The sequence below is a fragment of the Moschus berezovskii genome, chromosome 2 (genome assembly GCF_049115385.1).
Source record: "Moschus berezovskii isolate FMDL1 chromosome 2, NW_MosBer_1.0, whole genome shotgun sequence".
Classification (NCBI taxonomy): Eukaryota; Metazoa; Chordata; class Mammalia; order Artiodactyla; family Moschidae; genus Moschus; species Moschus berezovskii.
Genome location: NC_142461.1, coordinates 108,950,607 through 109,094,785, shown reverse-complemented (window position 1 = coordinate 109,094,785; position 144,179 = coordinate 108,950,607). Strand labels below are relative to the sequence as shown.

General features: G+C 37.4%; 1 protein-coding gene and 1 pseudogene across 1 annotated transcript; both read left to right on the top strand.

Moving 5' to 3' along the window:
• Positions 1-7,560: 7,560 nt before the first annotated feature.
• Positions 7,561-14,050, top strand: LOC129538520 (DNA primase small subunit-like; annotated as a pseudogene).
• Positions 14,051-54,957: 40,907 nt separating this feature from the next.
• SCN7A (sodium voltage-gated channel alpha subunit 7) lies at positions 54,958-139,126 on the top strand. The gene is made up of 25 exons (XM_088829855.1): positions 54,958-55,233; positions 73,666-73,901; positions 76,425-76,537; positions 76,878-76,967; positions 77,994-78,122; positions 79,520-79,611; positions 87,846-88,052; positions 88,458-88,527; positions 91,278-91,419; positions 95,567-95,770; positions 103,822-103,912; positions 104,598-104,842; positions 106,129-106,302; positions 107,866-108,222; positions 112,024-112,461; positions 117,998-118,100; positions 121,016-121,170; positions 123,474-123,647; positions 125,325-125,432; positions 128,997-129,275; positions 130,011-130,064; positions 130,810-130,951; positions 132,713-132,810; positions 133,123-133,393; positions 136,202-139,126. The coding sequence occupies exons 1-25, from the start codon at positions 55,224-55,226 to the stop codon at positions 137,266-137,268; spliced, it is 5,049 nt and encodes a 1,682-aa protein (XP_088685981.1). The 5' UTR covers positions 54,958-55,223; the 3' UTR covers positions 137,269-139,126.
• Positions 139,127-144,179: the final 5,053 nt, after the last annotated feature.

The following is a 144,179-nucleotide window of genomic DNA, read 5'->3' as shown; positions in this document are numbered from 1 at the left end:
TTACAAATAAATGAGATTCATAAAAGTGCCTAAGAAGGTTTTGTACGATCATAACATTTTATCAAGATGCCAAAAGTCTTTGCCAGGGAATTCTTGGTTTCATGTAAAGTTTATCAATTCTCATAAATATTTTTCTTTTTATCACAGCATTGAAATAAGATATTTTGATGTGGGAAAATTTAGATGAGTCAATGGGCTTCCCTGATAGCCAGTTGGTAAAAAAATCTGCCTGCAATGTAGGAGACCCTGGTTCGATTCCTGGGTTGGGAAAATCCACTAGAGAAGCGATAGGCTGCTGCTGCTGCTGTTAAGTCGCGTCAGTCGTATCCGACTCTGTGCAACCCCATAGACGGCAGCCCACCAGGCTCCTCTGTCCTTGGGATTCTCCAGGCAAGAATACTGGAGTGGCTTGCTGTTTCTTTCTCCAAAGCATGCATGCATGTTAAGTCACTTCAGTTTTGTCCAACTCTGTGTGACCCCACGGACAGCAGCTCACCAGGCTCCTCTTTTCATGGGTTTCTCCAGGCAAGAATACTAGAGTGGGTTGCCATTTCCTTTTCCCAGGGATAGGCTACCCACTCCAATATTCTTGGGTTTCCTTGTGGCTCAGCTGGTAAAGAATCTGCCTGCAATGTGGGAGACCTAGGTTCAATCCCTGGGTTGGGAAGATTCCCTGGAGAAGGGAAAGGCCACCCACTCCAGTATTCTGGCCTGGAGAATACCATGGACTGTATAGTCCATGGAGTCACAAAGAGCTGGACACAACTGAGCGAATTTCACTTTCAATTTCAGCTATGACACAGTGATCTCATTTCAATCAACCTATGCTATTTTTTTTTTAAGCTCCTTTTCTTTCAGGAAGATATTTTTTTCTTAAGAATATTTACCAGTGACTAGAAACTACCTATTCCAGTCTGTATAAACTATACCCTTAGACCCTGTACGTTCTCAGCTTCTTTTGAATAAGCAACCTACTCCACAACCTTGCCACTTGCCACAGCCAACTGAACTAGGAAGACAGTCAACCAGAACTGGGTCAACTGGAATGCCTCCAAGAAATGCGGAGCCATTAACCAGAGAGACAAGAAGATGCAGTCTCTGCACTGAGAGAGTCTTATATGGCTGTCTCTGAGCTACCGGAGGAACTTAAAGAAATCTGATGTGCAAGAAGAAATACTAAAGAAGCTGATTTCAAAGAGAACTAGGAATGAGAGAAAATATGAACCCAGAAAGAGAGACACAGCAAAAAATAAGGGTAACAGTTTTCTTAGTGTCTGATTATTTTATCATTCTTGGTTCTTATTCCCCTGACTAAATTCCATTTGGAATTAGGTAAAATAGGATCATTATAAATGTTCTTCCTTACTAGAGTCAAACTCAAGCTCTTGTGTGCACTGCCAACAACTAGTAGTGCTTACTCATAGTAAGCACTGAAAAATGGCTACTACTTTTTAAAACTATGTATAAAACTATACATAACATGTATTTTTAAAAGACATTAGTTTGCTTAGATACTTTTGTTCCAAGGAATCAAATAGATAATTTAGGACTCTCACATCTGAGAGAATCATCACTGACAGAGTCTCTGTTATGGGGTATGTGTTGGGTCAATAGTTTTACATTATCTCATTTTATCCTTCAACAAACTTCTGAATTATGTGCTATTTCCAGCATTTCACAGATGATAAAACTGAGACTTAAACAACTTTCCTAAGGTCATAAAGGCACTAAGTGGTGAAGTCAGAGAACAAACTCAGGTCTCTCCAATTCCAGAACCCATGTTCTTTTCATATTTTATTTATGTAAAGTTGATCAAATTTGCATGCATCCAGGTTTCCACTGAGCTGTTCTTCCAGAGTAATGGTAGATTAAAACACTAAGCTAAAGGCTACTGAAGATGGTTTAAAATACTTGCAATTCTAAACTTGCTAAATTAATAAAGTGAATAAAGTTGGGATTAAAGGACACATGAAGTCAAAACTAATTAATTGCTTGAGTTTAAGTGAACTAAAACCACTCAGATGCCATAATTTAATACAGGAATCTATTTTGATTTTGCCTCACAGGGAGTAAGATGATATATTTTCATATCTTTAATTTCAACATTACTACCTTTTATTAAGTAAAGTTGGCAACTTACTTGTTAAAAAAATATGTACTTAGTATTTTACAACCATCTCAGGCACAAATAAATGGAAAAATGTCTTCATGATTAAAAAAGTCTGAAAAATGTAATTCATAGAAATGAATAATTTTACAGCATTATTGAAAAGACACTTTTCAGTGCTGTGATTGGGTTGCAAAGAGTTGGACACGACTGAGCAACTGAACTGAACTGAATGCTGCTAAGTCGCTATAGTCGTCTCCAACTCTGTGCAACCCCACAGACGGCAACCCACCAGGCTCCCCTGTCCCTGGGATTCTCCAGGCAAGAACGCTGGAGTGGGGTGCCATTGCCTTCTCCACTTTTCAGTAGGTGTTTCTTATTAATATTAAAATAGGTTTATCTCTCTGTCACCAAAATATTGATGCAAAATTATAATTACTTCATTATTTTTAATCCACTTTCAAAATTCTATTTTTTAACAGGAGTAACTCACTCCAGTATTCTTGCCTGGAGCATCCCTTTTTTGGACAGAGGAAACTGGCAGGCTACAGTTCATGAGATCGTGAAGAGTAGGACATGACTGAGTGACTCAGCACAGAACAGTACAGCACAGTGTGAAATTGCACCCTCAGTGAAGACACTGGCCTAAATTAAGACTCAAATAAAGTATATACTCAGTACCTGAGTTTGATATTTATAAAATGAATATATGAGAATAAGTTCAACTAAAATAAGTCTAATATTATATGCAATTATGTTTTTTTAGTATGTCACCAACAAAAAAAGACAATTTTTCTAAAAACTAGTAATTATGTCATTTAAATCTTTAAACTGATTAGCAACTTGTAGATTAAAAATAATTTGCACCATTTTAGGAAAATAACTTTTAAAACATCACTCTTCTGGAAGATTTTATAATGAAAACTAGAATACAGTTATACATTTTAAGACTTTGAGAAAATAATTTCTTTTATATGACTTTAAAAGAATCTCTTTTCTTACAATTATTTTTTGCTTTGTTTTTAATGATAAAAGAGACTAAAAAACAGTTTTTGAGACACTCTCTGCATATTAAACAAATTTCAATTACAGAGAAAATATGAAAAGGAAAAATGTTTTTTAAGCATAGCAATTTTCAAACATAAGAAAAACGTCTATGGAACCAAAAATGGAATCAGATGTGTAAAGCAGGAAGTAGAGTTGAAACTTCAAATCTCCTGGGCTTTGCCTCCAGCAGCAGGCAGAGTAGATAGGGAGAAGCACAAATTAAAAATACCTCACAGACGTAGACACTAAATACAGACTCACTATTTGAATTGAGGCCTACAAAGGGGGTCAAGGAAAACTGTAACTCTTCCCAAGGAAATGACATATAAAGAGACATACCTAAAAACATGGAGAAGAAATAGAAAAATCTCCCCACTGAGAAAGGTACCCAACCACTTGCTAGATCATGACTTAACCTGAGTTTTCCCAATATTCCCAGAAGGTTAAAGTGCTAACTTTAATCAATAACATAAGATCTGTCTATAATAGGACTTTAGGGCCAAATGAAACACACAAAACTAGAAGCAAGGGAAACTGTATAGAGAGGGGATGAAAGGAGGCAAATGCCATCCTAGACAGGCCTGCAAACCAAGTTCCAAAATAAAAGAGTTTCCATTTGTCTCTTTGGATATAAAGATAATACTGGTTTTATAACTATAGCTTTGCAGATGCCTTAATATCTGGTCAGTATTCTCCTTTATCTTCTTAAAGTGAACCTAGCAATCTCTAAATGCTTATTTTTTCTCAAACATAAATTTTTTAATGAATCTGTCCAGTTACACTACAGATCCAGCAAAATTATTTTTGAGATTGCATTGAATTTGTGAAATAATACAGAGAAACGTAATAATATTTAACACATTTAGTATGTTATGTCATTTAGTACGTTATGGATGTGATATACCTATTATTTATTCAAAGTTGTTTAATAAACTTAATATAACACATATTAAATATAAATTTATACATTATATATCATATATTTATAAACATAAATATCCTGTATATCATATATGGGGTGGAGGGCTTCATGATGGAATTAGTGTTCTTATAGAAAGAGATGGGGTTCCCATGTGGTGCTTCCTCTGGAGAAGGAAATGACAACCCACTCCAGTATTCTCGCCAGGGAAATCCCATGGAGAGAGGAGCCTGGTGGGCTACAAGTCACGGGGTTGCAAAGAGTCAGACACGATTGAGCAATCGAGTGTGCATGTGCATGCGCGCGCACACACACACACACACACACACACACACACACACACACACACGAGGGTATACTGAGGCAGGAGATAGACAGCCCCAGGCTGAGGAGCTACAGTGTGTCACCTATGAACAGATACTCCAAGATGAAGATAATAGCAGGAGGCCAATAGGCGAGGCTGACCCTACCTAGATAAGAGACAGAAACCACTCACTTCTCATCCTTGAGGTCAAGGAGACCTTCTTGACTACACAGGTCCAGAAAGGCTCCTTGAAGGTCAAAAAGGAAGTGATGTCAACCTACTCTTAGGCCTCTTTGCTGGAATCCTTCTTGGCTAAGAGATGCATCTGTAAGCCAAATATGGACTCAGAACCAGGCAAAGCAAGATGACTGGCCAAAGGAAACCCAGGAGAAATGCCTGATATGAATGATTCAAATTACTGTAAGGGCACAACCACTGTGTGTCTATTCATGTATATTCTTTTTTTCCCCCAAAGACACTTTACTTGTTTCACTACTTTCTGTCTCTTTGCGGGAATTCATTTCTACAAAGTCAGTGGGCCAGGGGTTTTGTCACTGGCCGCTGGTTTAGTGGCTAGAATTCAGCACTCTCACTGCCGCAACCTGACTTCAATCTCTGGCCAGGAACCAAAATCCTGCTTCAAACCACTGCAGGCCGAGGCCACCTGAGATCAATATCACAGAGCTCACTTCCTCTCACTCTGCATATGAGACCCCAGCAAGAAGGCAGCCATCTACAAGCCGGAAGAGAGTCCTCAAGGGGGAACCAAATGGGCCAGCACTTTAATCTCAGACTTCCCAGCCTACAGAACTGTGAGAAATAAATTCCTACTGTTTAAGTCTATGGTAGGCTGAGCTAATATAAATTTTGATACTGAGAAGGGAGGTACTACTACAACAAATATCTAAAATTGTGGAAGTGGCTTTGGATCTGGGTAACGGGTAAAGACCTGAGGAGTTCTGTGGTACATGCTAGAAAAACTGACATCACATTCAGAGTGATTCTAAGGAACTCAGGGGAAAAGGAAACAGAAATGGACAGAAATTTTCCATCTTCTTAGAAAAATACATATATAATCATAAGTAGAATACTGGCAGAAATATGGATATTAAAGGCAGACCATTTTGAGGTCTCAGATGGAAATGAGTAACAGGTTATTAAAAATCAGAGGAAAGGTAATACTTGTTACAAAGTGGCAAAGAACTTGGCATGAATTGCATTTGTATTTTAGTGTTTTGTGGAAATTATAATTTGCAAATGATGACTGGATAAATATTGGATATTTAGTTGAGGATATTTCTAAGCAAAGTGTTGCTTAGAAAGACTTGTTTCCACCTGCCTCCTCATAATGAAAGTGAAGAAGAGAGATAAATTGAAGAAAGAACTGTTATACAAAGGAAAACCAAACTTTATAAGATTTGGAAAATTCTCAGCCTGTTCATATTTCAAAAACTGAGCAAGTGTATTCAGAAGACAACACCAAGAATATGCCTGGACTAGCACTTGATAGAGATGCTGAATGCCCGCATGCTAAGTCACTTCAGTCGTGTCCGACTCTTGTGATCCTATGGATTGTAGACTGCCAGGCTTCTCTGTCCATGGGATTTTCCAGGCAAGAAAACTGGAGTGGATGTCCATTTCCTACTCAAAGATAACGACATTATGAGAGTATATAAGCTGAAACACTGCCAGTTTGAACTGAAGATAAAGACCGGATAAAATAACAAAAGGCTACTGGACTTCTTAGATTCCACAGGACAGGACAATAAAGCTATTCATCTACTGCTGCTGCTGCTGCTGCTAAGTCGCTTCAATCGTGTCTGACTCTGTGCAACCCCACAGACGGCAGCCCACCAAGCTCCTCTGTTGCTGGGATGCTCCAGGCAAGAACACTGGAGTTGCCATTTCCTTCTCCAACGCAGGCATGCATGCTAAGTCGCTTCAGTCGTGTCCTACTCTGTGCGACCCCTACAAATATGCATTATTCTTCAAGAAAAGAATGACATTGGAAAAAAAATAAAAACCAAACCAAAACAACAACAACAAAAACAAGCTTATCAATACAGAGAAAAAGATTGGTGGTTGCCAGAGGTTGAGCAAGGGTTATGGGGTAATGGTGGACAAAATGCATGAACTGAGTTAAAAGGTAGAAACCTCTAGTTTAAAATAAATAAGTCACGGAGTTGTCATTCACTCATCCTTCAACTTTTTTCGTTTGCTGCCACTCCTTTCATTTTTTAAAAAAGATTTAAAAACATAGCTTTCTTCCTGAAATATGAATACTTTAATATATTCTATCTTCCCTGGTACGCAAGCCCTTCCATGCCTTCTCTCCCTGTAAGTTCTGTTTTTATTTTTCCAATAGACAAAAGTGGAAAAAAAGCATTTCAGGCTAACGAAGACCTTATTCTTAAATAAAATAGAGGAGCATATGTTTATGGTCTCAGGATAGGGAAAAATATTCTTAAGTCAGATCCTCCCCCCAAAATGGGAGTAATGCTAAATTTTTACATTATTTCAGACAGGAAATGAACTAGAGTCAAGTACCAATTGGCTGGTTTCTTTTCCTCACTGTTTTGAAATTTAGATTACTAGGTCTGAAAGAATCGACTGAAGTTTACTCAGAGAGAAACCATGTCTTATTTTCATCAATTTCTAAACCATTTCAGCCATGAGGTTTTGGAGACTAATAAGTAAGTTCTGAACCCCATCTCACATTAGCTCATACTGTGCACAGCTCAGACTCCTGACAAAAATTCCACCTCAGCTGAGGGGCAAATAAGGTTGATCCTTTCCCCTCTGTTTCAATCTCCTCATCCTTCAGTTGTTCAGTTCATTCACTCAGTCGTGTCCGACTCTCTGCGACCCCATGAATCGCAGCATGGCAGGCCTCCCTGTCCATCACCAACTCCCCGAGTTCACCCAAACTCACGTGCTTCGAGTTGGTGATGCCATCCAGCCATCTCATCCTCTGTTGTCCCCTTCTCCTCCTGCCCCCATTCCTTCCCAGCATTAGGGTCTTTTCCAATGAGTCAACTCTTCACATCAGGTGGCCACAGTATTGGAGTTTCAGCTTCAGCATCAGTCATTCCAATCAACACCCAGGACTAGTCTCCTTAGGCATACACAAGTTATTACAGCAAGAAAGCAAGTGTATGGTAAATCACTCTGGGGGCTTCCGGGATGGTGAACCGAATAGAGATTCAGGCAGAGGAAGGACAGTTGGGAGGACCTAGAAGCTCCTGCCCTTTCCCACATGCCTGGCCCTACATTTCTCTTCACAGGGCTGATCTTCAACATGCTCAAAGGCTCACCTTCTCTCAGAATAACTTCTTTCTGGAACAGGCATGGCCTCCTTCCGTCCACCTGAGCGCCGGACCCACTGTCGAGCAGATGAGCAGGGATGCCGCAGAGCCTCCAGTCCCCAGGCCGTCTCCCAAGCGGGAAATACAATTCTCAGTAACTGCTTCCGACGGTTGCCGAGGCCGCGATGACGCGCCTGTGCAGTGGGCGAAGTTGGCCTTGTGCTGCTGCTGCCAATTCTCGGTGCGACCTGGCCTGGGACTAGTTGTGCATTCTGTGGAAGCACTGAACGTGCCTCAGCTGCCGGAGCTGCTTAAGCTGTATTACCAGAGGCTCTTTCCAAATGCAAGGTACTATGGCTGGCTCAAATATGGCGTAGTGATAAAGAATTACTGAGTTACTTTTGACACCATGGATTTTCATTCTCATTGAAGAGGATATTTACGTTCGCTATGACTGATGCTAAAGCTGAAACCGCAATACTTTGGCCACCTCATGAGACGAGTTGACTCACTGGAAAAGACTCTGATGCTGGGAAAGGTTGGGGGCGGGAGGAGAAGGGGACGACAGAGAATGAGATGGCTGGATGGCATCATCGACTCTGTGGACATGAGTTTGAGTGTACTCCGGGAGTTGGTGATGGACAGGGAGGCCTGGCGTGCTGTGATTCATGGGGTCGCGGAGAGTTGGACACGACTGAGCGACTGAACTGAACTGAACTGATGACTCCTTCATCAACCAGAGCGATCTAGAAAGGACGATGTAGATAAGTGTTCTAAGTGCTGGGCTCGTATGACGTTGGCAATATGCACCATAGACAGAGCACTGAAAGATTTAAGCATGGTTTCTGGATGTATTCTGGAAGGAGAGGTTTTCATTACTGGGTCTGGAATTAATCAGAAAATTGTCCTCTGAAATACTTTCTCTGATAGTTGAGTTATTGAGGCTAGTTAAAAGTTGTCAGGGCTTCCCTGGTGAGTCAGCAGTAAAGAATCGGCTTGCAATGCAGGAGAGCTGGGCTCAATCCCTGGGTTGGGAAGATCCCCTAGAGGAAGGCATGGCAACCCACTCTGGTATTCTTGCCTGGAGAATCCCATGGACAGAGGAAGCTCATGGGCTGCAATCCATGAGGTGGCAAAGAGTTAGTTAGACAGGACTGAAGCATCTGAGCACAAGCACAAAGGTTACAAAGTTCACTTAACTAAAGAAAGCACTCTTTTGTCAGAAAATCTATAAACATAATTTTTAAAAATACATTGACAGATATGAAACACAAAGAATAAATATTAAAAGCAGCCAGGGAAAAACAACAAATAACACACAAGGGTATCCCCATAAGGATAACAGCTGATCTTTCAGCAGAAACTCTTCAGGCCAGGAGGGAATGGCAAGACATACTTAAAGTGATGAAAGAAAGTAACCTGCAGCCAAGATTACTATACCCAGCAAGGATCTCATTCAAATATGAAGGAGAAATCAAAAGCTTTACAGACAAGCAAAAGCTGAGAGAATTCAGCATCACCAAACCAGCTCTCCAACAAATGCTAAAGGATCTTCTCTAGACTGGAAACACAGAAAGGGTATATAAACTCAAACCCAAAACAATAAAGAAAATGGCAACAGGATCATATTTATCAATAATTACCTTAAACATAAATGGGTTGAATGCCCCAACCAAAAGACAAAGGCTGGCTGAATGGATACAAAAACAAGAATCCCATATATATTGTCTACAAGAGACCCACCTCAAAATGAGGGACACATACAGACTGAAAATGAAGGGCTGGAAAAAGATATTCCACGCAAATAGAGACCAAAAGAAAGCAGGAGTAGCAATACTCATATCAGATAAAATAGATTTTAAAAAAAAGGTTGTGAAAAGAGACAAAGAAGGAAACTACATAATGATCAAAGGATCAATCCAAGATGAAGATATAACAATCATAAATATTTATGCACCCAACATAGGAGCACTGCAATATGTAAGACAATTACTAACAAGTATGAAAGGGGAACTTAACAATAACACAATAATAGTGGGAGACTTTAATACCCCACTTACATCTATGGATAGATCAACTAAACAGAAAATTAACAAGGAAACACAAACTTCCTAAATGATACAATAGACCAGTTAGACCTAATAGATCTCTATAGGACATTTCACCCCAAAACAATGAATTTCACCTTTTTCTCAAGCGCACACGGAACCTTTTCCAGGATAGATCACATCCTGGGCCATAAATCTAGCCTTGGTAAATTCGAAAAAATTGAAATCATTCCAAGCATCTTTTCTGACCACAATGCAGTAAGATTTGATCTCAATTACAGGAGAAAAACTATTAAAAATGCCAACATATGGAGGCTGAACAACACGCTGCTGAATAATGAACAAATCATGGAAGAAATCAAAAGAGAAATCAAAATATGCATAGGAATGAATGAAAATGAAAACACAACAACCCAAAACCTCTGGGACACTGTAAAAGCAGTGCTAAGGGGGAAGTTCATAGCAATACAGGCACACCTCAAGAAACAAGAAAAGAGTCAACTAAATAACCTAATTCTACATCTAAAGAAACTAGAAAAGGAAGAAATTAAGAACCCCAGGGTTAGTAGAAGGAAAGAAATCATAAAAATTAGGGCAAGATAAATGCAAAAGAAACAAAAGAGACCATAGCAAAAATCAACAAAGCCAAAAGCTGGTTCTTTGAGAAGGTAAGTAAAATTGACAAACCACTAGCCAGACTCATCAAGAAACAAAGGGAGAAGAACCAAATCAATAAAGTTAGACATGAAAAGGGAGAGATCGCAACCGACAACACAGAAATACAAAGGATTATTAGAGAATACTATCAGCAATTATATGGCAATAAAATGAGTAACTTGGAAGAAATGGACAAATTCCTAGAAAAGTACACCTTGCCAAAACTGATCCAGGAAGAAATAGAAAATCTGAACAGACCCATCACAAGCACAGAACTAGAGGAAGTAATCAGAAATCTTCCAGCAAACAAAAGCCCAGGTGCAGACGGCTTCACAGCTGAATTCTACCAAAAATTTAGAGAAGAGCTAACACCTATTCTACTCAAACTCTTCCAGAAAATTGCTGAGGAAGTGAAACTTCCAAACTCATTCTATGAGGCCACCATCACCCTAATCCCAAAACCTGGTAAAGATCCCACAAAAGAAAACTACAGGCCAATATCACTGATGAACACAGATGCAAAAATCCTTAACAAAATTCTAGCAATCAGAATCCAACAACACATTAAGAAGATCATACATCATGACCAAGTGGGCTTTATCCCAGGAATGCAAGGATTCTTCAATATCCGCAAATCAATCAACGTAATACACCACATTAACAAACTGAAAAATAAAAATCATATGATTATCTCAATAGATGCAGAGAAAGCCTTTGACAAAATACAACATCCATTTATGATAAAAACCCTCCAGAAAGTGGGAATGGAAGGGATATATCTCAACATAATAAAAGCTATATATGACAAACCCACAGCAAACATTATCCTCAATGGTGAAAAGCTGAAAGCATTTCCCCTAAAGTCAGGAACAAGACAAGGGTGCCCACTCTCACTACTACTATTCAACATAGTTCTGGAAGTTTTGGCTACAGCAATCAGAGCAGAAAAAGACATAAAAGGAATCCAAATTGGAAAAGAAGAAGTAAAAATTTCACTGTTCGCTGATGACATGATCCTCTACACAGAAAACCCTAAAGACTCTACCAGAAAAACACTAGAGCTAATCAATGAATACAGTAAAGTTGCAGGATATAAAATCAACAGACAGAAATCCCTTGCATTCCTATACACTAATAATGAGAAAATAGAGAAATTAAGGAAACTATTCCATTCACTGTTGCAACGAAAATAATTAAATAATTAGGAATATATCTACCTAAGGAAACAAAAGACTTGTACATAGAAAACTATAAAACACTAGTGAAAGTAATCAAAGAGGACACTAATAGATGGAGAAATATACCATGTTCGTGGATTGGAAGAATAAATATTGTGAAAATGAGTATACTACCCAAAGTAATTTATACATTCAATGCAATCCCTATCAAGCTACCAAAGATATTTTTCACAGAACTAGAACAAATAATCTCACAATTTGTATGGAAATACAAAAAATCTCGAATAGCCAAAGCAATCTTGAAGAAGAAGAATGGAACTGGAAGAATTAACTTGCCGGACTTTGGGCTCTACTACAAAGCCACAGTAATCAAGACAGTATGGTACTGGCATAAAGACAGAAATATAGATCAATGGAACAAAATAGAAAGCCCAGAGATAAATCCACACACCTATGGACACCTTATCTTTGACAAAGGAGGCAAGAATATAAAATGGAGAAAAGACAGTCTCTTTAACAAGCGGTACTGGGAAAACTGGTCAGTCACTTGTAAAAGAATGAAACTAGAACACTTCCTAACACCATACACCAAAATAAACTCAAAATGGATTAGAGAGCTAAATGTAAGACCAGATTCTATAAAACTCCTAGAGGAGAACATAGGCAAAACACTCTCCGACATAAATCACAACAGGATCCTCATGACCCACCTCCCAGAATATTGGAAATAAAAGCAAAAATAAATGGGACCTAATTAAAATCAAAAGCTTCTGCACAGCAAAGGAAACTATAAGCAAGGTGAAAAGACAGCCTTCAGAATGGGAGAAAATAATAGCAAATGAAGCAACTGATAAAGGATTAATCTCTAAAATATACAAGCAGCTCCTGCAGCTCAATTCCAGAAAAATAAACGACCCAATCAAAAAATGGGCCAAAGAACTAAACAGACATTTCTCCAAAGAAGACATAAAGATGGCTAACAAACACTTGAAAAAATGCTCAACATCCCTCATAATCAGAGAAACGCAAATCAAAACCACAATGAGATACCATTTCACACCAGTTAGAATGGCTGCTATCCAAAAGTTTACATGCAATAAATGCTGGAGAGGGTGTGGAGAAAAGGGAACCCTCTTACACTGTTGGTGGGAATGCAAACTAGTACAGCCACTATGGAGAACAGTGTGGAGATTCCTCAAAAAACTGGAAATAGAACTGCCATATGATCCAGCAATCACACTCCTGGGCATACACACCGAGGAAACCAGAATTGAAAGAGACACATGTACTCCAATGTTCATTGCAGCACTGTTTATAATAGCCAGGACATGGAAGCATTCTAGATGTCCATCTGCAGATGAATGGATAAGAAAGCTTTGGTACATATACACAATGGAGTATTTTTCGGCCATCAAAAAGAATGCATTTGAATCATTTTTTTGAGGTGGATGAAACTGGAGCCTATTATACAGAGTGAAGTAAGCCAGAAAGAAAAACATCAATACAGTATACTAACGCATATATATGGAATTTAGAAAAATGGTAACCTTAACCCTGTATACGAGACTGCAAAGGAGACATAGGTATATAGAACAGTCTTTGGGACTCTGTGGGAGAGGGTGAAGGTGGGATGATTGGGGAGAACAGCATTGTAGCATGTATATTATCATATGTGAAATGAATCACCAGTCCAGGTTCAACGCATGATGCAGGATGCTTGGGGCTGGTGCACGGGGATGAACTGGAGGGAGGATATGGGGAAGAGGAAGGTGGGAGGGGGGTTCAAGAGAGGGAACACATGTACACCCGGGGCGGATTCGTGTCAATGTATGGCAAAGCCAACCAATATATTAATGTAAGGTAATTTGCCTCCAATAAAATAAATTTAAAAAAAAAAAATAAAAATACATTGACAGATACGGCTTGGTTGATCAAATATCTTGAAACCAAGAAAGCTAGAACAAGATTTTAGCTCTTGTTTCTGAAACTATTCATGATGAATTTCAACAGAGCTTCCAAAATCACAGTTCACTTGAGGATTGGGAGCATTTGAAAAAGGTAGCCGGTAGATGTCAGAATAACATTGAAAATGACAAATGTGGACTCTGGCTGGAGTGAGAGACGCTCCAGTACTGTTTACCACAGTGGGATATCAGTGTTAGCAAAGGAATCAATCATTGACTAAAGAGCCCTTTTAAGTGTTCATCCTAATACATATTGCAGTGTGGTTATTGATTTACAGAAAGTAGATCAATTTACAGTTTCCACCATAAGCTCCATCTGCCATGAACTGGATAATATTTCTACTAGTGAAGAGGAAAAAGAGAAGTAAGCTGAATCTGATATCAAGCATAGAATCAGAGATTATAAGACAACCAGTCTAACTCCTTATGCAAAAGTTTCTGAACAGTTTCTTGAAAGTTTAGGTAAATCCTCCAAAGAAGAAGTTATCTTTCAGAAGAGTGATTTACAAAAAGACTTCTGAAGATAACAACTCCCTTCAAACCAGTGTGACTATCTTCTACCTTCAACCAAGAATCGAATACTTCAAGAACCATTTCATAAATAGAACAGAACTATGTAAGAATTTTTAATGTTCAAAGCAATTCTTTTTTCTTAAATGATTATGTTGAAAATATTCCTGAGACTACCGAAGGAGAGTATCAGTTTTCCTGGAAGGAGCCATAATAGAAAAGATAAGTGGATCACAGATAAACTTGTAAAATTTAGTATTGTACAAAGATAATTCTAAGATTTCTTATATGAATATACAGTCCTGCCAGTTGCCATATCCAGAGGTAAATGAGCAGTAATATGTTTAAGACTCTAATTTCAGCTCACTGGATACAGCTTCCATATTTCTGGAGTGAATGTTCTAGGTGAATGAGGGCTTTGTCCTTAAGTCTTAGACACTCATTTATGTGGAAGGTGCATTCAGTCACTCCCTAGTTTTGCTTACTAATATTTTTATTGGTTAGACTATACCCCACTGCCTATATTTTAAATATTATTTTGAACTGAACGTCTAAACCTACCAAAACTTCAACTCAAAGATATAAATTACCAGATTACAACATTAGGGACTAGTCAAGTTATTTTTTTTTACAACTATCACAGTTGTAGCTCCTAACTTCTTCCCTCAGAGAACAATTAGATTAGCCTACTATAAAAAAGCAGCTTAGAAAAAATAACCAACTTCATTTCACCAATATAAAACCTGTTGTGTTTGTCAAAACACTTGGACTTTCCATTTATCTAGACACTTAAATTTAATTTTAAAGGTTTGGTTTCTTCCATGTTATTTTGTGTGATTGATTTTGAAGTGTCAGATTTATTTTGCCTTGGTTTACAACCAGTCTAGACAGAACAGTTGTTCTGGTTTCCATTTTATCTTCTGAGAAACATTGAGAAGCGGGCTATTGGACTGGTGCTTCATAAAAATTGTATTTCCTTTAAGGTTGTTTTTTTCTATAGTCACACAGTCTTTTTAAAATTTTAATCCTGTGGTTTATGTAGAACAAAGTCTGTCATGCAGTCAACAGTCAACACATTGAAATGCCTTGCATTTTTTTCTCCTTCCTAATTTTTTACAGAAACATCAAAGACTGTGTGCAAAAACCAAATGCTCTGGATTGTGGTCTGTATGAGGATCAAGACAGTGGCTCAGTAAGAAACAGTCTAAATCAGAGTTTATTTTGGACAAAACCCAAATCAGTGTGTCATAGAAGCGTTAAGTGAGGTTTTACCCCCATCTAGTGTCCTCTACATGGAATCACTTCTTAGAGATAAACTTTAACATCTCACAAGTCAAAGATTAGGCAGCTAGCATGAGGCTGGGCACTGACTCAAAGCAGGTTCAGTCAAAGAGATGTTGCTTTGTGTTTCTTTGCTACTATCCTGAAAAACAACCTAAAGAAGCTAAAGAAGCTACTATTATATCTAAGGAATTCATCAAATACTTACAGGGCCAATCAATAGAAGTACCCTTTCATATATCAACTTTAAAAAATAGGGGGTAGAAACCCTCATTTGGTAGAAATAAGAATGGATGGTGATGGCAGGCAGAATGGCAGTAATACCTGGGAATAAGAAAGTTTACACATATCTAAGGATAAATTTACATATGCTGAATGAGGTCATATTGTGCTGTTTTTTCCCTTTCTTTTTGTACAAGTGGAAGATTTCAATATACCCATTTTGAAATTGGACTGAGATAGTACACAGAAAACAGGTAAAGCTATAGAGTTGCTATGATGCAACTGGTATATCTGATTACATAACTGGCTATATATGGAATGGGGCTTAACATCACCAACTCGAGAATAATCTTTACTATATATCAATGGAAATTTTAAAAAATCATGCACTTAGCCAAAATGAATATCCAAAAAGTGAAATATTTATATATCACATTCTCATAATATAAACTAGAAAGAATTTTAAGCTTATCATAATTATTTGGGTGTTAAGAAGCATACCCAGCTCTTGAACCTATGGAAACAGAAAAATAAAATTAAAAACTAAAAATCAGTGAAAAGGAGAATATAACTGAACCTAGGGGTTACAGAAAAAAAAGCAGGATTGAGGAAAAATTGTATCCTCACAATTGTTATTAATAAAGAAAGATGAAAAATAGAGGAGTTGGTATGTACCTTAAAGTATTAGACAAAGAATGACAATCCCAAATAGAGAAGAGAACTAGTAAAGGTGAAAAGGGCTGATTTGCTTTATTAAGAAACAATAATATAAAACAAAAACATGCTTATTTGTGTCTGGTTGGAGGAGCCAAATGGAGTATTATTTCAAAGTTATCCCAGCAAAGTTTTCAGTCTTAACTGCCTTGCAAGCCCAAATCAGAGGCATTTTCACATTTTTAACCATTCAGTTCAGTTCAGTTCAGTCGCTCAGTCGTGTCCAACTCTCTGCGACCCCATGAATCACAGCACGCCAGGCCTCCCTGTCCATCACCAACTCCCGGAGTTCACCCAAACTCATGTCCATCGAGTCGGTGATGTCATCCAGCCATCTCATTCTCTGTCGTCCCCTTCTCCTCCTGCCCCCAATCCCTCCCAGCATCAGAATCTTTTCCAGTGAGTCAACTCATCACATGAGGTGGCCAAAGTACCTTTTTAAAAATGTATTGATGCTCTAATTTTGAATTGCCAAAGTGTTTCTTACTACCCACACTGGACCCATCTTGATGTTTCACATGTGCTGTGTTGTGCTTAGTCACTCAGTCGTGTCCGATTCTTTGAGACCCCATGGACTGAAGTCCTCCAGGCTCCTCTGTCCATGGGGATTCTCCAGGCAAGAATGTTGGAGTGGGTTGCCATGCCCTTCTCCAGGGAATCTTCCCAACCCAGGGATTGAATCCAGGTCTCCCACATTGCAGGTGGATCTTTTACCATCTGAGCCACCAGGGAAGCCTATATTCCTGCACAAAGGTTAGGAGTGATTGCCAAACATTTTTTTGTTTGGGCTAAAAGCGTATATGTTTGGCTTTGTGAGCTGGTTGGTGTTCAGTCTCACAGTCTCATATCTGTCTCAACCACTCAACCCTGCCACTGTTATTCCAAAGCAGCCATAATCAATATAAAAATGAATAAATAGGACTATGTTCCAATATAAATTTGCTTATAAGAAAAAGAGGGGTATGGGCTGAATTTGGTCTATGGGCTGTGTTTGCTGATCTTGGGTTATAGTTAAACTCTGATTTCAATAAGTGCATAGCCACCATTAATATGCATGTGAATATATAAGCAAGTTCAGTTCAAAAAGAAATTCATTTGAGGGTATAATAGTGATCACAATTACTGTAATAGTTATCATTCTGGAAGGGCCTTTCCATTGGTCAGGCACTTTACATAGTGTTTTACATGTAATTTCTCAATATCCACATCAACCCTGTGAAGTAGGTACTGTTATCGTTGCCCTATGGCAGATGAAAAAACAAGAGTTTAGACACTTTACATTTATTCAGTGTTCTAGTTGAAAGGTAGCAGTTTGGAATGAAGATCATCTCTGCTGAGTCAAAGTTGTAAATTGTTGCTGTTGTTCAGCTGCTAAGTCGTGTCCGACTCTTTGTGACTCCATGAACTGCAGCACGCCAGGCTTTCCTGTCCTTCACTATCTCCCTGAGTTTGCTCACATTCGTATACATTGAGTCAGTGATGCCATCCAACCATCTCATCCTCTGTCACCCACTTTTCCTCTTGCCCAGCAACAGGGTCTTTACCAATGAGTGGGTTCTTCACACCAAGTTGCCAAAGTATTAGAACTTCAGCTTCAGCACCAGTCCTTCCAATGAATATTCAGAGTGGATTTCCTTTAGGGTTGACTGGTTTGCTCTCCTTTCTATCCAAGGAAATTTCAAGAGTCTTCCCTCATACCTCAGTTCGAAAACATCAATTTTTTAGCACTCAGCCGAAACTCCATAATAGCTTAATAGAAATACTTGGAATTCAGGCTGTCATATACCTAGCAAGTTAGCGTATCCTGGGTGCAGGGAACTATCTCTCAATGTTCATTTATTTACAGAGTAACTTCACTCCACTTCCTGGGAAGGAGCACTTCATTTCATCCTTCTTTCCACCTTATTTCAGCTTTGAGTTCTCCCTATGATAGAAGAAATGATCGTTTCGATTAAAGTCTGTACTTTCCCGAATCACATAATTATGGGGTTAGGACTGAATCATTATCATTTAAGCAGCATGAACCCAATTCTTTCAAGTTTTGGAGAGAGCTATGTGCAGGCAAAGTTAATGCTTGCACTTGTAAATTCCATGGAGTAAGCAGGGCTTCTTTCAGGTCCAGGTTATCCAGCTGTGATGAGACAGATCAGAGACTTGAAGATCTCAAATTCTGGGATCAAAATAAAGATAGAAGGACTCTGCTCTACTCTTCAATCCAGATTTACTGGAAAAATTCTGAGCCTATTTTAATATTTTCTGGCTCCTTGTCTGACAAATTGGTTAAGTTCCGAAAGATGGGAAGAGCGATTAATTAGGCTCCCTCAAACTCTTGACAATAGAAACCATAGAAATTACAGTACACGTCTGAGGTTGCTTAAGAACAAGTCCAGACTCTTTCTGGAGTGTTGTCTACCTAGAGTATACCCAAAGGCAGAGTAACTCTAAAGGCTGCTGAATTTCTCTCCATTTGACAACTCTTTGAGTTTCTTAAATGATTGCCTATAATGAAGCTAAGTAGAAAATGAACAAATTACAGTCTGATCATGAAACGGGCTATAACTGAACCTAATGAGACAGTGTGAAATTGCAAAAGACTGTGGAATGAATTACAAGTGTCAGTGGTCACCACCACTTAAATGAACTGTTTGACATGATGAAGTTCAACTGCAAAGAGATGACTGATATAAGGACAAGTAAGTAAAAGGAAGGATAACTGCCAATTTTCTGTTTTCATGGAGTTTTAATGTTCATTCTTAATGTAAGAAGAATTTAATTCAGACACAAAAGTAGTCTTTAATTTAAAAAATGGTAGCAAGGCCAATAAGTTACTGAGATGAGGAAAAAAGTTCATTTGTCTATGACATTTTAAATGTTATATGTTTTCTTCTTTTAGAGTCTAGATTCTAGAAGTCTTATCTAAGCCTATGACTTGAGAGACTCACCAGGACTGTTTTCATGCAATCAGACAGACATAACAGATTCTCTTGGCATCATCTAGTGAGATTGCAACCTGTCAGTTTATACTTCACAGCTACTGGGAAAGCAAAACTTTGCTTGGGTTGTGAAAATTCTCCCTGAGTAAGAAGTGCAATAGGGGGAGAAGGATGTCTGGCAGGTAGAAGATATTTTTTCTTAAATTACTTTGAGGACTAAAACTTGTTAATCACACATCATTTAAGAGGCACAGTCACAAGCTAATTTGGAATTATTCCTGCTTTATCTACACAGGATCAGTAATAATACAGGGTTTCTTCCCAGTCTGTTGTATTTAAGTATAAGATTACACCAAGATATGAATTCTTTCTACTGTTATTTAAATATTAATTCATCCTGTAACATGCATCGACCCTGAACTGGTGATGCATGTTACAGGATGCTCGGGGCTGGTGTGCGGGGATGACCCGGAGGGAAGATAAAGGGAGGAGGGAGGTGAGAGGGGGGTTCAGGAGGGGCAACTCATGTACACCCGGGGTGGATTCACGTCAATGTATGGCAAAACCAACCAATATAATATTGTAAAATAATTAGCCTCCAATAAAAAAAGATAAATTAAAAATTAAAAAAATAAGTAAATATAAATTCAGTCAGCCTTGGAAAGCTTCTGACCAACAGGTACATAGCATAGATATACAATAAATGGAAAAAGATAAATATGTATTAGTTGGATACAATGGAGAAACTGAATTTCATATTATGAGTAAATTAATGAAAGACCGAACTATAATGTACAGTCAATGTGTATAGAATTGTACAGGATATTTATACTGTACAAATTGTACAAATATTTGTATAGAATATTTGTATTATATTCAAATATACTATTTTAAATGTAACTTATGGTTTAAGATATGGATAAATGAATAATTAACCCGGAGTAAAATGTAAACATTGCTTCTAACTTGTTAGAAAAGTTTTTTTGAACAATATAATTCTGGAATGCTTTTTATATAGTCAAGTTTATATATCAAAATGATATATATATGCTTGGATTTATGTGATTAACTCTCAGGATTATTGTTATTTTTCCCTCTGATAATCTTAAACAATGGAATAAAAATTGGTACTTTATAGATTAAGCACATATATAAATCAATCTCTACATATTTTTACATATACATTGCCTCTCTCCCTTCTCCCTCTATCAATCTTTTACTCCTCCAGAGGTAACAGTTTTGAAAAACTAAGATACTTTATTGAAACCACTTAGAGCATCTCTGAAAACAAAACAAAACTGGATGACTAACTTTACAATGCTGCAAGAATTACTTTGTCTCTGTCCTCAGCAATAGCAAAATAATTGACTCTGAGGTGAATCAATATCAAGTGCTTTACTCCTTTGCCAACCTTAAAATAAAATAAAAAATATGGACATACTATAAGGATATTACATTCCTATCACTGCTATAGCAAATTGTCACAAACATAGTGGCTTAGGGTGACTGTTACATTATGGGGTGTCAGAAATCTTAAAATCCAAGTGTCATGGGAGCTGCACGTTTTCTGGAGGCTCTAGAGAGGACTCTGTTTCCTTGCCTTTTCCAGTTTCTAGAAGCCTCCTGCACTTTTTGGCTCATGGTCCCTCTTCTATCTTCCAAAACTATTGCTGACTCTGACATCCCTGCTCTCTCTTATAAGAATCCCTATGAGTATACTGCACCCACTCAGATAATCCAGAACACTCTCCCTTATCACAAGATCCTTGACTTAACTACATTTGCAAAGTCTCTTATGTCAGGGAAAGTAACATTGACATTCTGAGCATTGGGATATGCACATCTTTGGCAAAGAGGAGGAAGACAGAGTTCTGTCTACTACAGTAACATTCAGAACCCTGACGCTAAATCTAATGTAGTTTGGGAAGAGAAAAAAGGTAATAGAGATGGTAAAAGGAAAGGCCCTTTAGGAAACAATTTGCATTCCTTCCTTATCACTAAAACTGCAATGAAAGGTTAATATAATCCCTATGAGATATTAAATAGGAAATAAATTCTGTTGAGGCATAAGCTGGTCTGATTTTGGAGAGAATTTTTTTTTATTCTGGACCATAATGTATTTAAATGATTTATAGATGTGAATTGCTTTCCCTTTCTCATTGTCTGCCTTATCTGTCCTTCTATAGATATGTGGTGGAAGGGGAAAAAGGAAAAGTACTTCACACTCAAGAAATTTTGTTAAAAGCATCTATTTTACCACTTCCTATGTAATTTATAGTAGGTGTCTAGTTACTGGAGTTTTTTAAGACTGTCCCCTGCAATTTGTCTTACAGATTATTCTTCTTAACATATGCTGCTTATCTATCATTTTGTAACTTCAACACCTTAAGTCATACCACTTGATGGACTAGTATATTGGATAATCAATTCTTTCATCCATTAGTTCATTCTACTGATATTTTATTGGCCATATCCTAGAGCCTATGCTAGATACTGAGTGGGCGTATGTGTGTGTGACAAGCACAAAACAGTATAAAATACATGGGTTTTTTACAGTCCTTTCCAGACTCATCACCACTGAGAATTATTTTGTTACCTTTGGGAGATGGCAGCATACTGCTTGGTGATAGACAGGACTCAAAAATTTCTAAGTTTAGACAGGGCTCAACCATTTATCATTCCTTTGGTCTTGACAGATTACTAACTCCTTCGTGCCTCATATCTTTCCTAAATAAAATGAGAGTTGCTTCAGACCTTACATAATGGTGTTTCTGAAGTTTCAGTGAGTCAATCCATGTAAAGTACTGAAATCAGCACCTGACACACTAAGAAGCCCTCAACAGATGTTAACTGTTATTATTTCCCAGTCCTCACTTATTTCTTTAAGAATTATCTACTAACCAAAGATCCCCATACTTATCCTAACAGTGAGTAAAAGAGAAAGCTGGAGAAGAAGAGGATAGTGGGATTTGTTTTAGTTAAATCACAGGATTTCTCTTGGGAATGAAGAGAGGAAAGAGAAAAGAAACAGATAACCAAGAGGCATAAGAAATATGGAAAGTGAAAAAAAATAAAAATGATTTTTAAGAACATGCCTTAGTAGGATACTGAGACTGAAGAATTTTTAAGGGAATATTGTGAGACTAAAACTGCTTTTATTTAAGGTTGCCAGATCATTTTTCCATTCATTCATTCAACAAATCATTGATGAGCTAACACTATGTGTCCATATCCTGTGCTGGGTACTCATGACAGACCTGAGAGAAAAAGCACATTGGGTTTCTGTCTGCATTTAGCTTTTGTAGAAGCAAGATGACAAATGCTATTGAATAATCAGTCATACAGATGTTAAATTATTAATGTTCTAATTGCTACAAAAATCACTGCAGATGGTGACTGTAGCCATGAAATTAAAAGACGCTTGCACCTGTGCTATGACCAACCTAGACAGCATATTAAAAAACAGAGATATTACTTTGTCAACAAAGGTCCGTCTAGTCAAAGCTATGATTTTTCCAGTAGTCATGTATGGATGTGAGAGTTGGGCAGTAAAGAAAGTTGAACACCGAAGAATTGATGCTTTTGAACTGTGGTGTTGGAGAAGACTCTTGAGAGTCCCTTGGACTGCAAGGAGATCCAACCAGTCCATCCTAAAGGAGATCAGTCCTGAATATTCACTGGAAGGACTGATGCTGAAGCTGAAGCACCAATACTTTGGCCCCCTGATGTGAAGAACTGACTCATTTGAAAAGACCCTGATGCTGGGAAAGAATGAAGGCAGGAGGAGAAGGGGATGACAGAGGATGACATGCTTGGATGGCATCATCGATTTGATGAATATGTTTGAGCAAGTTCTGGGAGTTGGTCATGGACAGGGAAGCCTGTCCTGCTGCACTCCATGGGGTCAGTCGGACATGACTGAGCGGCTGAACTGAAATGAACTGCTACAACTGAAAAAGTAGAGGAGTTTGATAGTTTAATATACACAGGATGGTCAACAACGCATTCCCTGGAATCTGAAGAATGATTAGGTGAAGTAATACAGACTTTCCTGGGAACAAAAGGAATAAATGTGGCTGACGAGCTTTCAGTGAGGTGGTGCTTGGAGTGAAAAGTGACTGAAGGGGTAGATAGATATCAGACCATGCAGAGTCATGAGGGTCTTAAAAATGATTTTGACCTTGACTTTAGGAGAAATGGATTGGTATAACTAGTTTTCCAATGTGAAGGGATTTTTCTTCAAACAGAAACTGGAATAGAAGCAGATCTGTGGGTGGATTCATAGGAGACTATTGTAACAGTAATAGTGACTAGGAATAGGTTAGTGATGTCGTAAATGTGGATGTGTATATGAATTTAAAAGCTGTTCAAAAGTGAATCAGCAGATTTCACTAATAATGATGGAGTGAGTGAAAGATCAATAAGAATATGACACTGATGACTCCTAATTTCTGACTTGAGTAACTGGACAGACAGCAGCTATTTTCTGGGAAGACTGGGGAGGACTAGAAATTGTGATGAATTTATTTCTGACCCATTGAAAACTCTGTCCTCAAAATGAAAGCAGAGTTTATCTAGAATTAAAATCATCTCCCTAGAGATGAGTCAAAAGTAAAAGTGAACTACAAAACTGATATTGAAATTTACTGTTGAAAAGGCATTCAAGTTGACAAGACTAGAGTTGTGATTTGGAGAGAAAATTTGTTTATTCAGTCAGAAAATAAAAAACATTCTGCATCGTTGTTGTTTTCTTTCCTTATTTGTTTTCACTGCACAGAGAAAGCCAAGAAAAATTCTCTGTAATATTGCATACTAAACAACATTTTCAACACAATCTGCATGGAAACCCAGTTTCTAAAGCAATAGGACTTTTCTTGGTTGGAAGGCAATGGTCATTATTATAATGTCTGAATGAATTTAAAGCCATTGCACTACCTGCTGGCTAAGGCTGAAGACTTTGGCTACTGCTATAAAATTTGAAAATTGTAAGGGTTGTTTTCTACTGGAAACTGAAGAAATATTGTGCAAAGAAGAGAATATGAATTTGTTTGTAAGCCCAATAAGTTCTTGTTATAAGAGAAAGATGGAAACCATCAAAGAAAAATGAAAATGTTGTCAACTATGAAAAGTCTGCAAAGTCAGGCACTAGTAGATAATATTTCAGCAAAGGTTGTCCTCAGTGAATTAGAGGTAGTGCAGTTATTTGGATTCACATGCAGAATTTATAACAACTCAAAAAGATTGTTTTGATATGGACCATTCTTTTAATGTCTTTATTGAATTTGTTACAATATTGCTTCCATTTTGGTTTTTTTGTCCACAAGGCATGTAGGATCTTAGCTCCCCAACCAAGGATTAAACCCACACCCCCTGCACTGGAAGATGAAGTCTTAATCACTGGACCACCAAGGAGGTCCCTATAACAATTCTTTAAACAAGAACAGTAGAAATAAGCTACCTATGAGTTTCAAGAGAAGTTCTCTGAGTGACAAGGCAAGGAGCAGGTATTTGGAAGACTGATGCAAGTTGAACCAAGATAAGAAGGAATCTTTCTTCAAGATTCCTGTCTTAATCACACACCTAGCACACATCTTGATTACTTAGTAAACTTAGTGAATAATGACGAAAAAAGGAGGACAACTGTGGCAGGATTCTAGGACTTAGAAAAAAGAAACAGGCAGATTTGAGTAAATAGATGTCATGCAGATAATCCTCAGGTTCTTGAAGAAAGACACCCCAAGCCTCTCACAGGCTGTTTTTCCAATCGCTGTCTCTAGGATGAGGGCTTCCCTAATAGCTCAGTTGGTAAAGAATCCGCCTGCAATGCAGGACACCCTGGTTCAGGAAGATCTGCTGGAGAAGGGATAGGCTATGCACTCCAGTATTCTTAGGCTTCCTTTGTGGCTAAGCTGGTAAAGAATCCTTCTCCAATTCTGGGTTCGATCCCTGGGTTGGGAAGATTCCATGGAAAAGGGAAAGGCTACCCACTCCAATATTCTGGCCTGGAGAATTCGATGAACTGTATAGTCTATGGGGTTTCAAAGAGTTGGACCCCATGATCTCTAGGATCATCAGAGCAAGCCTAATGCAGAGCTGAAGAGAATATGATTTACAAGTTTTTTTTTTCTGAAATCAAGGGTGATTACAAAATGGATTACTATGCCCGCTTAAAGACCCATGGCCTTACATTTCCCAGAACCCTCCTTGAAAACTGAATGACTATTATTCATCTGCTGAGTACAGTTGCACATTTCAATGTGGTAGCTATATGAGTACTCAAAAACATATGAGCAGTGTGTTATGAGCACAGAGGGGTGGATTCACCCTGCCTGGACAACTTACAGAAGTTAGAAGGAGTGTTTTTAAAACTAGATTATTTACATTTATTAAAGGTTAATATATATTAATTTATCACACATATCAATATATCTATGAAAGAGTACAGATATAAGTGTATGTGTGTGCGTGTGTGCTAAGTTGCTTTATTTGTGTCTGACTCTGTGTGACTCTATGGACTGTAGCCCACCAAGCTCCTCTGTCTATGGGATTTTCGAGGCAAGAATACTGGACTGGATTGCCATGCCCTCCTCCAGTGGATCTTCCCAACTCAGGGATCAAACCTGCATCTCTTAGATCTCCTGAATTGGCAAGCGGGTTCTTTACCACTAGCACCACCTGGGAAGACTAATGTAAGTGTATACCTCAGTGAATTTTCATTAAAATGGATATAGTGTATGTGTGCATGCCTGCTAAGTCATTTCAGTTGTGTCCAACTCTTTGCAACTCTATGGACTGCAATCCCCCTGGCTCTCTTGTCCATGGGATATAGTACAACTATGCAATCAACAGACAGATAACAATATAGAAAATACCAGCATGCAAGAAATTCCCTCTGTGCCCCATCTCTGCCAATTTCCCCCCAAAGAAATCATTATCTTGACTTCAGTTCAATTCAGTTCAGTTCAGTCGCTCAGTCGTGTCTGACTCTTTGCGACCCCGTGAATCATAGCATGCCAGGCCTCCCTGTCCATCACCAACTCCCGGAGTTCACTCAAACTCATGTCCATCGAGTCGGTGAAGCCATCTTATCTTGACTTATATGACCATGATTAGTTTGGCAGATAGTGAAGTGAAGTGAAAGTCACTCAGTCGTGTCCAACCCTTTGTGACCCCATGGACTATACAGTCCGTGGAATTCTCCAGGCTAAGATACTGGAGTGGGTAGCCTTTCCCTTCTCCAGGGGATCTTCCCAACCCAGAAATTGAACCCAGGTATCCTGCATTGCAGGCAGCTTTTTTTACCAGCTGAGCCACAAGGGCAGATAGCAGTATCTTATATAAATAGCATCCTAAAGTATGTAGATTTTTGTATATATCTTCTTTAATATTATGATTTAGAGATTCATCCAAATTGCTGTACACAGCAGCAATTTGAATATATTATAATATGTATCTATCTGTACTACCTTGATAAAGTATTAATTTAAAGTAGACTCAATAAATCAAGGATTCACTTTGTAATCTCTAGGAAATCAATCTTTCCTCCTCTTTGTGATCCCATGGACTGTAGCCCACCAGGCTCCTCTGTCCATGGGATTCTCCAGGCAAGAATACTGGAGTGGTGTGCCTTTTCCTTCTCCAGGGAATCTTCCCAACCAAGGGATTGACCCTGGGTCTCTGGTATTTCAGGCAGACTCTTGACCATTTGAGTCACCAGGGAAGCCCAGATGATAATACAATATATAGTTAATAAGGGTACAGTGATAAAGAATCTGCCTGACAATGCAGGAGATGCATGAGAAATGGGTTCAATTCCTGGGTCGGGAAGATCATTTGGAGAAGGAAACAGCAATCTATTCCAGGATTCTTGCTGTAAAATCCAGTGGTCAGAGGAGCCTGGAAAGCTACAGTCTACAGGCTTGCGAAAAGTCGGACACACCTGAGCAACTGAGCACACACAGTTAGTTCAGTTCAGTTCAGTTGCTCAGTTGTGTCCAACTCTTTGTGACCCCATGAACCACAGCACGCCAGGCCTCCCTATCCGTCACCGACTGCCAGAGTCTACCCAAACCCATGTCCATTGAGTCGGTGATGCCATCCAACCATCTCATCCTCTGTCATCCCCTTCTCCTCCTGCCCCAAATCTTTCCCAACATCAGGGTCTTTTCAAATGAGTCAGCTCTTCGCATGAGGTGGCCAAAGTATTGGAGTTTCAGCTTCAACATCAGTCCTTCCAATGAACACCCAGGACTGATCTCCTTTAGGATGGACTGGTTGGAACTCCTTGTGTCCAAGGGACTCTCAAGAATTTTCTCCAACACATAGTTAAGAAAGAGAAAATAGAAATATTAAAAATGCATTTGATTAATTTATAATAAGTCAAGAAAGAAGAAAAAGGAAATGAGCAAAAGGGAAAAATGGGAAAAGTAAACTGATAGATCTAGATCCAAATATACCAGTGATACCATTAAAAGATGAAGATGTTCATTCTGGATGAAAATAGATCTAGCTATTTTCTGATTATAACAAACACATTAAAGATTGAAAGTAAAATGATGTAAAAAATTATGCTGTGCAATATAAACCAAAAGAATGTTTAGTTTTACTAAAGTCATACAAAAATACTTTAAAACAAATAGCATCATTTAGAGATGATATTTCATAATGATAAAAGTTTGAACATATTGAGGAGATATCATGATATTATAGTCAATATCTTTTGATATCCAAAATATAGTTTAAAATATAGAGAACAAATATTGGCAACAGTATATGAAAGTACACACATTCACAATCATAGTAGGATGTTTTGCCATACCTCTTTCAGTTACCCTTAAAAGAAGTGCACAAAAATGAGGAAGCACATAATGTATTTGAACAACACCATTAATAAAAATGACTGACATATAGAACATTCTACCCATTAACAACAGAATACACTTTTTCCCCCAAGGGCACATGAAACATTTAACAAAACAGACCATGTCTTGAACCATAAAGCCCCTAAGGTTTAAAAATCATACAGAATATTTATCTGACCACAATGAAATTAAGCAAGTAACAAATAGCAAACAATAATAACAACTCAACAACAAAATAAATCTCAAACACTATAGTGATTAAATAACACAATTCTAAATAGCCTATTCTACAAATTGTCAAGGAAATCAGGTAATGTTTTAAGCTAAATGAAAATGAAAAGAAAACAAACTCATGGTGTGCAGCTAAAGTGGTGCGATGTGAAATTTATAGACTGAAATTCGTATTGTGGAAAGAAGAAAGCTTAAGCATTAATAATTGAAGAATCCATCTAAAGAAACTAGAAAATAACAGCAAATCAAAGGAAAATACAAGAGAAGAAAATAAATAATAAAGATAAGATGCACTAGTAATAAAATAGAAAATAAATGAACAATAGAGGACCCAATCGGAGAAGACGATGGCACCCCACTCCAGCACTCTTGCCTGGAAAATCCCATGGGTGGAGGGCCTGGTTGGCTGCAGTCCATGGGGTTGCACAGAGTCGGACATGACTGAAGTGACTTAGCAGCAGCAGAGGACCCAATAGAACCAAAATTAGTTATTTAAAAAGACTAAGCTAAAATTTTTTTTAATAGCAAAAGTGATTAAGAAGAAAGGAAATTACCAAATCAAGACTTTTTTAAAGAGAACATCATTACATATTCTAGTATACAAAGCAAAGAGAAAATATAATGGACAGGTCTATATCAAGAAGTTAAACATTTAATGGACAAATTTCTTAAAAATGTATTTTTTCAAATTTAGCTTGGGAAGAAATATAAAATGTGAGTAGTCTGTGAGTAGTCTTATATAAGAAACTGAATAAGGAGTTAAAGCCATGGTTTCATATATATATAAACTTTCTAGACATATACAAAAGCTCTTTCAGAAAATAGAAAAAAGACTTGAATTCTGGTAGGAAGTCAGCATAAACATGCATCTGATATCTGACAAGAAAATTTTAAGAAAGTCAAATTGTATGCTACTTCTCTCACAATCATAAATGAAAAAACCCTAACAAAATATTAGCATATCAAATCCAAAAATAAATTTTAAAAAATTATGCCATTATTATATTGATCTACTTTCAAGAATGGATAGCTGGTGGTACATTAGTAAAGCAGTTTATTTTAGATGTCCTTTCCTAAGCCAAGTTTCTATCTCAGCTGAATTCTGAACCATTTGCCTCTTTTGTTCCTTGATTTTTCCAACTTAATTTTTTATATTATCATGTTTCCTTTCCCTTGACTTTCAGAAATCTTAATCTTATTTAAGTCTGTAATTGTCCCTACTAACTTCAATTCGAAATCTCCTTTTAGCAAAGCTCAGGTAGCCTTGAGTAAACAGTTTCGGGCATAAAACTCTCCCTATTGGAGCAATTTCTGAGTTCACTTACTCAGACTGCTCTGTGAAGTATTTTTTCTGTATGGCTTCCTGTGTTCCCTCCTATGGGAGCTGAACAAACTCTTAAACCTCTAGAAACTTGCATTAGGGCTGAAATGATGTTATAAACACTGTCTAGTCAGCCGTATTTTCTTTGATAGGATTACATAGAAAATAGAATCTGAAGTAAAAGTTTATTTGCTTGCTTTTTATTGGTGATTGCAATACCATGGGAACTGAGGTCTGAGGGACCACAATACCAATAAAGCATAAGCAAATAGATTTTGCTTCAGGTTCTGAGTTCTCAGTTATAAAGGGGAGTGTCCAGATATACAGAAGTGAGGCAGCCACAGCTCTGTAACAAGGGTAAGTTTTTGCTTTAGCTTAGTGGGTGTTTTCCTAGAAGCAGTGTGGAACTATTGCATCGCGAACATTCCAAACCAGGAGGATGTTGAGAGGGAATTTATCCTGGTTCCCTCTGGACTCTCAACCCTCGTTGGTCAAAGTTTTCCCCATGGGGGATTAATTTGGCCTTCATTTACAGGTATCTCTCCTGATTGTTTCGGCTCCCGTCAGAAAGCCAAATTCCTCCATCTGCTACGAGGAACTTTTTTTGTCAAAAGTGGTGGGATGAGCAAGCATCACAAAATTTAGCTTCAGATTGTTCTGTAGTAATTTAAACACGGTCCACATAAAATCACTGGATTTGCAGTAACTTGGACAACATAATTGGTTTAGGAGATGTGGGTGAGCTTAGATCTGTGGTGGCAATCAGTGGTACCCAGTATTCTCATGAACCCCAGCTCAGCCTTTTGAGCTCCAGAAATGCAATCCATACTTCCAGCATTGACCTTTTAATGAACAAAACTTTGCTGGAATATAATTTGACACTCAAGAACACTATTAGATTGACTGATTTTTTTGCATATTCCATACTACTACATTTTAAAAATCTGGGACCTAGTCCTAGCAGAACACCCTCAAGTTAGTATCCCCAAGTAATTTATCATTCAAAAAATACATCACATGTTGAAATTCATTATATTAATGAATTTATTAATAATAAATATTAATTATATATTAATAATACTAATGCTTATAGCAAGATTTATCAAAATCAGTAATTCTACCCAAACACATTTTTGTTTCATAATTTGTAGCACTTCTTAGAGTACACTCATTAGTTGTAGTAAGCTATCTTGAGTGCCACATGCACTTCTCAGACATTGTAAAACTTGGTATGATAAGTAAAACTGAATCAAGTTTATATGGTTATAAACAATAGCATCTGTAAAATGAAATGGGCTTCCCAAATGGTGCTAGTGGTAAAGAATCCACTTGCCAATGCAGGAAGCGCTAGAGACATGGGTTTGATCCTTGGGTATGGAATATCCCCTGGAGTGGGAAACCGCCCCTCTCTTCAGTATTCTTGCGTGGAAAATTCCATGGGCAGAGGAGCCTGGAGGGCTACATGGGCCCGCAAAAAGTTGGATACAACTGAGCAACTGAGTACAAAATGAAATAAATTTAGAAAAGAGTGAAATTGAAGAATGGGTGCTTAGAAGTAACAAAAAATTTTTAAAAAGATCAATATTCTAACTGGCTTATATGCTGTTTAACACTTTTATAGACAAATTACAAGGAAACTGGAAATTGTGTTATTACATAAGAGGTGGCTACTTCTGAGTCCATTCCTTTCAGCATTTTCATTAATTGTGTTTAGAAGATGGATTAGAATTTAACTTGTCACTGATGGCTCTTAGTAAAGCTTGGAAAGAGCTGCTTTTCAATGTTTCCCACTCAGCAGTCCCAGAGGACCTGGGAAGAGTATTATGTTCTTCTTGGCATAATATTCTAAGAAGATGCCAATGCTTAGCCGAAGCAGTTACATTAGGAAGAGTAAATGTTTGAAAGAAGGCAGTGCCACTTTGCTTGGCTAAACAAAAAATCCCTAGAAGGGAACTTGCCTGGTGCTCGGCAAGTGATGCATGCAGGCTGCTGACTGTGAGTGAAGGGTATTGAGTAAAGAAGCTGGCTCCTCCGACTTGCACAAATCAAATACCTGATGCTCTCAGGTATAACTCCATTGTTGTAGTCATGATTCCTACCAAGCCAGTATATCCCAGAACTTGTATCTACACTTGTAGCTGTGCTGCAGTTAAAATGTTGATCCCTGGACTTCACTCCATATTTATTAAATTTTCAATAATTTGTTTAAACTAATTTTAAAGCAAGCCAAAGTTTGGGGACTGTAAATTGGCTTGGAATATAGAAGTTAAGAGGTTATCCACTAGGGGTTAAGAACATAGACCCTGAATTAGCTCTATCTGGCCTCATTAAGCATGTTGAGACGATAATCTTACTTTCCTTATGAGTCTTTACCTCCACATATAATATGTGCAGGATGATGTCGGCTCTAATGACAGTTGTCAAAGTATAGTTCCATATTGTCACTGCCTTTGCTCATTGTGTGCTGTCTTTTAATAAGTTCATTTCCCCTTTAATAATACCCTGAAAGATCATTTTAATTGCATTTCAATTGGGGAGGTTTTTAATTGAAAAAAAAATGGTGTTCTGAATTTTTCTGGAGTCAAGACCATTTACCTTGGTCTCATTACTTCTCTACACATGGGGAAGCATAGAATTATGTAAGGTAAAAGCATCATTGTTCACCTCTATTAAATGTCAAAGGATCATAGACTAAGTTATCCCCAAATAACTGAAATAATTGGGACCCAGTAATTGAAGAGCAGAGACATTACTTTGCCAACAAAGGTCTGTCTAGTCAAGGCTATGGTTTTTCCAGTGGTCATGTATGGATGTGAGAGCTGGACTGTAAAGAAAGCTGGTTGCAAAAGAATTGATGCTTTTGAACTGTGGTGCTGGAGAAGACTCTTGAGAGTCCCTTGGACTGCAAGGAGATCCTACCAGTCCATTCTAAAGGAGATCGATCCTGGGTGTTCATTGGAAGGACTGATGCTGAAGCTGAAACTCCAATACTTTGGCCACCTCATGCGACGAGTTGACTCACTGGAAAAGACTCTGATGCTGGGAAGAATTGGAGGTGGGAGAAGAAGGGGACGACAGAGAATGAGATGGCTGGATGGCATCACCGACTCGATGGACATGAGTTTGAGTGAACTCCGGGAGTTGGTGATGGACAGGGAGGCCTGGCGTGCTGTGATTCACGGGGTCGCGGAGAGTCGGACACGACTGAGTGACTGAACTGAACTGAAGCAATTCAGAATTCTTCAGAGTTTCAAAACAAGTGTAGAATAGCTTAGCTGGAAGGAAACTGAGTGAAGAGTGAGGAATCCTACTGAAAAGAGAATCTGGGCTATTTTCAAGCAAACAAATTATTGGAGATACAATATACTGCATTATTCACATACTCCATTATGTCTCTGACTTCAATAAATAATTAATCCTCCATAAAAGGAATACCTACCATAAATTTCAGTTTGAGCTGAAGAAGTATTGTATATAATGTCAATAAAATTTTTAACTCTAAATAATGTTAGTTGATTTAAAATAAAATAAAACCATTGTGTTTCAGATACAAATGACAGTTCTTAATCACAGTATTCTTAGTCTCAAGGTCCTCAAGACTCTAAGAATTTCCTGAGCAGTAATATATTTCTTAAATTATCTTCACTCTCTAAATGCATTTTGTTTTCCTTCCCTGTTCTTGGACTACTGAAAATCATTACCATTGCAGCAAGACAAAATTTTGTGCCTTTACAAATATTAACATTTATTCTTAATGACTACAAGAATGAAGCCAAAAAGCAATTGCAATACGTTCTACACAAAAAGTCCTTTTAGTCACAATTATGGTATTTGTGTAAACTTTAAAATCCTTAATTGTATATGTCTCAAAAGACAAATTCTCCATTATCATTAAAATATAAAATATAACTTCCTAAAACAATTTTTTAAAACAAAATCTGGAACTTGTAACTAATTCTGACTCTCAAAATATTGTTCTTTTTGCCTAAATTCCAATGTGAATGGTCACTTTTTTGCAACTACCCTCCCCCAAAATGTAGCAAAAATTTCCATACATTCTGAGTTCTTAAAAAAGTTATTTTATTGAAATAAAGTCTGAGCACGTATTTTATATAAACTCCCTATTATCTGCCTAGAATTTAATAAGTGTTTTTTTCTGAAGCACATTAGTGCTATTATTTTTTACTCAGTTGACTGTAAAATCTAATGAACTTCCTGCCAGCTTGCTTGTTTCTCTCTCTTCTTTCCTCACATTTCTCTATGCCTGGATTAGGGGATGCTCAGGTATTTAATCTGGAACAGACTGAGTTCTGAGTTTGTTTTTGTTTTCTCTTTATAAATCAATCCCTATTACTAAACAAACTTGGCCTGTAGAAGGATAAGTTGCTTTGCTTTTATACCACATGGCCAAATTTCTAATAGCTACCACCAAATTGACTGCTATGGGGTTACTGGAATTGCAACATTGGCCAAAACTTAGCCACTGCTTCAGATGAGAAATGTTTTTGTTTGATCCTTGGCATCTTGATTCAGAGCAATTTTGTCTTGATTCTCCATAGTACCTTCTATTTGTCCTTTTAATGCACCACCACATCATACTGTAAATCCTGTTTTTTGTGATCAGCTGGTGAAGAATCTGCCTGCAATGCGGGAGACCTGGGTTCGATCCCCGGGTTAGGAAGATCCCCTGGAGAAGGGAAAGGCTACCCACTCCAGTATTCTGGCCTGGAGAATTCCATGGACTGTATAGTCCCTGGGGTCGCAAAGAGTCAGACATGACTGAGCAACTTTCACTATTAAGCTATAATTTTCATAAGGGAAAGAAGTGTCTGCCTTGTACCTAACTATGTCTGGCACAAAATTTAAGAATATTTGCGTATAAAATTAACAATGAAAAATCCCTGAGTTTAAGGCAATTGAGCAGGAAATTAAGAAGGAAACTAAAAAGTGATACAAAAGGGAAAGGCCTGAGTGGTGGGCAGGATATCAAACATCTTATTATTAACGCTGTTATTTTAAATGCCCCTTGTGAAATACATCTTAGCTTCTTCCATGAAAGATTTGAACTAGAGGTCATTGTCAGCTTTGGCTGTCTAATAATATTGTTTTGCTATCCTTCCAAGTTAATTTGAACAGGAAGTGCAGAAGAGAAGCTAAATTAATATGCATCCTTGCAAATGTGCATGAATGTGTTATCATGATCGGAAGGGAGGAGAAAGGGAGCAAGGAAAGGAAAGAGAGGTAAAGGGAGAATAGAGACAGAAATGTAGATTTGAGGCAGGACTGACGTTAGATACAGCAGTTGAATCAGCTCAGACATGTCAGGTATAAGTATTAATCTCAGAAAAGTCACAGCTTAAATGAAAATAGATCTGCACAAAAACCCTGCCTTTGGTGAGAAAAAGCTTGAATGAAACAATGGGAATGTAGGGCAGGAGGTAAACTGTGTAGAGTATAAGACCTAATTTGACCACCAGGGGGCAATAGGGTATTTTCTTATTTAAAATGTGACGTATTTAAAGAAAAAAATTTAAAATTGTTCTTCAAATTAGAGACACAGATGCAGAAAACAAATGTATGGATACCAAGGAGGAAAGCAGAGGGAGGACGAATTGGGAGATTGGGATTGACATATACACACTGCTTCTGCTAAATCGCTTCAGTCGTGTCCGACTCTGTGCGACCCCATAGACGGCAGCCCATCAGGCTCCCCCGTCCCTGGGATTCTCCAGGCAAGAACACTGGAGTGGGTTGCCATTTCCTTCTGCAATGCATGAAAGTGAAAAGTGAAAGTGAAGTCCCTCAGTCGTGTCTGACTCTTTGAGACCCCATGGACTGCAGCCTACCAGCCACCCCACTCCAGTACTCTTGCCTGGGAAATCCCATGGACGGAGGAGCCTGGCAGGTTACAGTCTGCATGCTCAGTTGCTTTAATACCTGACTCTTTGTGACCCCATGGATCTGGATCGTAGCTCCCCAGGCTCCTCTGTCCGCAGGATTCTCCAGGCAAGAATTCTGGAGTGGGGTGCCATTTCATTAGTCTAGGGGATTGCAAGAGATTCAGACACGACTTAGTGACTAAACAACAGCAACAACAGAAGTGTACGTATGACTGATTCACTTTACGCTATAGCAGAGACACAGCATTGTAAAGCAACTGTACTCCAATAAAAACAAAGAAAACAGTGCATGTGTGCCTGTTCAGTCCTTCAATCGTGTCCTTTTCTTTGTGACCCCATAGCCTGTAGCCGGTAGGCTCTTTTGTCCATGGGATTCTCCAGGCAAGCATACTGGAGTGGGTTGCAACTTACTTTTCCAGGAATCTTCCCAACACCAGGACTGAACCTGTGTCTCTTGAGTCTCCTGCATTTGCAAGTGGATTCTTTACCACTGACCACCTTCGAAGCCCCAAATGAAATAATGCACAGATGCAAAAAAGTATTTCTTCAATACGTCACATTTACTCAACGCCCACTATGTGCACACACCTGAAAAAATATGTTGAGGAAATTCCTTAAATAATGTACACAGTTCAGAAACATTAAATGGAATAACTATTAAATCCAAAATCAGTTCTATGTTATCTAATTTAAGCCAATGCTTTCTAATTCAAGAGGGACTTCACTTTCACTTTTCACTTTCATGCACTGGAGAAGGAAATGGCAACCCACTCCAGTGTTCATGCCTGGAGAATCCCAGGGACGGGGGAGCCTGGTGGGCGGCCGTCTATGGGGTCACACAGAGTTGGACACGACTGAAGTGACTTAGCAGCAGCAGCAGCAGCAGCCAATATGTATGCTTCTTGCAATAGCAAGCTATAATTTCTTTTTTGTCACTGACATTTAGCATTATATTGATTTCAGTGTATAGCAATGATTCAATATACATATATATCATGAAATAGTCACCACAATAAACTAGTTAACATCCATCATCACACACAGTTGCATTTTTTTTTTTTTTTGAGAACTTTTAAGACCTACTCTCTTAGCAAACTATAATTTCTTGAGTGGAATCCTACATCCTCAGTGCAAATGCTCTGAATAAATTCCAATAACTGAGTACTAATTGTCTTCTCTAGTATTCAAACTGCTTCATATCATAGAAGGGAAAATCTTTGAAGTTTATGTTTTCAGGAAATCATGATATTTTTATCTGGAAAATGACATATTTTTATGTCATTCTTCATGACATGTTATTTTATTTTCAGAATGTAAATCTGGAAGTAGAAAAAATTATTGCAGCCAGCTGTTCTGATGCTCCTCCCCCTTTTTTGCAACTAAAGCAACAGAGAAAAAAAAATATTCTCCAAAATCACACTACTAGTGCTATACTGCCCAATGAAGTAGCCACTGGCCACATGTCATTATTTGAATTTAAATTAGTTTCAAGAAAATAAAAATTTATAGTTCAATTCTTCAATTTCACTAGCTACATTTCAAGTGCTCAATAGCTCCGTAGGGCGAATGACTACTGTATTAGGCAGCTATGGGACATTTCCATCACTGCAAAGAGAATTATTTTGGAAGGCCCTAGACTAGAGAAAGAACTGGAATAAAACCAAGTCTCTTGAGATAATGGGCCAGAGAAATTGGATTAGAAAAGTGTAGGATCAGCAAACACAAAGAAAAATATAGCTTCAAGAAGGAAATAATAATGCAACAGAGGTGTTAGGCAGATGGAAACTGAAAAGTGTCTGTTGATTCTGACATATAGCAAATCATTTTTTACAGCTTTAATACAGTGCCTGCTCACTTCCCAGAATCCTAACATAATATGATTTTTCAGAGAGGAAAAACCATTGTAACGAAATGAGATTACTGAATTATAGCGTATGGTAATACACAATTTCAGTTAATCAGCATTGAAACATGTACAATTGTAATTTTTGTAGTGTAAACTTTGCAAAAAATTTGTGAAAATATAAACTAAAAGAAGAGTGAACCAGTATAGCTCTTATGGAAACAACAACCATGTCCGTTGCATGGTAATTTATTTATATAAGATAGTCTAGTGACTGGCAAGAGCATTTCAATAGGAAGAGCCTAAAGCCAAATTCCAGAATAGAATGAAAGAATGAATGTGGAGGAAGCAAAACATCAAGTACAAGCTGTTCCTTTAGGAAGACAGAGAAAAGGAAGGGAGCGGTGCTCTGCGGAAACACTGTACTTTAAGATTCACAATTGACTCTCAGACTGGTTCATGAATCTTATGAAACTAAGTGCAAAACGTTCTAGGCTTGTGTCTATGTGCCTTTTTCTGTAGATGGAGTGTGTAGTGTATCTACAGTCTAGAGCCTAATGGGAAAATTCAAAGATAAAGAAAAAACAGAAAACTGAGCAAGCTTCCAAAGGAAGAAAGTTAAAAAAAAGTGGGGGGGGGGAGCAGAATCAGGAAGAGAGGGGAAATGTAAATCTTAGGGAAGAGTAGAAAAGCCTCAGTTTTGGTCATCTTAGGGAAGAAAGGCTGAATATGTGGAGACAGTCTTGAATAATCATATTGAGAAGTCCTGCACTGTTTACAGAGCTTTAAATCTCTTCTTGGTTTCACTAGGCCTTGTCTAAGCAGAGAAATGTTTCTACGATATGTTACATTTTGTAGGAAATGTGTAAAACCACTAATTATAAACTATTTTATCAATAAATACTAATTAAGCACTTAATATAAGCTGATTACACTTGGTACTATGTTTTAATATTCTTACATGTTTACTTACTAGTAACGAAAGGCCAGAACTGTGCAAAGAAAAGCCTTGTCCAATATGACTTTAATAATTTTTTATGTTTCGTACACTTGGGAATCTTACTTTTCTTTCCTATTCATCATGCATAATTTATTTTCTGCCTTCTCTAGTGTGTCCAAAATCCTTGTTATACTTTACATTATGTAGCCACAGTTCTTAGGAAACTTGTCTAATTACAATGTGATACTGTTTCATTTAACCCTTCTCAGTTCAGTTCAGTTCAGTCGCTCAGTCCTGTCCGACTCTTTGCCACCCCATGAATCACAGCACGCCAGGCCTCCCTGTCCATCACCAACTCCCGGAGTTCACTCAAACTCATGTCCATCAAGTCGGTGATGCCATCCAGCCACCTCATTCTCTGTCGTCTCCTTCTCCTCCCGCCCCCAATCCTTCCCAGCATCAGAGTCTTTTCCAGTGAGTCAACTCATCGCATGAGGTGGCCAAAGTATTAGAGTTTCAGCTTTAGCATCAGTCCTTCCAATGAACACCCAGGATTGATCTCCTTTAGAATAGACTGGTTGGATTTCCTTGCAGTCCAAGGGACTCTCAAGAGTCTTCTCCAGCACCACAGTTCAAAAGCATCAGTTCTTTGGCGATCAGCTTTCTTCACAGTCCAACTCTCACATCCATACATGACCACTGGAAAAACCATAGCCTTGACTAGACAGACCTTTGTTGGCAAAGTAATGTCTCTGCTTTTTAATATGCTATCAAGGTTGGTCATAACTTTCCTTCCAAGAAGTAAGCATCTTTTAATTTAGTTTATTCTAAAGTAGGTGTCTGGAAATTGAACTGTTGTTCTGTTATTATTGTGATTGTTCCTTTATAATCTGTAATTAAAAGTTTAATTGCAATAAAATATATCATTTATTAAGTAATTACAGCCTTATATACATTGCATTAATTAACCATCCCAATGACTTTAGACACTGGTACATTATTATTTTGTTTTACAGATAAAATATACAATTCCTGAATCTGCAGAGCTCATACTGAGACACAGTGGTAAGAACAGCACAGTCACTGACCCCTTGGATGTTACATTCTGAGAAGAAGATAAAAATCACACTGAGAGTGGCACACTGAATAACTAAATTACAATAAGTAATGTGAAAGCCCATAACCGGGATAATTAACTTGATCTGGTAGGAGATAGCAAAGGATTTCCCAAGGATTTTTAAAATGAAGGATAAACTACTGAAGGGAAAATAAAGCAAGAGGCAAAATGGCTTGACAAATTTAGAAGAAGGAGATCCAGAAGGAAAAATGAAACAATAATTAATTCTTTTTTTTTTTATAACATGGTGAAGGGAAAAAACCTGACTTATTTCCCTTCGTAAAATTTCAGAATGCTAGATTTAGATGATCATCTATTCACATTAGCTGATGTTTGTTGTGCATCAGAAAACATGGTGTTGGCAAGATATGAACCCTGCTGGACTACTGTTCCATTCAAGATTTGCTCCCTCCGAGGAAACCAGAATTGAAAGAGACATGTGCACCCCAATGTTCATCACAGCACTGTTTATAATAGCCAGGACATGGAAGCAACCTAGATGTCCATCTGCAGAAGAATGGATGAGAAAGCTGTGGTACGTATACACAATGGAGTATTACTCAGCAATTAAAAAGAATACATTTGAATCAGTTCTAATGAGGTGGATGAAACTGGAGCCTATTATACAGAGTGAAGTAAGCCAGAGAGAAAAGCACCAATACAGTATACTAACGCATATATATGGAATTTAGAAAGATGGTAACAATGACCTTATATGCGAGACAGCAAAAGAGACATAGATGTATAGAACAGTCTTTTGGACTCTGTGGGAGAAGGCGATGGTGGGATGATTTGAAAAAATGGCATTGAAACATGTATATTATCATATGTGAAACAGATCGCCAGTCCAGGTTCGATGCATGAGACAGAGTGCTCGGGGCTGGTGTACTGGGATGACCCTGAGGGATGGGATGGGGACGGAGGTGGGAGGGGGGTTCAGGATGGGGAACACATGTATATCCATGGCTGATACATGTCAATGTATGGCAAAAACCACTACAATGTTATAAAGTAATTAGCCTCCAATAAAATAAATAAATAAAAAAGATTTGCTCCCTCCATCAGCTGGAATACTGGGTCATGGGGAGGTGGGGGCCCTGAAAGGCAATTGCTTTCTGTTTCCAGAAGGGCTATCATTGCTTCTGGAAGAGAGTTTCCAGTGGGAATGTTGACTTAAAGAGAAACACACAACTTAAGAACTGTGAGTTTAAGTTTCATTCAGGGACCTTAGAGAAGATGATAGCCAGAAGACAACTGCTCAGTAGCTCTGAGGAAATTGCTTCCAAGAAGTAGAGGAGAAGCCAGTTTATATATGAGTTTTGGCTATGTATGCAGTCAAGCATACATCTTGGTAAAAGGCTACTGCTAGTCACAAATAACAGATATCTCAGGTTAATGATTTTACTGCTTTTTTGATTATATATTAAGATGTGAGAATCTGGGTCCACTAAAATAAATTCTTCCTGAGATATATACATCTATCTATGGGACCTGTTACTGGAGAAGGAAATGGCAATCCACTCCAGTGTTCTTGCCTGGAGAATTCCGGGGAAGGGGGAGCCTGGTGGGCTTCCGTCTATGGGGTCACACAGATTCAGACACCACTGAAGTGACTTAGCAACAGCAGCAGCAGCATGGGACCTGTTTACCCAGAGCACAGGGTGCCCCATGCTATTTTTCATCCTGAATTCCTCTCAGGGTTGTTGGTCAGAGACTTCATGTGTCTAACAACTTATCCTTGTAGAGGATTGTGAACAACACACTTTGTTTTTCTTTGTTTACAGGGAGTTACAAGATGGCGCTTACAAGTAGACTTTCTCGAATGTGAGAGTGGAGTCTGGAAGAATGTGTAGGTGAATTTCTCAGGCTATGGCGATCAATGCAATATTCATTAACAAGAGAAGACAAATTGAATATTGGGTGACTCTGGAAGTTTCTTTCATTTCTGGTGATGTGACAAATTGGGGATGCCAGCATCTCTTGGGAGAATCATCTCTTGAATACTTCTTTTGTTAAATCTCTCACTCCAAGTTTGTCTTTTCTTCAGATGGGATAAAGAGATAAAGCAGCAGTTGAGGGGAGAGGTGGGACAATATTTATATCCTGATGTTGATATGATAACTTTTGGGAAATTATATATCAACTTTATTTTCAATTAATTTTGTGTTTTATTAAAGTAAAACATAAACATTGATTAAAATGTTAAATAGTCCTAAAAGACATATATAAAAATTCATTTTCTTGACTTTAGGCAGGTATCCCTTTAATTATTTTAGCTTTCATCTGTAATCTTCTTCCAAATTCACAAATAGTATGTGGACACTGTTGTTTTTTGACTCATCAGTTTAAAGTATTATTTATCAGATTTCTACTATGGAAAATTAGTGTTTCCCCTTTTTCACCCCTTGCCCATGCAAACACCCTGCCCATGTTGCTATACGACACAGATTAAACACACATTGTTGCTTTGATAATAAGATTCTGCTAAGTCAAGGAGAGTACCGTAACCATATTTCCGTGTGTGTGTACGTGTGTGTGTGATTTTGTTTTGCTAGGGTTATTACTCAAATCACTTTTAACTTCCCTTAATTTTTTAAACTGTAGACTAAATATCCTCACACTCTTCAGAATTTTTGTAAAATACCTCATTTCCTTCCACGTCCAGTCTGAACGGGGTCTCTTGGAGTCTGCAGGGTAGCTCTCATTCTGGCGCATTTGTTCTGTTTTGAAGCCCTGTTTATTAGATCCCAGGAATATTTTTGTACTATTCTCTCTGGATAAATCACATTTTTCAATAATTTCTTAAAACCATGGAAAATAAAGTTTTGAGAATTCCCATGTCTGAAAATTATTTATATCGTTCTCTTTTGTTACTGATGGTTTCAGCTCAGTTCAGTTCAGTCGCTCAGTTATGTCCGACTCTTTGCAACCCCACGGACTGCAGCATGCCAGGCCTCCTTGTCCATCACCAACTCCCAGAGTTTACTCAAACTCATGTCCTTGACTTGGTGATGCCATCCAACCATCTCATCCACTGTTGTCCCCTTCTCTTCCCACCTTCAATCTTTCTGAGCATCAGAGTCTTTTCAAATAAGTCAGGTCCTCGCATCCGTGGCCAAAGTATTGGAGTTTCAGCTTCAACATCAATCCTTCCAATGAATATTCAGGACTAATTTCCTTTAGGATGGACTGGTTGGATCTCCTTTTAGTCCTCGAGACTCTCAAGAGTCTTCTCCAACACCACAGTTCAAAAGCATCAATTCTTCAGTGCTCAGCTTTCTTTATAGTCCAACTCTCACATATATACATGACTAATGGAAAAACCATAGCTTTGATTAGATAGACATTTATTGGCAAAGTAATGTCTCTGCTTTTTAATAAGCTGTCTAGGTTGGTCATAGCTTTTCTTCCAAAGAGCAAGCATCTTTTAATTTCATGGCTGCAGTCAGCATCTGCAGTGATTTCGGAGACCCCCAAAATAAAGTCAGCCAGTATTTCCACTGTTTCCCATCTATTTGCCATGAAGTGATGGGACCAGATGCCATGATCTTAGTTTTCTGAATGTTGAGTTTTCACTCTCCTCTTTCACTTTCATCAAGAGTTTCTTTAGTTCTTCTTTGCTTTCTGCCATAAAGGTGGTGTTATCTGCATATCTGAGGTTATTTTCATTTCTCCTGGCAATCTTGATTCCAGCTTGTGCTTCATCCAGCCCAGCTTTTCACAAATGTACTCTGCATTGAAATTTAATAAGCAGGGAGACAATATACAGCCTTGACATACTCCTTTTCCTATTTGGAACCAGTCTGTTATTCCATGTCCACTTCTAACTGTTGCTTCTTGACCTGCATACAGATTTCTCAGGAAGCAGGTAAGGTGGTCTGGAATTCCCATCTCTTGAAGAATTTTCCACTTTGTTGTCATACACACAGTCAAAGGCTTTGGCATAGTCAATAAAGCAGAATATGTTTTTCTGGAACTCTCTTGCTTTTTTTATGATCCAAGGGATGTTGGCAATTTGATCTCTGTTTCCTCTGCCTTTTATAAATCCAGCTTGAACATCTGGAATTTCATGGTTCACGTACTGTTGAAGCCTGGCTTGGAGAATGTTGAGCATTACTTTCCTAGCGTGTGAGATGAGTGGAATTGTGTGGTAGTTTGAGCATTCTTTGGCATTGCCTTTCTTTGGGATTGAAATAAAAGCTGACCTTTTCCAGAAGTCCTGTGGCCACTGCTGAGTTTTCCAAATTTGCTGGCGTATTGAGTGTGACATTTTCACAGCATCATCTTTTAGGATTTGAAATAGCTCTACTGGAATTCCATCACCTCCACTAGCTTTATTCATAGTGATGCTTCCTAAGGTCCACTTGACTTCGCATTCCAGGATGTCTGGCTCTAGGTGAGTGATCACACCATTGTGATTATCTGGGTTGTGAAGATCTTTTTTGTATAGTCCCGTGTATTCTTGCCACCTCTTCTTAGTATCTTCTGCTTCTGTTAGGTCTGTACAATTTCTGTCCTTTATTGAGCCCATCATGGCATGAAATGTTCCCTTGGTATCTCTGATTTTCTTGAAGAGATCTCTAGTCTTCCCCATTCTATTGTTTTCCGCTATTATTTTGCATTGATCACTGAGGAAGGCTTTCTTATCTCTCCTTGCTATTCCTTGGAACTCTGCATTCAGAAGCTTATATCTCTCCTTTTCTCCTTTGCCTTTCACTTCTCTTCTTTTCATAGCTGTTTTTTCATAGGCCTCCTCAGACAACCATTTTGCCTTTTTGTATTTCTTTTTCTTGTGGGTGGTTTGATCACTGCCTCCTGTACAATGTCACGAACCTCCATCCATAGTTCTTCAGGCACTCTGTCTATCAGATCTAATTCTTTGAATCTATTTGTCACTTCCACTGGATAGTCATAAGGGATTTGATTTAGGTCATACCTGAATAGTCTAGTGGTTTTCCCTACTTTCTTCAATTTAAGTCTGAATTTTGCAATAAACTAAACTGATGGTTTAGCCGTGTCTAAAATAGTATATTGGAGTTCATTCTTCTCTAGATATTTGAACTTACCACCCCATTGCCTTCTGGATTCCTATAGCACAATTCTTTGGGTTGTGGCTTTAATCTACAGATTTTACTAGAATTTCACTAGTTTTTCCACCAATGTTTTATTAATGACTCAGGATACAATCCAGAATTCAACATTATTTGTATTTGTCAAGCCTCCTTGGTCTCTACAATCTATCACGGTCTCTTGGTCTCTTGGTCTTTGCCTTTAGTGACTTGGACAACTTTGATGTATATGGACCAGTTATTTTTTAGTTTATCTCTCCCTTTGAGTTAGCTTTGTGTGCTCTCCTGATTAAATTGAATTTGTGAATATCCTGACAAAATATTACATGTCTTATTACTGGTGATGTTAATTTTTTCAATGTTTTATTTTGTCTTGGGTTATAGCCAATTGTCAAACAATATTGTGACAGTTTCAGGTGAATAGCACAGGGACTCAGCCATACATATACATGTACCCATTTTCCCCCAAACTCCCCTCCCATCCAGGCTGCCTCATTTTGATCATTTCTTTATGTTGGCCTCTGTCAGTATACTCCACTGTAAAGTTGCTATTTTTTCCTTTGTAATCAATGTCTATTTTGTGACTAGATTTTTTGAGAATACGGAAATATCTATTCCTCTTTTATTTTGTCCTAATAATACTACATTTCTTATACAGTCGTTTTAGATTTATAAAAAATTTTTTTGAAAACATAATACAAAGAGTCCTATATACCTTCTCCCCACCCCTCCCAACACACATACACACACACACACACACACACACGGAGTTTCCCTTACTATTTATATTTTTCATTAGTATGGTACATTTGTCACAATTAATGAACCAATGTTGATAAAATTATTAACTGGAATCCATAGTTTTTAACCTCATGTCCTTTTTGCTGTTCCAGGATCCCATGCAGCTTATCATCTTTATATTCAGTTGTATCCTTAGGCTCCTTTTGGGTATGACAGTTTCTAAGACTTTTCCTTGTTTTAATGTCATCAACAGTTTTGAAGAGTACCAGTCAGATAAATTGGAAGTTGTTCCTCTATTGGAATTTGTCTGATGTTTTTCTTTTTGTCTGCATGTACAAGTTTTGGGAAGAAGATCACAGAGGTAAAGTGCTATTTCCATCAAGTCATTTCATAAGACTGCATACTATCAACAGGATTTATGACTGTTGATGTTGACATTGATCACCTAGCTGAGGTAGGATTGTCAGGTTTCTGCACTTTAAGGTTACTCTTTTCCCCCATTTCAATACTGTACACTTTGGACAGAAGTATCTACATGTAACCCAGACTTAAGGGGTAAGGAGTTATGCTCCCTCTCCTTCAGTGTGGAGAATCTATATAAATTATTTAGAATTCCTCTGCATGGAAGATTTGTCTCTTCTCCCACATTTATTATCGTATTCAATCATTTATTTATATCAGCATGAACTCATGGATATTTTATACTTTGGGTTATAATCCAACACTACTTTACTTATTTCATTGCTCAAATTGTTCTAGCCTCGGTCATTAGTAGCTTTCAGTTGGCTCTCATGTCTCTTTGTTTTGATGTGCCCTATTTACTGTGAAGGTTTTTTGAGCTTTTATTTTCTGGAAAAGCAAGATACTCCTGACTCATCTTATATATTACATGTTCCAGTCCTACAATCAACCATCTCTCAAAGGAATCTGCTTGATTTTGTTGGAGAAGTTATTACACTCAAGATTTGGGGAAAAGGTATGTAACTCATTTATTTTTCTGTCTGTCATTTTTGTTCAGTTGCTCAGTCATGTCCAACTCTTTGGGACCCCATGAACTGCAGCACGCCAGGCTTCCCTGTCCTTCACCATCTCCCAGAGCTTCAAACTCATGTCCATTGAGTCAGTGATGCCATCCAACAATCTTGTCCTCTGTCATCACCTTCTCCTCCTGCCTTCAGTCTTTCCCAGCATCAGAGTCTTTTGTAATGAGTCAGCTCTTCACATCAGGTGGCCAAACTATTGGAGCTTCAACTTCAGCATTAGTCCTTCCAATGAATATTCAGAACTGATTTCCTTTAGGATGGACTGGTTTGATCTCCTTGCAGTCTGAGGGACTCTCAAGAGTCTTCTCCAACACCACAGTTCAAAAGCATCAATTCTTCAGTGCTCAGCCTTCTTTATGATCCAGCTCTCACATCCACATGATTACAGGAAAAACCATAGCTTTGATTATAAGGACGTTTGTCGGCAAACTGATATCTCTACCTTTTAATATGCTGTCTAGGTTGGTCATAGCTTTTCTTCCAAGGAGCAAGCATCTTTTAATTTCATGGCTACAATCACAATCTGCAGTGATTTTGGAGCCCAAGAAAATAACATCTGTCGGTGTTTCCATTGTTTCCCCATCTATTTGCGAAAGTGATGGGAACTTTGTCTTTTGAATGTTGAGTTTTGTTGTTTGTTTTTTTTTCATGAAGGTTGAGTTTTAATCCAGCCTTTTCTATCTGGGAGCTTTAATATCTTTATCTAAAAATTCTAGTATTTAATGATTATTTTCCCTGTTGAGAAATTATTTCCACTTAAATGGATTGACTATCTCTAGGCCCATTAAGTTGGGAGACTTGGGTCCTTCAATTCTGAGAAATTTCCTTGTGTGGTTTATTTTATGATTTATTCCCACTTATTCACTATATTTTCCTTCTGGAAGCTGAAGGTTGAACCTTTGGAATTTTGTCTCTTATTTTATCTTTAATATACTGTTGTCTCTTTATTTGTACATACTTGATCATTTCCACAATATTATTATTAAACTCTTCCATTATTATCAGCATCATTACCATCAATCTTAGATTAAGATTTCAAGAGCTATTTCATATACTGATCCTTCAAAATAGCACATCCTATCTTTGTTCCATGGACATATAACTCATTTCTCATGTTAATTATATTTTCTTTGAATTTTCTTCTCTGCCTTATTCTGTCTTTACCTTCAAAAAGTTACTTTGCTCAGTAGTTTTGATTGAGTTCTTCTCTGCCATGATGAAGTCATTCCTCAAATGTCAAGTGATTCTTGTTTAGTGATCACTGAGTAACTAATCAAATGCACTGCATATTTATGCATGGGTTTGAGGATTGATGAAGTAAATCTTGTGGACTGTGAAGTGAAGTGAAGTTGCTCAGTCGTGTCTGACTCTTTGCGACCCCATGGACTGTATCCTACCAGGTTCCTCCGTCCAGAGGATTTTCCAGGCAAGAATACGCATGGGTTTGAGGATTGATGAAGTAAATCTTGTAGACTAGAAGACTTAATTCTAGGATGATCCAGTAATCAGTTAATTGTTGTTGAAGGTATGAATGTACCAGTAGCAATGAGTCTATCCTGTGGGATATGCCAAATTTTGCAGGAGGAGAGCCTAGAATCTTCTTTCTGAAATATAAAATGTGATTACCAGAATACTGGTGCTAATTAAGGGAAACTACCTGGAGCACAAGGGAGAATCTCATCATCTAGAATACAAATTAAAAAAAAAAATTGGAGGATAATTGCTTTACAATGTTGTGTTGGTTTTTGCTGTACAACAATATGAGTCAGCTATAACTACACATACATGCCCTCCCTGTTGAGTCTCCCTCCCACCCGCTCATCCCACCCCTCTGAGCCCTCACAGAACACCAAGCTGAGCTCCCTGTGCTGTACAGCAGCTTCCCACTAGCTTATCTAGTTTACACACCATAGTGTACATATGTCAGTGCTGCTCTTTCAGTTTGTCCCACTCTCTCCTCCCCCCGCTGTGACCACAAGCCCCTTCTCTACATCTGCATCTCTGTTCCTGCCCTGCAAGTAGATTCATCAGTACCATTTTTCTAGATTCCATATGTATGTGTTAATATACTATATTTGTTTTTCTCTTTCTGGCTTACTTCACTCTATTATAACAGGCTCTAGTTTCATCCACATCACTGCAACTAACTCAAATTCATTACTTTTTATGCCTAAGTAATATTCCATTGTATATATGTCCCACAACCTCTTTATCCATTCATCTGTTGATGGATATCTAAGTTGCTAGAATAAAAATTTTTATTAGTGTTCTTCCTTTCAGTCCAGCACCTCTCTCTATTCTTCTCTCTGTTTAATATTGGAGATTTCAGGTCTTCATAATCCAAATTTTCTAGAGAATATACTTCCTACCTTGAGTTGAGAAAGAGAGCAGCTAATGGAATAGGCTAGAGTTGGACCTCTGATGGCCTGCAGATTTTCAAACAACTCCTTATGTTCAGCACCCAACTTAGCCCAGGTGCAAGTTTCCCAGGTCTCTCTAATTCCTGAGATTTTCTAGCTGTCTGCAGAGATGATTATCTGGGCTTTCACAGTATCAGTATTTTTTATTATTTATTTTTTATTTATTTATGGCTGTGCTGAGTCTTGGTTGCTGCACGGGCTTTTCTCTACTTGTAGAAAGCAGGGTTACTCTCTAGGTGTGGTATGCAGGCTTCTCACCACAGTGGCTTCTCTTGTAGAGCACAGGCTCAAGAAGTTGCAGCTCCTGGACTTTCAAGCACAGGTTCAATAGTTGTGGTGCAAGGGCTTATTTGCTTCGCAGCATGTGGGATCTTCCCATATCAGGGATCAAACCCATGTCTCCTGTGCTGGCAGGTGGATTCTTCACCACTGAGCCACCAGGGAACCCCACCAGTATCACTCTTGATAGGTAAGACACCTAATGCATTTGAAGAAACACACTAGAATCCAATATTGTAGCAGTTCAAATGATTGTTTTTCAATCTGAATTTCTTTCTTGATAATTCTAATTTAGGTGGAAAATATGTTTACTGATAAATTTAGTTATGCTTTTATAAGTTCTTAAATCTTTAGGAGTCACACATTTTCCCCCTAATTTGCTGTGTGATGAGGGCATTCAATCCAATCAGAATGCTAACTGCAGATGCAGACATGGCATGACAGAAGTTACTGGTCATCCCCAATATTTATTCTTGTCTTTCTCTACATTAGTAGAAGCCTCAACTTTTGGCTCACCAAACAGACATCAGAATATACATGACATTCCCCAGGTTGTATCTATGGGCTTAAGTTCTGGCCAACATGATATGAGCTCAAGAACATGTAAAATAAAACTTTTGGAGTGCTATCTTTCATGAAATGGGTGTGAATTACATTTTTCTTTACTCCCTTTGCCTACTATAATACAAATGTGTTGATGAACCCTCCTGAATCCTGCAAACAATTGTATAATATAGTAGAGATGGCAGATCAACAAAATTGAAAGAGCCTGATTTGGTGATATTTTGTAGTCCTGAATTCCCCTCTATATAGATTATTAGGTTTGAGAGAAATAAATTTATACCATATTCAAGCCACAGTTTTTTAGGTTTTTGTTACTGTAGTCAAATCCTACTTTTACATACTACATGCATAATGGAATTATAATTCCATTATAAACAACATTATAAAACAACAAATTGTGATTTGTAATTATCTTTGTTTTGTGTTTTATTATTTCACTAGAAAGTATTTTGAGTTTCTGCCAAGACTTGTCAGAAATTACTTAATAGATGAATCTTGGATACAAAATTACAAGATGGAATGCACTGTGATCAATAACCTTTTGGCAGGTGAGGATTATACTGCTGCTGCTGCTGCTAAGTCACTTCAGTCGTGTCCGACTCTGTGTGACCCCACAGATGGAAGCCCACCAGGCTCCCTCGTCCCTGGGATTCTCCAGGCAAGAACACTGGAGTGGGTTGCCATTTCCTTCTCCAGAGGATTATACTACTGAAACATAAAAGCTCACAGTGATCAGAAACATTGTAAACACAGACTCCAGGTGTGTCTGTGATTTGTCCAATCTGATTCTTGGTACCCCAGAAAACTATGAGATGAATATAGGCACAGAATGGTCCATCTTATACTATATGAATGTGTTTTCCAAATGAAATATTTGATATATTTTTCCCTGATGATTTCCAATATTTAATTTGGCTTTTAATTGATAGTCTCAGTTGACTATTTGGAACATTTTGGGGAAGAGTCACAAACGGGACATTGTTTGCACATACATATATTACAGGGAATCTGAGAAACTAGAACCAGTTTAGTAATTTATCAACTGATAATTAAAGCTCTAAAAGGATTTTTGCCCACTTTTTTTGTAGCAGGACTCCCGTTGACTCTCACCATCTACAGTCTGCTCTTTCAATTTTGAGAATCCTTAAGAATCAAAACATTTATTTTGTTTCTCTGTAACTGTTTAAGCAACTTTTTACAGTTTTGTTCACTTTCCAAATTCTTATAGTTCTGGAACTTGGGACAGAATTGAAAACTATGGCAAGGTTTTCTTGGGACAGTTCTAAGGAGTTCAAATATAGTTAGAATCATAAGTAGAATATACAAAGAAAAATAATCATAAGGAACAAATTTTGGTTTTGCAGCACTGATGATGTAGGTAGGTTAGGATGATAATAACTGAAAGGAAGGTTATTATAGATAGTATCTTTGTGTACTCCTCCAAAAAAATTCAAATGTTGAAACCCTACTCCCCAATGTGACAGCATTAGGAGATAGGACCCTTGAGAAATGATTAGGATTAGATGGGGTCATAGAGGCTGAGCCCTTGTGAGTGGATTTAATCACTTTATAAGAATCATGAGAGCTTTTATCCTCTCTCAGTTCATCATGGGATGATACAATGACAAACCTGCAGTCTGCAACGCAGAACCTCACTCCGCAGGCACTTTCTAGCCTCCAAAATTGTGAGAAATGATTTTCTGTTATTTATAAACCACCAAGTTTGTGATATATTTTCTATCAACTCTGACTAAGACAAAAAGGATCATAGGCATTTGCTTGTGATATTACACATGACATGGGAAGTTAACTAGTATTTGCAAAAGAAAATATGATCTCTTAACAATCATAAAATTTGAGTGATTCAGAGACATGTTTCTACAGTATGATTTATTTTATATTCATCCTTAAAAATATCTAGGCCTGGATTTTGACAACAATCCCAAACCAATGTCTGTTCCTTGGTAGGTTAAAATAAGGGTTTTGTTTTGATGCTGAGTGCTTTATCTCTCTGAGAATCTTGGCGTTCCCCACAGACAAAATTGGACTTTCTTATTTCTATCACTCCTCTTTAGACAGTTCTGTGCTTTATATCAAGATTCTGCAGCCAGGGGAAATATTCACACCTCTGTAACACAGAAGCATTAAAGTACATAAGTATCATAAATTCAGCAGAATGAAAGCAGATCAACAAACAATTTTCACATTCTTCATATTACATGTGGCCTATGATTTATCACTGTGGTGAATCACCACATTTTTCCAAGAAGCACTCAGTGAACTGAGAGTATGCTTGGGGTTCATTCTTTTAGCAGATTTACCGAGTACCTACTGTATTACACCCTCTGTTCTAAGCATCTTACAACAGGGAATAAACAATTCCCCTTTGTCATGCAGCATGGATTCTGGTGGTAAAAAACAGAAAAAAAAAATATCAGCAACTGATATTTAGCATGTCAGATAAATGTTACAGAGAAAAACAAGTAGTTACTAGCTATGACAAGATTCAAAGTGTGAGTGTGGGATTTAATAGCCAAAACGGATTAGAGAAAAATCACCTATTAGGGAGGCAATTAGAAACTAAGCTATTAAAATGGTTATCAGCAACCAAATGGATGAGAAATTTGTTAAAGGTCCAGATAGCAGGGAAAACTGTCAACCAGAAAATAAATCCTTAATTAATAAAAATATTATAAAGTCAGAAAAGTAAAAGTTGCTTGGTGTGTCCAACTCTCTGTGATCCCATGGACCACAGTCCATGGAATTCTCCAGGCCAGATTACTGTAGTGGGTAGCATTTCCCTTCTCCAGGGGATCTTCCCAGCCCAGGGATCGAACCCAGGTCTCCCACATTGCCAGCAGATTCTTTACCAGTTGAGTCACAGGGGAAGCCAAAGATGAAAGCTCAACCAGAAGAAGAAAAGGATGATACAGCTGGCAGACATACTTTCAAAGGAAGGTATATTTTGATTTGTTTGTATTTTGGGATGATTGTTTAAGGTTTTACCAACTCTAGATGTGGTGATGTGGAGTGAGAATCAAAACATCAGGCCCATCCACACTCCTGACACTAACATCTTTGAGGTTAGAATAAACAGCCTCCACTGAAGCAGGCTTTGAGGGAAATAATTCCCCCAGGGACTATTCTGGTTCAAGTGTAGTGTGATAGAAAAGGTTTCTCCTGATGAGCAGTAGGGCCAGTGGGTCTAGAGCTTCTACCTTCTGAGTACATACTCTGGAAGCACAGCTTGGAATATATAAGATTCTTAAGGCAGAAGCCTGGAAAACAAACTGCAAATAACCCCTCCCACCAAACATTTCCCCCGGCACAGCAACCCAAAGAATGATTATTAGCTATTATTACTATTAGGAGCATAATAATTGCTAAAAATTTGTCAGATTAAGTAGTAATATTATATATAATAGAGAGAAAATATTTGCTCCAGAATAACAACAAAAACTGGTTGCTCAACTCAGAAGGTAAATCTAGTATCATTGGTTTCCTTTCTGTTTGCCTCTGGCTTCTATTACTGGTTTGCACAACCTCTTGGAATTAGTTGCCTGTTTTAGTTGCACATTATACAAAGCAGCATTTCTCTTTATGTCAGACATCTTATTTAAACTTTAAAGTAGTCGATATTTTATATTGGTTAAATTTTTATCATGTTTTTATTTATTTTAAATTTTATCAAATTTTTATTATTTGTACTATGATTGAATGTACAGAAAGATGCATAGTATTTTACTGGGTGAGGAGGATGTGTAAGTTGAATTGCTTCAAGAAAAGTTCAGTGAATTAGAAAATCTACTTGGGATGTAACCACAAAGTGTGAGGAAGAGAGGCTAGTAATTCACATGTTGTCTATTAAAAATAGATCAAGTGGATGTCTGACTACAAAATAATGATTGTTAGTTTTTGGTATGATAATTGTATTGGGTTTTTTGGCGGGGGGGGGGGGTTATTCTTTAGAAGCCCTTATCATTCAGAGACATGTGCTGATTTTTTTGGATAAAATGAAATAACTGTCAGTTCAGTTCAGTTCAGTTGCTCAGTCGTGTCCGACTCTTTGGGACCTCATGAACTGCAGCACACCAGTTCTCCCTGTCCATCACCAACTCCCAGAGTCCACCCAAACTCATGTTCATTGAGTTGGTCATGCCATCCAACCATCTCTTCCTCTGTCGTCCCCTTCTCCTCCTGCCCTCAATCTTTCCCAGCATCAGGGTCTTTTCCAATGAGTCAGCTCTTCGCATCAGGTGGCCAAAGTATTGAAATAACTGTACTACTTTTAAATTAATCCAAGGTAAAAATATGGATATAAATAAAATTGACTTCATATTGGCAATAGTTGAGGTTGAGTATATAGGAGTTTATTATGCTTTCTATGTTTGTATATATTTGGAAACTTTAGCAAATGTATAATTTAAACAAGCAAACAAAATATAAGTAATAAGACCTTTTCTATGAATCATGGATGAAACATGCTGTTTCTGACACGGCTTGGACAGAACTTAGCTTAGTTCTTTATTTTTCTGTCTGATGCCTTGGAACATAAAATTTGAGCCTCTTATAAATACACATCATTTACCTTTTTCTTATTTTTATTATCTGTGTTGTAGGACCCTTTTTTTGTTGTTGTTAAGGAAACCTCACTATTGAACAAGGCTGGGTTATAAAAGGAATGTCCTGTGATGTAGGAAAATTTTCCAAACTCCCTCTTGGAAAGCGGGTCCAGCATCTTCCTTCGCAACCCTGAAGTACGCTATTGCGCGCTGGTTTTTCAAGATGTGGATAACAGTTCCTCTGTCCTTGTGTCTCAAGTCACCAGAATGGGAACGAAATCTCATCTCCAGGGAGAAGGTTGTAGGGACTCCAACCCGTTGTTTCCTAAACATCCGCACACCGTCCCCCCTCCCTCACCGCACACAGGAGCGCGAGCACACCTCTACAGCGACGGCCAGAGTTGAGCGCTGCAGGCTGACAGCTGCCCCCGGCAGGCTCCACGGGGCCAGCTGGGCAAGGAGAGCGAGTGAGCAACCAGAGGTAAAGACCTGAGTTTGCTGCCTTTCCCCTCTCCCGCTCCTGTCCCTCCTACTCGCGGCTCGCGGCCACCGCCAGCCGCACCCCCGCTCTTCCTCCAGTCCCCACGCCTTCCTGCCCCAGCGGTCCTCCCCGCTCCCCGCCTCACCGGCCTGCCCCTCTCGCCCCCTGCCTCCCCGAGCCGCGGGCGGAAGAGGCGCCGCGGCCGCCGCTGGTCCGGCAGCCGCAGCCGCCGCGGACGGTCTGGGCCGCGGTCACCCCGCCCGCGCCCGGCCCCGAGGCTGAGGTCACGCTCTGGCCGGGGGACGAGGGAGTCGGCGAGCGCGGCGGGGCTGGGAGAGGGGCGGGAGGGGCGGGGAGGCCTCAAAAGCCGCTTCCCCGCGGCGGGCAGGGCTCCACTGCGCCTCTGCGCTGGAGAGGTCTTTGGGTGACTGACTGGACAGCCGCCCCAGAGACACTTTCCAGCCGGCAGTTCGGTGGGGTCCGTTGACTGCTGAGCTGTCGTGGCCCGGGTGGCATCAGCTGGTGAGGGCAGAAGCCACCTCCTGAGCAGCCAGAACTCAGGAAACCAGAGATCCCGGAGGAAAGAGAACCCAGGAGGAGAAAGGGGTTCCAGGGAGCCCAGCTTCTCAGAGTCCCCTTAGGGGCTGGTGGAAACCTATCACATGGCAGCAAGTAAGTACCTTTTTGTTGCTGTCAACCAGTCCTAGGTTGGTGATAGCTGCTGTCTGCTGCCAGCCTTTCCGACCCACCCTGCCTGCCCCACCCCATACACACCCTTAGGGTCCCCAGTAGGAAATTCTGGGCTCAGATTAAGAGAACTGCTTCAACAGCCTCCACAGTCTATGAATGTTTTTTCTGCACTGTATGTTATGTGTGGTCAGTTTTCTCATCTCACCAGGTAAGCTTCTGAAAGCAAGATGCTCTGGTAATGTAAAATTTCTGAACACCTTATATGCCAATGACTTTTTGGTTACATGGTACAATAATAGAACAGAAGGAATAAAAGCTTCTGCCAGATAAAGTATACTTCTTCTAACGCATCTTATCTCTTACTCCAAGTAACTTAGTCATTTCAAGATTGGTGCCTTTTGTGTAAGAATCAATAGTGTAAAATTAGCAGCACAAATGTGATAGGAAATGGCATGCCCAGTTCTAATGGCTGGGCGTTTTGGTGCTGTTTGGATCAACAGGTTTTTGTTTTCATTTTTCCATTGTTTGGCTCTGTAATATGCATACCTTCTGAAGGTTCCTTTTGAAAGTGATGATGATGTGTTCCTGGTGACTCTGGTTATATGTTGCTTTTAGGATATCAGTCTAAGAAGGACAAATGATGAATTCACGTGGAACAACACACTAATGGGTTCCTTTCATTAGTGGAAATCATGGAGTCGTTTGGATATGGGCCAGAAAAAAATCTCTTGAAATGGGAAGGAGTTTGGGTGGTGCTATTTGTGAATATTTTTCTTCCTAGCTATCATGTAGTCTATAGCAAATATAAGGAAGCTGGGCCCTGCTATGACCAGCCCTAATTCAGGTTTCTATAACCCAACCTCTAATTTTACAAGTAAAGAAGATAAGATCCATGAGTAATAATTTGATGAGCTTACTTGGGTTAATCACTGATGAGCTAATCACTGAAGAAAACTTTGAATTTAATATGACAAAAAACTTTAAATTTAATGTGGCAAAACTTCATTTTTTGTTTCTGTAAAATTGAAGTTATTTATCTTTTGATAAGCTTTATGTTTCTTATGTGTAAATGACATAAAAAAAAAACCAACTTACAGATCCTGATAAGTACCAAATGACAGAGATTACATGAAGGGTTGTGTAAAGGTAGTACCATGTGTAACTACTGCTTATATAAGGAATTGTTCCTCATTTTCATCCACTTCACTCTCTAGCTCTCAATTAAAGTCCAGTTCAATTTAAGTTTTGACAGACCTCACTAGAATGCACTAGAGGAAGCAAAATTCAAATTCAGGTCATGAACTATTGCCACCAGTACAATTTAAAGTATATTCAACCTGTGAGCCTCTATCCTTACAAATTGTGTGCCTTGGATAACAATTCATTCTCAAAATATGCTTTATTATCTTTCTCTTTTTAGTTTTAAATTTTGTTTTAGGTGTATGTTCTTACTTCCTTGGAATGAAACAATCAAATATTTGTATATTGCTGAATTTATTTGGTCCACTAATTAACACAGGGGAAGTCAAAGTTTAGGCATAAATACACTATTCCTGACTGCTAGGATTTATTAAAATTCTGTGCTGAGGGGAGAGGTACTGTGAGCTCCTTTTTACCACCAATATATTCAAAACAATAGGAGAAAAACCTAAAATAGGACATAGGCTCAGGAAAAGGAACCAGCAGATTTCAGATAACAGGATACAGTGTTACTGTGTCAGTTACCACTGGAGAGGGGGCCCTGGAGCTAAGCACCTACAACCTGGGTCCTCTGTTTCCTGTGGGAGAGGCTCTGGGTGGATAGTTGACACATTCCCACTAACTTTGTGCACGTAGATGAATACAGGTCTAAAGCACACTGGAAATGGGAACAACTATATTTTACTCAATGTCTCACTTAGGAAAGAAGTATCCTAATATGCCCTAGTCCTAGATCTCAGTATGACAGGATCTGTAACACCACTGAAATATTCAACCTTCAACCTACCACCATAAGTCTATTTTAAGTTTCTCTTAAAAACTGATGGTGGAGGCGTAAGCCTGAAACAGACATTCTTTGATTCCTGGGAGTCTAACTCCTGTCACAATTGGTCCACTGTTGAGACGACATCTACAAACTCTTTCCACCCTGACAAGCAATCATCCATGACACTAACTTGTATGGACAAACCTCATTTTTCCCTGAGTTGGTCCCCTTTTCTTCTATTAATATGGGCTAACCAAGGTCATACAAACAAGGTCTTACCTCTGAAACACTGAAAAAGGGAACCTTTAATGTTGAAGAGAAAATTTCCAAGGTTGTACTCCATACTGATATGGAGAAATCTCATTTGTCTAGATAACATAGCTCTATTATATACACAGCATTTCTGTTTGAATTGACTCAGTTTGTTGCTGACTGAGGACAGCCAACTCTGTGGACAGTTTTGATTGTGGTGACAGCCAGGTGCTGGACTGTATCAGCATCAAACAGAAGCTTAATGAAAATGTTGAAGCCCCCCTCAGGGAAATTTCTGATTTTAAAGATCAAAGATTACTCCGTCCAGGGCACTTGGTTTTAAACTAGGACAGAAGAGGATGCTGACTGGGGGCCATAGTCCCTGGTTGAATATATGGTGCTGAGTGGAATATTCCTTCTCTCCTTTAAATGACACGGTGAGGCTCCCCATCCACCAACCTCTCATTCTTTGGGTTTTTGCAGAGACTACATGGTCTAAGCACCTGATATAGGCTTTGGCTCTGGTCCATATCTGGTCTCACCCTAGTATGTTTTATGGCTCCTCTCTAGTTGCTTTCCAATTTGAGAAGGAGTTGGTGTCTGTGTATTTGGTTCTACATTTGAAAAGCTAGAGTAGTTTCAGGGTGGTATAAGTAGATCCCGTAAAAGCAGACCGACTGTTTCAGAGTGACCAGGAGCAGAGGTAAATAGCCAGTTCTAAGAGGTCTCTAGGGTTCCAGTGACTATGTGAGTTCTGGAATGTTTCTAAATTTTGTGTTCCACAGATTCAGTGGAGCCTGAAACCATAGGCCAGAGGGTCTCAGGATTGCTAATGAGTCTAGAAGTTACATACATAGCAAGCTGTCCTTTGTGTTATTCTCAGAGGAGCAAGAATACTTTCCTCCCTCTTGAGCTCTTAGTTCTTAGGTGGCGTCTGTCCAGATTCTTCTGATCAAGGGTCTGATTGACTAGGGTCAAAAGAATAGCTAGTTCTGGAAATACTCTGGCTTTTCCCCAGTGTGCTTGTTTTGGTGGCCTGGGCAGGCACGGCTGTAAATTATTATCATATCCATAGAAACAAGGAAACAAGGGACCCTGCTAGTGAACCATGGGGTTGCCATAGAGAAGCTCAAGTGGACATACTTCAAACCCAGGCAACTTTCCATCATGTTCCTGGAACTCTTCTCTGCCTCCACTGCCAGTTCTAACTCTTACACTGGTGAGAGTTCATCTCCCATAGACACTTACTCTCCTGCATCCTATCAAAGCATTCAGACATGTATTGACCTGTCCATTGACCTTTCCTTGGGCTTGTTCTTTTAAGTGGATGTGAAAAGAGACGGGGTACTAAGACTCTCATAAGACACTCTCGTCCAGATTTCTTCTCCTCAGTATAAATCATAACACTGTGAATGTGTGGTATCTGAATTCCTGAACTGCTCCTCTCTGGAAAGATGACTCTTCCAAAGACCTGATCTCCAGGTTATATTAGTGAACCATCACTAGAATTCGAGTCTATTAGATTCGAGGAGAGTTCAGGTGGCTCAGACAGTAAAGAATCCCCTGCAATGCAGGAGACCTGAGTTTGATCCCTAGGTTGGGTAGATTCCCCTGGAGAAGGGAATGACTCCACTCCAGTATTCCCCTGGAGAAGGGAATGACTCCACTACAGTATTCTTGCCAGGTGGGCTAAATCCCAAGGGGTTGCAAAGAGCTGGACACGACTGAGCAACTAACCCTTTCACCTTTCACTTCAGTTCTCAAAGAAGAACTTTTAATTTTGGGGAAAGATGGAACGTATTCCTTTGGATTTTTGCTGGTACTCATTTATTTCCAAGACTTCTTACCTAAGTTTTAAATTCAGAAAAGTACCCAGAATGAAAAATTCTTAAGAAATAAAATCAAAACAAAATGGCAATGCATACTTATATTTTTGAGAAAATTACTTATTTACTACTTTCTTCTGCAGAATAACATATTCTAGGAATGTGTTGGCTGAAATTTTCACAGTGCGGTAGTTGAGTCCAGAATTAAGTGGATGTATTGAATTCAAATCAGGATGACCACAGCTGCAGGCAGAATCTACATCCAAGTGTTCAGTTCAGTTCAGTTCAGTCGCTCAGTCGTGTCCGACTCTCCGTGACCCCATGAATCACAGCACGCCAGGCCTCCCTGTCCATCACCAACTCCCGGAGTTCACTCAAACTCATGTCCACAGAGTCGGTGATGCCATCCAGCCATCTCATTCTCGGTCGTCCCCTTCTCCTCCCGCCCCCAACCTTTCCCAGCATCAGAGTCTTTTCCAGTGAGTCAACTCGTCTCATGAGGTGGCCAAATTATTGCAGTTTCAGCTTCAGCATCAGTCCTTCCAATGAACACCCAGGATCGATCTCCCTTAGAATGGACTGGTTGGATCTCCTTGAGGTACAAGGGATACTCAAGAGTCTTCTCCAGCACCACAGTTCAAAAGCATCAATTCTTCGGCAATCAGCTTTCTTCACAGTAGGAGTCAGATAATCAAAGCTAAACAGGAAGTAAGCAACTAAAGTGAAAAATGTGATCCCAAAGCAGAAAAAGAAATAGGCTGAAGTCACGGAGAACAGACAGCTATAAAATTCCAGGAGGATTGGCATTATTCTGGTCAATCTCCTTTATTCCTAAGCCTTCAGTGTATAAACTTTACATTTCTGGATTTTAATAATGCTTGCACATGGTAAATTATGTTCAAGTAGTACTTTTCAGGTGGCACAGTGGTAAAGAATCTGCCTGCTAATTCAGGAGACGCAAGAGACATGGGTTCAATCCCTGGGTCAGGAAGATCCCCTGGAGTTGGAAATGGCAACTCACACCTGTATTCTTGCCTGGAGAATCCCATGGACAGAGGAGAGCCTGGTGGGTTACAGTCCATGGGGTCACAAAGAGTCAGACATGATTGAGTGACTGAGCAAGCACTCATGAGTATAGAAATACTAACAAGAAAGCAACTTTGATACCTTTTCAGTCCCTCTCCATAGACATAGCAGTTCCTTCCTTTTAGAGGGAAACATCATGCATGTGTAAGCATACGTGCCACTGTGTATCTAATCCTCATAAAACATTTTATTCAAAGATGTTCTTTGAATGCAATGCAAGCTGTTCTCAACACTATGTTTTTCACTAAATAATTTATTTGGTGAATCTTTCCATATGAACTTAAACTTCAGCAACATATTCATAAGGCAGTTTAACTGCTGGGTGAAAGAGTTCATTCAGCATTGTTTTAGGGAGTATTGTCAAGCAGTCTTTCAGAAAAAAATGTACTTGTTTACACTCTCAACTGAACCATGAGAGGGCCCATTACTTCTATATCCTAGCCTGCCAAAGATGGCATCCATTGGGAAGAATCTCAAGTATGTCTCTAGAGTTTTACTGGTAAAATTATTGATTGTTTTAATCTTACCGTATCTTTCAAAATACCGTGACTCATCTTTCCTGATGCTTCCTAAAAGACAATTAGAATATTTTTGTATCCTTCATGAGAAAAAAGTAATGCATCTAATATCATTTGACTTCTAAACCCTGGGGAAGAAAAAACAATTGAGAACTCTAGGTGAAAGGGCTTTGCATCAGAGAATTTAGCTGTGAGTCATTACAGAAACTGGGAAAGATGAAATATAAGCCATAATACATCTATGAAGTGCAATCAAAAGGCTCCAATGAACAGAAATATGATCTAAATTCTTCACTAAAGCAGGTGTGGTTCCTATATTCTCAACAATACAGAGATTCCAGTTAATCATTACATTAACTCTGTCTCCCTCACTTAGCATGCAGTACCTTCTAGTCTCCAAATGTTTACAGCCTTGTTACTACTATCATTACATTTTTTTGCAATTATCTGAAGGTAATTGGTAAAAGAGGCTTGCTGCATTATCCGTGTCTAATAGCATAATTGTCTCAAAATAGCTTGGAAAACATGTGAGAAGTCATTTTACCCTTTATTTCCTATTTCCTGTCATAGTGAAATTGACATTTGCTGTTATCACTTCTCTATGGATCTATGGTGCTAATTTTTGCTTCATTTTTTAGTTTGCATTATCTTGCTGTACAGGTCTACACCTTTGTAAGTTACGCTAAATCTTTTGGTAAATGTATTAAAAGAATTAATATATATATATATATATATTACCCCTTACAGAGTAAAACATTTTGTAATTTCTCTTCGGCAAAGCTACCCTAGCATCTGTTTCTCATGCCTAGGATCAACTCTATCTTCCCAGAAAGCATATGGGTTGATTACTTAGATGCAGTAGTTTTAATTCCCTCAGGTGGGAAAAATGGAAGTGAAGAGGCTGTGAGTGCTCTGGACAGTCACCTCCTACATGTACAATATCTGTCTTCACAGCTTGACTGCATTACTGGTAGGCTGTGCTCTGGGAATCAACTGAGGGACAGGGAAGCAATGAGTAATAGGATCGGAGGGAGAGAAAAAAGCACTGACTTCTGTTAGCCCCTTTCTTCCCTGGCCTTCATGGTCTCTAAGACGATGCAGCTGCAGTTGCTGATTGAGAACGCTGCTTATCCACACAGCCTCCTCCCTGGGAACTAAGCTACAGAGGGGCCGAGCATGAGACGACTGGTTGAGTGACTGTGTCATTCATCACCTAACTCAGATGCGTTCCTTTGAAAAGGACAGTGAATGACATAAATAATTAGTTCTCAGCAACAAAAATACACTCAAACTGTCCCTGGAACCCTGTGATTCCTGGTCATGCTACTGAACTATGAAACTGAGTGGGTCAGAAACAAAAGGAAAGGGTGGAAGGGAAAAGTTAGATTTATTATCTTTGGGGGAACTTGGCAACAGGATAAGGTGGATGTTCTGGTTGCATATTTTATTTCAAACTCTAGATCTGTTTTGCACCAGGACATATGTAGTAGAATGGCAACACCTGGTAAAATTAAGGCACCCACAGAATCAGGAAAATTCTAGAGCTGAGGGAGATAAGGGGTCCAGAGAGGTGAAAGCATGTGATCCTTTGGAGAAGTGATATTCTAAAGCAAGTATTTGCCTCAGAAATTCTGGTATAAGCCTCATCTGTCTCTCATACTTGGGATATCAGAGAACATAAAACAACATGTAATGATGTCTCTGCTTGCTTTATGAGGGTGGTTGGATGAAGCATGGCTATCAGCCAAGGAATCTTTCTCTCTAGCAGGCTGCATTAGGTTCATCCCAAGGGGCCCTAGCCCAAGATACTCTGAAATTGTCTGTCTGGGTTGGGCGCTGACTCCTACATTTTCAATATTAGCACTAATATCCAGTCAAGAGCTGATATAATTCAAATCAGGTGCAATGAGAAGGTATTCTTTCCCTACAACTCTCCTTATCCGGATGTTGATCCAAGGCCACCATCTTTTCCCCTTCTCCATCCTCTCAGAGGCCTCAGGATTCATAAACTGCAGGTTTGACACTCTCACATCTAGTCAACCACCGAGGACCACATTATTGAAGGTTTTGTGCCAATCTCAAGCTAACCTAGAGCCAGAGTAGGTGCTGGAGGTTTATAGTTGGCCTTAGATGACAACTGGTCCAGAGCTCTTCCATCTGATTTGCAGATTTAGGGCACTGTTTGTGGATCTATGAGCTTAGTTCCACTGGTTAGAAACTGAGCAAAAATGAAGGACCAAGAAAATCCAGTTTCACTGCAGATTGAGAGGATGCTTAAGGAGGTCAGCTGGTTATGAATGGTCCCAAGAGCACCAAGGTATAGTTCAAGTTCTGTATTTTTAAAACAAATATTGAGACCATATATTATACCTCAGGGGAACCAGTTGCATCAAGGATATTAGGACTGAAGACAATATAGAATCTAATCGCATCTAATCTAATCTAATCTAATCACACAGAGCCCCTTTGAATTCCTTTGGGAAGTGGCAAAGAGTACTTTTACTTTTTAATTGTTAACCCCTAATATGGCTACTGGCCAGGAATTTTTGGTTAATGATCTAACAGATCTTTGGGTTCATGGAAGTACAATTCTAGGAAGATTCCACTTCCATTACAATGTGCTCATTTTTCAGTGTAACAAGGGGTAATTCAGAAATCCCAGAGGCCACTTTCACAAAACAGTGGAAATTTTGAGAATACCTAGAAAAATTGGGAACATTGAGTGCTTTAGAATATTGAGTTAGACCACTTTCCTAGACTTACTGGTAGGGAACCAAAGCAGTTGTTTTCTTAGAAGATTCAAATAAGACTACTTAGGGTAAAATTAGCTTAACCTTTTATGTTCCTGGCAATCGGGCTTTCTGTTGCCTTTATCACTGTCAGAATAGTATTTTTTGTTGAGCCTGGAGACCCTCACTGGGATCGTATACCCAGTGATCTGCATCCCTTCTTGGTATTTCAGCTGTCACTAAGCTTCCTGTTCCTTGTTCTTAGACAATTTGCAATCAGATGCAGATAGACGGTTAACTGACGCTGGCTGTGATTTCCTATTGTGTGTATTGACTGTGTCATTCTGAAGTTTAAGGTCCTTGACTGTGCTTCTTTCTTCAAGAAGAGAGATGTTAATTCTCATTGTTGGAAAGTTTGACGAACTCTCTGTAGAATCCAGACCCACTAGTGTTGGAGATGATTTTAATTTGCATCTCGTTTGCTTTGAAATAATAATTTTCAGAGATAACCAAGATAACTTGATTCTTATTTATTTACAAGTTTGTCTCCCATTGCTCTTAAATTCAGTAACTATAATTTATTAATATTTACAGCACTGATACCTAGCTCAGTGCTTGGCATTTAATAAATACATGTTCCACAAATGACTGATAAATAAATGAATGTCAAAAGCAAACACCATGGTTAAACTTATTGCCCTATATGACATGTCAAACTGCAATAACAATCTTTAAAGGAAAATTAGAGCTCACTTTTTAAAAACATAGCTGAAACCAAAAAGCTGAAATACAGAATTATAAACATATATGATTATAGATATATTTTTTAGAGACTTGAGAGATAGTTTTGAGAGTGCTTGCAACCACTTTCTGCAACATGTGCTGTGTTTAGTCACCCAGTCGTGTCCAATTCTTTGCAACTGCATGGACTGTAGCCAGGCTCCTCTGTCTGTGAAGATTCTCCAGGCAAGAACACTGGAGTGGGTTGCCATATCTTCCCAACCCAGGGATCGAACCCAGGTCTCCCACACTGCAGGCAGATTCTTTACCATCTGAGCCACCAGGGAAGTCTTCTGTAAGACAACGTATTCCAATAATGTGTTAAAAAGGAGTCTGAGATGGGTTAGGACAAGGAAACTAAGGGAGGATGCAGTTGAGCAATCTGGAAATCTGAAGCCACCAAAAGGCCCAGAACGGGGACCTGAAGTAGGCCATTCCTAAGTTAGGCACACATGTTGTTGTTCAGTCTCCCAGTCATGTCCAACTCTTTGCGACCCCATAGACTGCAGCACTCCCAGCCTCCCTGTCCCTTCAGTTCAGTTCAGTTCAGTCGCTCAGTCGTGTCTGACTCTCCGTGACCCGATGAATCACAGCACGCCAGGCCTCCCTGTCCATCACCAACTCCCGGAGTTCACTCAAACTCATGTCCACAGAGTCGGTGATGCCATCCAGCCATCTCATTCTCTGTCATCCCCTTCTCCTCCCGCCCTGAACCTTTCCCAGCATCAGAGTTTTTTCCAGTGAGTCAACTCGTCGCATGAGGTGGCCAAATTATTGCAGTTTCAGCTTCAGCATCAGTCCTTCCAATGAACACCCAGGTCCCTTACCATCCCCCAAAATTTGCCCAAGTTCATGTCCATTGCAACGGTGATGCCATCCAGCCACCTCATCCTCTGATGCCCTCTTCTCCTTTTGCCCTCAATCTTTCCCAGCATCAGGGATTTTTCCAGTGAGTCAGCTGTTCGCATCAGATGACCAAAATACTGGAGCTTCAACTTCATCATCAGTCTTTCCAACAAGTATTCAGGATTGATTTTCCTTGAGCTTGACTGGTTTGATCTCTTTGTTGTCCAGGGGACTTTCAGGAGTCTTCTCCAGCACCACAGTTCAAAGGCATCAACTCTTTGGTACTCTGTCTTCTTTATGGTCCAGCTCTCACAAGCATACATGACCACTGGGAAAACCATAACCGTGACTGTATGGACAGTTGTTGGCAGAGTAATGTCTCTGCCTTTCAATACACTGTCTAGGTTTGTCATTGCATTCCTGCCAAGAAGCAGTTGTCTTCTGATTTCATGGCTCCAGTCACCTTCCGCAGTGATTTTAGAGCCCAAGAAGAGGAAATCTGTCACTACTTCCACCTTTTCCCCTTCTCTTTGCATGAAGTAATGGGGCCGTGATCTTAGTTTTTTTTTTAATATTTAGTTTTAAGCCAGCTCTTTCAGTGTCCTTCTTCACCCTCATCAAGAGGCTTTTTAGTTCCTCTTTACTTTCTGCCATTAGAGTGGGATCATCCACATATCTGAGGCTGTTGAGGTTTCTCCCGCCTATCTTGATTCCAGCTTGTAACTCATCCAGCCCAGCACTTCTCATGATGTGCTCAGCATATAGGTTAAACAAACAGCATGACAGCAGACAGCCCTGTTGTACTCCTTTCTCGATCTTGAACCAATCAATTGTTCCATACCAGATTCTAACTGCCGCTTCGTAACCTGTATACAGGTTTCTCAGGAGACAGGTAAGATGGTGTGGTATTCTCAGCTCTTTAAGAGCTTTCCACAGTTTCTTATGATCCACAGCCTTTAGTGTAGTCATTGAAACAGAGACAGGTGTTTTTCTGAAATTCCCTTGCTTTCTCTATGACCCAGCGAATGTTGGCAATTTGATCTCTGGTTCCTCTGCCTTTTCTAAACCTAGTTTGGACATCTGGAAGTTCTTCATTTGCATATGCTAAAGCCTAGCATGCAAGATTTTAAGCATGACCTCACCAGCATGGGAGATGAGTGCAGTTGTTGGATAATTAGCACATTCTTTGATCCTACCCTTCTTGGGAATTAGGATGAGGGTTGACCTTTTCCAGTCCTGTGACCACTGCTGGGTCTTCCAGATTTGCTGACATACTGAATGTGATGCTTTGATGACATCATCCTTTAGGACTTTGAATAGATAGCTCTCCTGGAATTCCATCACACCCACTAACTTTATTAATAGCAGTGCTTTCTAAGGCCTACTTGACTTCACACTCCAGAATGTCTGGCTCTGGGTGACTGACCACACCATCTTAGTAATCTGGTTCACTGAGATCTTTTTTGTGCAGAGGAAAGACATGTATTCTCTCCATGTCTTGTTGATCTCATCCGTGTCTACGAGGTCTCTGCCGTTTCTGTCCCTATTGTGCCTGTCTTTGGGCAAAGTGTTCCCTTGATACTTCTAATTATCCCAAAGGGATGTCTAGTCTTTCCCTTCTGTTGTTTTCTCCTGTTTTTGCACTGTTCATTGAAGAAGGCCTTCCTGTCTCTCCTTGCTAGTCTTTGGAACTCAGCTTTTAGTTGTATGTACCTTTCACTTTCTCCCTTGCTTTTCACTTCTCTTCTTTTTTCCAGCTATTTGTGAAGCCTCCTCTGACAACCACTTTGTCTTTGTGCTTTTCCTTTTCTTTGGGATAGTTTTGTTCGCTGCCTCCTGTGCAATATTATGGACCTCAGTCCATAGTTCTTCAGGCACACTGTTTACTAGATCTAATCCTTTGAATCTATTCATTACCTCCACTGCATATTCATAGAGGATTTGATTTAAGTCATACCTGGCTGGCCTAGTGGTTTTCCTGGTTTTCTTTAGCTTAAGCCTGAATTTTGCTATGAGAAGCTGATGATCTGAGCCATAGTCAGCTCCTAGTCTTGTTTTGCTGACTGTATACAGCTTCTCAATCTTTGGCTACAAAAAATATAATCAATTTGGTATTGACCACTTTTTGATGTCCATGTGTAAAGTCATCTCTTGTGTTATTGAAAAAGGGTGTTTGCTATGACCAGTACATTCTCTTGGAAGAATTCAGTTAGCCTTTGCCCTGCTTCACTTAGCCATTCGTTCCTCCAGGGGATTACATTTAGTCAGAATTCTCTGCTGTGACCTGTCCATTTTGGGTGGCCCTACACAGCATGGTCATAGCTTCATTGAGTTATGCAAGCCCCTTCGCCATGACAAGGCAGTGATCTGTGAAGGGGTTGGCACACACAATGAGGAGAAATAACCAAAATTGGCTAAACCCTGAACAGAACACAGCTGTAGAGAGTGTAAAGACAAGAACCAAAAATCCAATCATTTAAGTCAGGAAGGAGTGACACAATCTTAGGGGCAAGAAAAAGTTGGATTAAAGAAAATGTTAGCTATACCGGGGTAAAGATATTCCAATACAGGAAAAATCCAAGAATATAAATTAGTTATGCAGCAAGTGGAGTGAAGGCTGAACCAATTTTTCATGGTTAGAGCTTATATACACGTGGTAATGCAGTAGCTATTTTCATCAGATATTTGATCTGCCCTAACAGCTGCCTTTCAGTCAGTCCTCACATGTAGAAATATTTCTGTTGTCCTCGTATGTAGAAATATTTCTAGCTGTGCCACTTTAAATCATCAGGTAATAAATGTGGCATGTTTTGAATTATACTTGTTACAGTCCAAACTTGAGTTGACTTTGATACAATTCTTGCCAAAATCTTACTTTCGCAATTCAGTTTTTTAGAAAAGCAGTCTAATGGAAAGATTAACTGTTAATCTTTCTATATTTTTCAGGCATTTGTGCTATATTAAAATCACTCACCAGAAAACATAGTGCCTGGATCATACTTCATAAATTCCCCACAGAAATGCTTTTACTGAATTATGATTTAATGATTAATAATTTACAATCTGCACTCAGCTGTCTAAAAGTCATATGCAAGCCGGTTTCACTTGATTAAGTGCTTGCATTTCTTTGTCATACTATAGAAGACAGTGTCCACTATCTATTTAATCTAGTCAACAGCCATGTAGTTTAATTCAACATCAAAATTATGACTAATGAAGTCTTTTGGTGTAATTGGCTGGGTAGGGAGAGAGAATTAACAGTGGTAGTCAGTACTGTGGAGCAGGCTTACGTATATAGTCTGGTTTCACAGTGATGACCCTGTGAGATACGTTAGGGGTTCCAAAGTTTACCCAGGCTGTGTTATTAAAGTCTCATAGCTAGTAGGTGGCAAACTGAGGAATCAAAGATTGTTGTGCTATGAAGTGATAACAGAAAGAAAAAGAGGATTATATTTGGACTATACACATAGAATGTGTGTGTGTATGTTAGTCACTCGGTCATGTCGGACTCTTTTTCAACCCCATGGACTATAGCCGATCTTCCCCACCCAGGGATCAAACCTGGGTCTCCTGCATTGGAGTCAGATTCTTTACTATCTGAGCCACCAGGGAAGCCCATACAATAAGAATACTGACTGACAAATTAAATTCTGAGGTTTCTATGGGTGGTGTCCAAAAATATTTTCATTAATGGTAGCATCTTTGCAATAAGTTTGACATCCCTTTGTATCTACTTTTAAGGACAATAGTTTTTATACACATAAACTTAATAATGTTTCTTTGCAGTTGGAATGTATCCCTAAAATATAAAAGAAACATTTTTACTTAATATGAAATGATATTTGTAAAATGCTTTTGATTTTGTTCATTCAATGCTGCATAGGTTTAGTTTATCTAATATTTAGCCCAAACTTTTAGGTCATATGATACTCTGTGAAAATTCAGTTCAAAGATTCTAGGATTGGAAAGTTCTAAAGTCACAGTCAATGAATAACTCATCTATAGATGGAATGATTTGAATTTTATCAACATTCTGATCCCATTTGAAGACCTTCCAGTTTACAGGCATACCTTCTGGGTGTGGTCATGGAGTACAGCAGAAGAGAGAGTAACTGCCTCCTCCAGTTTCCTTCAGTATAGATAAAGGTTATATTAGCTTTCTAGGTAGACAAAATCAGCATTGATTTATATTGCAATTACTGTTAAGTAAATCCCTTTGGCAGTTTTCTCTACTGCAAAAATATACTGGCTGCATTTGTGCAGACAAATGCAGTTTTGGTTCAAATTTCAAAACCTGATGTGTATTGCCACTATACTATTATTTGATTAAATTTGACCAATCATTCTAAAATATAAAATTATATCACATTTAAAAATTTTTGTTTACTTTGAACCTATTATGTGCCAATCACTGTACTAGGCATTTCATTCACACTGACTTTATCGTTACTTAACCTGAGTAGGATCCTAATTTTATGACTGACAGTTTCAAGAATATAAGTAATTTGACTGAGACCTCTAAAAACAGAACAGAATTAGTAATACAATTTAGGATTTCATTGTAGGTCTAATTCCTAAGTTTGTGATTTTGTTTATACTAGCCTATAACCATGAGCGATTAAGGAACAATTCAAGGAATTCCATGTAAGGAGTACAATTTTGAAAGCTTATTAAAATTTTAAAGGAAGATTCTATGTGTAAGTAAGAGAAAACTTCAGTTGTTTGTAGTGTGTCTTCATAAATTGTACTGATTCAAAGCATTTTGACTCCCCTCAACAAAATTTGATATGTGAAGTATTACTGTGTTATTGTTATTCATTCATTCACGCGTGCCTGACTCTGCCACCCCGTGAATGAGAGCATGCCAGGCTTCCCTGTCCTTCACTATCTCCCAGAGTTTGCTCAAACTCATGTCCTTTGAGTTAGTGATGCCATCCAACCATCTCTGTCACCCTCGTCTCCTCCTGCCCTCAATCTTTCCCAGCATCAGAGTCTTTTCCAGTGAGTTGGCTCTTTGCATCTGTTGGCCAAAGTATTGAAGCTTCAAATTCAACATCAGTCCTTCCAATAAACACCCAGGACTGATCTCCTTTAGGATGGACTGGTTGGATCTCCTTGCTATTCAAGGGACTCTCATGAGTCTTCTTCAACACCACAGTTTGAAAGCATCAGTTCTTTGACACTCAGACTTCTTTATGGTCCAACTCTCACATCCATACATGACTACTGGAAAAACCATAGCTTTGACTATATGGACCTTTGTTGGCAAGGTGATGTCTTTGCTTTTTAATACACTGTCTAGGTTTTTCATAGCTTTTCTTCCAAGGAGCAAACATCTTTTAATTTCATGGCTACAGTCACCATCCACAGTAATTTTAGAGCCCATGAAAAAAAGTCTGTCTATTTCCAGTTTTTCCCTATTTGCCATGAAGTGATGAGACCAGATGCCATGATCTTTGTTTTTTGAATGTTGAGTTTTAAGACAGTTTTTTCACTCTCCTCTTTCCATATCTGGTTCTAACTGTTGCTTCTTGACCCGCATATAGGTTTTTCAGAAGGCAGGTAAGGTAGTCTGGTATTCAGTTCAGTTCAGTTCAGTCGCTCAGTCGTGTCCAACTCTCCGCGACCCCATGAATCACAGCACGCCAGGCCTCCCTGTCCATCACCAACTCCCGGAGTTCACTCAAACCCATGTCCGTTGAGTCAGTGATGCCATCCAGCCATCTCATTCTCTGTCGTCCCCGTCTCCTCCTACCCCCAATCCCTCCCAGCATCAGAGTCTTTTCCAATGAGTCAACTCTTCGCATGAGGTGGCCAAAGTATTGGAGTTTCAGCTTTAGCATCAGTCCTTTACCATCTCTTTAAGAATTTTCTCAGTTCAGTTTCAATTCAGTTCAGTTGCTCAGTCGTGTCCGACTCTGCGACCCCATGAATCACAGCACGCCAGGCCTCCCTGTCCATCACCAACTCCCAGAGTTCACTCAAACTCATGTCCATCGAGTTGGTGATGCCATCCAGTCATTCTCTGTTGTCCCCTTCCCTTCCTGCCCCCAATCCCTCCCTGCATCAGGGTCTTTTCCAATGAGTTTGTTGTAATTCACACAGTGAAAGACACTGGTGTAATCAGTTAAGCAGAAGTAGATGTTTTTCTGGAATTCCCTTAGTTTTCCTATGGTCCAGTACATGTTAGCAATTTGATCCCTGGTTCCTCTGCCTTTTCTAAATCTAACTTGTACATCTGGAAGTTCTTGGTTCATGCACTGTTCAAGCCTAGCTTGAAGGATTTTGAGCATTGTGTTTATATGTGCATATGGTATGTAATAAACAATTATTAATGGTCCTTTAATAAGTATTTTGTGCATGATTAAAGCAAGTTATTTGAAAAATAGGTAAATTTTTTGATGTTCAATTGTTAGTTTTCACTAACTTACAGAGAGGGTTCCAAGTTGATTATATGTTAATATTTCTATTCCATATTTCTCTCTTTAAAATTGCTTAATACCCCATCCTTGCAATATCCTTTGAGAGTCTTGGGCATAAGCAGACATTGCTATTATGAAAATGTCCCTCTCTGTGGTCACAAATGACTGAACCAAGGGAAAATAAGTTCATTGGATAGAGTATCTTTTTGTCTACATTTTTGGAAATAGAATTTATAGGTGGGAGCTTAAATTGAAAAATCAAATAAAGTTCAAGCAGGGGTGGCATTTTGTTCTATATACATTCTTGGAAGTGAACATAGAAAGTCAGTCTTTAGATACCTAATGCAGTAGGGATTAAAAGAAAAGTCAATAAAACTGTGATGTCATGAAATGTATAAGGAGTTGTCCCAGTGATTATTTTCCATTTTTATATTTCAGGATTAAGAAATGGACTATATGTGTCCTTTCCTTGGATGTCTGGAGATTATCATTTGTATAGTTAAAATATCTCTTACAAACCACTTATTTAAAGCTGGTGATAGTTTGATTCTCACAATTATTTATACTCCATTATTGTTAACCAAGTTATTTTTTTTTCTTACTTTCCACTAATAGCAAGTAATGGATTCAACTATTAAAAAACTCAATTTTACACAACAGAGGAAAATTCTGGATTAGTGTATCTGTGTGTATGTTACATATGTATGTTATTTCTGTCTTATGACATACCGTATCAATAGGATAAATTTATCTAAGGCTGGCACTATAAGAGACAAAATATATATATTGAAAATGCTGAAATATCAAGTACAAAATTTCTGATCATTGTTTGCAATAGTAGAATTGCACTGAGGGTTAAAGAGAATGTATAGTCAGTTGTCACTGAGTAGAGTCACTTGAAGAGTTGGTTTTGACAGAAATTGGGCTGGAAAAAATCAGCAAAAGATCATATTTCTATGTAAAAGGAAAGAATAAGTTTTATAAATGGAGAAGTGATACATGAAATTATATTTAATGAAGACTAATTCAAGTGGCCTGTAGAATAACTTGAAATAGATATAGACTAGAATTGAGAGAAGCCTGTAAAGACTACTAGAGCAATCCAGAGATAGAATTACAAAGGTGGCTACCTTGATGTAGTGTATGAACAATGGACAGTATTTAAATAACTGATGGAAAACTACTGTAAGAAAATTATTTTTTTCTAAGGAATTCGTGACAAAGAAAAACATTTTATGAGTAATTTTCAAAATATTGAGTTTATATGTAATTTTACAATGACTGTTAGGTTAAAGAGTGGTTTTAGTCTTGGGAAAAAACAACTAATTTTGTTTTTACTTGTTAAATTGCTGTCATTGGTGGATTGATACATAGATGACTGAGGGAAGGGCGTGTTTTGGGAAATGTACTTGGTGAATACCTATTTATAGTAGTTAAAACTCTGTCTTTGCCTATGTATTTATCAAAAAGATTAGGTAAAAGAGGGAAAAGCAAAACTTTAAAGGATATCAAAGTTGAAATTTTGGGGGAAAACCTAAGTCAAAGGAAGTGATCAGAGCTGTAGGAAGAGATACAGAAGAGTGGGTCACAGAGCCAATGAAGATTGATTTTAGAGAAGCAAAGTCTAGTCAATGACTAAATACAGCTGAGAGTGAAATGATTGGGTTTGGTCTTCCAACAATCTGTAGCCACTTTAGAACTTTTTCATTACAGGGGAGAAACTGAAAGGCAGATTTCAGTAAAAGAAAGGGGATTGAATGGATGAGTAAATGAAATAGAATGAGTTATTGATGAAATTACAAATTAAGTCTAATATTAAGGGAAACAAAACCAAGTTTAATAACTCAAATTTCTCTTAAATGCAGGAATTTTCATTGACTGCATTGTTTGCCATTCTCTTTCATTCATAGCCTAGCCTTTTGTACTTTAATTTTTTTCTTTATTATATCCAAATCTTATATAGAAATGAAGAAAATACTTTTCTTGCAGGGGCAAAATCGAAAATGGCTTCCCCAGAACCTAAGGGCCTGGTCCCTTTCACGAGAGAGTGTCTTGAAGTTATGGAACAGCACAGTGCTAAAAAGCCCAGTGAGGAAGACAAAGATTTAAATCCGAACTGTGACTTGGAAGTTGGAAAAGAGCTTCCATTTGTTTATGGAAATCTTCCTCAAGCAATGGTGTCAGAGCCATTGGAAGATGTGGACCCATACTACACTAATAAAAGGGTAAGGATTAAGTAAGCTTACTATGGCTATATTTTTATTCACTTTCCAGACATGCAAAAAACTGTAATTGAGAAAGAATGAAAAAAGACAGAAGAATAAGTGAAGAGGTAATTTTAAGTTATAGAAAACTGGACAAGAAATTTCACACATATTTGAGATTTTTGTCAAAACTGATTATTTGCCTGGTAGATTACTTTGTTTCGGATAACTGTACTTTGTATGTAATAAGCTGTACTGGCATACCTTAATGTTTCATTTTATGGGAGCATGATGGTTGGCTACTTAAGGGTATTGATTTTAAAATAACTATAATATAAAATTTTAATTATATCTATACCAGTTTCAACTGTTCAACTTGATGTGCTTACTCAGTAGTTAGGGAAATAAAACCAAACTATATTTCATTCATAAATTTTATTCACTCATACAGTCACATCCTATCTTATTCCCAGAATGATTTGAGAAAATTACTAAATATTTGACAATTCAGCAAGAAGCACAAAATAGTAAAAATAAAAATGATTTGCTTAGAAAAGACAGATCTGTGTGAACTGACAAAGCTGGAAGAATTTTGAATTACTGCTTCAGGAACACTTCAGCTTTTACAAGGCAAAAATCTATGAACAGGCAAGAGCAGAGATTAATTCTGAAATAAGAAAGAGATGGGCTGATGATAGAACTGGAACCCTGTAGTTGTTGTAAATTGTGGGAAATAAGATGAGATAATGGAGATGACAACATGGTTTTAATGTGATGGCCAAAGTACTGATGTGATCAATGCAATGTTTAAATAAGATTAATCTAGAGACTTCTACATTACTATTTCATGGTAGTGATAGAGTCAGAAAGATGAAATAGGAGAGAGAATAATCCAGGCCTGAAGTCAAGAAGTTTGGATTCTAAGAGTGCCTTGAAGACAGAGGTAACACACGTGAGAAGAAACAGCAGGATTTGAAGACTGATTAATAATGCCAAGGTTCTGAGCTTGAAAGCTTCTGACAAAAATGAAGTAATTATTTTAAAAAAGGTCAAACTTGGGGGAGGGAAGAATTAACCCCATTGTGGACAAATGTAATTTTATATTCTTTGATATTGTAGTGCATTCAATGATTTTACCAAATGAGTGAAAAGAAAATGAATCAGTCCCAGGTGGCACAAGTGGTAAAGACCCCAGCTGTCAATGCAGGAGATGTAAGAGATGTGGGTTGGATCCCTGGATAAGGAAAATCACCAGGAGGAAGGCATGGCAACCCTCCACTCCAGTATTCTTGCCTGGAGAATCCCAAGACAGAGCAGCCTGGTGGGTTACAGTCCATAGAGTCGCAGTCAGACAAGACTGAAGGGACTTAGCATGCATACTGGATGGAAGGCAAAGAGATCACTCTGTTAATCACAACTCTTTCAAATACTTTGCTTGGTGGAAGCATGTTGACATTTTACAGTATAAATGTATATATTAAAAAGATTTCAACATCCTTATGTGCCTTTTATGCTATACATTATATAATGTTATTATATTGTAGTCTATATAATGTTTGCAATGTGTAATATGAGGGCTTCCCTGATGGTGCATGGATTCAGTCATTGGGTCAGGAAGATCCCTTGGAGAAGGAAATCGCAACCAACTCCAGTATTCTAGCCTGGGAAATTCCATGGACAAAGGACCCTGGCAGGGCTACAGTCCATGGAGTTGCAAAAGAGTCAAATGGGACTTAGGGACTAAACAACAACAACAGCATATGTTTATGCATACAGCACATGAATGAATTTTCCAAATGGATATGTATGTATAACAAAAGTGCATATATGTGTGTGTATATAATACTGTGTGTTTATATATACACATACATACACACATATATTATGTGTATCTGTATTTTACACACATATATATTCACATATACATATATATGTGTAAGTCCTTTTTAAGACATTTTTGATTTTTCTTTTTGGGGTGGGTTAATACTTCAATATACAAGTATATCATGTAATACTTCAATTAGTTTTACATGATATAAATTTTTGTGTTAAATATATTTATGTCAATGAAAACATACAAGCATGGTTATATACCACAGAAAATTACTGATGATTAAGATAATGTTTGCATGCATTGGGTGGGTCACTTTTACTACTGCAGTCTCATACCTTGTTTGCTTCAAAATAAAATTAACTTATTTTACATTTATTGAATTTTAGTATGCTAAAATGGATACTCTTGAGCCATCAAGCTATAGATTTCTTTCTATTACATCAGTTCTGCAGGAAAACGTAAGGATTGGTGTGTGTGCAAATGGTTTTCTTAGGTAGAACACTGGCAAAAAAGTGTGGTAGATAAGCCTAAATATGAAAAAAACTAGCTTAAAAACCTTTCCATTTGATTTAATCTGTAAATGAATATCAAAATTTAAGTATAAATGTTAGACTTCATGACTGAAATGGTCATTGGAAAATGTTGCATAATTGATAAGATCATAATTCTCAGTTCTAATTTCACTTGATTTTCATTTTTTCTTCTTATAGACTTTCATAGTATTGAATAAAAAGAGAACAATATTCAGATTCAGTGCTACCTGGTGTACATTGTCTCCTTTCAATTCAATTAGAAGAGCAACCATTAAGATTTTGGTACATCCATATCCTTCTCTGTTGGTTTTAAACTGTACTAACATCAAATGCAACTATTCTATTCAAATATTGCTGCAGTCTTTTTCTCTTTTTAATTAACATATCATTTTATGTCAAACTGAAATCTTGGTTATAATTCCAGTGTGTTCCATATTGGAAAATACATTTAAAATGTGCAAACAAGTAGTGGTAGCAAATCTTAATCCTCATTACTTTTCAATATAAATAGTACATATTTTAAAGCTTAAGAAACTATGTGATTTCATGTGTGTATATACATATAAACAGATTATAAAAATGTGTTTCAAACATTATTTTTATTACTATTGTTCCTTGACTGTAACTTACCTTTTTCCGACTCTTCATTTTGGTTAGTGTCCTGACTGACTGCATATTTATGTCTATGACTGATTTGCCAAAATGGGGGCCAGCATTGCAGTAAGTTATATAATTTTATTATGTATAATCGCATATATGATTATATTTTATATTTAACACGTTGTGTAATAGTATATTATATACTACGTATTATAACATGGTATAAATTAATATTTATAATTTACATGTAATATACATTGTACATAATATGATACTTGTACATATTCCACAGTTGATGAATTTTCTGAATAAAATATATACACATGTTGTTAATCAATTTTAATGTTTTTCTTCCCATCATTACTCTTAATTGGATTTTAAATGCTTCTATTTCCCAGCATGTTAGGTTAACATGATACAGATGCTTGAGCCTTTAGCTATATATATGTTTAGGTCTGTGGTATCATATAAGTGAGGCTTTATTTTTATTCTAATGATTGATATATTTCAGTGCTGCAGAGTTTCTTTACGATTGCAGTCCCACACCAGATTTGTTTCAAACTCAGATAACTTTTATCCTGTTTGTTCTTTAGAAAGATACCTTTTTATTCCTTTCTGTTCTACTTCTCTTTCCTGAGGGGTGTGAGTAGCTTACCTTACATTAGAATACAAAAATGGAAAGGCCCATTACATTTTCTAGGAAAGAATACCTTGATGCCACCCCTCAGGGTTTCTATTCTTAAAATTAGTTAACTTTGGAAGGCAAATATGTATTATACTGGTTCACTGTAAAAATCCTTGTATATGTAGATAATAAGTTCTTTCATACTTGCCTACATTTCAGTTATTATTGCTGGACTCCCAATGTGGGATAAATTTGATATTTTGTATTTGTTCTTTACTTAAATATATATAAACTTAACCCTGAGGTAAAATTTGTTGAAAAAAAATTGATAGCCAAATTTCATGGTTATTGCTCTAAGACTCAGGAAGCCCTAACTAAAGCCCTATCCTATGGTTGTCTAGTTGGTTGGTTGATTGATTGCCAAATAATTATCATAGACATATATTTCAGAATTATGATATATTGGTTTCATTTTTAATATGAAAAGTCATATGAAAATTATGTGAATTTTTTTTCTGCAGGAATACTTTGCTTGGAATTTATACATTTGAAATACTTGTAAAACTCATTGCAAGAGGCATCTGGGCAGGACCTTTTTATTTCTTTGGTGATTCATGGAACTGGCTTGATTTCAGTGTAACTTTATTTGAGTGAGTACTCCTTTTAAGTTGCAAACATCATGTTTGCTTGCTAAGAAAATGCTTTTCATAAAGAAACATTGAGGTTGACAGAATTTTCTGCCTGTAAAAATTCTGTGCGTACAGAACAATTCATAAATCATAGACATGGTGAGTTCTCTTAGGCAGCTCCAACTGAACGAGTCCTGACTGTGCATTGAAAATTAAGGAATGGGATATTATCTCTGTTTTCTACCTGAAGCAAAAGCAATAGAGGTTGAATTTTTTGCATTTGAGTTGATTATGTTCAGTGACCAGAAAGTATCCTGGAGACTTAGGAAAGGATTCAAGCATTTTTGATTCTGTTAATCTATATTGCTTGAGAACAGTAAATATTCTAATTATCAGAATAAGATATTTTATACACATGCACATTTTTCTAGAATGATACATTAAATTCTAATAATTTACATGTGTATTAAGTTTTTTCAATCCTTCTATTTAATGTACTCTATTTTATGGCTAAAGAAATTGTCACAGGCATCAAACTCCTGTTAAAAATAATTTAAAGTAATACTCTATTTGTAGAGTTAGTGTCAATTTTTTTTAAAAAGAAATAAACTTTATAAAGTACATGATTAGTTTCTTCCATGTTGTGAGCAGTCAAAAAATAGTAGCTAATATCATTGAAATTATTATCACTACTTCTGCTATCACTAGTATTATTTCTCTTCTTGCCATTTCTATTAGCTAAAACTTGGCTAACGCAACTAAGGCCTCTTAGTATGTGAAGGTGCTTTGCTATGAACTACACACTGATTTTAATCTCCCCCAAATCCTCAGAATTAGAAAGGACCCTTATCCTTACTTTTTACATTTGAGGAAACTGAAGCAAAATAGGTTAAGTAATTTTTTCATATCACACAACTAGTAAATAGTAGAGCCTATATTTCTATACCAGCAGTCTGGCTCTAGAGTCTGTGTCCTTAACCAATATACATTTTGACTTCTGCTACCATCACCATCACCATTGTCATCATCATCACCATCATTATCAGCACCCAGGAGTTTAAATACTTAAATCGTATTCCTTTCAAAACTATGTATTTTTCTTATTTTAACTATCTTTTCAAACCAATTAAGATTGCAAAATATGAACATATTATAGAGTATTTGATGAAATTTTGACTACTCAAAGTGTCGAGCTTTTATAAATTCTCATAATTTGTAGATTGTTTACTTGATTACCTTGCACTGTAGAAATCTTTCCCTTCTTATCAATAATAAAGCTATTTGCAAAATGCAATAATGAAAGCAAGTGAACATTTGGATGTCTGGTTTTAGAAACAAGTTTAAAATATTGCAAAAAGCCAAATGTCAGTAACATAAACTCATTGTGATTTCTAAACGACTTTAATTTAATTCCACAGGCATATTTCAAGATATTCACCTCTAAATTTCATTTCAGTATTTAGAATTATGAGAAATTTGAGAATTTTGAAAATTATTCCTTTAAACCAAGGTAAGAAAAAGCAACGAGTTCTTTGTCTTCATTTTGTTTTATGTACTTCCATGTATTCGTTTGAACAGCGCTGCTGTTGCTGTTGCTGAGAAATGTCAAGTTAAACAATGTTTCATCTTTGAAATAAATGAATATCAGATCAAATATCAAATTTATTTGTCACTCCTGGAATGGAAAGGAAAAAAATACCACATTTGTTACTTATTTGAAGTGGTTTCAATGCTTATGACAACAAAATGTAGAGCTCAATGAAAATGTTACTTCTCTTTTTTTCTTATTTCTTTAATTTTATGTCTTAAATATGAAATACTAAAATTGTCCTTAGACTTCCAAATGAATTAGCAGTCCAGACAGTTATCTAATCCATCCTCTTCTTTTCCTCATTGAATCTAAAAGCCAGTTGAAATGAGCAAAATTATATAAAATACGTACCCTTTTACTCTCAGTGCTTGGATAGGATGTATTCCACATGCCACAACATTCAAGAAGGTTCTGTTATACAATGTACAGCCATGACCACATTGATGGAAGATGCTGAGGAATAATTTACACATCCCATTCCTGAATATGTCTTAGGGAAGCCTACTAATAGCTTCTGATTTGTTGTTCAGAATGAATAAAAACAATAAGATAGGAAAACTTCACTCAGAGGTTTTTTTTTTTTTTTTGGCTGTTATGAGTCAGAAGTTTTATCAAATAGTTGAATGAATAAACCCATGAGCTAGTGTGATAACACCAAAAGTAAGATCTGCAAGCAGCGTTTGTCCACTGGAACATTATGAAGAAAGCCAGATATATGCATACTCTGTACTTGGAGTCCAGGCTGGGCAAAACAGCAAGAACATTGGGGAAATGTGATAATAGATGCCTAACCTTGTGGATATGACTTCCCTGGTGGCTTAGACAGTAAAGCGTCTGCCTACAATGTGGGAGACCCAGGTTCAGTCCCTGGGTTGGGAAGATTGGCTGGAGAAGGAAATGGTAACCCACTCCAGTATTCTTGCCTGGAAAATCACAAGAATGGAGGAGCATGGTAGGCTACAGTCCATGCGGTTGCAAAGAGTCAGACACAACTGAACGGCTTTACTTCACTTGTGGATATACTGAAACATTGAATAGTACATATTAAACAGGTGAATTGTATGGTTTATAAATTATATCTCAATAAACCTGTTTGATAAAAATGGTCTGTGGCATGGTAGCTTCACCAAGCACAGTGAAGAAATCAGCAATGAGAAATGTCCTTGCAGGAATTTCCACAGTCTTAGTTCTTTTACTACTCTCCATGAATTACTAGAACATAAGTTGTATCACCTTCATCTTCATCTTAGAATTAGAGGTAAAGACTGTAGAGGAATTCAGGTAAATCCAAGTAGAATACAGTAACTCGAACTGGGAGCATACAGGCTGGTATGAATTGCTCTTTTTTTTTTCAAAGGGGAAAACAACCAAGGCACATACTGGTTATACAGTGTGTATGAAAACAAGGAAGAAAGGAAAACACACTATTCAAGAGAATGAAAGTAATCCTTTTTCCTCTTAAAAATGTACTCTAAGGCATAAAGTATAAGCCAGTTTATAAAAGTGAATATAATTGAGTTAAAATTGTCTGTCAAGATGTAGAGACTTGAGCTGCTTTGGGGTCCAAGTGCTGGTTAACAGTCTGCCTGCCAACGCAGGGGACATTGGTTCGATCCCTGGTCCAGAAGGATCCTAGACGGCACTGGGCAACTAAGCCCATGATCACAACTAGAGAGTAGCCCCCTGCTCGCCATAACTAGAGAAAACCCATGTGCAGAAACAATGACCAAGCAGAGCCAAAATTTAAAATTAATTAATTAAATAAATATATAGACTCTAAAATTAAATCAGAAATAAGTTAGAATCCACAAAAGATACACCTAAACTAAAACAAAATGAAAGTTTAAAAGTAAAAAGAAGGAAAAAGTTATACCAGGAAATCAAAATCAAAATTGACATATTGTTCAGAGCTTTGAATGGTAGATAGCAATGAATGGAAGATAGCAATGAAAATTACTAATAAATTTGAGTCTATAAAGTGTGATGGTGACTTCTTTTTATCATTGATTAAAATATTGACATTAAAACTAAAGCTTCATAAGAAGCTTGATTATATATATTCTGTATAGAATATATCATAGTATTATTAATAACTATTTTGTATTTGTATATGTATAAGTATACTTTAATTTATATATATTCTATAATACCACTATTATTAATAAAATATTTGCATGAGTTTATGTTTATATACACACATACCTTCTTACTTATATTTAAGAATTTCCATTCCTAAAGATAATTTCAACAAAACAATGTGAAAAATTTTTTATGTACAAAATATATACAGGACTCATGACAGTGACCTAATAAAAAGTACGCAATGCAAATATTGTAAAAGATTTTTATGGTGATCACGGCAATAATATCAAATTAAAATATCCCATTTTTCTTCTAATAAGTTGGCAGTAGTATTTTTTTAAATGTCCTACCTTTAGTAAAGGCATGACTATATTTTTATAGTCTTTGGTTTATGCACTGGTTCAAAATTTCTTTAACAAATTTGAGCATATGAATTAATACTTAAATATCTCATATACTGTGACACAAAAATTCCATTTTTAATGTAATACTTTTAAAAGACTTGCATATAGCAAAACAATTCATAGTATAATTCCAAGTGGCAAAAGCAGCTGTAAATATGTATTTCAGGATGATGGCAATTAAAATTATATATTTATTCTAGGTATCACATTTCTTTAATCACAGGAGTAACTTTCATTCAGTTCAGTCACTCAATCATGTCTGACTCTGTGATCAATGGACTGTAGTATGACAGGCTTCACTGTCCATGACCTTCTCCCAGAGCTTGCTCAAACTCCTGTCCATCGAGTCCTTGATGCCATCCAACCATCTCATCCTCTGTCATCCCTTTCTCCTCCTGCCTTCAATCTTTCCCAGCATCAGGGTCCTTTCCAATGAGTTAGTTCTTTGCATCACGTGTCCTAAGTATTGAAGCTTCAGCTTCAGCATCAGTCCTTCCAATGAATATTCAGGACTGATTTATTTTAGGATTGACTGGATGGATCTCCTTGCAGTCCAAGGGACTCTTAAGAGTCTTCTCCAACACCACAGTTCAAAAGCATCAATTCTACTCTGAGTCTTCTTTATGGTCCTAATCTCACATCCATACATAACTGCTGGAAAAGCATAGCTTTGACTAGACAAACCTTTGTGGGCTAAGTAATGTCTCTGCTTTTTAATATACTATCTAGGTTGGTCATAGCTTTTCTTCCAAGGAGCAAGCATCTTTTAATTTCATGGCTGCAGTCACCATCTGCAGTGATTCTGGAGCCCAAGAAAATTAAGTCTGTCACTGTTTCCATTGTTTCCTCATCTATTTGCTATGATGTGATGGGACTGGATGCCATGATCTTAGTTTTTTGAGTGTTGAGTTTTAAGCCAGTTTTTTCACTCTCCTCTTTCACTTTTATCAAGAGACTCTTTAGTTTATTTTCACTTTCTGCCATAAGGGTGCTATCTGCTGCATATCAGAGGTTATTGATATTTCTCTCAGCAATCTTGATTCCAGCTTGTGCTTCATCCAGCCCATCATTTTTCATGATGTAATCTGCATATAAGTTAAATAAGCAGGATGACACTATACAGCCTTGACGTACTCCTTTCCCAATTTGGAACCAGTCTGTTAGCTGACTGTATAGTCTCCATCTTCGGCCATGAAGAATATAATCAATCTGATTTTAGTGTTGACCATCTGGTGAGGTCCATGTGTAGAGTCATCTCTTGTGTTGTTGGAAGAGGGTGTTTGCTATGACCAGTGCATTCTCTTGGCAAAACTCTGTTAGCCTTTGCCTTGCTTCATTTTGTACTCCAAGGTCAAGTTTGCCTGTTACTCCAGGTATCTCTTGAGCTCCTACTTTTGCTTTCCAGTCCCCTATGATGAAGCAGACATCTTTTTTTTTGGTGTTAGTTCTAGATGGTCTTCTAGGTCATCATAGAACCATTCAACTTCAGCTTCTTCAACTTTAGTGGTTGTGGCATAGACTTGGATTACTGTGATATTGAATGGTTTGCCTTGGAAACAAACAGAGATCATTCTGTTGTTTTTGAGATTGCACCCAAGTATTTTAAAGTTAGTTTTATTTGAGGACACTCTTTTCTAATAACTTTTCTATTACACTCAAGAAATCTAATCATCTGAGGATGTCATTTAAAAAAAATAGATTTTAAATTCTCACAATGATGTATGAAATAAGTATATTATACTCCCTTAAAAATAATTAAACAGAAACATTAAACTGATGGTAACTTACTCAACATCATGAAGTTGGTTTTTTTTCATCCATTATTGGAGGAAAGAAGAGTTATGGTAGTTTCATCTATGAAGTGTAATTATGGGGTGTCCATAATCACAGGAAACTAGCCAATCTGATCACATGGACCACAGCCGAATGTGGTCCACTGGAGAAGGGAATGGCAAACCACTTCAGTATACTTGCCTTGAGAACCCCATGAACAGTAACAAAGGGCAAAATGATAGGATACTGAATGAGGAATTCCCCACGTCAGTAGGTGCCCAGTATGCTACTGGAGCTCAGTGGAGAAATAACTATAGAAGGAATAAAGGGATGGAGCAAAAGCAAAACCAATACCCAGTTGTGGATGTGACCGGTGATAGAAGCAAGGTCCGGTGCTGTAAAGAGCAGTATTGCATAGGAACCTGGAATGTTAGGTCCATGAATCAAGGCAAATTGGAAGTGGTCAAACAGGAGATGGCAAGAGTGAACGTTGACATTCTAGGAATCAGTGAATTAAAATGGACTGGAATGGGTGAATTTAACTCAGACGACCATTATATCTACTACTGTGGGCAGGAATCCCTTAGAAGAAATGGAGTAGCCATCATGGTCAACAAAAGAGTCCGAAATGCAGTACTTGGATGCAATCTTAAAAATGACAGGATGATTTCTGTTCGTTTCCAAGGCAAACCATTCAATATTACAGTAATCCAGGCCTATGCCCCAACGAGTAATGCTGAAGAAGCCGAAGTTAATCGGTTCTATGAAGACCTACAAGACCTTTTAGAACTAACACCCAAAAAAGATGTCCTTTTCATTATAGGGGACTGGAATGCAAAAGTAGGAAGTCAAGAAACACCTGGAGTAACTGGCAAATTTGGCCTTGGAGCACGGAATGAAGCAGGGCAAAGGCTAATAGAGTTTTGTCAAGAGAATGCACTGGTCATAGCAAACACCCTCTTCCAACAGCACAAGAGAAGACTCTACACATGGACATCACCAGATGGTCAACACCGAAATCAGATTGATTATATTCTCTGCAACCAAAGATGGAGAAGCTGTATACAGTTAGCGAAAACAAGACCAGGAGCTGACTGTGGCTCAGATCATGAACTCCTTATTGCGAAGTTCAGACTTAAATTGAAGGAAGTAGGGAAAACCACTAGACCATTCAGATATGACCTCAATCAAATCCCTTATGATTATACAGTGGAAGTGAGAAATAGATTTAAGGGACTAGATCTGATTGATAGAGTGCCTGATGAACTCTGGACGGAGGTTCGTGACATTGTACAGGAGACAGGGACCAAGACCATCCCCATGGAAAAGAAATGCAAAAGAGCGAAATGGCTGTCTGAGGAGGCCTTACAAATAGCTGTGAAAAGAAGAGAGGCGAAAAGCAAAGGAGAAAAGGAAAGATATAAGCATCTGAATGCAGAGTTCCAAAGAATAGCAAGGAGAGATAAGAAAGACTTCCTCAGTGATCAATGCAAAGAAATAGAGGAAAACAACAGAATAGGAAAAACAAGAGATCTCTTCAAGAAAATTAGAGATTCCAAGGGAACATTTCATGCAAAGATGGGCTCGATAAAGGACAGAAATGGTATGGACCTAACAGAAGCAGAAGACCTTAAGAAGAGGTGGCAGGAATACACAGAAGAACTGTACAAAAAAGATCTTCACAACCAAGATAGTCACGATAACGTGATCACTGACCTAGAGCCAGACATCTTGGAATGTGAAGTCAAGTGGGCCTTAGAAAGCATCACTACGAACAAAGCTAGTGGAGGTGATGGAATTCCAGTTGAGCTATTTCAAGTCTTGAAAGATGATGCTGTGAAAGTGCTGCACTCAATATGCCAGCAGATTTGGAAAACTCAGCAGTGGCCACAGGACTGGAAGAGGTCAGTCTTCATTCCAATCCCAAAGAAAGGCAATGCCAAAGAATGCTCAAACTACCGCACAATTGCACTCATCTCACACGCTAGTAAAGTCATGCTCAAAATTCTCCAAGCCAGGCTTCAGCAGTATGTAAACCGTGAACTCCCAGATGTTCAAGCAGGTTTTAGAAAAGGCGGAGGCACCAGAGATCAAATTGCCAACATCCGCTGGATCATGGAGAAAGCAAGAGAGTTTCAGAAAAACATCTATTTCTGCTTTATTGACTATGCCAAAGCCTTTGACTGTGTCGATCACAATAAACTGTGGAACATTCTGAAAGAGATGGGAATCCCAGACCACCTGACCTGCCTCTTGAGAAACCTGTATGCAGGTCAGGAAGCAACTGTTAGAACTGGACATGGAACAACAGACTGGTTCCAAATAGGAAAAGGTGTACGTCAAGGTTGTATATTGTCACCTTGCTTATTTAACTTATATGCAGAGTACATCATGAGGAACGCTGGACTGGAAGAAGCACAAGCTGGAATCAAGATTGCTGGGAGAAATATCAATAACCTCAGATATGCAGATGACACTACCCTTATGGCAGAAAGTGAAGAGGAACTCAAAAGCCTCTTGATGAAAGTGAAAGAGGAGAGTGAAAAGGTTGGCTTGAAGCTCAACATTCAGAAAACAAAGATCATGGCATCTGGTCCCATCACTTCATGGGAAATAGATGGAAAAACAGTGGAAACAGTGTCAGACTTTGTTTTTTTGGGCTCCAAAATCACTGCAGATGCTGATTGCAGCCATGAAATTAAAAGACGCTTGCTCCTTGGAAGGAAAGTTATGACCAACCTTGATAGTATATTAAAAAGCAGAGACATTACTTTGCCAACCAAGGTCCGTCTAGTCAAGGCAATGGTTTTTCCCGTGGTCATGTATGGATGTGAGAGTTGGACTGTGAAGAAGGCTGACCGCCGAAGAATCGATGCTTTTGAACTGTGGTGTTGGAGAAGACTCTTGAGAGTCCCTTATACTGCAAGGAGATCCAACCAGTCCATTCTAGAGGAGATCAATCCTGGATGTTCATTGGAGGGACTGATGCTAAAGCTGAAACTGCAATACTTTGGCCACCTCATGCGACGAGTTGACTCACTGGAAAAGACTCTGATGCTGGGAAAGGTTGGGGGCGGGAGGAGAAGGGGACGACGGAGAATGAGATGGCTGGATGGCATCACCGACTCTGTGGACATGAGTTTGAGTGAACTCCGGGAGTTGGTGATGGACAGGGAGGCCTGGCGTGCTGTGATTCATGGGGTCGCGGAGAGTCGGACACGACTGAGCGACTGAACTGAACTGAACTGAACTGTTGTTTCTTCTTGCTTTCTATATTTTCAGAATTGAGCATGTATTATTTAATAGAAAAATGAGTGTCCTTAAATTAACATTGAAGTTGAATTCTTAATTAACAAGTATTCTGGTATAAATACAGTGATATATAATCACAGTTGTATGTTATTCCATTTCTATTCATAAAATTTTTTCATGTTTTATTTAATGAACTTCAAAAATTGACTTCATTAAAAGATAATAAAAATGTATAGAATACTGCTATTTCAAACTATTTCTTTTTTCAACAACACTTGCAACCCATGTTGATTTGTAATTCAGTGCCTTTACCTGTGCATATAAATAATGGTGATTAGTGTGAAAAATAGTAACCAAGAGAGGAGGCCTATTCTTTATGTAGTAAAAAGAAACAAACAAATAAGTAAAAGTACTAAAGTATGTCTGAATTATTGCCAGATGCAATAAATTAGCAATAATACAGAAATCTCAAAGTTTAGCATGTTATTTGTTTTATTTATCGGATCTAGGTAATGGTAAATGAAATTATAAAACACAAAGCTATTGATTTCAATGGCATCTGCATTCGCCATGGGAGAAGTTTGCTAATGCTGCTTTACTAAGGTATTTTATTTTACCAAAAACAAACCTTTCTCTTTTCAGGACTGAAGTCTTTTGCAGCGATACTCATCCGTTGTTTGAAGAAACTCACTGTGGTCATTATCCTAACTCTCTTTTTTCTGAGTGTATTTTCTCTAATTGGGATGGGGCTCTTCATGGGCAATCTGAAGCATAAATGCTTGCGATGGCCCCAAGAAAATGAAACTGACATGCTGAATAACAGAACTGGAAACCCATATTATATTCGAGGTAAGAATCCCTTGCCGTCTATATCAAAAAGCATTCTTCACAGAAATGTTGAGCCTTCAATTTCATAACAAATTCAACTTCAGAACAATCTTCATGTAAATACCTAACTATGCTCAAGTACTAATTTGGATCAGTTTCCTTTATCAGGATGATAAAGTTACAAGTCTTCAGACAGTTTTGTCAGGGAAACCTAAGTGTGGAATTGCTAAAACTCACAAATTTTATCATTTCAAAAATAAATAAATATGACCAAAGCCTCCTAGATTGAGAGAAAATGGTAGGCTACAAACTCCTTCCTTCTTACTATAGAGAAGAATGTTAGTCTGTACAGATGTAATTGGGTTTTAGATATGCTATTCACTCAAAATTAGATACAAAATATCATGTCTTTCCTATTTTTCCCAGAAACAGAAAACTTTTATTATTTAGAAGGAGAAAGATACGCTCTTCTTTGTGGCAACAGATCAGATGCTAGGTAAGTGGTATTAATGTTTTCTTGTATCAAGTCTGTATTGTAATGGAGAGTGGAGTTGGGCTCTTCACTGCTCAAAAGCCAATAAGAGGCCATTTCGTGAAAAGAAAGTTTGCTTTATTTTAGATGCTAACAACCAAGGGGAGGGTAGACTCTTGTTCAAAGGCTGACTCTCCATGTGTCCCGACAATCAGGGGGCAAGAGGGAGGGAGCTACTTGCAGAAACAGCACAGTCAGCTCTAACAGTCATCTTGAAATCGGTCATCCGTGGTCTGACCAGCATCATGTTGATTGTTTTAAGTATGATTAATCTTTGGATCCATGGTTGGTTGGTTTCAATTTCCTTTAGACCAATTCTTGGAATTATGGCAGCTTATGGGAAACTGGTGGCTTGGTGGTAAAGAATCCATATGCCAGTACAGGAGATGCTGGCTTGATCCCTGGGTCGGGAAGATCCCCTGAAGGAGGAAATGGCAACCCTCTCCAGTATTGTTGCCTGGGAAATCCCATGAACAGAGGAGCCTAGTGGGCCACATGGAGTCTCAAAAGAGTCAGAAATGACTTAGGGGCTACACAACAATAGGACTTAAAATAATTATTCAGTGAGATGATAAGACTCTCAAGTCTTCAGTTCAGTTCAGTCACACAGTCATGTCTGACTCTTTGTGACCCCATGGATTGCAGCACACCAGGCTTCCCTGTCCATCACCAGCTTCCAGAGCTTGTTCAAATTCATGTTCATCGAGTCAGTGATGCCATTCAACTATCTCATCCTCTGTCGTCCCCTTCTCCCCCTGACTTTAATCTTTCCCAGCATCAGGGTCTTTTCTAATGAATCAGTTCTTCGCATCAGGTGGCCAGAGTATTGGAGTTTCAGCTTCAGCATGAATCCTTCCAGTGAATATTCAGGACTGATTTCCTTTAGGATGGACTGGTTGGATCTCCTGGCAGTCCAAGGGACTCTCAAGAGTCTTCTCCAACACCACAGTCCAAAAGCATCAATTCTCTGGTGCTCAGCTTTATTTATAGTCCAACTCTCATATCCATACATGACTATTGGAAAAACTTATTTTCTTATCATTTCAGATGAAGAGATAAAGTTGAAACAGAGTGCTTCTCAGAAGTACAATCGCTTAATCCCTTGTGTTACTTTCCTCAGCTGGAATGACTTGGCACCCATCTGAAACTCAGTTCTTAGAGGCTCTGAGCCCAAGATAGAGAAAAAGCACATAGGGGCAGGAAAATGAGTTACATAGTTTAGTTGTATTAAAGTGATTTAAGGGGCTTCTCCGAGGTGTCCCTTGTGGCTGAGATGGTACGAGTCCACCCGACACTCTTTCAGGATACCTGGGTTCGATCCCTGAATGAAGGCATGGCAGTACACTCCAGTATTCTTGCCCAAAGAATCCCATGGACAGAGAGGTCTGGTAGGCTACATTTGATGGGATCGCATAGTCGGACACAACTGAGCAACTAACACACACACACACACACACACAGGGGCTTCTCAGGTGGCACTGGTGGTAAAGAACTCACCTGCCAATTAGAACTCGGTTCAATCCCTGGGTAAGGAAGATCCCCTGGAGTAGGAAATGGCAAATTCCTCCAGTATTCTTGCCTGGAGAATCCCATGGAGAGAGGGGCCTGGCAGGCTATAGTCCATAGGGTCACAAATAGTCAGACACGGCTGAAGTGACAGCACATACAGGTGATTTATACATTTCATTGTTTATTCAACCTTTTTACCCCTTTACTGCTGGGCTCCCATTCTATTTTCAAGTCCAGATTGTGAATCCGTCTCATTGTGTCTGCCCCATCCCACTCGAGCTAAACATTTCTGTGGACATTCCAAACTAGATTTGACGTGAAATGCATGTTCAAGATATCAAGTCATGGATAGTCAGAATGACAATGATATATATATCAAGGCCAGAAGAGAATGTCAGTGTTTCACCTGCAGCCATTATACCTTGCCCTATGATAAACTATCCCAAAAGTTAGTGTTTTAAGACAAGAACAAAAATTAATCTGTTCAGATTCTATAGGTCAGCAATTTAGCAAGCCTCAACACACAAGTACTTTTTAAGCCTCTGTTTGTATCACATTTGTTAGCTATTAACATATATGTAAAGCAAGTCACATGGCCAAAGCTCCAATAATGTAGGAGGAAACTACAGAGAGGTGATGAGGGAGGAAGCATGATTTATTGGGCCACTACTTTCATAATGGACCACAAGAACCAAACCCCAGTAGGTAAAATTATGAAGGCTCCATGAAAGGAAATGAAATAAATATTTAATCTGATCTTTCTACCAAAGTGCCGTTGCTGCTCATAAATTATTGATGAACAATGTTTTCTCACTCTTTAAATAATGGTATCTAAGGGTTTGAGGTGAGATCATTTAAAAATTAAACTCTCAACTACTGCAGTTTTATTTTTATCAATGTCATTTTCCACCAGTTATACTTTCACTTTGATTTTGGGTAGTAAAGAAATCTTTAACAAAGACTTGGCAAAAACCATTTGTGAGGCCCTGTTGTCTTTTAGCTCAACTAATGCTGTTCACTTATATCAGCTGAAAATCTAACTCATATGCAGCTTTTTTTCACTGGGAATTGTTTGGGAGAAGACTACACCCCGTGAAAGAGGGAGCCCTTTATTATTCATGGGTAGATGTTATGTATTTATGATTTAACCTTGATCTGAAAGTCACCTAAGAGTAAGCAGTTTTTCTTTTCTTCATCTTAATTAGTCAGTGTCCTGAAGGATATGTGTGTGTAAAAGCTGGTGTTAATCCTGATGATGGCTTCACAAATTTTGACAGCTTTGGCTGGGCCTTATTAGCTCTATTTCGGTTAATGACGCAGGATTACCCTGAAGCACTTTATCACCAGGTAAGAACACAGAATCTGCACTGCACATAAGAATGATGCCATGGTCCTCCTTTCTAAAATAATGTTCAAATGTAATGTACTTTATTAAACTTTTGTGTGGAGAATTTGAGGCCAGAAGAAAATAGAATTATTCAGTGTCAACCTGTATGTAAACACTGAGCCCACATCAGTGTTCTTACGCATTGATATCTTGTTTAATCTTTGAAACAATCCTACAAGGTCAGGATATAAATATGTCATATGCTTTTACATGAAGACCCTAAGATCAAAGCAGTCAGATAACTTCCCCAAAGTTAAAACACATGTATCTACCAGAGATCACTGTACTACTCTGTGGTCTTATATATTTGACATTAAGGAGAAGGAAATGGCACCCCACTCCAGTACTCTTGCCTGGAATATCCCATGGACAGAGGAGCCTTGTGGGCTACAGTCCATGGGGTAGTGAAGAGTCAGACACGACTGAGCGACTTCACTTTCACTTTTCACTTTCATGCATTGGAGAAGGATATGGCAACCCACTCCAGTGTTCTTGCCTGGAGAATCCCAGGGGTTGGGGAGCCTGGTGGGCTTCCATCTGTGGGGTCACACAGAGTCGGACGCGACTGAAGTGACTTAGCAGCAGCAGCAGCATAGAGCATTTCTAGGTGCTAATTCTTCAGACAAAAAATTTGAACCTATGAGATTACCATCTTGTAAGAAATTGTTGGGACTTCCCTAGTGGTCCAGAGGCTAAATCTCTGAGCTCCCAATTCAGGGGGAGTGAATTTGATCCCTGGTCAAGGAACCCCATGTATTGCAACTAAGAATTCACATGCTGAAACTAAATATTATTCATGCCTACAATGTACTATTTCTTTTTAATTTTTCTATTTCTTCTCATCCTCCTTTAATAGTCAGTCATGCTCCAGTTGTAATAACAGAAAGCTTACTATTATGAGACTTTAAATAAAAATTCTGAGTCTCCTTTCATAACTGATGATTTGTGTGCCATAGTCTCTCAGAAGCATATAATATATACTCATTAAAAATGTAGATTCAGCTTTTCTTTTAAGAAAAGAAAAGTGGAATATGCAGTGTTTTTCAGTAGCATGCTGCTGCTGCTAAATCGCTTCAGTCGTGTCCGACTCTGTGCGACCCCATAGTTGGCAGCCCACCAGGCTCCCCCGTCCCTGGGATTCTCCAGGCAAGAACACTGGAGTGGGTTGCCATTTCCTTCTGCAATGCATGAAAGTGAAAAGTGAAAGTGAAGAAAGTTAATATCAAAGATATTAGATAAAATATTACTTTAAATTCCAAAAGTATGTGCAGTTGAAGAATACTCTTTTTAAACACACATTTACTGTACTTTTTATGATTGAATAGATAAATTATGGTGTTTCTTAAATGAAAATCAAGTAATCCAAACATGCTTGTAGGAAAATTATATTTCTAGTAGAAGTACTTAAAATATTACAAGTGACTGTTTTCTTTATACAAACTGTATTTTTCTAATTTTGAAAGAGTAGTGTATTGTTATTTGTCAAACTTTTTGCCTCCTCCACAACACTAGGAACTTCTTATTTCTGAAATAATCTTACCATGTTATCCTCTTCAAAATCCTCCAGTGATTTCCAAATGTCTACAGGATGAAGTTCAGTGTCCAAATGCATGGTCCATAGTGCCCTTTAAGATATAGTCTCTGCATTCATATTTGCTTGTTCAGCATTTCTGCCCACTAGGATATAAACAACCCAAGAAGTATTTTGTCTTATTTTAATTTTTGTGTTCTCAGCATCTAACATGTAGAAATGCTTAATAAAATTTCAATAAACAAAAAATTTAAGTGAATATTTACCAATTGTTTACTTTATATAATAGTGAATGTCTTGCCTTTTATTTACAGCTTTGAAAGTGTATAAGTTAATTTACTTGTTAGCAATGGTTTAAAAGAAATCCCATCACACACCAGGGAAATGAGAAATCAGTCTGGGAGTGCCCTGATTCTGGAGTCTTTCAAGATCTTCATCATTATTGCACTCTAGGGTTTTATTGACTAGTATAGATAAGGTTTGCTTTGATTTGGACTGAATTTTTTACTCAGCACTGCTCTATTGAACCGATTATGACTAGGTAAATTCAACAGTTATTCCCAAAGAGTACAGCTTGTGTTTTGGAGAATATCATTCCCCATTCATTAAACAAGCCTTATTTAATCCAAGTACTCTGATGTAGCATTGCTACAGAAATGAACAAAGCAGGTTGTCAGTCCTCATGGAGTGGAGTTATATTCAACCATAGTTCACGTTTATCACATACTTGCCATGAGCTACGATCTTCTCATACATTGTTTCATTTGATTTTCATAAAAATATATGGTAAACAGGCTATAATTAGCCCCTGTTTTCTGCTAAAATACAATAAAACTTGAATTTGCACACTTTTTCTTTCTAATAAGATTGTATGCTTTTATTCTCCATCAGCTTCATTTAGTGGAAAGAGCAAAAATTTTGGATTCAGACATTTCCCCACAGCTGTGAAATCTTTGTCTAATTTCATCTCCTTTTTACATGGTAAATACAATGTAAATATTTTACATAGAATTAAGGAAATCATAAACATAAAGTATTTATTAATGTGTATGTCCTACAATACTCATGATATCTAATACTGACTTCTGAATGCATTGTGGATAACAGCTATTTAGTGGGGAAAATGTTTAACCAAATCCTAAACAGCTTACTCACTTGAATAATAGAGTTTATTAAAAATACTGTTAAAGGAAAACACACTATAGATTAATAAGAAATTATTTCTGATTAAATGTTAGAACTTCCTGTTAATTTGTAAACATTCTTAACTCATATTGATACAATATTTTCTGTAAGTAATACTTGTCTATTGATTCAAATGAATGCTTAAAAATGAAAAATATTCCCATATGTTTTCCTGAAATTTGTTCATCTACTTGTAATCAGTGAGAATAGATCAGTGGACTATATTTTGGATTTGTAATATCTACTTATAAATTTTAAAATTTTCTGATATATCTTAGGTAATTAATTTTGAAATAAAAGCCCGTCGATGCTCAGTTTAGAAATCTACTACTTTGTATTTTTCTATCCATGAATGGAGTTTCCCAGATGGCACTAGTAGTAAAGAACCTGCCTGCCAATGCAGGAGACATAAGACATGGAGGTTTGATCCCTGGCTAGGGAAGATCCCCTGGAGGAGGACATGGCAACCCACTCCAGTATTCTTGTCTGGAGAATCCCTAGGACAGAGCAATCTGGCAGGATACAGTTCATAGGCTCAGAGTCAGACACGACTGAAGCAACTTAGCACACATGTGCTGTGCTTAGTGTCTCAGTCTTGTCCGATCCTTTGTGACCCCATGGACTGTAGCCTGTCAGGTTCCTCTGTCCATGAGGATTTTCCAGGCATGAATACTGGAGTAGGTTGGCATGCCCTCCTCCAGGGTACCTTCCCAACCCAGGGGTTGAACCCATGCCTCCTGCATTGCAGGCTGATTCTTTACTGTCTGAGCCACCAGGGAAGCATGTATGCACATCCATAAATGACTTAATATATGTGAATTATATGACTTTCCTATGTGATTTGTTTAGAGGTTCTTCATGAAAGCAAGTATCCTGACAGATAATCAAATATTCCTGTTCCTCCTCTCTTTGAATGGACATGATTTTGTACTTTGTTGTGATGTTTCCATAAAGTAATATCCAAGGAAAGTAATATCCAGACATTCATTCTTTGACTTTATTACACCTCATATATTTAAAGATTCTATTGCAAAGGAAACAATCATTGATATTCAAACTATCCAGCTTTCTCTATTGAAAGATGACAGATTTTTCCTTTCATTATGTTTGATCTGTTAATGAAAACAAAAACATCAAATGCTCACCCTGAATTAAATTACTAAATTCTTCCCTGGTTTTGTACCATTATTTTGTACCTTACATACATGTCTAAAGTTAAAGAGCTTTTCACTTATTTCTCCAGGTAAAGACAGTACTTTAACTATCTTGTAATTGCATTCCACTTGTAACTAAATTCTAACAAAATTTCTTTTTTTTTTTTTTAACATTTTAAAATAAGAGATCACAGTAAGACAAATAACATTTCCTCTCTTTTGTCCACCTCTCCTTAGATCCTTTATGCTTCTGGGAAGGTCTACATGATATTTTTTGTTATGATAAGTTTTTGGTTTGCCTTTTATATGGCAAGTTTGTTCTTAGGCTTACTTGCTATATCCTATGAAGAAGAAAAGCAGACAGCTGCTGAAAAAGCTACGATTGATCAGGAATTTCAGAAGTCTTTATCAGAACTTCAAGAAGAAAAAATAACGGCAGAGGTATAGATTTTTTTAATGCTCTTTTAGAGTCAGAATGTATCTTCTGAAGTCTTGGAGCATACATGTTCTAATAGATGTTCAATATCTATGTGTGGTACATGATAAGATCATAAGTGATTTTAGTAAAAGGGCTCACTTTTGCTACATAACATTCTTTTCTGAGTGTGGTGTAGTAAGAGTGACCATTTTTTGGTCACTTAATATATACAATATTTTTGTTCCAAAATGCATATTCAATTCAGTTCAGTTCAGTTCAGTCGCTCAGTCGTGTCCGACTCTTTGCGACCCCATGAATTACAGCACGCCAGGCCTCCCTCAACTCCCGGAACTGTTAATAAACTATGGGTGTGTGTATATATATATAATATATTATATTATATATATAATAAACTATGGGTATATATATATATATGTATATATGTATTTGAACTTCTCATAATGCAGTACACACATTTTTTTTCTCATAATGCAGGCATAGTTTATTAATTTAAACTTACTTCATACAGCACATCAGAATTGACTTTGGAAAATTTCAGTGTTCAACTCAAAAGTGATAGCACCTTCCACAATTTAGAAGCTGCTGCTGCTGCTGCTAAGTCGCTTCAGTCGTGTCCGACTCTGTGCGACCCCATAGACAGAAGCCCACCAGGCTCCCCCGTCCCTGGGATTTTCCAGGCAGCTAGAAAGTACTAAAAACATGGATCAAAGTATAGTAGTGAAGTTGTAAAAAGAGAAAAAAAATATTGACTTTCTGGCTCTTTCAAGAGGAAATGCACTGTCCATCCTGGCATAGGAAGTTATCTGTGCAGTAATTAAGTTCATGATAAGTAAAACTTAATACAATTTTACTCTAATTTTCAATTACCCTGGTGTTCCGTTTGAATGTACTTTTAGATGTTTAGCTTCATAGCAAAAGATCTGATCTATGAATCTGAAAGTATTGGCAGAAGTAATATTAAAGTTATAGAAAACTGTCTTTAAAAAAAATCTAAATTCTGCTGTAAGTGTGCAAAAAGGGAGAACAGGCCCCCAAAAGGCAACCAGAAGCAGCTTTTTTATATTCCACAGGACCTGGCTGTCTCACACCTCTTCCTAGGCTTAGCTCAGTCGCCTAGTATCCCTCCCCAGAGCTGTTCAGTGTGTGGTGGGCAGGGGCCAGAGCAACCTGAGGGGATGGCACTCATGCCTCTTCTGAGGTGTTGCTCCCTTCCCCAGTGTTGTGAGGTGCCCCACTGCCTCAGAGTTTGTCCTTTTGAAGGTGCTCACAAGCAAGTCCAGTGCTCCCACCCGCTGACCTGGTTATAGGGCCCTCACTTGTGGGAAGGGAGCCATGCCTTGCCTTCTCTTCCATTCCTCTGGGTTTGTTACTATTTTCACTCTGACGCTTGCTAATGAAGATTGTCTACATGGGAAGAAGTATTTGAACTACATTTTCCAGTAGATGTAAAAAGGACAGATTAAGGGAGCAAAGGATGGAAAAGAACTGTATCTTGCTTATCCCTCATATAGAAAAGATAAAAATTGAGGAAAAGGGCCATGATTCACTATGGCATGTGTGGTTTGACTGGCTAAGAAGTTCATTAATCCCTAAGGCCTCTGCTGGACCAAAAGGGGAAAATGATAACTCTCTATTAACTAGCTCTCTCATTAAGTTGTGATCAGTAAAGAAACTCAAGAAATGTCATTCCACTAAAAAGTAGGGTCTGAATGACATAATGTAGTATCATACCAAATGACAAGTTATTGATAGATACATATATCTACGAGGGCAGTGCATACCACTGAAAGAAGCAACTGTAGACGGTATGAAGAAAGCATGTTATTAATCAAAAGAAGCCATTTGAGGATAGCCATTATATCACTCATGAGGAAGTCACAGATAAATTACAAAGCTTTCTGTCTCTAGAAATGAATCTGAGATCCTACAGATTGAATGACTATAGTCTGAATGATATGTGGAATGTATAATTTGTTATGAAGTGGCATTTCAAATGACAAGAGCTACACACAGATATATCCAAGAGCACAATTCTTCTCTTATTTCAAATGTGATGCCCTATTAACTTTGCCTGTGAAGATCTTAGAGTATTTCGTAATTTCCCAATATCTCCATTCATTTGGCTATTCTGGATCACATAAACCCTTTCTGTATTTAAATAAAGTCTTTCAATTATGAAAGATTTCTTTTCCTGGAAGAGTACTAGAACATTTTGTCATGCAAAAGTTTTCTGGGAAAATGAAAGTAAAAGTCATTTTTACAAGATGTATTTTCTTTTCCTTTTTTGCACATAACAAAATGCTGGAGAATGGAGAATTTTAAATGGAACATACTGAGAACTCTTTAGGTGACTGATGTAATAACAGTCAGCAAATTCTAATTCCTATGTTGAAATTACTGGGAAATTGCATATTTGTTTCATATTCTCACATTACAAGAAAACAATAGATTATATTGGCTAAAATCATAGTTTTGCAGTCAGATTAATATAGATTTCAGTCCACTTTAGCTGCTTACTAGATTTATTATATTTGCCAAGTATGTTAAACTTTCTTTGTTGTTGTTATTAGTCACTCAGTCGGGTCCAATTCTTTGCAACCCCATGGACTGCTTCCCCATCCTTCACTATCTCTTGGAGTTTGCTCAAACTCATGCCCATTGAGTTGGTGATGCCATCCAACCTTCTCACCCTCTGTCGCCCCCTTCTCCTCCTGCCTTCAGTCTTTCCCAACATCAGGGTCTTTTCCAATGAGTTGGCTTTCCACATCAGGTGGCCAAAGTATTGAGACTTCAGCTTTACCATCAGTCCTTCTAATGAATAATCAGGGTGGATTTCCTTTAGGATTGACTGGTTTGATCTCATAGTAGTCCAAGAGACTACTCAAGAGTCTTCTCCAGCACCGCAGTTTGAAAGCATCAATTCTTTGGCACTCAGCCTTCTTCATGGTTCAACTCTCACATCTGTATATGACTGCTGGAAAACCATAACTTTGAATATATGGACCATTATCAGCAAAGTATTGTCTCTGCTTTTCATATGCTGTCTAGGTTTGTCAAAGCTTTTCTTCTAAGAAGAAAGTGTATTTTAATTTCATGGCTGCAGCCACAGTGGTTTTGTAGCCCAAGAAAATAAAGCCTGTCACTGTTTCCATTTTTTCCCCATCTATTTGCCATGAAGTGAGGGGACTGGATGCCATGATCTTTGTTTTTTGAATTTTGAGTTTTCAGCCAGCTTTTCAACTCTCCTCTTTCACCTTCAGTTCAGTTCAGTTCAGTTCAGTCACTCAGTCGTGTCCGACTCTCCGCGACCCCATGAATCACAGCACGCCAGGCCTCCCTGTCCATCACCAACTCCCGGAGTTCACTCAAACTCATGTCCACAGAGTCGGTGATGCCATCCAGCCATCTCATTCTCCGTCGTCCCCTTCTCCTCCTGCCCCCAACCTTTCCCAGCATCAGAGTCTTTTCCAGTGAGTCAACTCGTCGCATGAGGTGGCCAAAGTATTGCAGTTTCAGCTTTAGCATCAGTCCCTCCAATGAACACCCAGGATTGATCTCCTTTAGAATGGACTGGTTGGATCTCCTTGCAGTCCAAGGGACTCTCAAGAGTCTTCTCCAGCACCACAGTTCAAAAGCATCGATTCTTCGGCGATCAGCCTTCTTCACAGTCCGAGGTTCTTTAATTCCTCTTCACTTTCTGTCATTAGGATGGCATCATATACATATCTGAAGTTAACAATTCTAAACCTCAGGTTCTTCATCTGTAAGGTGTATATTATAATATCAGTCATAAGGTGTGAGATTCAAATTAAATAAATGCTTATAAAGCACTTAGCACTGCTTAGAGTATACTAAGCAACTGAAAAAATGGTATTGATTAATTATAGGAAACACAGGAAGACAACTGCAAGAAGACACAGCAGTCCATATGGAGAATACTCATCAATATGAGATTCTTAAGTCTTTAACTGTGTCCCCCTTTTAGGGATAATTAAAATAATAATAATGACAATAATAATAATAGTATATAATATTTATTGTCAGCTATGTGCTAGGAGAAGAGAGTGGCAGAGAATGAAATGGTTAGATAGCATCGCCAATCAATGGACATGACTTTGAGCAAACTCAGGGAGACAGTGAAGGACAAGGAAGCCTGGCATGGTGCTGTCCATGTGGCCGCAAAGAGTCAGATATGACTTAGTGACTGAACAACATCCTGTGCCAGACACATAAATAGTGTCTTCACAAATTCTCAATTTAATTCTTACTGGGGAGTTCCAGTTGCAAAATTCGATCTATATCTATACGTATTTGATTTCTTGACAGTGAGAAAGAGAACACATTTTTCATCATTGTTCTAGAGAATCAACACTGAAATCTTATTATTCTATCAATTACACAGTTTCTAGGTGAAATTTGTCTATGAATTCTCAGTTACCGGCAAAACTTCAGAAAAGAATCAGATATATATAACAGTAGGAATCTAGGTATTAAAAAATATTTGCCCATTTAAAATGACAATCTTGGAATTCACCTGTATAATTAAATAAAACATCATTGACAATTTTCTGCATTAGGCATTGTATTAAACATTGGAGATTTAAAAATTAGTGAATACAAATACACTGTCTATCTTCATGAAGCTAGTGGTCTAATGGGGAGATAAACTATAAAATTAGAATAGCAAATCTATAACTGGGACCACCAGGCATTGTGTTTCCTGATGTTTTTAAATAGGAAACATAAAACACCACAATATATTCTTGCCAACATCTGCACTGTCTAAAAAGCTTCTAAATCTAGCCATCTCTTTCTGGAGACTACAGGAGAGAAGAATGCATTAAATTACACTAAAAAGATATAATCTGCCAAGTTAAGAATGTGGAAAATTCTATGAGTGATTCAGTATTTTTAACAAATCATGTAGGATAAATAAAATGACATAAGATAACCAACAGAACTACAAACCCAAAAAAGTTTTACCTTTTTTGTATTTTAATTGGAACAAATTAACTATAGTAGAATGTTTCTGAGTAATGAAAGAAAATTGAGCATGATCTAGGTATTGGATAATATTAAGGAATTACTGATTTTCCTTGATTTTGGTAATGGTGTTGTGATTATTTTTTAAAGGAGCTTACCCTGAAATTTTATGATGTGTGAAATTTGTTTTACAATACTTCAGGAAAAAAGTAGGTTGGGTAATACATGAAAAGTGGAAAGTATAATGTCATTAATGGTTGAAGAAACCTATTGGGTACCTGGTGAGTATTATTCTTCCCTAAAAAAATTAAATGAAAATGTGGAAGGTGCTATAAAAGTGAGAAACATAGTGTTTGAGAGCCTTTAATAAAGGTTTTCTCTGAGTCAGACAGGGTTTTTATGAGGACCTGGCACTTGAGTTGAGATCTGAAGAATGAGCCCTTGCTCTCTGGTGGGCAGGAACAGGATGAGTAGAGAATGAAATAGGCCAGTGTGGTTTCAGTAAGGAGAGCGAGCCTGAGTCCAAGATGAACATTCCAGGTGTTCATTGCTTAACTGAGTTCTTCCTTATTAATAGCTCCCTTCCAGAGAAAATTGAAACCAGTGCTGAGAAGAACCTTAGCCCCTTCTTCCAGTCTAATTTTAACATTGGATTGTCTAAAATTCAGGCATATGCCCTTATTAGCTCTTTTACTTTCAAAAAGGAGATTATTTTCCATCATAGTCCTCTCAATCTGCTTTATAAAATGGCAATATCTTTAGTAGTTAGCCAACTTATGGGCACTTATTCAATATTTTTGTAAGGCTCAATTGAGGTAAATATATTACTAGACTGATAATGTAGTTTGTTCATTTTATATCTTAAAATACATCCTTGCATGTGTGCATGCTAAGTTGTTTCAGTTGTTTCCAACTCTTTTGACCATATTGACTGTAGCCTACCAGACTCCTCTGTCTGTGGGATTACCCAGGCAAGAATACTGGAGTGGGTTGCCTTGCTCTCCTCCAGAGGATCTTTCTGACCTAGGGATCAAAGCCACATCTCTTAAGTCTCCTGCATTGGCAGGTGGGTTCTTTACCACATATCACCTGGGAAGTCCGAATGTATCCACAGTTCAAGCTAAATCAGTAAAGAATTGAGCCTTGACTGTATCAGCAATAATATTATCACCCTCCCCACTTCACTACCCCTCCAACCACAGACAAATATCTTTACTGGATTGTTCTTTGATGTAAATCCATCAGACATTGTCACCATCAGAAGCAGCTCTGTGAGAAATAATTCCTCAATATTAAGAATATAGTGGAGGATATTATTAGTGATTTGACAGAGTATCTTTATGAAAAAACACCTGGCAAATTCCTCTTGGACTTTAATAACAGAAAAGATTTTAACTCATAGAAATTTGGAATTACATAAATTATCACAGATTTTATGTAGCCTTGTAATTCAGCTAAGAAAATACTTTCTGGAATAGCATGGTTTAGATAAATAAATTAGTTTTGCATCCTGAGCTTTTGCTTATTTTTTCAATTAAGAGAAAAGTGAGGCAACAGAGATCTGTAGACTTAAAGAACCTGTCATTTTTCTGATGGAACTCAGTATGTAGTGGAGTTGGTTTTTTACCTCTTTGAGCTCTAGTATTTTTGAAATTAGGGGGAACTTGACTAATACCGAGTGAGATGAATTTGATGATTTCCTTGATATCTCTTCTGGGACTTCAGATAGACCACAGCAGAGCCTGCCAGCCAGGGTGTTCTGGGTTATCAGTGAACCTCAACCATTAATTCCCTCAGTGCCCATGCCAGTTATCCTTATTCAAAAGGTTCGTCACCTATGTAAGTTTATTCACTGGTGGCTCAGATGGTAAAGAAATCTGCCTGCAATGCGACCCAAGTTTGATCCCTGGGTCAGGAAGACCCCCTGGAGCAGGGAATGGCTTCCCACTCCAGTATTCCTGCCTGGATAATTCCATGGACAGAGGAGCCTGGTGGGCTACAGTCTATGAGGTCACAAAAAGTCATACACACCTGCGTGACTAATACACACTATTTCACCTATTAGGCTCACCTATTTACCAAATTAACAAACATACAAATATTATTCTTCATGTGTGCCAAATGTAAAAATCGGTGGGAGTTCTATGGTGCAATGTCATTTACTCCTTGTCAGTTACTTACAGTTTAAATTAAAAATCAAAGTTTACTCATGATCACTAGAAACCTCTGGGGGCATGCTTGTGATAGTCATGAATGTGTAGAACTTGTAACACCTACATCAAAACCTTAGAGTTTTGAGTGCCTTTCCAATACAAGGGTTCTTTTAAACTTTGTAACTGTATCAGCCAAACAGGATGTCTTAAAACCATTATACAAGAGAGAAGAGGGATAGAAAGAAATGATTTCTTTGGGGATTATTATGTGTGTTCTAATCAGACCCATCCTTTAAAATTCATTCTATTACTTGATATTACATGAGACATTTTATCATCTCAACACCAAATAATTTGATTTAATCAAGAGGGTTTATGAAGTCATAGTTAACATATCTTCAAGTAAAAAAATATAAGGTGTTAGAGAAATGTAAGGTGTTAATATTCAGTAGCATATCTGCCAACTGGATGTTCCACAATAATTCTAAACTGGACATTGAATTTTTTTTCAAATATGAGTAATAGCACTGACATTCTCTAGTTTACTCTTTTTATAGTTGACCTCGTAGTTGACTTACAAGTAATGCAGGTGTATTTTCCAAATAATCCTAAGTCAGTTTAATAGTATGTATAGTGGGACGTCCCTGAAAGTCTAGTGGTTAGGATCCTTGGTTCCACTGCAAGTGCAATGGTTTGATCCATGGTTGAGGCACTAAGATATCTCATGCCACAGAGCCAAAAAAAAAAAAAAAAAGTACCTATAGTGTAAAAAGTGGCAAATTATGGAACCCAGAAAGGTTTTTGGAAGTAAGCATCAGCATTTTTAAGAAGGTTATAAATCTTCTTATAACTGTAGTCTTGAATCTACAAAGGGGAGAAGCCAGAATTAGACTCATCAAATTTCTTTTTACACCAAGACCATACAAATAGAAATGAAGAAAAGACCATCAACTTCTATGATTACTTCTTTGGATGCGTTGGATGATGCTACTATCAGCCGTAAAGAAGGTAAAGTAAAAAATATTTAGATGTGATGAAAGGTATCATTCAAATAACTCACTTTTAAGAAATCCTCCAGTTTCTTCAGAATTTTAGTTGATAATAACTAAAGTTTAAGGAAGAACATGAGACTATTAGGGTTAACAGTACTTTAAAATTTCATAAGCATAATGTTTTAAACACTGGAAAAGGCCACCAAAAACTGCCAAGGAATTTTCTTTAACACTGAAAGTGACATGAGCATTTTAACTAAAAATGCAGGTCAGAGTATATAACATTAACATATTAAGGCTCTTTTTATACTTGTCTCTACTTTTAATATATATGTAACCAGTAATCATTATTATAGACAATATTAAAATACATTATTTTGTAAAGCATATAAATCTAAAATTATAAACATTGTACTCTCAGTTATATTCCATATTAGTTTTTCTTTAAAAGTACCCCTATATTTTAATTCTAGTGCATAATTTTTTCATTTTCATTTGTCTAACTCATCAAGCATGAGCAAAATAGAGGAAATTTACTTTGCTCTGATTTTCATTAATTCAAAATATTTCTGTTTGCTATTTCAAAATCAGAAGTCTAGGTTATAACCTCCCTTTGCATGCAAAAGAAAAAATTTTCTACTAATTAGATGGTTAATGCTTAAATAAACAATTAACTCATGTATTATTTTCTGTTCTTTCAGTTTCAGAGCTTAAAAAATCCAGGCAGAGATGCCCATTTTGTTGGTATAGATTTGCTAAAACTTTCTTGATCTGGGATTGTTCTCCCTGTTGGTTAAAATTGAAAGAGTTTGTTCATAGGATTATAATGGACCCATTTACCGATCTTTTCCTTACCATATGCATAATTCTAAACATAAATTTTTTGGCCTTGGAACACTATCCAATGAGTCTGGAAACCAGCAATATTCTCAGCATTGGAAACGTGGTAAGGCTCTCATTGTTAAGTTATTTTCTCCTGCAATTTCAGCTTTTCTTTAGTCACCATTATCCTCATTATTTTACTTTATACCTCCAAAATGTTGCAAATACATTGTATGAATATTAAATGAAGTATCATTTTCATGCTTCCTTACCTCTCCAAGCCCTCCTTTGTAAATGTTCTTATCTTTGAATAGATTTCTAGCTAGAGTCTGTTTAAATTTAAGATTTCTAGCCAGCTGCATGGCAGTCAAGTTAAATAGAAATTACTTATTTCCTCTCCCATCTCAAATATCCCTGGTAGCCCCTAGATGACAAGGGCAGAAGTGAAATAACAGAGGGCATAATGTGAATAACAAGTTCTTCACTGACACTTGAATTTTGAATCCTGTTACAGCTGAACCTACCTTAGATTGGAGCTTATCTTTGTGGCAAGGTATTTTTGAAATTCACCTGTCTTTTTTTTTACTATGTAAAAAAAGGCAAAAGAAAAACTTCCATGAGTTTAAAACCAAGTCATAATCAATTTTGTTCAATCTATATTGTTCAATTTTGTTTGCTTTTATTGCTGTTGTTTAGTTGCTTGTAACTAAACAACAGAAATAGTAGGATTTTCTGGTGGCTCAGATGGTAAAGAATTTGCCTGCAATGCTGGAGATTTGGGTTTAGATCCCCTGGAAGAGGGCATGTCAACCCACTCCAGTATTCTTGCCTGGAGAATCCCTATGGACTGAGGACCCTGGCGGGTTACAGTCCATGGAGTCGCAGAGTCAGACACAACTGAGTGACTAAACACAGCATAGCACAGTTGCTTGATTATAATACTGTCAGTTGCTACCAATTTTGAACTATATATTTATTTGCTACTAAAACAATAATTTAGTTATTTCTGCCAGTATAGTTTTCAAATGACAGTTTGCATAGGTTTACCTTTTTTTAGATCATCTATATTTTTAAATTTTTCTTTTATGTTTTTAAAAATTAAATATCTTAATATATACACTTTATCCCCAAGGGAACTATTCAAAATGAAAAGATTTTCACTCTCAAATATCCTTTTGTTTTCTTCCAAGATGGCTTTTATTAAAGTAATTGAAGATTCCATATACAATGTTGGACATTAAATTGTCAAACAAAACGTATGAACCTGTCCTTGTGATGCAGACTCCAAAACTAATCATATTTTGACAGAGAAAATATGAAAAAAGTGACAGTGAAAATTTATTCTGTGTATGAGGGTTCTGATAGAGCTATTGGAATCATATTCTTATCCTTGTGTTTTGTTTTATTTAGGTGTTTATTGGAATTTTCACAACAGAAATGATTTTTAAAATAATTGCCATGCATCCATATGGATATTTCCAAGTAGACTGGAACATTTATGATAGCCTAATTGTGTTCCATGGTTTAGCAGAACTTTATCTAACAAATTTTCATGGACTGGTGATTTTACGATCATTCAGGGTGGTAAGTAGAATACAAGACCTAAATTTTATTTTTTAAAAATTCATTTCAGTTTTCTCAGACATAAAGTGGGAAGAATAGTAATACCTATCCTGTTGGTATGTTAGAACTATTGAACTATTGAATGAAATAATTCATATGTAACAAGCTTAGAAAGTAACCCAGAAAAGAGTTAAGTAGTCTCTAATGCTGTTTGGCCCAGGCATTAAAAGAAATAAGTCATATATACAGTGAATTTGAGATATAGTTCTATAAAGCAGGGTCAGGATTACTGGGTCAGTTTTGAGAAGCAGGGTAATACAGAGACCCAAAAGCTGAATGCCAATGTGTAACTAAAGAATTAGAATCAGGTGAGTATATCTAAATATAGATTTGAAAATTTTGTAAAAGAAGGACTGTCAGGCTAATAGAATGTTACTATAAAAGGTTATCAAGTCAGAATCAATATATGCCTAAAATGTAGGTGGTAATAAAAGCATCAGAAAACTAAGCAAATAAATAATGTTATTAGAATAATATTTATGGAAATGTTGGGTATTTGATAAATAATATACTGTCTTATTCTGTTAACAAGTTGAAGGAATGTAGCAGAAATGAGAACAATTAAGTGGATTTAATCTTATCTAAATAATTCTTCAGAACCCTGTCTTTATCCATAGGTTTATCTAATGGGTAATAGGAAAATATAAAAGTTGTATTTATTGAATTTATAAATGAAGCAAGACTGGGAAATACAGACAATATAATAAAAGATTGTATCAAAATATCTGAAAGGCTAGTAACAGATTAAGTGTTAAGTCCTAACCCTTGAATCCCAAAAGCAACTACATACCAGAAAAAGTTGGGGAAGGTATAACACGTATAAAAATAATATGTGGATTTTAGATGACTCAAATGTGAAAGTGATTTTGTGCCATGTGAATAAAAATTTTTAAATCTAGTGATTAAGTGAAATATTCAGACTAAACCTAGAATGTTTCATTTGGTCTCTCATGTTAATTTTAAATGTAAGTACCCAATAGTATTCTTGCCTGGAAAATCCCATGGACAGAGGAGCCTGGCAAGAATACAGTCCATGGGGTCACAAAGAGTCAGACACAACTGAATTGACTTAGCACTCATGCATACAATAGAGCTGTCAGTGGACTTCAAGGGACCCTTGAGACTTTTCCAATATCATCTATATGTTGAAATGTGGGGAAATATTCAATATATTTTGGAAAAAGAAAATAAAGAATGGATACTTGCTTTACCAGATATTAAAATGAAACTAGAGTAATTATAATAGTATAATATTGAAAAATGGGAATTGACAGATCAATAGAAAGTATAATTCAATTTAGTGTAAAAAACTATAGAATATGTAAGATGTATTAAAAATCGTATATAAACTTAATTTTCAGTGCTTACTATTAATAATGCTCAAAAGTGAATATTACATTAGAGACCACACATGTTTATGTGTATAATGCTAATAAAAATTTTAAATGTACATTGTAATTAATAGTGACCAGAGTTTTTGTCATTTTTTTTCTTATTTTTGTTGTTTTTACGTTGCTCTACCAGTTACGAATTTTTAGATTGGGAAGATACTGGCCAACATTTAAGATTCTGATGCTGACTCTTTGCAACTCAATTGTGGCCCTGAAAGACTTGGTCCTGCTGTTGTTCACATTTATATTCTTTTCTGCTGTGGTTGGCCTAAACCTGTATGGTTCAAATTATAAAAAATATGTCTGCAACATAAATGAAGACTGTCAGCTTCCACACTGGCACATGCATGATTTCTTCCATTCCTTCCTGAATGTATTCCGGATTCTCTGTGGAGAGTGGATAGAGACTTTATGGGATTGCTTTAAGGTAGCAGGCCAATTCAGTTGTATTCCTTTTTACTTGATGGTGATTTTAATTGGAAAATTATTGGTAAGTAATCCATGCTTTAAAACTTTCCTTGAAAAACTTATGTATTGTAGTCTGGCATTTTCATAATGTAGACTTATGGAAGCCAGTGGTCTATAACTGTGCTGTCTGATATGGAGGCCTTTAGCACATGTGGCCATTAATCAGTCAAAATATGAGTGGTCTACTTTGAGGTAGTTATAAGTGTAAAACACACACTGAATTTGAAGTCTTCAGTTCAGTTCATTTGCTCAGTCATGTCCAACTCTTTGCGACCCCATGAACCTGAGCACGCCAGGCCTCCCTGTCCATCACCGACTCCTGGAGTCCACCCAAACCCATGTCCATTGTGTCGGTGATGCCATCCAACCATCTCATCCTCTGTCGTCCCCCTCTCCTCTTGCCCTCCCCCCCAAAAATGTAAATTATTTCATTAATATTTCTTATATAGAAAGTGCTTCCTAGGTGGCACTAGTGGTAAAGAATCCACCTGCCAGTGCAGGAGACACAAGAGATGCAGGTTCAATCCCTGGGTTGGAAAGATCCCCTGGAGAAGGAAATGGCACCCCACTCCAATGTTCTTGCCTGGAAAATCCCATGGACAGAGGAATCTGGTGAGCTACAGTCCATGGGGCCATCAGGAGTTGGACATGACTGAAGTGAAAACATTTAATTATATTTTTATACATTTAGTTGAATAAAATGTATTAGTTAAGTTAATTTCACCTGTTTTTGTTTATACTTTTAATGTGGCTGCTGGAAAATTACATATATGATGTTCATCATATTTTCGTTGGTTATAACCTGCTACTCAAAGTAGCTTTGGTTTTATGTGGGAGACAGTTAGGGATATTATTAATCACTTAGGGATATTATTAATGTAGCAATGGTTGTCAAATTTGACTGCACATGAGAGTTACTTGAAGAACTAATAAACTAATGTCTTGGATTCATTCCCAGAGATTCTGATTTTATTGTTATGTGGACATAATTTAGCCATCAGGATTAAAAAAAAAATCCTCATTTGATTAAATTGTCCAGCAAATTTTGAAAACCACTGATCTTTGAAACTATCATACATTAAGAGGAAACACTTTCACTCCTAAATTTCCAGTAATTGGAGTGATTACATTAATTGAAGTATCTTATACTTCTTTTATACTTTTATACATTTTATACTTTTATACTTCTTTTATACTTTTATACTTGTAGGGCTTCCCTTATGGCTCAGCTGGTAAAGAATCTGCCTGCAATGCAGGAGACCTGGGTTTGATCCCTGGGTTGGGAAGATCCCCTGGAGAAGGGAAATGCTACCCACTCCAATATTCTGGCCTGTAGAATTCCATGGACTGTGTAGTCCGTGAGATCGCAAAGAGTCAGACACAACTGAGTGACTTTCACTTTCATAATTCTTCTCAGGAAAAAGAATGGCTTATAAAGATATATATGTTCTTATTGGGAAAAAAAGAGGCTCAGTATTTACTTTTCACACCTAAGTCACAGAGATCAAGCAGATCTCCCAAAAGACGGGAACAGAAAAATCATAGGTTAAAATCCATTGTATCAGTGCATTTCTCATTGCTTTTATTTACCCTGGATCTATTCCTGTCCTAAGTACATACTGACACTGTGTTTAATTGTTCATGTACTTGTCTGTCTTCCTTATTAAGCTAGAACTTCCATGAATGAAGGGATCATGAATCCTATAAAGTGGTTGCATTTTACAGTGTTACACAGTTCTTTCTTTACATCACAGCATTTTCAACTGAATTTTCAGTCTTTTAACACTCACTGCATTGATAGGGAGTGTGTGTATATGTCTAAGATAAAAGAAATGTTAGTTCATAAGCTCTTAAAAATACACGTTGTATTATAATTTTTTCTCTCCAAATCCTGACACAGAAATCTTTCATTTGTTCCATAATGAATTGATTTTCCAGCAAATATTTCATACTTTATCATGTACTTTGTGCTTTGCATTGTGCTAGTTATCTATGAAGAGAAAAAATGGTTCCAACTCATATGAAGCTTATAGTCATGAAATTCTTACTTAACACCCTTTTCTTTTTTCTCACTGTGAACAATACTTAACCAAAAAAAGGAAAAATAAACAACCAACAACCTTAAATTATGCTTGTTCTTGCTCTTCGTCCTTTGAGAATTACAGAGATGTTAATAAGGTAGTTTCTACAAGGCCCATGGAGCCCCTGCCCTGATTCTGTGTGAATAAACCTTGATAGCAAAATAAGACACTAGTGGAAGAACCAACTAGTCTGTACGTGTTGTTTTTCAGTTGCCCAGTCGTGTCGGACTCTGCAGCCTCATGGACTGCAGCATGCCAGGCCTCCCTGTCCCTTACCATCTCCTGAAGTTTGCCTTAGTTCACAGTCTGTTGCACTGGTGATGCCATACTGACATTCAATTATTGTCTTTTCAGTTTTCAGTTTTTCAGCCATTGAGATTCTGTCATTGTAAGTTATAGAAAATATGTGTTAGTTGTTCAGGATATCTTACCTGTAAGAAATTTCCAATGCTGAGCCAAATGTTAAACCCTCCATTTTATTTTATACACCAAACTATGGTTGCAGTTAAGATAATTTATTTTATGACTTTATTATCTTCAAAAGTATTTTTATTTTTCTGCAAGTGAGTCTTATTTGAGCTTTCTGTATTCCTAAGAGATCAAAAGATTTGGTTATTGAGACTTAAAGGTAATCCATTAGAATTGAACACAGTTTGGTGGGTACTTCATAATATTTTAGGTGTATATGTGCATGAGAAACTCAGCAGTTATCAGAGTGTTTGAGAATTCGTCTCTTCAGATCCAAAATTCTGTAAGATATTTTAACAAATGAATGTTGCAGATCTTCATATACTTAATTATTTTATTTTATGTACACATAAATTGTCAGTGTAAGTATTTCTACTGTATTTTCCCTTTAATAATAATATGTAAAGCATAAAGTAATTTAAATTTCCAAAAGCTCAAATATTTGAAGAGAAGAGAGAAAACTTCCAGAATGGACAAAATGCCTAAATTATTACTTTAAAAGAATAGTGTATCTCTAATTATCTCTAATTTTATAATCTAAAATTATAATTTATACTCTACAAAAATAAACAAAATAAAAATCTAATTCTCTGGAAATTGGGCATAGCTTGATCTTATTTCTCAGTGATGGTAAAGGTTGAAATATACACTATCTTCGAATTCAAAATAATTTGCATATATTAGGAGTGATCATTCAATTACTCATCTCTTTCTTATTTGACCAAATTTATTACCACAGAGAATCAACTAACCTACCCAAACCCTGTGCTTGCACATCACAAGGAAAATTAGATGTGGACTTCAAAACTAGGGATAGCTCTCTCCCTAGGAGAGTCCTCATGAATTTGCAGAACCCATGAAGATGTCATTACATATCTTTCTGAGTTAGGTTGATGTGAATTCAGCCACCTGGAGTAGCAATTGATTTTCTCACCCTGGGAGGCTCTGCCTGGATTAGTAGAAAAGAAAACAAACTGGAGTAAGACAGACTTAAGTTCAACCTCTGGGATCTTTGATACTTGGCATCTGTAAGCTTTGTGTTTTTCATCTGTAAAGGAGAAACAAATGATATTTGTAACCTTCTGGCTCTCCAAATTCCTAACACAGCAACTGATTCTCTGTAGATGAGTAAGAACTGAAGAGCCCAAAGAGCATCATAGTGTGTATGCCGTTTTCAGATCGCAGGCCAGCTTTTTAAAAGTATTTGTTGTTGTTGTTGTTTGAAAGAAAACAAAAAATGAGATGCATTTAGCGTCATTTACTTCCTCATTCAGATACTTTACCTGTTTCTGGCGTTGGTCATCTCATTTGGTTCATACAAGCCTGCAACAACTGAAGACAATGATGAAGCAAAAAATCTCCAGCGTGCTATGGCAAGAATTAAAAAAGGAATAAATTATGTGCTTTCTAAAACATTATGCAAAAAACAAAATGTTCTAGAGGAAACAATGGACAATATAAGTGATGTCTATGTTAAAGAGAGTATTTCTGACCATACTCTCTCTGAACTGAGCAACACCCAAGATTTCCTCAAGGATAAGGAAAAAAGCAGCGGCACAGGGAAAAACACAGTGACCGAAAATGAGAGTCAGTCACTGATCCCCAGTCCCAGTGTCTCAGAAACTGTACCGATTGCTTCAGAAGAATCTGACGTAGAAAATCCGGACAATAAGGAGATTCAGAGCAAGTCAGGTGATGGGAGCAGCAAAGAGGTAAGTTTTTGAACATCATGGTTGCATACTGTTGATTGATGGCACTGTTGACAAGGAAGTGAAGCAATGCTGAAGCTCCAAAGTTAGATGATTACCCATTCAGTCCTAGCTGCAGCACTCCTTCTCCTGATTTTCTGCTCCTAATCCAGTTTCTTAAACTTCCTAAGTTTCTTCATCTGTGAATGAGGATAAAATTGTATCTATTTCTCAGAAGAGATAGAATGATTAAGAAAAATAGTTCAATAGTGCATAGAATAATGCTAAAATATGGAAGCACTTAGGAAACATTAGATAACATAATTATAATATCTTCAGATAATGGGGTGATAAAAAGCATATTGAAGAAACCTAGATTTTTACAATTAATGCGTATTACTGGAGAAATCACTAAACTCTCCTAGGCTTTATCATCTTTAAAATATAAAATGGGACTAGAAAAGTGCTAAGATACAGATACTTTACTGCTTGCTAAAATTTTAATATTCTTGTCAGTTTATTTCTGCAACATATATTATAACATAATTAGTCCAACATGATGGAGTTGGACTAAAAGACCAAAGGGTAAAAGAAACATCAGTTGTAAATGTAAACAATTTGTTGTTGTTGTTTAGACACTAAGTCGTGTCAAACTCCTTTGTGGCCTCATGGACCATAACACACCAATCTTCTCTGTCTATGGGATTTTCCAGGCAAGAATCCCGGAGTGGGTTGCCACTTCCTTCTCCAGGGGATCTTCCTGACTCAGAGATCGAACACACATCTTCTGCATTGTAGGCAGATTCTTTACTGCTGAGCCACCAGGGAACCAAAAGAAAAAAAAAAAAAAATAGGATTACCTTTAAAGAAGGGCAGATACTGCCATTCACGTACCTTTAAAAATGTATATCTTACTGAATCCAGTCTTACTGTCTTCATTTGCAAGTAGCACAATGTCTTAGTAGGAGGTACCATTTAATCTACAGTGATCACATCTGCAGTGTGAGCCACTTCCATTGAACTTCACTAAAGAAATGTTTTATTTCATTCACTGGCATGAGGCAGGGAAGATAATGTCTTTTTCCAGATCCTCAAAGTCTCTGGCACCATCTTATCTCCCAGACCTCTGCTGGCTTATCAGCTGCTCTGTGTAATAGCTTATCAAATTGGCCTTCTAACAGAAATGAAGTTTCAATTATCTAGAGTCCTTCTAGTTTCTGGTAAAGGCATCTTTGTTTCAGAGAAACATTTTCACTCTTTATCATACCCAATCTGATGGCATCACCGACTCGATGGACATGAGTCTGAGTGAACTCCAGGAGTTGGTGATGGACAGGAAGGCCTGGCGTGCTTCCTGGGGTTGCAAAGAGTTGGACACGACTGAGTGATTGAACTGAACTGATCATACCCAATCTTGTCAGGTCCATTTTCCTTTAATTAATACCATTATTAGGAAAAGAAAAACATTCTTCTCTTGCACACTGATTTTATTTAAACTATAACAACATTATAAGGCATGTGCTACCATACATTTCTGGGTAAAACTGCTATTTATCACAATACATTGTGTGGAAATGTCCTGAAAAACTTCTTGTCAATCTCATTAAAAAGTCTGAGATATGAAGATATATAGGAAAGATGGAACTTAATATAACTGTAAATGTTGAAGTTTTAGAAGTTGTTACTTAAGCTGCATAATTATTTGGTTCTTTATATTGGTTAACTACTCAAAGAGGATTTTATCATTTATATATTTCATTATATATTTAATTAATTACTTTCCAGGTTATGTTGCCCAAGAGTATTTAGGATGTTCATCTAAAAAAGCAAAGAATAAAATATAAAAATTACAAGTGATATGATAATTCAGAGATTCATATTCTTGTTTCTTTGGTACTTGAATTTTTATCTTTTAGAACAAATATATAATTATATAAATTTCATAAAAATAGCATCAAACTTAAATCAGATTTTGAAACTTTTTTTCATAATATAGCTATATATATTGGTCACTAAGTAATCTTCTACTAAAATGATTTATAATTTTGAATTTTGATTTATTTATAAATTTAAAATAATAAATACAGGGTTTTGAGAAAATCATATCAAATAATTTATGTGTGAAGGTTTTAAATACTCTAATGAATCATTTAAATATATAATGTATGATTTTTAATTATTGTATGCTTGAATATTACATAATATTAATTTATTGTCTACTCCCAAGTCAATGCATTGCTATACCTTAATTTTATCAATAATAAAGAGAATACAAAGGGAAATCAAATAACGTTTTAAAAGTTTTGTTTATTTAAAAGCAATATCTTGCTGAATATTTTATGTTTTTAATAGAGCAGTATAATGTCTTACACCTGGAGTAACAGGCAAATTTGGCCTTGGAGCACAGAATGAAGCAGGGCAAAGGCTAATAGAGTTTTGTCAAGAGAACGCACTGGTCATAACAAACACCCTCTTCCAACAACACAAGAGAAGACTCTACACATGGACATCACCAGATGGTCAACACCAAAATCAGATTGATTATATTCTTTGCAGCCAAAGATGGAGAAGCTCTATACAGTTAGCAAAAACAAGACCAGGAGCTGACTATGGCTCAGATCATGAACTCCTTATTGCCAAATTCAGACTTAAATTGAAGAAAGTAGGGAAAACCACTAGACTATTCAGGTATGACCTAAATCAAATCGCTTATGCTTATACAGTGGAAGTGAGGAATAGATTTAAGGGACTAGATCTGATAGATAGAGTGCCTGATGAACTCTGGACGGAGGCTCGTGACATTGTACAGGAGACAGGGACCAAGACCATCCCTATGGAAAAGAAATGCAAAAAAGCAAAATGGCTGTCTGAGGAGGCCTTACAAATAGCTGTGAAAAGAAGAGAAGTGAAAAGCAAAGGAGAAAAGGAAAGATATAAGCATCTGAATGCAGAGTTCCAAAGAATAGCAAGGAGAGATAAGAAAGCCTTCCTCAGTGATCAATGCAAAGAAATAGAGGAAAACAACAGAATAGGAAAAACAAGAGATCTCTTCAAGAAAATTAGAGATTCCAAGGGAACATTTCATGCAAAGATGGGCTCGATAAAGGACAGGAATGGCATGGACCTAACAGAAGCAGAAGATATTAAGAAGAGGTGGCAAGAATACACAGAAGAACTGTACAGAAAAGATCTTCATGACCAAGATAGTCACGATAACGTGATCACTGACCTAGAGCCAGACATCTTGGAATGTGAAGTGAAGTGGGCCTGAGAAAGCATCACTAGGAACAAAGCTAGTGGTGGTGATGGAATTCCAGTTGAGCTATTTCAAATCTTGAAAGATGATGCTGTGAAAGTGCTGCACTCAATATGCCAGCAAATCTGGAAAACTCAGCAGTGGCCACAGGACTGGAAAAGGTCAGTCTTCATTCCAATCCCAAAGAAAGGGAATGCCAAAGAATGCTCAAACTACCGCACAATTGCACTCATCTCACACGCTAGTAAAGTCATGCTCAAAAATCTCCAAGCCAGGCTTCAGCAATATGTGAACCGTGAACTCCCAGATGTTCAAGCAGGTTTTAGAAAAGGCAGAGGCACCAGAGATCAAATTGCCAACATCCGCTGGATCATGGAGAAAGCAAGAGAGTTCCAGAAAAACATCTATTTCTGCTTCATTGACTATGCCAAAGCCTTTGACTATGTGGATCACAGTAAACTGTGGAACATTCTGAAAGAGATGGGAATCCCAGACCACCTGACCTGCCTCTTGAGAAACCTGTATGCAGGTCAGGAAGCAACAGTCAGAACTTTACATGGAACAACAGACTGGTTCCAAATAGGAAAGGGAGTGTGTCAAGGCTGTATATTGTCACCTTGCTTATTTAACTTTTATGCAGAGTACATCATGAGGAACGCTGGGCTGGAAGAAGCAGAAGCTGGCATCAATATTGCTGGGAGAAATATCAATAATCTCAGATATGCAGATGACACTACTCTTATGACAGAAAGTGAAGAGGAACTCAAAAGCCTCTTGATGAAAGTAAAAGAGGAGAGTGAAAAGGTTGGCTTGAAGCTCAACATTCAGAAAACAAAGATCATGGCATCTGGTCCCATCACTTCATGGGAAATAGATGGAAAAACAGTGGAAACAGTGTCAGACTTTATTTTTGGGGGCTCCAAAATCACTGCAGATGCTGATTGCAGCTATGAAATTAAAAGACGCTTACTCCTTGGAAGGAAAGTTATGATCAACCTTGATAATATATTAAAAAGCAGAGACATTACTTTGCCAACAAAGGTCCGTCTAGTCAAGGCTATGGTTTTTCCCGTGGTCATGTATGGATGTGAGAGTTGGACTGTGAAGAAAGCTGATCGCCGAAGAATTGATGCTTTTGAACTGTGGTGTTGGAGAAGACTCTTGAGAGTCCCTTGTACCGCAAGGAGATCCAACCAGTCCATTCTAAGGGAGATCAATCCTGGGTGTTCATTGGAAGGACTGCTGCCAAAGCTGAAACTCCAATACTTTGGCCACCTCATGCGACGAGTTGACTCACTGGAAAAGACTCTGATGCTGGGAGGAATTGGGGGCAGGAGGAGAAGGGGACGACCGAGAATGAGATGGCTGGATGGCATCACCAACTCTGTGGACATGAGTTTGAGTGAACTCCGGGAGTTGGTGATGGACAGGGAGGCCTGGCGTGCTGTGATTCATGGTGTCGCAAAGAGTCGGACATGACTGAGCGACTGAACTGAACTGAACTGCTGATAATGTCTTAAAATTGACAATATATGGCTTAAAACAAACAAAACTTGCTAATATTATTTCTTTGATATTTATTGTGCAAAAGACAAAGAGGTAGAACAAAATATTTATAATTTTTTTATATATTCTAACTAGATTTTTCAGAAATTTGGGATAGCCAATGTTCTTGCCTGGAGAATCTCAGGGACCGGGGAGCCTAGTGGGCTGCCATCTCTGGGGTCGCACAGAGTTGGACACGACTGAAGCAACTTAGCAGCAGCAGCAGAGCATACATCTTTTCAGTTCAGTTCAGTCGCTCAGTTGTGTCTGACTCTTTGCGACCCCATGAATCACAGCACGCTAGGCATCCCTGTCCATCACCAACTCCCAGAGTTCACTCAAACTCATGTTGATCGACAGTGTTATTCACTATATGTTCATTTTAATGTGAAACTTATTTTATCTCAAATTAATTTTTAAAATATCTTTAAACATTTTGACTCCTGGAGGTATGTATACATTTAAAATTTATTTTTAATTTAGTTTTTACTTTTTGTCCATGCCACATGGCATGTGGGATCTTAATTCCCTGACCAGGGATCGAACCCCTGCACCCTGCCTTGAAGCTCAGAGTCTTAACCACCAGGAAAGTCTCTGCATGCATTTTAATATCAGTCATGAAATTGGCATAAAGTCTTTTACTTTGACAGTAATTTTTCTGTAGATAATTTTTCTTCTTTCTGAAAATGAAATAAACTTAAGCTATAGTGAGTAAATGAAACTTTAATGGCAACTTTCTTGGTGGGACTTACTTTTCAGAAAGTAAAGCAGTCGAGCTCATCTGAATGTAGTACAGTTGATATTGTTCTCTCTGAAGAAGAAACGGTCTGTGAACATGAAAAGCCAAAGCATCTTAGAAATGGTAAGAAGAAGATAAGTTCTTTTAATCATTATATTAACATTAGGCTAAATTTCTCTTAACCTAAATAATACTGTTAAATACACTTTTAATTATAAAGAGTTGATTAATTTGACTAAGGAATACACACATGCAAATATGTTTGTGTTTGTCCACATGCACTCATGCTCATATATATCCTGAAGAAACTTACAGTAAATGTCAAAGAAAAAGTCAGTGTTTGGAATGGAGAAAAGGGCCTGCTTCCTAGGGGGTCTCATGAAGTAGTTAAAAGTTTTAGTTCTGATATCAGACATACTGAGTTCAGATCCCAGCCCACCATTTACTAGCTTTTACTTAATCTCCTCTGACTCATTTCCTAATATGTAAATTGAGGACAAGGATAAGACTTATTTCATGGGATTAATAGAAAGATTAAATTAGTGTGTGTGTGTGTTTATACCTCATAGAATGGGGTCAATATTTAAAATACTCATAGAAAAACAAATGTAATAGTCATTTATTTTTAAAAGCTCCATGAATATTAAGAAATATATCTCCTTTAGAATGGACTGGTTGGATCTCCTTGCAGTTCAAGGGACTCTCAAGAGTCTTCTCCAGCACCACAGTTCAAAAGCATCAATTCTTCGGCGCTCAGCTTTCTTCACAGTCCAACTCTCACATCCATACATGACCACTGGAAAAAACATAGCCTTGACTAGACAGACCTTTGTTGGCAAAGTATTCTAAAGGAGATCAATCCTGGTTGTTCATTGGAAGGACTGATGCTAAAGCTGAAACTCCAATACTTTGGCCACCTCATGCGATGAGTTGACTCACTGGAAAAGACTTTGATGCTGGGAGGGATTGGGGGCGGGAGGAGAAGGGGACGACAGAGAATGAGATGGCTGGATGGCATCACCGACTCGATGGACATGAGTTTGAGTGAACTCCGGGAGTTGGTGATGGACAAGGAGGCCTGGCGTGCTGTGATTCATGGGGTCACAAAGAGTCGGACACGACTGAGCCACTCAACTGAACTGAACTGATTAAGAAATATATAGGGCTTCGGTCAATTGACTAAGTTATTAAATATGTAACATGCACCTCTCTATAATTTATAGTTTAGTTTCCTAAAGGGGCTTCCCAGGTGGCACTAGTGGTAACTAATCCACCTGCCAGTGCAGGAGACACAAGAGATGCAGGTTCAATCCCTGAGTAGGGAAGATCCCCTGGAGTAGGAAATGGCAAACTGCTCTAGTATTCTTGCCTGGAAAATTCCATGGGCAGAGGAGCCTGTTGGGCTACAGTCCATGGGGCTGCAAAGAGTCAGAGATGACTGAGCCACTGTGTATTAGTCTGTATTAGGTGTATTAGTCTCATATCAAGACTGACAAATAACCATAGGTTCTAAATATTTAAAATCACTGAAATCATCAAAATGGCAATTCCTAAATGTTCAAATTCCTATACTCAAAAATAAGAATCTGCTCTCAGTAGCCTGAGTTCTAGGACTTGTATGATACAAGACCAGGGAGAAAACATTTCCTATATTTTCCTGACCAAGAATCTATAAATTGGCTCTAAGGAAAATTTTAAAATGTATTGACTTTAAACTCCACCCACCTCCATGCTTCATTCTCTTATCAGTTAATCACACCCTTTTCAAGCCTCAGGTTTTCCTTATGCTAACTCTCTTGACCAGAAGATAGAATTACACCTGTATCCTACCCATAAAATACTCCATAATCCAAGCTTAGCTCCTTAAATAGTCTCATTCAAAATTTCTTTTTTTTTAATTTATTTATTTTAATTGGAGGCTAATTACTTTACATTATTGTATTGGTTTTGCCATACATTGACATGAATCTGCCTTGTGTGTACATATGTTCCCCATCTTGAACCCCCCTCCCACCTCCCTCCCCATCCCATCCCTCTGGTTCATCCCAGTACACCAGCCCCAACATCCTGTATCATGCATCAAACTTGGACTGATGATTCGTTTCACATATGATAATATACATGTCCCATGCCACTGAAGAACTGGGATAAATGTAATTTACTTAATTGACATTATACCTCTTAACATGTCATGAATATTTGTATATTTAAATGAAAATGCTTGTTATGCCATGTGAATCTTCAAAGAATGAATTTTCAGGCATTATACCAAAACAATCTAATAATCAGAAGATGGTGTGTATGGGTGTGTTTGTTTTGTAGGAATGGGGGTATCTTCTATTCTCAGATTCTGTCTAATAGGGTAAGAGGATGTTCTAAGTCATCTGTGCCTTTCACAGTTTCTTTTTTCTGGCTATGGTCCCCAGGTAAGAATCCCCCTGATAATGTAGGAGATTCAAGACATATGGGTTTGAACTCTTGGTTTGGAAGATCTCGTTCCTGGAACAGGAAATGGCAACCCACTCCAATATTCTTGCCTGGGAAATTCCAGGTCAGAGGAGCCTGGTGTGGGCTACTGTCTATGGGATTACAAAGAATTGGACACGATTAACATCCACTTACTTACTTGTTGTTTGGTCGCTGATTTGTGCCCATGGGTTGCATTGCAACCCCATGGACTTCAGCATAACAGGTTTCCCTGTCCTTCACTATCTCCTAGAGTTTGTTCAAATTCATGTCCATTGAGTTGGTGATGTCATCCAACCATCTCATCCTCTGTCGCCCCCTTCTCCTGCCCTCAGTCTTTCTCAGCATCAAGGTTTTTTCCTTCCTTCCTTACTATTGTGGAACTCACAAGTTTTTCTTTTTTTCCCTCAGCGATTGCAGTAGTCACTACAGTAGGGGTATAAATCTAATGTTTATAAGTCAGAGAAATGTCTACATTAGATACTGTAAATAAATAATTGTTAAAACATTTGAAATGTTTAACTTTTCATGAATTTCTAGATTTTTGTTCTTAATAGTTTCATTCTTGACAGTTTATGAACGAAGATCTTCATCTGCTCAAATCGGTAGAGGCCCCAGGAAAGGAAAAATCTGGCAGAACATGAGGAAAACTTGCTGCAAAATAGTAGAAAACAGTTGCTTTAAGTGTTTTGTTGGCCTTGTCACTCTGCTTAGCACAGGTGCTCTGGTAAGTGAGCGTATGTGATATTTTTATAGAAAAAATGCATCATACATCTATTAATTCATAATGTCACCAAGCCAAATTATTTTTCCCCAGAATACTTATTATAGTACCAAATATTATATTCTATGACTTTAGTTTTGGAAGATATACATTGCAATTTCTTAGAGAGTCTGTATATGCCTTGTTCAATATTAAATAAATAATCTCAAAATATGTGAATGATAGCAGGAAAAAGAATGTTAATAAATGCCCTATTATTTTAATAAAGTTTAATAATGTGCACATATTATGCTAGTACTTTGGCACTAGTTCCATAAGGAAAGAGAAATATTGTATATATTTTAAGAACCTTTGAACTACAAATATATTTACTCATTGACACAACTATCTTAATTCTGGGAAATTATCTTAGAATCTTCACGTGTGTTTAGTGCATTTACAAGACTATGCACTGAAGAACTTTTTGTAATACCAAAAAATTGAAAAGCAAAAAGAATCCATATTAGGTGACTGTTTAAATACACTATGGTACAGTCATCCAGTGGAATACTATGCAGTTAGCTAGAAAAAGAAAGACCTGTCTACATGTTGATATTACAATTCCCCAACATATGGTAATAATTGAAAAAAAAAGAAAGAATAAAGTACACAGCATGCTACATTCTATGTAGGAAAGGAAGAAAAATAGAATGTATATTGATATTTGCTTGTGTCTGATTACAGAAGATCAGAGACTGATACACAAGAAATAGTTAATTGTGAGATACACGAAACAGAGAAGATGGTGTGATGGTTGGGAAACAGACTTTGTACTGCATATATTTTTAAAGTAAACTTTATATTGATATTTAGCACACATACTAGAAAGCATACAGATCATAAGTGTGTAGCATAAAGGATTTTCACCAAGTGAATATATCCACGTAACCATCACTTGCCTTGAGAAGGAGAACACTACCAGGGCTCCAGAACCACACTCTGGCCTCTCACAGTTACTTCCCCATTCCGCATGGGTAGCCAGTAGGTGGGCTTCAACTGCCATATATTGGTTTTGCCTATTTTAAAAAAGATTTATTTATTTATTTAATTTACGGCTGCACTGGCTCTTTGCTGCTACACGAAGGCTTTTCCAGTTGCTGTGAGTGTGGTCTACTCTTCGTTGAGGTGCCCGGGCTCTGCACTGTGGTAGCTTCTCTTGTTGTGAAGCACGGGCTCTAGAGCTCGGGCTCAGTAGTTGTGGCACATGGGCTTAGCTGTCCTGTGCCATGTGGGATCTTCCTGGACCAGGGATCAAACTTGTATCCCCTATATTGGTAGGCAGATTCTTTACCACTAAGCGACCTGCAAAGTCCCGAGACTGCCTATTTTTTTTAATGTTTTAATTGAAATAGTGGCTTCTACATATCTTTTTATATTATTTTGCATTATGTACCTTTTCAGTAGGTAAATCCATTTAATAGTACATTAGAATAACTTTGGGTGATATTTATAATCTGTTTTAAAGGATACTTTAGTCTATAATTGGTTCAATTGAGCCAGTTAATTCTATTATTTTATATATACTTTTATTTAGCAATAGGTTTTCAAGAATCACACCTTTCTTTACATATGATTATTTTCATCCATGTTTAATCTTTGACCTCCATTGCACTTTGCAACAAGTCTGCCTGAGGTTATTGATACTTTATTGCCTTTTTCCAATGCTAAAAAATTACTATGAAATTAATTTGAATGACATTATCAGACTTTGCTTCCTCCACAGTAAAACTGAGGTTGATCTATTAAAACTGAGAAACGTTGGAAAAACATTATAGTCTTATTTCATATTCATTTATTTCCACTGATTTGTCTGACACGCTTTGTGACTTGTAATAGCTGTACGGATTTCTGAAAACACAGGTTTAGGGGTTTTCTTTGTTTGCTTATCTCTACTCCTTTATTCACAATGGCATGTATCTGTGAGATGACTGTAAGAGATAAGAACCAGGTCAGATATGAATAAAGATTCCATCTAAGTTTGAATAACTGATTTGATAGAGTTTTCAGTTTAATGTTTAGAACAATTATGAAGTCAAGTTCAGACTCTATAAGTAGAGGTTCTGGAATCAATTAATAATGTCTGCTACAGGCATGGGATCAGAAAATGGATATGGATTGTGTGAATAAACTCAAACCAAGTGCACAAGCCCTTGAGACTGCAGTCTATGACAGTGGTCACCATCTGGAGATGGGATTTCATTCCCCACTTTGCCAGAAGAGTTTTTAGAAATTACATGTACATTGATCTTTAAATATTTTACCCACAGGCTTTTGAAGATATATATATTGATCAGAGAAAGACTATTAAAATCTTATTAGAATATGCTGACATGATCTTCACTTACATCTTTATTCTGGAAATGCTTCTAAAGTGGATGGCATACGGTTTTAAAGCCTATTTCACTAATGGCTGGTACAAACTAGACTTCATGGTTGTTATCGTACGTATTTTAAAGAAAAATTTTGAAGGCTATTTCTTTACTCTTCCTTCTTTACTCTTACTCTGCCTTTCTTTTTGATTTATGCGTATCGTTCTTTTACCTTTCTCTATACATTCTCAGTCACCAATATCCCATATCTCTTTATATGTAATGTTTAACCTCCATCCTTTCCATTTTAAAATTTTAACAGTTCAGCACTTAACTCCTGGATTTTTCTAATCATTGCCTATAAACCTGCTGCTAAGAGAACAGGCTTATTGAACAATATTTTGAAAATATCATCATTATAAAATATTCAAATTATATTAGCTCTACCTTTAAGTCATACATTTAAAATTAAACCACTTAACATAAACTTCGGGCTTCCCATATGGCCCTAGTGGTAAAGAATCCGCCTGCTGAATGCAGGAAACTTAAGAGACACAAGTTCGATTCTTGGGTCGAGATGATCCCCTGGAGGAGGAAATGGTTACCCACTCCAGGATTCTTGCCGGGAGAATCCCATGGACAGAGGAGCCTGGAGGGCTACAGTCCATGGAATTACAAAGAGTTGCACACAACTGAGCATCTGAGCACTTTTCCATCGTAAACTTCACCAGTAGCAAACTGATCCAAGGTACCAGAACACATGAATCACTACAGTAGATTCCACCACTGCTCACATTTATTCTGTTCTCCACATAACAAGAAAAATAAGCTCCATTAAGCCAAACTATTTTCTCAATTTTGTTCTCTCCTTACCCGATATGCCTAGAGCAATTCATGTCACATAGCAGGTGCTCATTAATTTTTGTTGAGTGAACAAATGTTTCCCTATTCTATCAACAATAATTGAAGCTTCCCAGTCTCTAAATAATGACTAATAATATCTGACCTTTGTTTTCTAAATTAATTCTTGCAAATTAACCTTCTATTTCAATGATACCATGCTTACCTGCAACCCACCTTGCTGTTTCTTGGTTATCGTCCTTTTGTATCTGCATCCTTCCATGCATATATAAATGATATCCTTACTTTGAAACCCACTTTGAGCCTCTTCAGTATAGGGTAAAAGAGAAAAATTTTTTTCATTTATATTACCTTGAAAATATAGAAAAATGAAGGTACAACAAAATTAATCATAACTATACCACCTTGCCCAATCAGCATTCATTTTTATTAATATTGAATCATATTTATGCATGTATGTTTACTTTAAAAAAATAACCTTAGAATCCTTATTTTTTTGTAATTAGTATTTGAACTTAACAATATTCCTTTCCTCCTTGATGCCTCTTCTCTGAAATCCTATTTTGCATATTGTCTTAGCTATATATATATATTTGAATTCATATGAAAACATATTCTAAATTCTGTTTTAAAGAATATACTGTGGATTATTACTATATTGAAAATAATCATGAAACTGATTCTTAATCTAATTTTAAAATAAAAATGAATGTAAATATTAATCTTTGACCATAAAGAATCTCAAATACACAATTTTTATCTCAATAACATTTATTATTCTTACCAAGAAATGCTTTTGAATTTTTCAAAAGTTTTTAAATAGCTTTAGAATACTTTAAAAAACTTTAGTAGGCTTTGACTGTAATTTTCTGTAATAAATGTTCATTTACAGATTTTGTCATTAAATTTAAAATTAAATTCTTCAATTTTTTATTTATATATATCCAGGTGTTCTGTCTTAGTTTAATAGGCAAATCTCGGGAAGAACTAAAACCACTTGTTTCCATTAAATTCCTTCGGGCACTCAGAGTTCTATCTCAATTTGAAAAAATGAAGGTAAGAGAAAAGTTTCTAAACTACAGGTTTTTATTTGGGATTAATAAATATCCATAAATTAATCATCTTTTTTGTCTTCTCATTTGTGTCTTTATTAATACAAAAGCCAAATTTCCAATGCACATTCAGTTTAGTGACAGAAAGATTTCATACAATATTCTAGGGCTATAAACTACACATAGCCTATTAAAACATGGGCTATGGGTGAAGGAAATGGGGAGATGTTGGTCAAAGGATCCAAAGCTTTCATTTATAAAATGAATAAGTTCTGGGGAAATTAGTATACAGTATCATGACTACAGTTAGTAATACTGCATTATATACTTGAAATTTTCTAAGGGAGTACAAGTTAAATGTTTTTCACCGTTTATCCCGAAAGGTAACTATGTGAGGTGATAGATGTGTTAATTAGTGTGATCGTGGGACTCATTTCACATTTTATACGTATATTTGGACATCATCTTGTATGTCTTAAATTACACATTTTTTGTAAATTATACCTAAATAAAGTGAAATACGTATACACAATATACTAACACACACAAATTAGATAATAAATGTAACTAAAACAACATTTTTATTTTAGTTTAGACCACCTGACCTGCCTCTTGAAAAATCTGTATGCAGGTCAGGAAGCAACAGTTAGAACTGGACATGGAACAACAGACTGCTTCCAAATAGAAAAAAGAGTACGTCAAGGCTGTATATTGGCACTCTGCTTATTTAACTTATATGCAGAATACATCATGAGAAACGCTGGGCTGGCAGAAGCACAAGCTGGAATCAAGATTGCCAGGAGAAATATCAATAACCTTAGATATGCAGATGACACCACCCTTATAGCGGAAAGTGAAGAACTAAAGAGCTTCTTGATGAAAGTGAAAGAGGAGAGTGAAAAAGTTGGCTTAAAGCTCAACATGCAGAAAACTAAGATCATGGCATCCAGTCCCAACACTTCATGGCAAATAGATGGGGAAACAGTGGAAACAGTGACAGACTTTATTTTGGGGGGCTCCAGAATCACTGCAGATGGTGATTGCAGCCATGAAATTAAAAGACACTTACTCCTTGGAAGAAAAGTATGACCAACCTAGAGAGCATATTAAAAAGCAGAGACATTATTTTTCCAACAAAGGTCCGTCTAGTCAAGGACCTTTGTGTTTTTTCCAGTAGTCATGTGTGGATGTGAGAGTTAGACTATAAAGAAAGCTGAGCACCGAAGAATTGATGCTTTTGACTGTGGTGTTGGAGAAGACTCTTGAGATTCCCTTGGCCTGCGAGGAGATCAAACCAGTCCATCCTAAAGGAGATCAGTCCTGAATATTTATTGGAAGGACTGATACTGAAGCTGAAACTCCAATACTTTGGCCACCAGACACGAAGAGCTGACTCGTTTGAAAAGACCCTGATGCTGGGAAAGATTGAAGGTGGGAGGAGAAGGGGACAACAGAGAATGAGATGGCTGGATGGCATCACCAACTCAATGGACCTGAGTTTGAGTAAACTCCGGGAGTTGGTAATGGACAGAGAGGCCTGGCGTGCTGCAGTCCATGGGGTCGCAAAGAGTCGGACACAACTGAGTGACTAAACTGAAAGTGAAATACATATACATATATATACTAACACACACAAATTAGATAATAAATGTAACTAAAATAACATTTTTAATTTTAAAAACATTCCAACGTACCGTATATTTTTTTCCTAATCAATTTAGATACACAGGAAAAGAGAGTTTCAAAATCAGCAAACTGTCTTCCCTCAATTTATAGAAACACAGGCAATTTTAGGAAATGATTTGCTAGGGAAAGTGCCTCTGTCAGAAATCAAGTCCTGTACTATTTGATACCATACTTTAATTAGAATGGCAATGAGATAGTAGTCATGGATAATTTGAGATCAGATAAATAATTATGTTTAGGTCAAAGTCAGATCCAGATCTTAATCTTCATCTCATCCTCTGGAAGTTCTGTAGTTGAATTAATTCTGAAGATATATCATGAGTGTATAAGGAAGGTACATGATTACAAAATAAAAGTTTTATGTATTTAATAAGCTTCAGGTCTTCAGGTGCTCTTATTACTTAAATATTTGTGTATATTTTCTAATAGACTTGTTTTCATCAGAGGCATCAGCAGATCTTTCAAAATATCTAGTGTCAACAATGGAGAAGGAAATGGCAACCCACTCCAGTGTTCTTGCCTGGAGAATCCCAGGGACGGGGGAGCCTGGTGGGCCTCCGTCTATGGGGTCACACAGAGTCGGACACGACTGAAGTGACTTAGCAGCAGCAGCAGCAGCAGCAGCGTCAACAAGGGCTTCCCTGGTGGCTCAGAGGTTAACGCGTCTGCCTCCAATGCGGGAGACCCGGGTTCGATCCCTGGGTCGGGAAGATCCCCTGGAGAAGGAAACGGTAACCCACTCCAGTATTCTTGCCTGGAGAATCCGATGTACGGAGAAGCCTGGTAGGCTACAGTCCACGGGGTCGAAAAGAGTCGGACACAACTGAGCGACCGAACAGAACAGTGTCAACAAAGGATCTGTGACTTAGTTTTAGAAATGAAACTAAATGTAATTAGAAGTACAATTAAATGTAAAAATATTAATTCAAGGACAGAAGTCTAAGGAATATAAACAAGAAAGTACAGACAAATGGCTACATTTTCAGTAATGGCTGATAGAAGGAAAGATTAGAATGATAGGAGAATGGTGCCTCAGGGTGGGGAGAAAAGAGAGAAGGGAGGCTGTGGAAAGGGAGTCAAGTGTAAATGATAAAGGAAAGATAAAGAGAAAGTAAAGACGGAGAGTATTGCATTGAGTATAGCCGCTGGTTTACATTTGCATAAGAGCTTTAGTGGAATGATAGGAATAAAATTCTGAATATAATAATTAAAGAACAAAGGGACCTGAGAAAATGGAGACAGTGATTATAGATTATTGCTGCTTATTTAAGTTTACGCAGTAGATTCATTTCCCAGACTTCCCACTCTGAAGTGGTTCACCAGAGACAGTGGTTCAGAGAGGTCAGTGATTCTGAGAAGCACAGTGCCCACTCTGTTTCTTTAAATAGTCACTTTCCTTGGCTTCACTGATCTACAGCCTCCTGGTCTTCCTCTTAATTTCCCTCCACTGTGTAAGTTAATCATCCCTGAAGTTAGAATCCCCAAGATTTAGGCCTAGGTTCTTTTCACTCTCATTTTATGTGCTTTCTAAACAATCTCATACATTTACAGAGGTTCACTTGTTTTGCTTATTTCTGGTACAATATAGGAGATGGATAAACACGTTAAATCAGTGAAATAATTATTTATTTGAGTATTTATACTAATCAGCTCCATTGTACTTTAATAATTTTTAGTGCAAAATTTTTGAGAATATATGAATTTTTAATCTATATTTTAAATATAAATTAGGTTATTCAGATACCAGCAAGTGACATCTTCAAAGATGGCCTTTTTTGGTTGTTATTTCAATACGATATTACATTAGTAAATATTCCCAATTTGATTAAAATACTTTCACATTTCTTACTGAAAGTTCATATGTTTGTCTTTTATATGCCAGGTGGTAGTGAAAGCTTTGATTAAAACAACTTTACCCACATTGAATGTGTTTCTGGTCTGCCTTATGATCTGGCTGGCTTTTGGCATCATAGGAGTACACTTATTTGCTGGCAAATTCTATGAGTGCATTGACCCAACAAGTGGAGAAAGGTTTCCTCTATCTGAAGTCATGAACAGAAGTCAATGTGAAAGCCTTGTATTTAACGAATCCATGCCATGGGAGAATGCAAAACTAAATTTTGATAATGTTGGAATCAGTTTTCTTTCACTGCTTCAAGTAGTAAGTACATGTTTGAATTTTTTAATTATGTTTATTCATATTGTAGGTAAACATAAAGGACAAAATGTGGATGCTTAATAAAGGTAGTTTTAAATTATCTTAGCAATTGTTAGTAGATATAGGTTATGGGACATAGTATACTAATTTCATTTAGAAAGACAAAAGTGAAATACAGTCCTTGCTTTGTTGGAAAAAGGAAGTGGAGATAAAGGTAGAACTAGGTTAATAGAAGAAATGACAAGTATTGACCAAACCTATTACCTCCACCACTGATCAGACAATAGGTACACAATTTTTGATCCAACTCAGGTTACTGCTGTTTTGTTTCTACTCAGTGCTTTGAGGAATGACTCTTCAGTCCCCCAACATCTAGCATCTTTCCTGTCTTACCTCCCTCATAGTAAAGCACACGTATAGCAATTACAAATAACTATAACACTTAGGCAGCATGTAGTTATTTACCCTTTATCCATCTGTCTAACCAGCTCTCTCTTTTTATTTATACTGTTTTAAAATATTTTGTTACTACAAATAAATTACATAGCTTTAAATAGTTTTTAATAGACAATATAAATGTAATACTGAAAGTGGTAAAGATCTCAGTTACACAGTATTTTGAAGTGTGGTTGACCTTACTAATCAAATGTTTTACTGTATTAATAACATTGACTTTTATTTTTTATTTTCCTCAAAGCATAAGATTTCCATAAGAATTAAACACATGCATTTTTACAGGCAACATTTAATGGATGGATCACCATTATGAATTCAGCAGTTGATTCTACTGATGTAAGTACAGTACAATCCTAGAACCATCCTTAAGGTTGACTAAGTCATTTTTGCAATTCAAGGACAGGACACAAGCAATAATTGAGTAATTAACAATGGTAATAGCAAATGCTTATGCTAGACTGAAAGTTCATTTCAGATTGAATATTTCATGAACAATGAACTCCTTCCAGAATTATACACAATGGTTGAGGCCCAGTAGACACATTTTAAGATTATCATAACAATGATTAAACCAATGCAATAAACTTTAAAATTCAAGTAAAAGCAGTGATATCTCTTCACCAAAGAACAAAGAGGAAATACTGCCTCAAGTAGCACTGTTGGATTTTCTTGTCCTAAAATGTTTTCTAAATCTTATGTTTTAAAAAGTCAGTGTCAATATTTCGCTATTTTCTCACTTTTTCATGTATTTTATTTTTAAAAATGTATATATTTTTTCAGAGCAGTTTTAGATCTACAGCATTGAGAGGGAGTTACAGAGATTTCCTATATACCCTTTCCCTCACAAACACACAGCCTCCTCATTATTGATATCACTCACCACAATGCTATATTTTTTACCAAAGATAAACCTATACTAACACATCATGATCACCCAAAATTCACTGTGTTGTGCATGCTATGGGTTTGACAAATGTATAATAACATATTCCCTTAGTTATAAGGGTATCATATAGAATATTTTCACTGACCTAAAAATCCTCTGTCCTCTGCCTTATTTGCTTATTTTTTTAATTTTTAGGTAGATATGCAACCTAATTTTGAAAACAACATCTACGTGTACTGTTACTTTATTGACTTTATTATCATTGGATTATTTCTTCCTCTGAGTATGTTGATTGGTGCTATTGTTGCCAATTTCCACAAGCATAAAATAAAGATAAGTATAAATATTCTTTGTCAATCAATGACCAAGGGGGCTGAAATGTCCTTCTTCAAATAATTGGTTTTAGATTCAGCTTAATAGCATTTTTATCTGGTACTTATCTTTAAAAAATTATTTATGTTCCTGCAGATTGAATATTGCTAAAATATTTATCTTTACATTATTTTCTATATTCAAATAAGCACAGACAAGTTTAAATGTTAAATATCACAGTTCCGTGTATGTGTTTATAAATCATAACATGCTGAAAAATAGCGTTGTTTTGTATCTGCACAAATATTTTGAAGATGTTCAAGAAAAATAAACCACAGTTTTTTACTCTTTGATGTTCTCAAAGTGGTTCAAAATTGTACCCAGCAGAGACATCTTTGTCAGTGAAAATGGCTTTTTCTGCTAAAAGTAGAGGGTCATAAATCCTAATTAGGTGACCTAAATAGGAGTTCCTTGGAACAAATAAGAAAATTCAGAGGCAGAATTAAAAAACCCTTGTTCAGTGTCATCTCCACACACAGACTCCCTTCAGGGCTTCTGTTAATACAGATGCCTCAAATGTCATGTAAATCCACTTATTTTAACCTCAGGGATCTACTTTCTATTAAGTGTAGAAATGCCTTCTAGTGAATCAAAGAAAAGAATAGTTTAATCTTGAAATTTCTTATTTAGCAAAGTCATCAATGTGGTGTAGAATCTGGTAAACAAATCATTCTGAGTCTGCACTAATTAGATGGGATTAGAGTAATTAGAGGGGCTTAGAGGGACTGAAGCTACTTAGCATGCATGAATGCAGAAGGATCAGTGGTCATTGGACTGTAGGCTTCAGCTTCTTAAGGATTTCAGCCCAATGGAATAGCATCCTAGGATTTACTCAGGGGCTTCAAATTGGTGAATCCCGTCAATTTACGTGACCCAGTCCTGACATGGGCAGTAACAATTCCTAACTCCTAGATTAATACATTAAATGTTCACCTCTTATTCACTTTGCTTTTTCTATATAAGATACTGAAATTAAGATACTAGAAACACAAAAAAGAATAATTCCTAGAAAGCATCATGAAGGGGTAAGCACTCTGATGCTGGGAGGGATTGCGGGCAGGAGAAGAAGGGGACGACAGAGAATGAGATGGCTGGATGGCATCACCGACTCGATGGACATGAGTTTGAGTGAACTCCGGGAGTTGGTGATGGACAGGGAGGCCTGGCGTGCTGTGATTCATGGGGTCGCAAAGAGTCGGACACGACTGAGTGACTGAACTGAACTGAAGCACTATGTGCTTTTGGAATAATAATGAAAAGATATCTTCTGATAGTATTTGGAAAATTAAGTAACCTGTGAACATATAAAAACAAGTATATAACCAATTCTATTTTTTCTTGATTACTGAAAGGTACAAATCAAATTCAGCTTTTGAGGTTAACTATTCTTAGTAACCTTTCCGGATATCCTCTGATGTTTCTCTTTTGTCTCTAACAAGAGGTAGATCCCAGTAACTAAAAAGTTAAAATAGGGTTGACTACCCACAGCAAAATGCATCAAAATATAACTGATATCAATCTTTTCCAGTGTATACTCTGTATTTTGTATGGATTTTTGTGCAGAAAGTCAGACATGTTTAAACATTATATAGTTCATTGCAGTTAAGCTTTCTTTAGAGGATTAAATCAATAATTGCCAAGCTTTAGAAAATGCATATTAATATAAGGGGAAATGTGGATTAGATATGATTTTAGTATCTTTTTCTTTCATTGCTTTACCAGGGAGGCTCAAATATCTTTATAACAGTCAAACAGAAGAAACAGTACCGTGCACTGAAGAAGCTGATGTATGAAGACTCTCAAAAACCAGTGCCTGACCCAGAAGTAAGGAAGCATCTAGATTTTTTATCTTTCTGAAAAAGTGTCCTTTATATATTCTCTATTACAAATGAAGATGTGTTTCTAAAATTCTTAACAACAAATGCTTTTGACATACTTTTTAAAGGTGTTCCTTGACACAGCTTTCGATGGTCTTTTTGTTTATTTGCTTTGACTATATGCTGTAATTATAGTTTGGTAACATCTTCGTCTTCACGTATTCTACTATTTATGCTGGGAGGGAAGTTGTAAATCTAAAGACAATGTGTACAAATACCTTATTAATAAGAATATTGCACCTTTTTCCTTTATACACAGAACAAGTTCCAACGATTCATCTTTGACTTGGTCACAAGTCGAGTTTTTAATATCATCATTATGACTCTCATATGTTTCCAAGCAATAACCGTTATGATACAAAGTGATGAACAGAGCCCCCAAATCGACACTGCTCTGTTTTGGATTAACTCAATTTATGTTATGCTATATACTGGAGAGTGTGTGCTAAAGCTCATCGCTTTCCATTGTAACTATTTCACCAGTGGATGGAACATTTTTGACTTCATGGTGGTTGTTTTCTCCATTACAGGTAAGATTTTGCTTAGTCAGATTTTCATTTGTAATAATATTAATTCAGTCAACCTCTTATAGTAATCGTCTTCTGAGGTATAGTCTCTTAATAAACACAACAGGTGGGGGACTCTTTTTATTTCCAGCAGGAATGCCTTGAAAAAAGTGCAAGTGTTAGTCCATCTGAGACACCAGGAAAGCCCCAGTTTCCCCAAGGAATACTGGTGTGGGTAGCCATTCCTTCCTCCAAGGGATCTTCCTGACCCAGGGATCAAACTCGGGTCTCCCACATTGCAGACAGATTCTTTACCGTCTGAGTCACCAGGGAATGCCTTACAGTTTTACATTTACACATGTACACATGCCTGACAGATACATAGCATACTGAAAAATACTTTCTGAATTAATACATAGGCTTTATTACACAGACCACCCAATAAATGCTTAATTATCCCTTCAGTATATCACATACATTATTTATTTAAGATGACACTAGGAGGATCTTTGTTTTAGTGTGACAGAACCTTTCAAACTCATTGTTTTCTTTCCTCTAATTTCTAAAATTGTTTAGTACTTTCAGAACACTAGAGTTTTAGGCTTTTATGAATTGGATACAAGTTTTCTCTTACTCTGGAGATCTCAGTCCTTTATTTAACAAATATATTTGATTATCCTCTTTGTGAATAGATATTATGCTATATGCAAAGAATTCAGTAGCAAATGAGGTAGGCATAATTCCTGTATATATGTAGTTTATAATCTATCAAGGGATACAGATAATTAAATGGTACATTTTAATGTGCTGTTAAGGCATTGGTAAGGGAAGAAGCACAGGGTGCCACGGCAGCACAACAAAGTGAGATGCACATATTCAGTAAGTAGAGGTCAGAGAAAGCTTCACAGAAGAGGCAGAAAACTAAATGGAGACCCACTGGTTAAGGGGGTAGCCAGGAATCTAGGATAAAAGTGTTCTAGGCAGAAAGGGTTTACTGTCTGCCTCCCATAAGACACATACTAGAATGTTATCTCCATAAGACTATGGACAATATCTCAGTGTTACTGTCAAGGACTGTTCTATGCAGTCAGTAGTGAAAATGTGGATATACTTTCTGCCCAGTTGTACCTCCAGAAAATTAACTCTTTCAGCTGGTAATAGAGGCAGTGCAATCAACACTGATAGACAATTGCAAGAAGCTTCCTAGAAAAGCACATCAAGTCAGGAGAGAACTGAAAGGAGGAAAACGGAGGAAAATGAAAGTAAGGAGCCCTGTAGGCTGAAATGAGAGTAATTGAATCAGACATCTAGAAGGAGAGGAAATTGCAGTCTAAGAAAAATGTGTAAATTTGAGATCTCCGAAGGTCAGATATCCTGGGTTCAGAACCTACTGATGGATAGGTATAACTAAAGTAAAATGATGGAGAGTATTAAAGTTAACAAAGCCACAGACTGAAAGATTAGCCTTTTAATGGACTGTTGATGGTAGGTGCTGGGGTGGAATGGACAACAGTGAGCCGAGTACTAAAGTCTGCAATGAATATGAATGAGGGGGAATGAACATATCATAGAGCTAAGGAATGGTAGAAGATGGTATAGTTAAATGGCATGATCCACAAACTGTCAAAAATTTTTTCTTTATAAAATTAATGTGAAGGAGAAGTATCTGGAAATCACATTGGAAAGAAGGAAAGATGCTTGCTTGTTCCATCTTTCTACACTGAGAAATGTTGAGTGGGAAAGAATGAGCTGTCTGTGCTTGAGGGGAAGTAGTGTCCTCAAGATAGAGATAATTTTCTTCACTTCCTTTCTTATCTAAAATCTTAGTGAACAGGGAGTAAAGATGTGTTTACAGTTAAAGAGGGAAACCTCCTGCATGATGTAAGAGTTTGGAAGATTGAGGAGAAGTGAAAATTTGAGTCAGAGTAGAAGGTTCACTAAAGCACTGTGGAGAGGGGGATATATGCAAGATATAACATCAGAGAGAATGTTATATTGCCAGTAACCACATCAACAGAAATGTGAGACATGATCCTTCCAGATTCAGCAAATATACCATGTCATTTAGAAGCTCCATAGGATTTTCCCCTTCTCCATCTTTTCAACTTAAAATGAACCACAATATCTCCAGTACTTCCAGAGAGCATTCCTTATGTTTTTTTATGGTAATTATAATTTCACCTTGTTTTATAATTATATGTCTCACTCTCATAGTTCTCTTCTCAACACAGCAAGAAAAAAAAATTCTAGACTGAGACTTGTTTATTCACATTTCAAGTTCCTAAGGGTCCATATGGTATTTATGAAGTCAAACCAAATTATAATCTACGAATCTGAATGCAAAGTATTTTTTCAATTATATTTATCAACTAGATCTTTCTGCTTTGCATGATAATTAGTTTAAATGTCTACCTCTACTGTCTATATCATATGCTGTTTGAGGATAGAGGTCATGGCATTTATCTTTGCATATTTTCATGGTGCCTTTATTAGATATCCAGTAAAAGTTGGTTTGAACTAAATTGCTGGATCTAACTGCAATCGGAAAAAAAAAATATGACTACTGTCCTACATTATGGATACATGCCATCTGTGACCCCAGATGTGCCTGATCCCTAATACCCTGGAAATGATGGTAGAAATAATTCTCATCCAAATTTGTTAGATGCTGAACATTGCCACTATTAGTATTTGGCTAAGCCAAACTTTCAATAGTGCCAAATGTTATAGGGGAAGGATTAATTATCTGAACATACAGAAAAAAACAAATGTAAAATAATTTATATTCCTCTAAATAATTGTATTGCCTGCTTTATTTTTTCCTCCACCAAGGTCTATTTCTGCCTCTGCTGGTAGGACATTACCTTGTATCTCCTTCCCTTGTGCAACTGATACTTCTCTCACGGATCGTCCACATTCTGCATCCTGAGAAAGGACTAAAGCTGTTCCATAATCTGCTGCTTCCTTTGATGCTGTCCCTCCCTGCCTTGTTGAACATCAGTCTTCTCATCTTCCTGATCATGTTTATCTACGCCGTCTTCGGAATGTACAATTTTGCCTATGTTAAAAAGGAAGCTGGAATTGATGATATGTCCAACTTTGAAACCTTTGGCAGCAGTATGCTCTGTCTTTTCCGAGTTACAATATTTGCTGGTTGGGATGGGATGCTCAATGCAATTTTCAATAGTAAATGGTCTGACTGTGATCCTGATAAAATTAACCCTGGGACTCAGGTTAGAGGAGACTGTGGCAATCCCTTTCTTGGGATTATTTATTTTGTCAGCTACATCCTCTTAACTAGGCTGATTATTGTAAACATGTACATTGTTGTTGTCATGGAGTTTTTGAGTATTGCTTCTAAAAAAAAAGCCAAGACATTGAGTGAGGAAGATTTTAGGAAATTCTTTCAGGTATGGAAGAGGTTCGATCCTGATAGAACCCAGTACATAGACTCTAGCAAGCTTTCAGACTTTGCAGCTGCTCTTGATCCTCCTCTTTTCATGGCAAAACCAAACAAGGGCCAGCTTGTTGCCATGGATCTTCCCATGGCTGTTGGAGACAGAATTCATTGCCTTGACGTCTTACTTGCTTTAACAAAGAGAGTTATGGGTAAAGATCTGAGTATGGAGAAAGTTCTTTCAGAGATGGAATCAGGATTTACATTAGCTAACACATTTAAGATCACATATGAGCCGATTACAACTACTCTGAAACGAAAACAAGAGGTAGTCTCAGCAACCATCATTCAGCGTGCTTATAAAAGTTACCGTTTGAGGCAAAATGACAAGAATACTTCAGATACTCATAAGATAGATGGTGACAGGGAAGTTCAAGCTATCAAAGAAGATTCCTATATTGATAAAGCTGAGGGAGTGTCAATAATTCAAAGCCAGATATAATCCCTCTACTTCCTTTTCACCTTTTTTACATGTCCCCCAAATGTTAAAAGTTTAAGAAAGTAAAGATTTCACTTAATAATCAACTGTTTATAACCCATGAAAGATTAGCTTGTGCTCACAAAATCCCATGTCCAACTTATATTTACCCCTAAATATTCAATCTAACCAAGACAACCCCTTAATATTACTGCAGAGTTAAATTAGGTTAAAATTGTTGTTTAATATTCCAGTACTTGTTTTCTCTATATGGCTTATATGGTGTGTACTTCTTCTAAAGGAAGAAGGAGGTAATGGCAGAAATTAGTAGGAAAAGGAACTTCCTTATATGTTTTATGTCTACTTTAACTTGATGGGATTAAAGTCACCACTAATAGGACTTAATTACAAATAAACAAGTACTTTCTTAAAGTGGAATGGTGTTTGAAAAAATAATACAGTGCTACAAGCCATTGAATCATAAACTAGCCTAGACAGATACCAGTCAGGGGAAGGGAAAATGCAGTTCTTAGAAGTGCCTTTGAGATCAATCATAGAGACTCTTGGGCTGCTGATCCAAACCATTTTTGAAAAAGATTGATTAGAGCCCAGATTTTGTTTTTGATTGCTTTGGTTTTATTTTACATTTGGTCTGGGAGTTAGTTATTTCATTGCTCTTGGGTTCCCAGTTTCTCATCCCTTTGGTCAGTTTCAGTTAAGGACCAGCTCTTTTAAGAGAACGGGTTCCTAGAACATAAAGGGAACTAAATTTATGGCCTGCATTTTCAAATTTTTCTCATTTCTCCTTGGAAAATAGTAGTCACTTTAACTACTTTTCATGGCACTTCATTTTATATATATATATATAACTTTAAGAAAGAAATAAATCACCAAAACCATGTGGACTCTGAACTAGGAGATCAAATTGCGAGTTTGTTAGTGGTAGTGTTTCATAACATCAGTGTATGCAAGTTAATATTCCCTTTCTCATTTTTTTTTCCAAATTTTTTGTCTTGTTTTTATTTCATCACATACATAATACTCTGTAAAATACTTTCTTTTTGAAAAACTTTAAAATCCTAAGCATTAATTTTCACTAGTAAAATTAATTTTGAAGATAGGCACAAATCGTTGTTTTCATGTAATAAAATTTAGTCACAGGCATCTCTATAGTTTGGGATTCTGGTATTTACTCCATTGTCTTAAGACTGATTTCTTTGTACCTACAAAGTGCTAAAGGATTCAAAAAGAAAATATGTACACTGTTGACTTAATGACAAGTTTTAAATATGTTGTATGGCATTCAATATTACTTAAATATTGGTAACTATATTTTATTATGAGTGCATGATCTTGATTGAGCCTTAACTATTATAATCTATTTCTGCTCCTCAGAAATGTGTTAACCTGACCAAGATGCCTTTGGGGGATTCCCTAAGCAAATGTAATTTCAGGGTTCTGTTTCTTACTATAAGTGTTCCTTCCCTCTCTCCTCCCTTTCTCCATCATGTGATGGGGACCAGTGAGGAGTCAGTGTTAACTTGGTGACATGGTAACAGATGGTGCTTTGTTTAATCTTTTCAGTTTTCTATTTTGTGGAAAAGCTTTATTATGGAAACTGCTTCAGATATTTAAACTGAATCTTAACTTGCTTCTGTAAAATCCATAAAGACTATGAACTGATTTTAGTTTGAAAATTATGTCTTTTAATTACATGTTTGCCATGTAATTATGTCTTTTAATCATGTTTGCCACCAACCTTCCAAAAACTATGTAAAGAATTTTTTTTAGCAAATCTTACAATAGATATTAAAGAAAATAGTAAATACTACTTGTTAACTATGTAAGCTTTGGTTTTTTTTCTTTGGTAAATTAGTTTGGCAACTTTGTATAATAAGAACTGTTTAAGATGAGCTGTAAATTAAAGCTTATTCATTCAGACTTTACCTGAAAATATGGAAAATAGCATCTCTTCTTCTTTTTGTGATAAAATTCTTATAGCATAGACTGTCTCATATATACCATCAAACCAGTTTGTTCACATTTCTAAGTAGTGTGCATTCATACATGCTAAGTCGTGTCATACTCTGTGTAACCCTATGGATTGTAGCCTGCCAGGTTTCTCTGTCCTTGGGCTTCTCCAGGCAAGAATACTGGAGTGGGTTCCCATGCCCTTCTCCAGGGGATCTTCTCGACCCAGGGATCTTACCCATGTCTCTTCAGTTCAGTTCAGTCGCTCAGTCATGTCTGACTCTCCACGACCCTATGAATCACAGCACACAAGGCCTCCCTGTCCATCACCAACTCCCGGAGTTCACTCAAACTCATGTCCATCAAGTCGGCGATGCCATCCAGCCATCTCATTCTCTGTTGTCCCCGTCTCCTTCCACCCCCAATCCCTCCTAGCATCAGAGTCTTTTCCAGTGAGTCAACTCGTCGCATGATGTGGCCAAAGTATTAGAGTTTCAGCTTTAGCATCAGTCCTTCCAATGAACACCCAGGACTGATCTCCTTTAGAATGGATTGGTTGGATCTCCTTGCAGTCCAAGGGCCTCTCAAGAGTCTTCTCCAGCACTGGGTGTTTTATCAATAGCTCTACCTGGGAAGCCCTTCCAAGTAGCATTCAGCTCAGTTCAGTTGCTAAGTCATGTCTGACTCTTTGCAACCCCATGGACTAAAGCATGCCAGGCTTCCCTGTCCATCACCAATTCCTGGAGCTTGCTCAAACTCATGTCCATTGAGTCAGTGATACCATCCAACCATCTCATTCTCTGCCATTCCCTTCTCTTCCTGCCTTCAATCTTTCCCAGCATCAGGGTCTTTTTCAATGAGTCAGTTCTTCACATCAAATGGCCTAAGTATTGGAGCTTCAGCTTCAACATCAGTCCTTCCAATAAATATTCAGGACTGATTTCCTTTAGGATTGACTAGTTTGATATCATTGCAGTCCAAAGGACTCTTAAGAATCTTCTCTAACACCACAGTTCAAAAGCATCAATTCTTCGGCACTCAGCTTTCTTTATGGTCCAAATCTCACCTCCATACATGACTAGTGGAAAAACCATAGCTTTGACTAGGCAGGCTATTGGCGGTAAAGTAACGTCTTTTATTTTTAATATGCTGTCTAGGTTGGTCATAATTTTCTTCCAAGGAGCAAGCGTCTTAATTTCATGGCTGCAGGCACCATCTGCAGGGATTTTGGAGTCCAAGAAACTAAAGTCTGTCTTTGTTTCCCCAATTATTTCCCATTAAGTGATGGGACCATATGCCATGATCTTAGTTTTTTGAATGTTGAGTTTTAAGTCAGTTTTTTCACTTTCCTCCTTCACTTTCATCAAGAGGCTTTTTAGTTCCTCTTCATTTTCTGCCATAAGGATGATGTCATCTGCATTTCTGAGGTTATTGATATTTCTCCTTGCAGTCTTGATTCCAGCTTGTGTTTCATCCAGTCTGGCATCTTGCATGATGTAATCTGCATATAAGTTAAATAAGCAGGGTGACAATATACAGCCTTGACACACTCCTTTCCCAATTTGGAACCAGTTCGTTGCTCCATTTCTGGTTCTAACTGTTGCTTTTTGACCTGCATACAGATTTCTCAGGAGGCAGATAAGGTGTTCTGGTATTCCCATCTCTTCAAGAATTTCCCAGTTTGTTGTGATCCACAGAGTCAAAGGTTTTAGTGTAGTCAGTGAAGCAGAAGTAGATGTTCTTCTAGAATTCTCTTGCTTTTACTATAATCCAACGGATGTTGGCCATTTGATCTCTAGTTCCTCTGCATTTTCTAAATCCAGCTTGAACATCTGGAAGTTCTCTGTTCATGTCCTGTTGAAGCCTAGCTTGGAGAATTTTGAGCATTAATTTGCTAGTGTGTGAGATGAGTGCAATCATGTGGTAGTTTGAACATTCTTTAGCATTTCCTTTCTTTAGGATTGGAATGAAAACTGACCCTTTCCAGTCCTGTGGCCACTGTTAAGTTTTCCAAATGTGCTGGCATATTGAGTGCAGCACTTTAACAGCATCATCTTTCAGGATTTGAAATAGCTCAGTTGGAATTCTATCACCTCCACTAGTTTTCATACTGATGTTTCCTAAGGCCTACTTGACTTTGCACTCAAAGATGTCTGGCTCTAGTTGAGTGACCCAAGTAGTGTATTTAGGTACAAAAACCAAGTTAAAATACAGACTCTCTGTCTTCAAGAACTTGTCATCTAGGTGGGAGAACAGACCATTAATAAAATTATATCTAAAAGTTGGTATATGTGACAACTCAGATTATTAATGGAAGTAAATATACCACAGCTACTAAACTGATGATCACCATAGGACTTGATCTGGCCTTTGACCACACACTAGCAGTGTGCACGCAATTAGGAAAAAAAATATTTTCACATGTTTCAGCCTAGTTCTTCCTCTCTTCCTTCAACTCCCAATTACTTGAAGTTCTTCTGTTCAGAAAAATCACAACTTTGGTGCCACAGCCCAGCATGAGTACTTGAAAATCCATCATCAAGCATACTGAGTCTAACTTTCTCAAAGCTAACAGTCCATCCAGTGGAAACAGAGATAGCAGACTCCTTTCCAAATGGGCATCTGTCATCCTGAAGAGCAAAACTGCAGAAAATTCAAGGCACAAGAGTAAAGACTGTTCAATAAATTCCTTTAACTAAGTGAAAGCTTTAGATAAAAGTTTATTTTATGACTAGGTCTCTTCATTGAGTAGACTCTGAGTATCTTACAAGTCACTATTAGCTCCTCAAACATATTATCCCATTCTTATATGGTAATAGCATTCCTGATTCTTAGCTAGATACATGGCCTTCTGGAATAAATACTGTATAAGCTTTTTTTTTTTTTCCCCGTTAAGGCTGGCCATGTAACTAAATTCTATCCTTTTTAACTTTCTTTCCACTGACTGGACGTGGATGAAGAGGCAGGCCATCTGTTAACGAAACAACGAAGATCAACAATCAGTGAATGATAAGCAGTAAGATAGAAGAGCCCAGTTCAGGTAATCATACTCAATGATTAAATTATAATCATATTTTATGATTAAAGCAGGCAACAGTCAGATCACATTGTATCTCCTTTTCCTAAGCTATGAAGAAAAATAAGAACCCTTGAGGGATGACCCAAATCTCTTCAAAATTTCCAGACAAAGATTCAAATCTTTTTTTAAAAAATTCACACCATATTCTTTAGAGTTCAAACCAGAAAAATTGTTATAAAGAGCATATCACTCTAATATAATATCCTATTTTAATTTGCTCTTCGTTAGCCATACGGGTGTTACAGGAAGTAGTTCCCAACCCTATGTTGACTTTTACTTTTTACTTAGTATGAACTTCCATGGTGGCTCAGATGGTAAAGAGTCTGCTGCTAATGCAGGAGACCCAGGTTCAATCCCTGGGTTGGGAAGATCCCCTGGGATGATTCAGCCATTCTTGAAGAAGGGAATGGCTACTCACTCCAGTATTCTTGCCTGGAGAATCCCATGGAGAGAGGAGCCTAGTGGGCTACAGCTCATGAGGTCACAAAGAGCTGGACATGACTGAGTAACTAACACTCTCCAAAAAACCCAAAGAACTGAACTGGAAGGAAACAATCATAAACACATAAAATAGTACAATGTGAAGTAGGAATGCCTTTTTAATCATTGGGTACATCATACTGTTTCAGTACATGAAAGAGCTATCTTTTTTTGTTGAATAATTACTTCTGCATCGCTGACTCAATGGACATGAGTTTGGGTAGACTCTGGGAGATAATGGAGGACAGGGAAGCCTGGCATGCTGCAGGCCATGGGGTCACAAACAGTTGGACACGACTGAGTGACTGAAAAACAACAGTTATTTCTTTCTGATGGTTTTATGAGTCATGCTTTACAGTTCTGGTGAAGGAAAGTATTTGTTTTCTTGACTGAAGTTTTCAGATCTAGGAGAAGCATTGACATATTTAGGACATGTAAGACTGAAGTCGTAGCATTAGTTTGATTAAAGAAATGTGTTGATTTATTTGCTGTTTATATCACAGAGAGTGACTAAGAATCATCTCTAAGATGTCAGTTTTTCTTCTGAACCTTAAATTATTAAACATATTTCCCTGTCCTCACATAGCTTTCTGCAGAAGAAAATACTGCACCCTTCCAGTGAGCACAAAGATTCTACTGCAGTGCAACGCAAGTAAAACCAGCCAAGGTCTGCTGGGGATCTCTGCTGCTGCAGCATTTGATACACACAGGAAAGGTCTCATGAATAATACACAGTTATAAACAGGTGGCCATATCAAGATCTCTTCACTTAATGCTATTCCAAAACACACTCCAAAGAAAGTAATTGGATACCTTCATTAGTGATTGATCTGTACAGGAAGAAAGTATGATTAAAAGCTTGCAAGACATCGATTGCATGTGCATTAGCTTGAATTGGCCTGCATTATTATCTACTGAAACCCCACACAAATCATAGCAACAATCAGAATTGTAGTGCTAAACAAAAATATAAAATGTTTTAAAACAATGAGTATGTAAATCCAGAACAATTCATTCACTGTAGAGTATGTTCAGAAGCAAAAACAGCTTATCATGAGGCCAGCTTATAATTAGACAAGTGTTCATGAGGCAGTGTTGAATGCTGATGTACCACCAATGGAACAGCTTGTAGGATATGAGTCCACTCTATTCCGTTTTCTTAACACCAGTGACAAGAAATGTCAGGAGGCTCTAAGCACCTTCCTGGAACAGCCATCATTAATCTCCAATATGATCACATTACCTTTTTATTATTTTAGATGAAAAAAAATAGTGAGCACTTTTTATTTTTGCCTGATCACAGACTTGTGCTAAACCTACAATATAACAGCCTTTTTACATTCACCTCAATCTGCCAGAATTAACACAATTAACACAATTGACTGCTGCTCTAGAAGGAGGAAGG

What these genes read in the sequence shown, in the direction of transcription:
- SCN7A (XM_088829855.1), top strand. An exon ending in ATTAAGATTTTGGTACATCC is followed by an intron (nt 76,538 to 76,877) that starts ATATCCTTCTCT and finishes ACTGTAACTTAC; the next exon opens with CTTTTTCCGACTCTTCATTT. An exon ending in GTGATGGGAGCAGCAAAGAG is followed by an intron (nt 112,462 to 117,997) that starts GTAAGTTTTTGA and finishes CTTACTTTTCAG; the next exon opens with AAAGTAAAGCAGTCGAGCTC.